Source organism: Syzygium oleosum, unplaced genomic scaffold, assembly GCF_021117445.2.
Source record: "Syzygium oleosum isolate NSW1041296 unplaced genomic scaffold, Sole_v2.1 Sole_v2.06, whole genome shotgun sequence".
Classification (NCBI taxonomy): Eukaryota; Viridiplantae; Streptophyta; class Magnoliopsida; order Myrtales; family Myrtaceae; genus Syzygium; species Syzygium oleosum.
The window spans coordinates 3,776,961-3,883,235 of NW_026607490.1; the positions used below are offsets into that span (position 1 = coordinate 3,776,961).

General features: G+C 41.1%; 12 protein-coding genes across 25 annotated transcripts; 6 read left to right on the plus strand and 6 right to left on the minus strand.

The window, feature by feature from the left end:
* The first annotated feature begins 13,047 nt into the window (after nucleotides 1-13,047).
* LOC115682970 (nuclear transport factor 2B-like) lies at nucleotides 13,048-14,136 on the plus strand. Its single transcript, XM_030607340.2, has 2 exons — nucleotides 13,048-13,381; nucleotides 13,810-14,136. Exons 1-2 carry the CDS (start codon nucleotides 13,070-13,072, stop codon nucleotides 13,906-13,908), a joined length of 411 nt encoding a protein of 136 aa, XP_030463200.2. The 5' UTR covers nucleotides 13,048-13,069; the 3' UTR covers nucleotides 13,909-14,136.
* Nucleotides 14,137-16,732: 2,596 nt separating this feature from the next.
* Nucleotides 16,733-17,918, plus strand: LOC115682990 (nuclear transport factor 2B-like). The gene is made up of 2 exons (XM_056312649.1): nucleotides 16,733-17,083; nucleotides 17,516-17,918. Exons 1-2 carry the CDS (start codon nucleotides 16,772-16,774, stop codon nucleotides 17,612-17,614), a joined length of 411 nt encoding a protein of 136 aa, XP_056168624.1. The 5' UTR covers nucleotides 16,733-16,771; the 3' UTR covers nucleotides 17,615-17,918.
* A 6,733-nt stretch (nucleotides 17,919-24,651) lies between these two features.
* LOC115683072 (haloacid dehalogenase-like hydrolase domain-containing protein At4g39970) lies at nucleotides 24,652-29,076 on the plus strand. The gene is made up of 11 exons (XM_030607483.2): nucleotides 24,652-25,176; nucleotides 25,300-25,393; nucleotides 26,936-26,980; nucleotides 27,093-27,143; nucleotides 27,361-27,435; nucleotides 27,530-27,563; nucleotides 27,886-27,941; nucleotides 28,041-28,100; nucleotides 28,323-28,382; nucleotides 28,570-28,616; nucleotides 28,703-29,076. The coding sequence occupies exons 1-11, from the start codon at nucleotides 24,812-24,814 to the stop codon at nucleotides 28,749-28,751; spliced, it is 936 nt and encodes a 311-aa protein (XP_030463343.1). The 5' UTR covers nucleotides 24,652-24,811; the 3' UTR covers nucleotides 28,752-29,076.
* A 1,205-nt stretch (nucleotides 29,077-30,281) lies between these two features.
* LOC115683050 (EPIDERMAL PATTERNING FACTOR-like protein 1) lies at nucleotides 30,282-31,639 on the minus strand. The gene is made up of 2 exons (XM_030607451.2): nucleotides 31,085-31,639; nucleotides 30,282-30,990 (listed from the first exon to the last, which is right to left on the minus strand). The coding sequence occupies exons 1-2, from the start codon at nucleotides 31,205-31,207 to the stop codon at nucleotides 30,730-30,732; spliced, it is 384 nt and encodes a 127-aa protein (XP_030463311.1). The 5' UTR covers nucleotides 31,208-31,639; the 3' UTR covers nucleotides 30,282-30,729.
* An 810-nt stretch (nucleotides 31,640-32,449) lies between these two features.
* Nucleotides 32,450-39,534, minus strand: LOC115683049 (uncharacterized). 6 transcript variants are annotated; one of them, XM_056312268.1, is made up of 15 exons: nucleotides 39,247-39,534; nucleotides 38,563-38,628; nucleotides 38,392-38,476; nucleotides 37,887-37,952; nucleotides 37,624-37,724; nucleotides 36,890-36,991; nucleotides 36,197-36,268; nucleotides 36,009-36,130; nucleotides 35,841-35,922; nucleotides 35,329-35,421; nucleotides 34,283-34,347; nucleotides 33,815-33,827; nucleotides 33,644-33,724; nucleotides 32,967-33,075; nucleotides 32,450-32,882 (listed from the first exon to the last, which is right to left on the minus strand). In XM_056312268.1, exons 1-15 carry the CDS (start codon nucleotides 39,364-39,366, stop codon nucleotides 32,788-32,790), a joined length of 1,272 nt encoding a protein of 423 aa, XP_056168243.1. In that variant the 5' UTR covers nucleotides 39,367-39,534; the 3' UTR covers nucleotides 32,450-32,787. The 6 variants fall into 6 exon arrangements, with proteins under 6 accessions (XP_056168243.1, XP_056168242.1, XP_030463308.1 ...); XM_056312267.1 differs by having other exon boundaries at nucleotides 37,624-37,736; XM_030607448.2 differs by having other exon boundaries at nucleotides 36,009-36,112; nucleotides 37,624-37,736; nucleotides 39,247-39,530.
* A 527-nt stretch (nucleotides 39,535-40,061) lies between these two features.
* Nucleotides 40,062-49,784, plus strand: LOC115683051 (uncharacterized). Of its 6 annotated transcripts, none has more exons than XM_030607452.2 (16): nucleotides 40,062-40,820; nucleotides 41,221-41,305; nucleotides 41,791-41,893; nucleotides 42,021-42,105; nucleotides 42,914-43,000; nucleotides 43,121-43,215; nucleotides 43,363-43,483; nucleotides 44,035-44,489; nucleotides 44,974-45,055; nucleotides 45,140-45,316; nucleotides 45,456-45,509; nucleotides 45,589-45,681; nucleotides 45,816-45,881; nucleotides 47,112-47,158; nucleotides 47,823-48,509; nucleotides 49,337-49,784. In XM_030607452.2, exons 1-16 carry the CDS (start codon nucleotides 40,704-40,706, stop codon nucleotides 49,713-49,715), a joined length of 2,733 nt encoding a protein of 910 aa, XP_030463312.1. In that variant the 5' UTR covers nucleotides 40,062-40,703; the 3' UTR covers nucleotides 49,716-49,784. The 6 variants fall into 6 exon arrangements, with proteins under 6 accessions (XP_030463312.1, XP_030463314.1, XP_030463313.1 ...); XM_030607454.2 differs by having other exon boundaries at nucleotides 49,340-49,784; XM_030607453.2 differs by having other exon boundaries at nucleotides 43,124-43,215.
* A 5,141-nt stretch (nucleotides 49,785-54,925) lies between these two features.
* LOC115682989 (phospho-2-dehydro-3-deoxyheptonate aldolase 2, chloroplastic) lies at nucleotides 54,926-58,350 on the plus strand. The gene is made up of 5 exons (XM_030607366.2): nucleotides 54,926-55,562; nucleotides 55,910-56,187; nucleotides 56,548-56,824; nucleotides 56,961-57,206; nucleotides 57,757-58,350. The coding sequence occupies exons 1-5, from the start codon at nucleotides 55,044-55,046 to the stop codon at nucleotides 58,018-58,020; spliced, it is 1,584 nt and encodes a 527-aa protein (XP_030463226.2). The 5' UTR covers nucleotides 54,926-55,043; the 3' UTR covers nucleotides 58,021-58,350.
* Nucleotides 58,351-60,990: 2,640 nt separating this feature from the next.
* LOC115683020 (uncharacterized) lies at nucleotides 60,991-71,103 on the minus strand. 4 transcript variants are annotated; one of them, XM_056312515.1, is made up of 16 exons: nucleotides 70,780-71,103; nucleotides 70,473-70,561; nucleotides 68,920-68,986; nucleotides 68,696-68,811; nucleotides 67,761-67,827; nucleotides 67,602-67,650; nucleotides 67,186-67,271; nucleotides 66,712-66,977; nucleotides 66,561-66,616; nucleotides 66,073-66,158; nucleotides 65,754-65,846; nucleotides 64,832-65,156; nucleotides 63,813-64,357; nucleotides 63,201-63,435; nucleotides 62,864-63,126; nucleotides 60,991-61,232 (listed from the first exon to the last, which is right to left on the minus strand). In XM_056312515.1, exons 1-15 carry the CDS (start codon nucleotides 70,990-70,992, stop codon nucleotides 62,870-62,872), a joined length of 2,550 nt encoding a protein of 849 aa, XP_056168490.1. In that variant the 5' UTR covers nucleotides 70,993-71,103; the 3' UTR covers nucleotides 60,991-61,232; nucleotides 62,864-62,869. The 4 variants fall into 4 exon arrangements, with proteins under 4 accessions (XP_056168490.1, XP_056168491.1, XP_030463257.2 ...); XM_056312516.1 differs by lacking the exon at nucleotides 60,991-61,232 and adding an exon at nucleotides 61,290-61,452; XM_030607397.2 differs by lacking the exon at nucleotides 60,991-61,232 and having other exon boundaries at nucleotides 62,594-63,126; nucleotides 63,813-64,354.
* Nucleotides 71,104-79,840: 8,737 nt separating this feature from the next.
* Nucleotides 79,841-82,009, plus strand: LOC115682959 (peroxidase 17). Its single transcript, XM_030607326.2, has 3 exons — nucleotides 79,841-80,184; nucleotides 80,320-80,511; nucleotides 81,048-82,009. The coding sequence occupies exons 1-3, from the start codon at nucleotides 79,969-79,971 to the stop codon at nucleotides 81,639-81,641; spliced, it is 1,002 nt and encodes a 333-aa protein (XP_030463186.2). The 5' UTR covers nucleotides 79,841-79,968; the 3' UTR covers nucleotides 81,642-82,009.
* A 435-nt stretch (nucleotides 82,010-82,444) lies between these two features.
* On the minus strand, nucleotides 82,445-86,027 carry LOC115683071 (serine/threonine-protein kinase SAPK2). Its single transcript, XM_030607481.2, has 9 exons — nucleotides 85,583-86,027; nucleotides 85,274-85,348; nucleotides 84,331-84,432; nucleotides 84,089-84,142; nucleotides 83,878-83,970; nucleotides 83,700-83,792; nucleotides 83,461-83,565; nucleotides 83,263-83,361; nucleotides 82,445-83,090 (listed from the first exon to the last, which is right to left on the minus strand). Exons 1-9 carry the CDS (start codon nucleotides 85,700-85,702, stop codon nucleotides 82,809-82,811), a joined length of 1,023 nt encoding a protein of 340 aa, XP_030463341.1. The 5' UTR covers nucleotides 85,703-86,027; the 3' UTR covers nucleotides 82,445-82,808.
* A 3,955-nt stretch (nucleotides 86,028-89,982) lies between these two features.
* LOC115683077 (lanC-like protein GCL1) lies at nucleotides 89,983-93,153 on the minus strand. The gene is made up of 5 exons (XM_030607489.2): nucleotides 92,849-93,153; nucleotides 92,496-92,671; nucleotides 91,734-91,845; nucleotides 90,767-91,237; nucleotides 89,983-90,485 (listed from the first exon to the last, which is right to left on the minus strand). Exons 1-5 carry the CDS (start codon nucleotides 93,032-93,034, stop codon nucleotides 90,144-90,146), a joined length of 1,287 nt encoding a protein of 428 aa, XP_030463349.2. The 5' UTR covers nucleotides 93,035-93,153; the 3' UTR covers nucleotides 89,983-90,143.
* A 1,601-nt stretch (nucleotides 93,154-94,754) lies between these two features.
* LOC115683075 (putative WEB family protein At1g65010, chloroplastic) lies at nucleotides 94,755-97,380 on the minus strand. The gene is made up of 2 exons (XM_030607487.2): nucleotides 97,002-97,380; nucleotides 94,755-96,730 (listed from the first exon to the last, which is right to left on the minus strand). Exon 2 carries the CDS (start codon nucleotides 96,703-96,705, stop codon nucleotides 94,828-94,830), a length of 1,878 nt encoding a protein of 625 aa, XP_030463347.2. The 5' UTR covers nucleotides 96,706-96,730; nucleotides 97,002-97,380; the 3' UTR covers nucleotides 94,755-94,827.
* Nucleotides 97,381-106,275: the final 8,895 nt, after the last annotated feature.

Consider the following 106,275-nt stretch of genomic DNA (forward strand, 5'->3'; position numbering starts at 1 on the left):
TGCCAAGCTTGACTTGGGGATCCATTCAGCTTTCATATCCCCGAAGCGGCAACAAGCAAAGGACTGTAGATCTGTCTTTGGTGATTCGACAGCATAACCCTCACGTGAACAATCCCGAATGTCAGTCCATCCGATTGAAGCATATCCCGAATCTGCTTCAACATATTCCACTTTCTCGCCATTTTTTTGTGACAACTTAGGATCCAAGTCCTTTTGTTCCACCTTCCCTTGTTGCTTTGGGTTGAGAGCTACAGTAACCTGCCCAAAATTAATTGTTTGTTGAACCTGAGCAGCTTCTTTCTCCCTTTTCATTTGGATGTGAGAGCCACTTCCCGAATCACCTAGTTCTGATTTACTGTGATCTTTTTCATCGGGATTTCTTCTCCAAACCCAATTACCTTTCCTACTGACAGATGTGAAAGGTAAACCTTGCCTTGCTATACCTCTAGCTTTGCCACTCTCAAAATTCTTTTGTCTATTTCTCATTCGCTGGAAACGCCTCTTGATGGTTCTATAAGACGCATGTCCCGGCGCTTTAACTGTTGACCATTTTCCCTCGGGAGGGTCATACGATACCTTAACAGTTTTTCTTCTGTGAATTTCCTGAGATATTAATGGTGGTGGATCATCGAACTCATCTCCCCAACTAGTTAGCTCAACTGACAATGATGGAGGTGGATAATCGTCTGTATTTCCATAATAGACCACATAGTCAAACTTCCCACTAGGTTCTCCAAGCAATCCAACCTTGGGATCACCTTCTTTATATCGCTGCCATAAACTCTTTTTCTTTGCAGACTTTGGTAATGTTTCATTTTCTTCATGAACTTGCGTATCCAACTCCCTAATTGGTAGGGCTAATCGAGATGAATCAGTGTCATATTCCTTCCTCTCATGCTTATGACCAACATCTTTTCTTTCTAACACCTGTGCTGTCTGCCTTGGGTAAATTGCCTCCTCTCTTGTTTATACTGAAGAATTTTCGGTAGATACAATCTCAGATCTTACCCATGGTCCGCTTACCCTACGAACAAATGATCCCGATCGGTATCTCCCTCTCGTTCCCCTCATGAATTGGAACCTGGGAAACTCCTGATCTTGCCGAGTCAGCTCCTGGTGATAACGAGTGCAGAGTTGTTTGTTGTTATCGTCTATTGTCTCTCGTATATTAATCATGTTGATCATGTTCGGGAAACGGTCTGTGTCTACTTCCATTAGGGCCTTGCCTTTGCCTTTGGCAAATTTAATCTTGCCTTGGCGAATTGCCTCCTGAATTGTTTTTCTAAACACAATGCAATTTACCGTATCATGAGTTGTAAAATGATGTCATTTGCAATATCTCTTATCTGCTATCTCCTCCTTTGATGGGATTACCTGTCCTTCAGATAATTTGATCATTCCATCTTTCAACAACAGGTCAAATATTTCATCTAACTTGTAAATATCAAAGGAATAATTATTGGTCTCCTTAGCTTTGAACTTGGACACATCTCTCACCCTAGCCGGTTTAAGTGCTGGACACTCATACGGCTTTTCAAGCACCATGGTTGCTACGGCTATCTCATTTTCCTCTTCGGCTGTAGCACCATGTTCGGTACTTTCAAAAAATGCCACTGTCTGCCGATTGTCCTTATTCGGCTTCTTATCTTTCTCCTTCAACAAGTGTTCGTACTTAGAAACCCGAGCGTTTAACTGAAAGAGATCATCAAAGGCTTGTCCTTCAAATCTTTCCTTAAGGTTAAACTTCAAACAGTTAAAAGCCAAATCAGTGAACTCCTTCTCAGTGAGTGATGTTAAACATCGATTTCTGGATTTCTTGAAACGTGCAATAAACTGATCTACTGTCTCGGTACCATATTGATACATTTTGGCCAGATCGGCTACCGTTACCTCTGGTACCGTTCGGTAAAATTGAGAATGAAACTGCCTTTCCATTTCGGACCATGTTTGAATCGAATTCGCAGGCAAATTTGTATACCAAGTGAATGCTGTTTTGGACAAAGACAATGGGAACAACCTTAACCTTAGATACTCATTAGTTCCAGCTTCCCCACATTGTGCCAGGAATCGACCCACATGCTCCACAGTTGACTGATCCTCCTCTCCGGTAAATACAGTAAAATCTGGCATCTTGAAACCCCTTGGATATGGTATATTATCAACTCAATTGGGATGTGGCTTCCTATATACTGGCCTTGGCAATCCTCTCTCTGCTCCCAATTGTTGCATTACCAATTCCGCAACTCTATCTGGGTTCCATGGTCTTAAATTCTGCTGGCCTAACCAAGGATCTTGACCCCTAGGATCAAACTGTTGAGGTCGATTTACCCCTTGCTGCTCCATGTTAAAATTAACAGGTGGTGGTGGCCTATAAAGGGGATTTTCTATCACATGAGGATATGGTTGAGGCCCAAGTGGTCTGATATGGTCAACATTAGGCATATTTACTGGTGGAGGTACATTCATCACTGGTGGTGCATTTGTGACAATGGGATTAACCAAATTAACATCATTTGGGGCATTTTGAGGGAAACTATAGGCACTCACACCGTTCACAAGGTTTATCGGGGTAGGATTCTCTGGCCTTGGTATAATCCTAACAGGAGGTTGAGAATTTGATCCCCCATTACCGTTATACCCCACATGAGGAGGTCCCGATGTTGGTGGGAACAATGTTGTCCCAAGAGGATTTGCATAAAATGGTGGAACTGGGACGCGATAGTACCTCATTTATAGCATTGATCACCGTGGGCTTTATCACATTAGTCACATGTCGCATTATATGATTGGTAAGATCGTTTTGCTGTTCCTCAAACATCCTTTTCATCGTGGCTACCAAGGTGTTATCTGGTGCCAACGCATGGGCTTGTTCTTCAGTTAGTTGCCGAGGAATGTCGGCATTCTCCTCTACTTGATTAGCCGCAGAGTGTTCAGAACGTGCTTCATCAACTGGATTGTTGACATTACCAACCGGTATTCCTTCAGATTGCCTGGTTCTCACCATTTCTCCAAACCTTACCACGCAAGTCCCACCAGGCGTGCCAAAAAGATGTTCGCTCGTTTTACGACGAGGAATATCCTTCACCGAAATTTCGATCTTCGATTTTTATTAAGGTAGGTTCTGTGGTTTGACTACTAAGAGAGTTGTGGTGAAACGTAAAGTGTAACACAGGATTGTATGGAATGGATAGAAATCTGATGGATTGAAAATGGATCTGGACTAAACAGAGTTTCAAGCTACGTTACAATACTCCTACGAAAGCTGTAAATGACTCGAAAGTTAACTAAAGCTACAGGAAGCTGTAAATACAGGAAATAAAGATGCATAGAAAACTAAAGTGCAGATAAGCTTGAGTGTTTTTGCATTGTTGTTAGTCGTGTCCTTCTTCTTTGTTTCCTCTGAGTATTTGTATCTCCCCCTGTCCTGCAACTGCTCGTTGGTTACTTCCATGTTTTCAAACTTTGAATATTTTGGCGCTTCCAATAACTGCCTTTCTAACCACGTTTTTTTTTTTTAGTTTTGTTGTCCGCCAAAACTTGATCTCAACTGCTAAGATGATTTCAAATCTGGACAAGTAACTTCCCATAATATGCTCGTGCTCACTATCCCCACTTCTGCTCGTAACTTCTTGCTGTCGTGATTTACGTGATTGGATTGTGATTCTTCAGTGCATTCTCGAAGCGTGAACCTCCCGAATTTCTGGAAAGTGTCGTTGTCCTGAGGTATAAATATTCCAATGTCCCGAACTATAACTCTCCATATTTCGGTAAGTATACATATTTTCATCAACTACCGAATTCGGGACACGATACCATTCACACTTGCTTCTCAACATGTTTCCGAATTTGGTCTAGACGTGTTTCGGCAAATGGTTGATTTCCATTATACACCATATTCGGCATTAAAGCCGATTCGGCACTTATGCCGATTCTTATTTTGGTGTCAACAAGATGCTAATCACTTTTTAGTCCCACTTGATCTCACAATTACGATGATCGAATGTGTCCTAAATCATCATCTCAATAATAGATCTTCCTTTGTAATTTAATGCTTGTTTTTGTCCGACACAAGCAGGTCCACTTTAATTAGCAATTCCACAGTAATTTAAAAACTACATGTCCTCTTTCTTTTGTTTTTTTTTTCCTCGGCGATACCAAATGGAAAAAGCTACAAGTTCTTTTTTTCCGGTTATTTTCGATCGCATCAAATATTTGGTCACATGATTCTAAACCCGCCATCCTTCAAGAACTCGAAGCCCAAGACCTAGTCAAAACGACAAGCAGAAAATGGGAAAGAGGCGACAGATCATGGCAATTCCACGATTGGTTCGATTGCTTTTTTGATCATTTTACATTTGTAATAAGGAAATGAAACTGATGATCCTAAACTTCAATACAATATGCAATATCATTTACGAACTCTTAATTCGTTCAATGTTTTTTCTTAAACTTTCACTGTAATCCTTTTTTTGATCAAATAAAGGTGAAAGTCCCCATAAGTCAAACTACTGCAAGACAGACTTGCAATCTAATCTTTAAGTGTATAAAAAAAATAAGTGCAATATAATCCCTTAATTTTTAATTTTTTTAATTTAATCCCTTAACTTTTCACAACAAAATCAAATATATCATTTCGTATTATTCACAAGTTTTCATAATTACTCTAATACCTAAATTTTAAAATATCTTTTCATTTCAATCTACTTCCTAAATCAATAATTTTATCTTTTTGGTCTTTTTAATAAAACGATAGTTCCATTATCTATACAAGTAAAAGTAGAATCTCATTTTAAAGTTATATAGGGTTAACATAGGAAAATTTTTGACCGGGCATACCTCTCCGTCCCATATTCCATGGGGGAAGAACAGCAGAAGTGCCAAAAGTTGTGTACGGAGCTCACTTTGGTGCCAAAAGTTTCAAACAGATCACTTAAGTGTCAAAAGTTGTGAAAAGCGATCACTTAAGTGCCACATCGCCGGAAATCCGACGTGGCATTTTTTTATTAATTTCTCAAGCTGATGTGACTCGCCGGAGGCTGATGTAGCATTTCTTTTCTTTTCCTTTTCCTTTTCTTTCTTTTTTCCTTTCTTTTCTTTTTTTTCTTTTCTTTCTTCTTATTTCCGATGGCCGGCGTCCGGCCACCGGCCATGGCCGGCCTCGCCGGGCGTCGCCTTCCTCCGGACAAGGGCCGGCCTCGCCGGATCTGGCGAGGCGAGCCCTCGCCGGGGATCGCCCTACCCAGGCGAGGGCCAGCCTCGCCGGATCTGGCGAGGCGAGCCCTCGCCGAGGCCACGGCGGCCTCGCCGGGCCCTCGCTCGGAGGAAGGCGACGCCTCGGCGAGGCCGCCATGGCCTTGGCGAGGGCTCGCCTCGCCAGATCCGGCGAGGCCGGCCCTCGCCGAGGCCACCGCGGCCTCGCCGAGGTCTGGCCCTCGCCCGGAGGAAGGTGACGCCTCGGCGAGGCTGCCGTGACCTTGGCGAGGGCTCGCCTCACCAGATCTGGCGAGGCCGGCTCTCGCCCGGAGGAAGGCGACGCCTCGGCGAGGCCGCCGTGGCCTTGGCGAGGGCTCGCCTTGCCAGATCCGGCGAGGCCGGCCCTCGCCGAGCCTCGCCCGGTGGAAGGCGACGCCCGGCGAGGCCGGCCCTGGCCGGTGGCTGGCCTCCGGCCATCGGCCATGGTAGAAGAAGAAGAAGAAGAAAGAAAAGAAAACAGAAAAGAAAGAAAAGAAAAAAGAAAAGAAAGAAAGAAAAAATCAGAAAAAAATATTTAAAAAATTGAATTATACACGTGGAAATGCCACGTATCATTAAAATTTAAATATAAAAGCCACGTATTAAATTTGATCGGAATTTCTCGCTGTTGGCACTTAAGTGATCGTTTTTTCTCTGATTTAGCACTTAAGTGATCGCCGACGTAAACTTTTAGCACTTAAGTGATCCGTTTGAAACTTTTGGCACCAAAGTGAGCTCCGTACACAACTTTTGGCACTTCTGCTGTTCTTCCCCCCATATTCCATTGACTCGATTTTTATATCTACGGAAAGCTCGTGACTCAATTATTTTAAAAATGTAGTTCGATTCTTATAAAAATAAGTATCGTGATCTAATAATAAGCTTAGCACTGAGTAGGATTTGGTAAGAGTTTTGTCATTATTCTTTTTTTTTTCTCACGGAGTCTAGTCTTTACTTTGAGTTTTGTGATCCAATTCTTCTCTTACGCATGATGTTTTAAAAACTCTAACTCAGATGGGTAGATCTAATGCCCTCTCTCACTGGGACAATGGATGAACATGGATTGAGGTTGGAGGTTGGCATTATTCACAGGCCATTACTATGTTGTATTTGACTATTCACACATGAACATTATGAGATTTTATGTGCCACTGAGTTTGGTCACCTTCCGTAGCCGAATTGCCGGGCTATTTGCGATATCTGATCTTCATGCCATGGTGGCGGCAAGCCACCACTGTGTCACATCATTGAATAGCCATCTTCTCCCGGACGGACGTATTGCTGCCATGATCAGCAGGTTCGTTTATTTCTTGAACGAACCACAACAATGGTTTCACCATGTACGATCATAATTCATTTCATGAGTCATAAATAATATATCATATAGCCTCCTACTTGTTCATCTTCTATCTTAGAGCCTCTACATGGATACAACCCCGCAAGGGGATTTTCATATCTTAAAATGAAAATAGAAAAATACAACATGCAACGAAGCTTCGATCAACACGCATTTTGAGGACTTTAAACTCTCTTACCTCGTCTTGCATTACTTGATTTCATATGGAGGAAAAGTTTAAGTGCAATGAAGATTCGATCAACACAGTGGCTAAGGCGGCTTATGTGGCCTAAGCGGCTACATGGCCTATTGCAGTAAATCCTTCGAGATTCTAAAGAAGTAGAAGTTTATTCTCCATTCCTCGAAGGAGGTGGCCGCTTTCTCGTGAGTACTACTCGAAATTTCAAAAAAACAAAAGTGGCCTCGATTAGTTGGGCATATCCAACTTCCATGAACCACCTCAGAATTGTGTCAAGCAATTCTTCCTTTTTTAATTGTGTAGCACGTCTTCATTTAGAAACTTGTCATGCAATTATTTTACTATAAAACGGTTTTTTTTTCCATTTCTCGATTTTCATGTGGAAAAATAAGTTGCCAAATTTTAACCGGGTATACTTTTCTATCCATGTCCCATTGACTTGATTTTTACACCTACGGAAAGCTCGTGACTCGACTACGAAAGGAAGCTCACGAGAGGGATTTATGTCAAGGAAAGCAGCAGGGATGACAAAAAAAGGACCTAAAACTGGAGTACAAAGTACGACAAGTACGAGGAGATCGATTCTTATAAAAATAAGTATCATGATCTAATAATAAGCTTAGCACTGAGTAGGATTTTATAAGAGTCTAGCTTTTGTCATAATTCTTTTTTTTCTCAAGGGAGTATGGTCTTTACTGAGTTTTGTGTTCCAACTCTTCTCTTAAGCATAATGTTTTAAAAGCGTTAAGTCTGATGGTCAGATCTTGTGCCAAGACAGCATTTCGCTCTCTCTCGCTAGGATAATGGATGAACATGGGCTGAGGTTGGCATTGTTTGCAGGCCACTACCACACTTTATTTGACCACTCATGCACAAACGTTATGAAGTTTTATGGGCCACTGAGTTTGGTCACCTTCAGTAGCAGAATTGTCGCCTGGGTATTTGAAATATCTAATCTTCACGGCATAGAGGCGGCAAGCCACCACTGTGTGACATCATTGGATGGCCATCTTCTCCCTAACGGATGTATTACCGCCATGATCAGCGGGTTTGTTTATTTTTTGAACGAAGCACAACAACGGTTTCACCATGTACAATTGATAATTCAATTCATGAGTCATAAATTATATACCATGACGCCTCATACTTGCTCATCTTCTATCTTAGAGCTTCTATCTGGATATGACACCGCAAGGTGATTTTCATATCTTAAAATGAAAATAGAAAAATACAACATGCAAAGTAATAACATTCGATAAAATTGTCAAATCACATAGAAGGGCAACGAACTTGTAGAAACATATAAATAATTGCCACAAAGAATGTTCCATTAAATCAGTAAAGAGTAAAAGAGTAGGATTTTTATACCCTCGGAGGAAAGCCCGAGACTTGATTATTTTAAAAACGCAGTTCGATTCTTATAAAAAAAAAGTGTCGTGATTAAATATATAGCTTAGCACTGAGTAGTATTTTCTAAGAGTCTAAATTTTGTCATAATATTTTTTTTCTGAAGGGAGTCTAGTCTTTACTTTGAGTTTTGCAATCCAATTCTTCTCTTAAGCGTGATGTTTTAAAAACTAGTCTGATGGGTAGATCTAGTGCCAAGACAGCATTTTGAGCAATGACGAATGCTATTGGTGAATTACGGAGACTTATTACAGGAGCAAAGGCTTCAATTTGACAATCTTTTAAGGTTCTATTGTGACAATTAAAGCAGCGATAAATATTAATCATAATCAAGTCGAACAAGAAAAGGTAAAGCAGGGCCAAATGTTCCAGGAAAGGCACTCTATGATCACGAAATTCTGTTTTTCAGTAGCCAAAGCAAGTAGAAGAAGAAATGGATATGGATCTAGCACAAAATAAGAAAGTAGTTTTAGAACTAAGCAAAACTTGAAGTCATATTTTCTCCTCTATGTTTCCAAATATTTCATTGGAATCACCGAATGGCAGAATTATTCGTTAAGATATGTCTCTTACTATTATTCAAACATGCAAAGCTCTGACCAAGGAGAAGGATCATCATTCGGCCAGACTAATGGTTCAGCTCCTCAGACTAGGACATACATCAAAGAGTAATTTAGAGTGTAGACAGGAGAGAGGGGTGAGGAACTTCCACTACCAACACATTGGATAGTTTATCTTACATCTGAACATATGATAGATCGAAGAGTAGTAACTAGTGTAGATTCAGAATCACATTCAAGCGCTTTAACATCTGGCATAACTTTAAGTAAAGAATGAAAGCAAGGAATAAAGCAGCCAAAGGAACTTGTACCGAAAGCATTCCCTTGCTTCTCCGGCCATAAGTACAACACCACCACATCGAATAAACATTGCCATTGGATGGTCCTGTCTAGTGTCTAGTCTTCCCTCCCAAACGAAAGACAGCTTTGCATCCCAAACTGTCAGGGAAGTAAGTATTGTCAGATTGTCAAAAACATTTACTCCATCTTTATTCTTCAAGCGAAATCGCGAGAAAGGTGGGAAGAACTATGATATGATGTACCTCATGCTAACTATAGGTTTGCTCCTGTCCGCATCCCTTCATCAAGATGACCCCCCAAAGTATCACCTGAGGAGAAAAGAGATATGTAAGTACCATAGCAATTACAATTTCTGATCATTTACAAGAAAAAGAATAACTATCTTTGATCCAATCAAAAAGAGAAGAATAGGTGAATGCAAAATTCAAATAATAATGTTAATGTATACGAGGGTGACAGCAATCATCGCCACTACTAAGCGATGAATCCGGTAAACTTGAACTTGAGGCGGTACAATTTGATCTGCAGGCAATACTCAATGATGCATTGTCCCTCTTTTCTGGAAAGTCCCAGGAAAAGGGAGTGGAGGTATATATTATCTTCTAGAATCAGATCTGTACTTAATATGTCAGTTTGGTGCTAGTCTCATGGATGACATTTCGTTTCGACTTCTAAAAAACTGCAGTTGGCCGTTTTCATTTCCGATGGGGTTCCAGAGAAGTTAATTGGTGACCCTGGAAGATTTCGACAAATCATAACCAACCTAATGGGAAACTCGATTAAAGTAAGTATCTTGTAGGACAAATGACTGCGTTTCAAAATTAACCTTTGACTTTAGAAAAATCTTCAACCTATATAACATTATGTCGAACTTGTTTTCAATTTTGCAGATCTGTATAAAAATATGTCTGAACTGTTTCTTCTGATCTTTTGGTGCATCTATATGGAAAACTAACTATGAGTTTATAAATCTAGTTCACAGGGAAAGGCCGTATCTTTGTCACGGTGCATCTTGCTTGGGAGGTCATGGACTCGTTGAGACCGAGTCATCTGCTAAGAATACCTTGTGTGGTTTCCAAGTTGCTGAGAGACGACTCAGCTGGGCGAAATTCAAGACCTTTAGCCAAGAAGACAGTGTTTGTCCTTACCCTTCGTTTCCCTACCACCACATCAATCTAAGGGCGCGTTTGGCAAGTTGCCAAATAGTAAAAATTTATGTTCTTTTATTCTCATATTCAAATTTGGAACAGAAATCCGTTTGGTAAATTTTTTTGTTCTGGCACAAATTATTCTTCTTCTTCTTTTTCTTCTTCTTGTTGTTCCCAGAATCAGTTTTGGAACAAAATCAAGAATCAAGAAAAATTCTTCTTCTTCTTCTTCTTCTTCTTCTTCTTCCCAGAATCAGTTTTGGAACAAAATCAATAATCTTTTTCAAGAATCAAGAAAAATTCTTCTTCTTCTTCTTAATCAAGAATCTTCTTCAAGAATCAAGAAAAGTTCTTCTTCTTCGTCACCGGCGGCGGCTCTCACCTAGGCCACCGTGGGCGAGAGTCGCCCTCGCTAGATCCGGTGAGGGCGACCCTCACCCAGGCCGCAAGCCGCCCTCGCCGGATCTGGCGAGGGTGGTCCTCGCCGGCGCCGGCGACCGGCCATGGCCAAGGAAGGGGAAGGAGAAGGAAAAAAAAAAAAAAAAGAAAGAAATTTTATAAAGTTCAAAATATTATCAATAAAAAGAAATTTTATACAGTTACCAAACGCATTTCTGTTATTTTTCTATTCCGAAAATAGAAATTTTGGGCAGTTACCAATTGCCTTCACATGCTTAGAAATTGTTTCCGGGCACAGAATAAAAAAGAATAATTTCTTAGTAGAATCAGCTTCTAGAAACAGAATGATTGCCAAACGCGCCCTAACTGTATTAGTTGAGGATACGGGAGTTGGGATCCCATTTGAGACCCAATCTTGTGTTTTTACTCCCTTCATGCAAGTTGGTCCTTCCATATCCCGCACACATGGAGGGACGGGCATAGAGCTAAAGCATAAGCAAGTGTTTGGTTGAACTCATGAATGGATAGATTAGATTTGTGAGCATACCGAATGTAGGATCCACGTTTACCGTCACGGCCATCTTCAATAAAGGCTGTTCCAATTTGAACGAGTACACGAGCCAGTAATTGAAAAATCAACCAAATCCTGCAAACTCGGAGTTCCAGGCAAGAATGCATTAGGGGTGGATCCCAGATCTGTCCAAGCCAATGTATCTAATTATCATGTCCAAAGGCTTGGAATCCAAGTTGAGATAGTCTCAAACTGGAATAAGTAGCCATGATTTGTAAGCAATAACTAATCCTTTTTATGCGGAAAAATTCTGCAATCCACGATCTTAAATCTTCGTGATTTTCACAATTAGAGGGATAAAGATGTACCTTTATCCATAACAATGCCCTTTGGAATGATTGCTGTTGAAAACAAAAGAAACGAAGAAATCTTATTTATCTCCCTTAACCCACGTATCTTATCTGACGAAGAATAAAATACAATCGTTCGTTCCTACACGGGTGGAGAGAGGATCAAGCTATCAACATGTGCCTTCCATCAAAGCACATTCCATTTCGTAAGAGTCGCACCTCTTTGTGGCCAATACGTTTATTTATAGTATTTAAATAATTATTAAACCATTAATTAATAACATCATGTGAGCTACAATTATTCTTACATGATTCGCTAAATATGCTAATATAGCCAACCCTTTTGCCCTAGCATTCTCTCTCTATAATCTCTCTCCTCTGTACTGTTTTGTTCGTCGCATGGGTCTAAAGCACAAACTTGAAGAGAGAGCAGAGAGAGAGAGAGAGAGAGAGAGAGGACGATCTAAGGAAGAATGGATCCGATGGCGAAGGCGTTCGTGGAGCACTACTACTCGACGTTCAACGCGAACCGGGTGGGCTTGGCCAACCTGTACCAGGAAGGATCGATGCTCACCTTTCAGGTTTCAGGTCAATAAGTGAAATAGACCCTAAGAAAAAAGGGCTTTTTAGTCTTTCTACCTGACGGACCGATTTCGCATCGGTCGGGTTTTTTTTTTGGGAAATATGAACACGACAATTCCAAATAAAAAAGAAGGGATAATGACACAGACAGTCTCTGAATTTTGGCCAAATATGTAATTTGGTCTCTAAACTTTTAATTTATTTAATGTAATCTCTGAACTTTAGCCTATTGTTCAATGTGATCTCTGAACTTTTAATTTGTTCAATGTGATCCTTAAACTTTTGGTACACGTTCAATGTAGTCCCTGAACTTGAATTGATAAAATGACTATATTGAAAATTTTTATATAGTTCAGGGACTAAATTAAATATATGAAAAGTTCAGGGACCACATTGCACATTGAATTAAAGTTCATGGATTATATTGGATAAATTAAAAGTCCAATGACCACATTATACACCTGGCCAAAGTTTTGATCGTTTGTGTTGTTCTCCCTAAAAAGAAAAGCGTTAATACTGCGAAAAACCCCAAACTGGAACGCCCGTGACAATATTACCCCAAACTAATTTTTTTATCACAAAAAACCCTAAACTGATATACCTGTGACAAATTTACCCTCAGTTTATTTCCATTAAATTTTACTGTTAAATTATTTTGTTAAATGACACGCAGCAATTGACGGATGTATCAATTTTATGTTTTACCCTCCGTTTGTCATAGGTGTACCAATTTATGATTTTTTGTGTATTAATTCAATTTAATGGAAATTAACGAAGTGTAAATTTGTCACAAATGTATCAGTTTGGGATTTTTGGTAGTTAAAAAATTAATCTGAGATAAATTTATCACAGGTGTACTAATTTGAGATTTTTTATGATTAAAAAATTAATTTTTGGTAAAATGATCACGGATTATCAATTTGGGTGATATTAACCCAAAGAAAACTCTCAAAGCCGCTAGGGCTATCTCTCTTGTCGTCCTGTGGTTACCGTCTGCATCGCGTGGGTCTGGAGGCACAGAGCCAGAAGGGAGAGAAGACAGACGATGGATCGAGAAACCATGGATCTGAAGATAGCGGAGGGCCAGCGGTTCCTGGAGAACTACTACAGGACGTTCGACGCGAACCGGGCGGATATGGCGAACCTGTACCGGGAAGAGTCGGTGATGATCTTCGACGGCCGGAAGTTGCAGGGCAAGGAGGCTATCCTCGCCGAACTCACCTCCCTTCAGCAGTGCCGGCACCAAATCCTCACCATCGGCTGCCAGCCCACCTTCCTCGGCAGCAGCGACTTGGTCGGCATGGTCTCCGGCAACATCTGGCTAGACGGCAAGCAGTACGCCCGCCTTTTCAACGAGGTTGAAGGATTCATTCGTAACTTTTTGTATTTAATTTCTTTTTGAGCGTCGAAGGAGGATGGTGGTTTGGATGAGATGGGCATTTTTGTTGATTGAATATCACCACCTTGGGCGATCCCTTCATTCATTGTTAGCCAGAGAGTATCTGTTTCTGTTTTATAAGAAGATTTATAGAGAACCGTATTGTATTGTTGTTGCTCCTCCGATGAAGTTTTCGAAAAAAAAGCTAACTTTTGGGGTGGCGCCTAAAGAAATTTACCTCTTTTTAAAAGTTATTATGTCTCGTGAATTCTTTGCAATTTCTCTATCGAATCGGACTCGTCGTCCTCGATCACTCGTATTGCATTTTGGTACTACTGAGTCGTGTACCCGTACACCCCGTGTACATCTCGAGTTTGTCTAATGCTCTGCTGTTATTCTGCCCTCAGGCGTTCATGTTGCTCCCAACACCAGAAGGAAGCTTTTATGTATCGCGCGGCACTTTTGTATATCCCGGATCCCAAGTGTACAGTTTCACCATGGCTTGATCGGGAATGTCCAGGACGAACCGTTTCCTCTTGGAGGCCGGGGGCAGTTTCAGTCTGTGTGTTTTTTTCAATGTTCTACTGCAGTGCCGTTTGAAACAGATTTCTATATATGTTTGCAGCCGTGTTTTCCTTAACTATGTCTGAGGGCTTGCAGTTTTACTTGGACCCATTATTGTTGATCTTGTGCGTGTTTTTCTTAACTATGTCTGAGGGCTTGCAGTTTTACTTGGACCCATTATTGTTGATCATGTGCGTGTGTTTTCATGGTATCATCAACTGATTTAGCCCATCAAGATCTTCGTCAAGACCTTGAAGGGCACCAACTTCGAAATCGTGGTGGAGCCCGAAGACGCGGTCAGTTTCTTCTTCCCGCTTTTGCTGTTTTTGAAATATGGTTTCATCATCCGATGATGAGACGTTGTGGGCTTCTTCAATTGGGAAAAATTCAAATGCTAACCAAGGTGTGATGTGTATGCACATTCGTTTTAGCAACTTATTCTGGCCTAGATATTGACAATAAGAAGCACCGAGGTACTAGTTGAGAATGTATAGGAGCTTGTGCTGCAGAAATGCAGTATTTCACCAGTTTTGCTGTTGTGGAATCTAAATACAAGCTTCTGCACTGGTTTGGTGGTACTTAGATATTGCTGTGCAAAACAGAAATAGCTTAACCAACTTTAGTCTCTGGAAATCCTGAAAACTTTGGAGTGCCCGATGAGTTTTCTCACCACATGCGAAAGAAATGGTGTTCAAAACTGAAACAAGAACTTGCGAAAGGATTCATTAAATTTAACTTAATGTAATTCGTATCTTGCACAACTGCATACACTCGCGTCGGATTTAAATGCTTTCAAAAAATTTTGCTTGGTTCGATATATGAGATTTTTTTTACAACCGACGAACATGAATGAATACGAGTTTTTTTTTTCAATTTTAAATAAACAATTCGGGGAAAAAGCATGTATTTGTTTTCAAATGGAATGAATAACTTAACTACCCAAAAAGAAAAAAAAAACACTTTTGAAGCTTTCGATTGCTGTATCAAATAAATATTCACATGATATGCAGTACTTTTTAGAGTGCTTTTGTGCTTTTCTTTATTCATTTCAGAGTATTGTCCTGTATCAATATTACAACGTGGGTTTGCAAAACCGAAAAGAAATGAATTACAAAAGTTATAAGTCACTTGACCACACACGCATCCTTAAAGAGTTATGGCCGGTGCACTGAAGTATTAGAAGTCTTGAAAGGGAGCCCATTCGAATAAAAGTAGAAGAAGATACGATGATTTTTATGAAGGGGAGAATACATGTGATTTTGCGTCACTTGAACAAATTTCTTTGAGGAGACACTAAATTGAGACAAAACCGGTCCATGTCATATTCAAATCCGAGAGTTCACACAACATGACAACTAGCCGGACAAACTTTTTTATTTCTCTGTTCCCTACAGAGTAAGACGATGACATTGCTACCTCCATTATTTTAAGATTATGCAATGAGCACAAAGCCTAAATTCGAGAGTTGCTTCTAGGCCTTGCAGCTTCTAATTCAAGGAACATTGCCAATACTTTGCAGTGAATTGCAGAGAGAGTCCCACACGTTTGTCTATATAACTAGAAAAACGCAATTTATTAGATGAACCACCAAACTCTAGTTGTAGACAAAATAATCGACTTATCGCGGTCGAGTACTAAAAGAGGGCACTATAAGCTGATTTTAGTCAAATAATTGACAATTTCAGAATTACAATTCAAACGGTAAACAACACTCTTCATAACTAGAGCCTTCTAAAACTAGAACAATACTTTAACCATAGTATAAATTTTACAAAACAGGAGCTCAATTCAACTTACCAATCGGTATCACCAAAAAGACATGGTAACAAGTACAAAAACTACCCTCTTTTGTCGCGTGAACAAAATAAACAACCGAATTTTTTTCGAAAGAAACGAGTGGTCTTTTAGATGGTTGAGAAAGTACCAGTACAGGAATATTGGCTCCGGCACAATATTGACTAGCAGCCTTAGCTTCTAGTATAAAGATCACCTTAGAAATCTATTCTTTTGGCAAATTTTGTGCTTATATAGTCCATTTTACACGTTGGTTTCGCTAGCTGCAAAATAACTTTTTTCCACTTCAACAACGTCAATAGATCGTGCTAATGTGGAAACCTCCTAAGCAAGTTTCTACGGTCTGCCACAGAAAGAAAATGGAGCAATTCCATTGTCATAAAAGAAACGAACTTCTTTAAAAAATAACACAACTACAGAATTCCGAGACAGCCAAGAAAATTTGTAAGAGTATCAATGATAAAAAGTTATGGGCATAGCTACTTATAAAAAAAAAATTTGAAGTAGTAGAACAGGCGGAGGGGTTGAGCTGGGAAAAAGGAAAAAAGAAAGGGCTTTTTAGTCTTTTTACTTGATGGACCGGTTTCGGATCGGTCTGGTTTTTTTTTGGGGGGCGGGGGGATGCCAAATAAAAAGAAAACTCTCAAAGCCTAGTGCTTTCTCTCTTGTCTTGTGGGGGTTAATTCCAAAAGAAAACATTCATTTTACTTTAAGTAATAATTTTGGCTCTAACTTTTTTCTGTCTTAATAAAATGTACAAATTTTTACTTGAGTCCCAAATATAGCCTCCGTAATATAAAATTTTCAAATTGTTCGGATCAAATTTTGGATTTAAGTGAAAGTTAGTGATTTTTTATGATACAAAAAAAAAAGTTCTGGCCAGAATTGTCATTGAAGATAAAGTTGGTGCTTTTATTATTATTTTTAATTGGGCCTGTTTTGTGGAACCGTCTGGCATCGCGTGGGTCTTGAAGCAGAAGAGAACCGGAAGGAGAGAAGACGACGACGGCGATGGAGGAAGGAAACCAGGATCTGAAGATAGCGGCGGCCAAGCGGTTCCTGGAGAACTACTACAGGACGTTCGACGCGAATGGGGCGGATTTGGCGAGCCTGTACCGGGAAGAGTCGGTGATGATCTTCGAAGGCCGGAAGTTGCAGGGCAAGGAGGCTATCCTCGCCGAACTCACCTCCCTTCAGCAGTGCCGGCACCAAATCCTCACCATCGGCTGCCAGCCCACCCCCCTCGGCAGCAGCGACTTGCTCGCCACGGTCTCCGGCAACATCTGGCTAGACGGCAAGCAGGACGCCCGCCTTTTCGCCCAGGTCGAAGGATCCATTCGTAATTGTTTTTTTATTTAATTTCTTTTTGAGCGTCGAAGGAGGATGGTGGTTTGGATGAGATGGGCACATTTGTTGATTGAATATCACCACCTTGGGCGATCCCATCATTCATTGTTAGCCAGAGAGTATCTGTTTCTGTTTTTAAAGAAGATTTATAGAGAACCGTATTGTATTGTTGTTGCTCCTCCGATGAAGTTTCCGAAAAAAAAGCTGACTTCTGGGGTGACGCCTAAAGAAATTTACCTCTTTTTTAAAGTTATTATTTCTCGTGAATTCTTTGCGATTTCTCTATCAAATTGGACTCGTTGTCCTCGATCGATCGATCGTATTGCATTTTGATACTACTGAGTCGTGTACGCGTACCCCGTGTACGTCTCGAGTTTCTCTAACGCTCTGCTGTTATCCTGCCCTCAGATGTTCATGTTGGTCCCAACACCAGAAGGAAGCTTTTATGTATCGCGCAGCACTTTCCTATATCTCGTATCCGAATTGCGCGGGACCTTCGTGGCTTGATCGGGAATGGAATGTCCAGGACGAACCGGTTCCTCTAGGAGGCCGGGGGCAGTTTCAGTCTGTTTTATTTTCAATATTTTACTGCAGTGTCGTTTGAAACAGATTTCTATATATATCGTGTGCGTTGCAACCGTGTTTTCCTTAACTATGTCTGAGGGCTTGCAGTTTTACTTAGACCATTATTGTTGATCAAGTGTGTGTTTTCCTTAACTATGTCTGAGGGCTTGCAGTTTTACTTAGACCATTATTGTTGATCATGTGTGTGTTTTCCTTAACTATGTCTGAGAGCTTGCAGTTTTGCTTACACCATTATTGTTGATCATGTGCGTGTGTTTTCATGGTATCATCAACTGATTTAGCCCATCAAGATCTTCGTCAAGCCTTGAAGGGCACCAACTTCGAAATCGAGGTGTAGCCCGAAGACGCGGTCAGTTTCTTCTTCCCGCTTTTGTTGGTTTTGAAATATGGTTTCGTCATCCGATGATGAGACGTTGTGGGCTTCTTCAATTGGGGAAATTCAAATGCTAACCAAGGTGTGATGTGTATGCACATTCGTTTTAGCAACTTATTTTGGCCTAGATCTTGACAATAAGAAGCACCTAGGTACTAGTTGAGAATGTACAGGAGCTTGTGCTGCAGAAATGCAGTATTTCACCTGTTTTGCTGTTGTGGAATCTAAATACAAGCCTCTGCACTGGTTTGGTGGTACTTAGATGTTGCTGTGCAAAATAGAAATAGCTTAACCAACTTTAGTCTCTGGAAATCCTGAAAATTTTGGAGTGCCCGATGAGTTTTCTCACCACATGTGAAAGAATTGGTGGTCAAAACTGAAACAAGAACTTGCGAAAGGATTCATTAAATTTAACTTATTGTAATATGTATCTTGCACAACTGCATACACTCACGTCGGATTTAAATGCTTTCAAAAAATTTTGCATGGTTCGATATATGAGATTTTTTTTATAACCCACGAACATGAGTGAATACGAGTTTTTTTTTCCAATTTTAAATAAACAATTCGGGGGAAAAAGCACGTGTTTGTTTTCAAATGGAATGAATAACTTAGGGTGCGTTTGGTAACGTCTCTGTTTCTGGGAACAATTTCTTTTCAGAAATAGTTTTTTCTATTTCTATTTCCTGGATGAGTTTTGAAGAAAAGAACGCGTCAGAATCGCACAAAATTTCTATTTCGGAATAGAAAAGAACATAAATGCGTTTGGTACAACCAAAAAAATTTCTATTCCCAATTTTTTGCATTCAAATATATATCTTTTATTTAACTATAAGTACAAGTTATAAGTGAAAAAAATCAATAAGCATGGTTTATTCGTTTGTCTAATCCTTTTTAGGGGTTTAAAACCCCTTTTAATCCCTAAACGAAGGAATCTTAAAAAATACTACTTGGGCACCTAAAAAAATTTAAATTTCACTCAAAGTGGGTGGCCACAGGTATTCTAAGCCATTTTGTGAATTTTTTTTATTTTTTTGGGTAAAATTTATTAAAATTTTTTACTTTCCCTAAATCTGTTTCTTTTTATTTTCCAGAAACTTTTTTATGAAATTTTTTTAAATTTTTTTCAATTTCGGAATTTTGCAAATTTTTATGGGTTTTCTGAGTTTTTCTTATTTTTATGGATTTTCTGAGAATTTTTCTGATTTTTATGAATTTTTGGAATTTTTTAATTTCCTAACTTTTTTGGGGATTTTTCTGAAATTTTTTTAATTTTTATGAATTTTCGGAATTTTTTAATTTAATTTAAGCCATTTTGTGAATTTTTTTATTTTTGATTTTTTTTGGGGAAAAGTTTATTAAATTTTTTACTTTCCCAAAATCTGTCTCTTTTGATTTTCCAGAAACTTTTTGACGAATTTTTTTAATTTTTTCAGTTTCAGAATTTTGCAAATTTTTATGGGTTTTCTGAGTTTTCCTGATTTTTATGGATTTTCTGAGAATTTTTCTGATTTTTATGAATTTTTGGAATTTTGGGAATTTTAAAAAAAAATTATGAATTTTTTTTTTATTATTCCCGCCGGGAATGGACCGGACCGGTGCTTTGAGACGGTCTATAGACGACGGAGGATGGAGGAGGAGCTGAGGCCGCGGCTTGAGGACCGAACCTTTCTATTTCTTTTTTTGTTTCTTGGAATAAAGAAGTAAAAAAAATCTATTTCTTATTTCTGTTCCAAATCTATTTCTTGGCCATTTTTCTATTCCAAGAAATAGAAAAATAAAATGCGTTACCAAATAGATTTTTGCTCTTTTTTTGTTCCAGGGAACAGAAGAATAGAAAAATAGAGAAGTAGAAACGTTACCAAACGCGCCCTTAACTACCCAAAAAGCAAGAAAAAAAAAAACACTTTTGAAGCTTCCGATTGCTGTGTCAAACAAAAATTCACATGATATGCAGTACTTTTTAGAGTGCTTTTGTACATTTCTTTATTCATTTCAGAGTATTGTCTTGTATCAATATTACAACGTGGGTTTGCAAAACCGAAAAGAAATGAATTACAAAAGTTATAAGTCACTTGACCACACACGCATCCTTCAAGAGTTATGGCTGGTGCACTGAAGTATTAGAAGTCTTGAAAGGGAGCCCATTCGAATAAAAGTAGAAGAAGATACGATGATTTTTATGAAGGGGAGAATACATGTGATTTTGCATCACTTGAACAAATTTCTTTGAGGAGACACTAAACTGAGACAAAACCGGTCCATGTCATATTCAAATCCGAGAGTTCACACAACATGACAACTAGCCGGACAAACATTTTTATTTCTCTATTCCCTACAGACTAAGAGGTTGACAATGCTACCTCCATTATTTTAAGATTATGCAATGAGCACAAACCTTGAATTCGAGAGTTAGCTTCTAGGCCTTGCAGCTTCTAATTCAGGGAAAATTACCAATACTTTGCAATAAATTGTAGAGAGAGTCCAACATATTTCTCCATGTAACTGGAAAAATGCAATTTGTCAGATGAGCCACAGAACTCTAATTGTAGAACAAATGATCGACTTATCACGGCCCAGTTCTAAAAGAGGGCACTATAAGCTGAGCAGATTTTAGTCAAATAATTGACAATGTCAGAATCATTACAATTCAAACGGTAAACAACACTCTTCATAACTAGAGCCTTCTAAAACTAGAACAAAACTTCATCCATAGTATAAAATTTACAAAACAGGAGCTCAATTCAACTTATCAATCGGTATCACCAAAAAGCCACGGTAACAAGTACGAAAACCACCCTCTTTTTGTTGTGCCAACAAAATAAACAACTGAATTTTTTTCGAAAGAAACAAGTGGTCTTTAAGATGGTTGAGAAAGTATCGGAACAGGAATATTGGCTCCAGCACAATATTGACTGGCAGCCTTAGCTTCTAGTATAAAGATCACCTTAGAAATCAATTCTTTTGGCAAATTTTGTGCTTATGTGGTCCATTTCCATTTCATACCTTGGTTACGCTAGCTGCAAAATAACTTTCTTCCACTTCAACAACGTCCATAGATCGTGCTAACGTGAAAAACTCCTAAGCAAGTTTCTACGGTCTGCCACAGTAGAAAAAAAAAATGGAGCAAAATCCATCATTATAAAAGAAACGAACTTGTTCGATTTTAAAATCCGAACGATAACACAGTTATTGAATTCCGAGACAACCGAGAAAATTTGTAAGAGGATCAATGATAACAGGTGACGGGGCATAATTACTTATAAAAGAAAATAAAAATAAAAAATTGAAGAAGCAGTTGAACAGGCGGAGGGGCTGAACTTGGAAAAGGGCAAAAAGAGAGGGCTTTTTAGTCTTTTTACTCGACGGACTGATTTCGGGTCGGTCGAGTTATTTTTGTTTTTGGGGGAATTCCAAATAAAAAGAAAACTCTCAAAGCCTAGGGCTTTCTCTCTTGTCTTCTCGGGGTTAATTTCCAAAGAGAGGGCCAATTTTACCTCGGGTAACAATTCTGACCCGAACTTTTTTTTGTCTCAATAAAAAGCACCAACTTTTACTCGAGTCCCAATTATGGCCCCTGTAATATGAAATTTTCAAATTTTTCAGGTCAGATTTGAGATTTAAGTAAAAGTTAGTGATTTTTATAAGACAAAAAAAAGTTTAGGAATTATTGCTCAAGGTAACGTTTGTGCTTTTGTTTGGAATTAGGCTCGTCTTGTGGTACCCTGCAACGCGTGTCTGAAGCAAAGAACCAGAAGGGAGAGAAGACGACGACGACGATGGATGGATGGAGGAAACCTGGATCTGATAGCGGTGGCCAAGCGATTCCTGGAGAACTACTACAGAACATTCGACGCGAACCCGGCGGATTTGGTGAACCTGTACCGGGAAGAGTTGGTGATGATCTTCGATGGCCGGAAGTTGCAGGGCAAGGAGGCTATCCTCGCCGAACTCACCTCCCTTCAGTACTGCCAGCACCAAATCCTCACCATCGGCTGCCAGCCCACCGTCCTCAGCAGCGACTTGATCGCCACGGTCTCCGGCAACATCTGGCTAGATGGCAAGCAGGACGCCCGCCTTTTCGCCTAGGTTGAAGGATCCCTTCATTCATTGTTAGCCAGAGAGTATCTGTTTCTGTTTATAAGAAGATTTATAGAGAACCGAATTGTTGTTGCTCCTCCGATGAAATAACTTTTGGGGTGACACCTAAAGAAATTTACCTCTTTTTAAGTTATTATTTCTCGTGAATTCTTTGCAATTTCTCTATCAAATCGGACTCGTCGTCCGATCGTATTGCATTTTGATACTACTGAGTCGTGTGCCCGTACCCCATGTACATCTCGAGTTTGTCTAACGCTCAACTGTTATTCTGCCCTCAGATGTTCATTTTGATCCCAACACCAGAAGGAAGCTTTTACATATCGCGCGGCACTTTCCTATATTTGGGATCCGAATTGTGTGGGACCATCCACGGCTTGATCGGGAATGTCCGGAACGAACCCGTTTCTCTAGGAGGCCGGCGGGGAGTTTCGGTCTGTTCTATTTTCAAATGTTCTATTGCAGTACCGTTTGAGAGATTCTATGTCCACAAGGACATCTATCCTTCATTTGTCACTCAAGTATCAAAAATTGTGAAGTAAGTTGCGGCTGTGAATATGCTGACATGATTTTTGGTAGATATTTGTCTATAGCTGTGAGCAAAGTCTTTATTGGGGGATATTGGTACAATTGGTGGATATTGGTTCACTTGCCTTCAAAGATTCTCGCAACATCATTGTTGTCAGTTGTGGCCTGCATCTTCTTTCACATATGCTTCCTCACTGCATTCCATTAGCAGCTTTACTATTTATCTTTGAACACTTGGCATGAAATTTAAAGTAATAATTGCTCAATCAACTCATAACTCATAGTGCGAGTCGCCAATAGGCATGCAGCCCTACTGGTCAAGAGATATGGAGGGAGGGGGACGCTAGTATTACAGCTGCGTGATTTGACTTTCACTCTCTGCAAAAGGCAAAGCAAGAGTTAGAGAGCGAATAAAATTAAAGATAAGACAGACAAAAAAAAAACACTCATAATGCGAGTTCCATTCGTATAATAAAGGCACATGAATTGTGTAGTGCAGAGAACATACTCTCTATTGCTCGGTGATAAATCGTTGCCAATCCTGCTTTTAATTATTATCATGGGAAAGCTTGTTGTATATGGTTTTTGTAAACACATTTCTCTTTGCCAAAAGCATATAAACTGGTGAAATTTATAGTCCTTCAAATGCAAAACAAAGAAAAGAAAAAAGGTACTGAACTTTCTTTTTGCAGGGTCCACCACTTGCTGGTTAAGTATGATAGGGGAGCCATCTGTGGGCAAGAGCATTCTGAAAAGCTTCAAAACCTTTTAAATGATGCATTAGACAAAGGAGCAAGATATAGCCGCTCGTGGAAGTTTTGGCAACTTAGTTGCAGGTGCAGTTGACCAATTTTTCCCACGCACAGCGATTGCAAATAAACTACAAGGATCTCACTTATGAATCAACATAGTTGTTAAAAGATTGTATTTATAGGCATTCGCCAGGATTTTAAGTGAATGCGACAAGTCAATTTTTTTCCTAAATCGTGTGTAACTTTAAAGATTGCATGCTTGACATATTATCTCAACCTGAGTCTCCATTGCTCGGCCAAAATTTGTACATGTTGATATGGACAACTTTTGCCCTTCAGACTCTACCTCAGTTGCCTCAGTCCACCCAAGCTCCTCGGGAATCTGTGGGACACAATCCACTACCTCAAACATAGGGTTAACAATTGAATAAACCCACCATCGCTTTTAACCTAACAATACTTCAAATTTCAACAAGTAAACTATAAGTAAAGGACAGTCGACCAACAAAGGTAAATTAATAAAAAAGAATTCATGAAAACTAAAACACCGATGGCACAGTTGTTTTAAAAGACTACAGACAGCAGATAAATTGGATTAGGTTCATCAAATCAATATAAGAGTATCATTAAACTTTGAAACGAAAAGAGATGACGAACTCAACAAGTTTGGCTTTCACTTACCCATCTACAAAACGGTAAATAGGAGGATAATTGAAGACCTAACCTTCAAGTGCAAAGATTGAAGACTATCTGGGCACGAGAGATGGAGGACTACCGAGCGCAAGATGTCTAAGCGTCCCGAGCTTGAGAGAATTGAAGAGCGAGAGCAAAATGGAGCAATCGAAGAGCCCATCCTAATTGCTCCTCCAATAAGACGTCATTTCGGAGGTGATCTGTCCATGTCAGCTTGCCGAGGTGAATTTCATTAATGACGTGGAAATGCCGCATAGGATCACTAACGGCGATTTGGGACAGTGGGTTAACGTTGGCAGATCTGAAACACAAACAAAAGTCGGGGTCTTTTTATGAGACAAAAGGAGATCATGATGGAATCGGCACCGGACCTAAAGTTTGAGGTCTATTTTTTAGGATATCGGGCTGTGGCGAAAAATTACCCCCTTCAAATTACCAACTTCTCTTCCCTCCCTTCGAAGCCGCCGGCGAGTGAGGGGGAGCGGATCGGTCGTTATAATCAGTTAAAGATGAAACGGAACACGGCAGCCACACACACACACACACCCGAAGAGCCACGCATCGATTTCACAACCGTTTTTTTTTATCCACAACGACAACAACAGCAGCCGAAGACAGCGAAAATTTCAGACAGGCTAAGCACAGCACGCTCAAGCTCTCGCCTTTACCGCTTTCATGGCGGCGTGCATGTTCCTCCCCCAAGGCCTCTCCCTCCCTCGCCCTGCCAATCTCTCCGCATTCGCTTCTTCTTCTTCTTCTTCTTCCCTCCTCAACCCTCTGTCTCACGCTCTTCCTCAACCTCGAGCTCGAAGGAGGTCTCTTGCCGCGAGGGGTGTCGTGCCGGTCTCGTGCGCGCTTCGAGCTCTCGTCTTCGACTGCGACGGCGTCATCCTCGAGTCGGAGCACCTCCACCGCCAGGCCTACAACGACGCCTTCGCCCACTTCGGCGTGCGCTGCTCCGATCGGCCGCTCAACTGGGGGCTGGAGTTCTACGATGAGCTCCAGAATCGGATCGGTGGAGGGAAGCCCAAGATGCGATGGTCGGTGTATTGTTTAAAGAACGTTGCTTTTTCCTGTTCTGGGATTTGCCCGTCTTTTTTATAGGGCTCTGGTTTGTGGAAAACCCGTTGGTGATTTCTTGTGGGTGCTGGGATTTTATCAAGGTACTTCAAAGAGCATGGATGGCCTAGCTCGTCGGTTTTCGAGAAGCCTCCTGAAAGCGACGAGGATCGAGCGAAGCTGATCGATACGCTTCAGGTAGAGTATACTTATGCTTGTAGTTTGGCTTTCTTTATGAGCATCTTTAATTCTGTTTGAGCTTCGCAAAAGGAAAAAATAAAAAGAAGCTACTTAACGAAAAAAAAACAAACGATCTTCAGAAAAGCAAGTCAAGAGATTAATGTGAAGAGCTATTATAAATGGGGAAATGTGGACCTTCTATGTAGTATTTGAAGATATTTGAGCCTCAGCTTCGAGCACTCCAGTCGTCATGTTGCATTCGAACAATTCCTAAGCATAATGTATGTTGGGGTTGCACTGTGTGCAGTGTATACTGACTATGGTACACATTAGTCGTTGTTCACACATCTCGAGTGGATTGGGGGAAGATTATGGGATATGCGAATTCAGCTCATCAGAGTATAATTTGAAACCAAGAGCTTGAATCCTCTGAGACAGGACTTCAGAAATGCTGTCAGTTACGATGTTGGAATGTTCATGAAGTCTATTTGTAAAGACGCATGAATTGTGTAGCCGTTAGGCAGGACTCGTGAATTTGACTATACACGGTTGACAAAGTGTTTCGTGTATTGGTCTCCTTATTCCTCGTTATACTCCTAATCTTTTCACAATTCTCAGTGATCTCGATCAGTAGGGGTAACTTTGCTGATGAGGCGAAGTTGATGCGGTTGTTGTTGCAGAAGTCGACAGAGCCTGCACTAACATTGTCTGATGTCAGTTTCTAGTTTCATGGAGATTGGTCCAATGATCACAAATGTCCTTCCCACAAAACCGCTCTAACTAGGGTTTTTGTGAGTGTGAGGCCTCTGCCATTTTCAGTCTGTCATGTATATTGTCCTTTGTTCACACACTCTATAGATTGTAGCAAGTTACAACAATCGTTTGATCGAGGAAGATAGTAAATGTTGAAATTTCAGGCCTGTTAGGTCCTTCGGAAACGGCTTGCTTTGTTCATGACGCTTATGGCAAGAGCATGTTTGGCAACAGCAGTTTGGACAACTCTCCTATAGAGAGATCAAGCTCTGACCAACTTTTCCCTTAATCTGAAGGCCCATTCACTCTTGGGGAAAATTTCACACATATAGCCATTTGGGTGCCATTTGGATTTTGGAGACATATTTACTTGTTACAATTTTCTTTAGATTCTTGGAATGTTTATTTGTCAATTGATCCATTTTCACTTCTACAGCTTTCTTGTACTCTACTAGTCTACTGTATTAAGCTCAAACTGACGTTGTGGTCATAGACGAGAATGCCACATTAGTTGGTTTGAAATCGACACCCCCAGTCGTTGGAAATGCTTTGTTAAATGATAATGATTATAGTTAATGTTGCTTCACATGTATGGGAAAACTGCAGAGCTAAAGAAAGAAATATCATCCAATGACTGTATCTTCTTTGTCAGGATGCTTTTCCTAGGAAGGGAAACTGTATCTAGGAGGCTTAGGAAATTAGGATGTTGATATTTGGTGAATTAAGCAAAGCAACCCTAGTACTAAAACTGAACCTCTTCTGTTGCGGGAGATACTCTATCTACATGTACTTTTCTGATATTTTCAGGACTGGAAGACAGAAAGGTACAAAGACATAATCAAATCTGGAACTGTAAGATTGCATTATATTTGACATGTCCCAGTTTTTCATAAAAAAAAAAAAAGATACTCTTGTTTGAGTCTACGATGATTAATGAGCATGTATCTAAACGTCATTTTCTCAGGTGAAACCTAGACCTGGAGTTTTGAGACTGATGGATGAGGCCAAGGCTGCTGTAAGAAAAAATCTACACTTAAATGCGATTAAGTAACCATGGTACATTGAATCCACATGTTTGTATGGTTTATATTTTTTCATACCCGTTGAATCTCTAGTTTGTTTAGTCCTTTAGCAGAGATTCATTCTGCTTTTCCTCACCTTATATTTAGCCTAATTCTTACTTTTTGCTAAAATTGCTTCTTGCTATTATTCCCCTCTTAACTTATCTGCAGGGGAAGAAACTGGCTATTTGTTCTGCAGCAACTAAGAGTTCAGTCATTCTCTGTCTTGAAAACCTTATAGGAATGGTATGCTAATCTTGCAGAATCACAGAAAACTTGCTTTCCTTTCGAGTGGGCTTTAAAGAATATCTTTACACAGCTTGTATCATGATTTTTGTAGGAGCGCTTTCAAGGTTTAGATTGCTTCCTTGCAGGTAAGATGAAAATAATAGTTTGGACTCTTGATTCTATATATTAATTTGAATCATAATATAGATTGATTTTGGGAATAAGAGATAGGGGGAAGCTTTGCAAACTGTCAGTGGAGGTCAATATGGTGTTTGATTTTTTGTACTTTCTGTTTTTCCAATCGTGCTTTTCATGACTATCAATCATTCCGAGACTTTTGTTACTATCCTTGTCGATTGGTTTCTTGTTCATTGGTTGATCTCATTCATTTAAGTCACATTAGAGGAAATCAACTCTAAATCTTGTTTCTCAGTTGTTTTAACAGTGACTTCAAATTCTATTTTGTAGGTGATGATGTGAAGGAAAAGAAGCCAGATCCTTCAATCTATCTCAACGCTGCCAAGGTGGCTGACACATGTGATTTTATGGCTTTCAACATCTATGTAAATTATTATTAGTTCAATTCCTTTGTTTACTGGTTTATTCTTTTCTCGGGATGGCAGAAGCTCGGTGTCTCAGGGACCGAATGCTTAGTGGTAGAGGACAGTGTAATCGGGCTGCAGGTATATAAATTCCCGTAACAATGTCTCGCCAGGATGAGGAAACTTGGTCTTATTCGAAAACAATTATGAAACAGTGAAATTTGGCCTAAGTAAAAAATGTTAGACAAAATGTTATCAGCATTCTGAAGGCGGCATGCTGTATTTGATACAAAATCGTCACAAGTTTTCTCTGTTTCATTCATGCGGTCTCTGAACCGAATAAACTTTGGTTAAACTCTTTAGGCAGCAACAAGTGCCGGGATGTCTTGCGTAATTTCTTACACATCTTCGACAGCAAACCAGGTGAAGTTCTCTCTTGACTCATGGTCTTGGAAAACGAGGAAAGACTTCCATTGTGATAACTACTGTTATATTTAACTTTCCTAGCCTTTTCTTTTGCTTTCGTTGCCTCTTTTATTGCTTGCAAGCTGCAACAGTTCTAGCTTGATTTCATCATGAAAAAAGTCTGAAAGCTGTTCTGTGACCTCAGGATTTTAAAGAGGCAATTGCCATATACCCTGATTTGGGCAGTGTTAGGTACAGTTGCCCCCTGACTCACTGCTTGTGAAACTTCCGTACATGTTGGTTCAACATTGATTGCAGGGTAGTTATAATGTGTGCAGATTGAAGGACTTGGAGCTATTGCTTCAAAGTGTCGTTGCTGCAAAATAGGAAGAGAAGTACCTTGCTGCTGCTATAAAGAGCTCGAGAGCTTCCATTGTAGACGATGTAGATATGTTTTCTGCATATGAAGTACTTCACGAGGGTGATTTTTCTATTTCTCTTAATCGCAAATCTGAAATTGGATAGGAGTTGTGGATAGGAATCTTGATTCTTTGGAAAGGGTATGGCTGGAGGTTAAGTGTATCGATTCTTCTGCAAATTGGGCTGGAAGGGAACAGCTCAGACTTCTAACCCCACAGCTTCTTCTCTTTATAAAAATTAATAGGTCCGTAATATCAATCTCAATCACTAGATTGAGAGGTTTCGGCATGAATTCGTAGTGTCATTTTATGGAGAAGATTGCGTAATCTCCCTTCAATTTAAGAGCGGTTGCGCTTTGGACAGAAGATTTTAGTAGATGATATTATACTCTAAACTTCGGGCATGCTCAGCAGAAAAAGTGGGATCGAAATGAAAATGCGATTCTGTACCGTTCAATCAAGGAGACTCATATGAAGCCCTTCAATTCATTAGCAGAATCTAATGGAAGGCTTATGTTGAGGTGTTATTTATGTGTCCATTGCAGAAAAATCCTGGCAGGGAAATGATCTAAAAACAAGCCCAGAACATCCGGTTCGGGCAGAAACTATGCAACTCTTCCCTCTTTCCGTGATTTTCAACGAATTTACTTCATTATTTCCGCGACAACCAACTCCGGTTTGCTGGAAATTAGGCAGCTTCTGTCCGTGTTTTGACCAAACACTGCTGCATAAATTCAGTCTACCATGAAGCAAGTGGTCCGAATCGTTGAATCTACTTTAGGGCCGCATGAGATCCACATTTCCACGGGGCGATGACTGAGATCGCTCAGCTGACCGCCTAGGCAAGAATTTCACTAACGAGGGCCAGTGCCATTGCCGGTGCCGTTGCAACTAGCACGAGAAGGAGAGATCTCCACGACAGACAACACGGTGCCATGCCAGGTAATTCGCAACCCCACGGTGCGCTCGAGAGAAACTAAACGAAATACTTATCTTCGATGGTAACATGAACACTAATTTTAAGTTTGCTCAAGAGTTGTCAAGAACCGTGTGACTTCAAAATTTGGATTCTAAATAACAAAATCCAGTGGTCAAATTTAGAGGTCTTAAAATGTTTCCGAGGTGAATTGGCATTTTACCTTAAAATTGTAAATTTGTACATCACTTGAAGGCAGCACACCCTCGATTGACCTTCGAGGTGATGACGGGGCCAACTCTTTGATTTTTTTTAACGTTCGGTCCATGCTATGCTATGACGTTCGTGTCCTTCGAAGGCGTTTTGGTCAATTCAGGGTCGCTCTGAAAATCTGAATTTGGTTCAGCGAGCGCAGCCACCAAAAGGACACGATCCACGGGCCACGAAAATCCCAAGACGATAAGAAAACTCCAACGCCCCAAAAAAGAAAAAAAAGAAAAACTTGATCACGACTAAACAAAGCCTCACGCTTCACATCAAATAGGAAAATCCAAAAAGAAAAAAAAAATACAGATCCAAAAATTTTAAAAAAAGGAAAGAAAATTTCATTGTAATGTCATACTGCGAAAGATCATCTGTCCACAGACTTTCTGTACATCTGTATGTAATTTCAACGATTGTACACACTTAATTAAAACACACGCACATAAACTCTCTCTCTCTCTCTCTCAAAGCATCCTCCGACTACAAAACTGAAGTACAATATGATGTTATCATACCATATCATCTCATTACTAAATCCTAATCCCCAAAAAACACAACACTTGACATTGGAATTGCATGCAATTGAAAAAAGAGGTCCGAGATCTCTCTCTCGCAACAAAAGCCAACGTGGGATTTCGGGAAGAACGATAAGAATTCGCCGCCGATAACTTGGCAATGCCTTTTGATTTTTTATATAGAGGCGGGGCTTCATATTAAGTTGATAAACCTCGGACCAATGTGTCCAACAACTGACCAGTGTGTATGACTAGGGGTTGAACAAGTGGTTGCGACACCGGCATTTCCAGCCCAAGGGCTTGTAATTGGAGTATCTACCTGGGGATGCAGGGGACGGGTCGACGAACTCGGCCGGCCGGCTCGCCTTCTCTCTCCTCTTCTCGCGACCCGCCTTCGCTGCCGCGGGCACGCTCGGCACTTGGACCGCCATGCAGGGGTGGCACCCGTTGCACTTGTTGTGGCAGCTCGGCGGGGTCGACCCGAGCCGGGTCTTCCCCTCGAACGAAAGCCCCTGCGGAAAAGACATCGTAAGTACCCAACCGACGTTCAGCTTGCCCACTCAAGACAGACTAGAGGCGAGGGAGAGAGAGAGAGAGAGAGGGTACCTGGCGAGAGAATGAGGGAGGTGGGGAGAGGAGGAGGAGGAGGAGGAAGAGGAGGAGGAGAGGGGTGGTGGTGGTGGTGCAGATGAGGGCTAAGCGAGGCGGGACTGATGAGCTTGAGTTCATGGTTTCACTTCATGTCTCCCCATGAATTTTGAGATCATGGGCCTGAACAACATGAGGAAATGAGCTCGGACATGAACAAATGATGAATCCTGAAATACTAAGGAGTCAATGGGGTTCAGAATGTGAAGAAAAACCAGAGGCCCCAGACCCAGAGAGAGAGAGAATGAGTGAGGGTGAGGTGGTGGTGGTGGTGAGTGTGGTCTGACTGTAGTAGAGAGAGAGAGAGAGAGAGAGTGAAAGGAACAATTCAAGGAAGGGAAAACAAATTGGGAGAATCCAAATCAGAGGGGGGGGAGGACAGTTTGGACTGTTTTTTTCATTTGTTTTCTGTAGAGAGGGGGGCACCCTATGAGTATCAGCTGTAGAGAGCTGTGAAGGAAAGCGATAGAGTAGTTCACCCCCTCCCCAAGTGCACAAAAAAAAAAAAAAAGAAACGCATTATTTTCACATAAAAATGAAATGCCCTTTTCAAGACCATAAATGTACTCCCCTGTATGAAAACATGTAAAATGTACGGAAGGCAAAATTATATAGATCAAACTGATTGAAATTTCAATGTTTCAAAAAAAAAATGTTAAGGATTCGAATTCGATTTTTAGTTTAGAGTAACTGGGTCCTTAGAAAACTATCGGTAGCGTTTCTCCCTATTTTGACGTGATAGTGTGTAAATTTTATCGAACATGTTACCTCGCTGTAAAAGTTTAAAAAAAAGAAGCGGCGAAAATAGAGTAAGAAAAATACAGATTTTGATTTTTTTTTTTTTTGGGGTTGGTGGGAGAATAGAGAAGGGGGAAGGGGTGGTAAGAATCTTGCAATTGAATGACGGTAATTGATGGGGGGGGGGGGGGGCGTCGCTTTTTCAGTCGCCAGCATTCAGAGTTTTGTGGGGGGAGTTTGACTGCGATTTGATTGAATGAAGGGGACAGTTCTGGGAGTGTGGGATAATAGGAATTGTTGTTATACGGTCCGGTGCTTGCTGTCGTACCTTCCTTTGTTTTGTTTAATGGACCCGTGAAAACATCATCCGAGATCAAACATATCATATGAACAGTCTAGTGAAACATCATTCTTTTCACCCTTTTTAGGACCCCCATTTATTTCTTTTGCCAGGGTGGATAAGTACTTCTCATTGTCTGGGCGATGGGAAATGGGCCCCGCACGTAGGTGTCGCGGCCCGTAAGACCCGGCCCGTGACCTCTCGTTCTAAAAATTTAAGTTATTTAAAATCGCATCGTTTGGATCTTTCGCAAAGTACAATATTCTTGATTTTGGATTTATATTAGCCTTCTGCGAATTAACTAATTTCCCGCTTCCGGATTTTAGTTCAAAGAGCGGTGGAAGCAATTTTAAAATGGCTTGAAATGTGATAAGATATTGCGCACTATTATATGCAAGCAAAATGATTCACTAGTCTACAAAGCAAATAGCCCATAAGGCTGAATCCTCGTAAGCACCTTTGGAAGGTGAAATTGGCAACTCTGATTAACTTACTCTAGGGAAGTGTAAAAACTCCAAGATCTTCTCTTTCCCCAGAAGACATCAAAAAGAGTCGATCCGCTTCCCCAGCGATGAGCCATACATCAACAGTTTCGCATGTTTGACCGATAGGACTCCTCATCCACAATCACTGGAGGAATGCTCCACGTCCCAAGCGACGGTCCTCCAGTCCGCCCACCTGAAATGTTACATCGTAGCCGTGTAGACACTACTAAATTGAAGTTTCACCCACTGCATTAACAGTCTTCAACATTTCACGCACCTTCTGCAGTAGCTTCTTCACATCTTTTCTGATACTCGGCAGACAACTGAGGCTCCAAAGCTTTCAGCAAGCGATCATACTTCTCTTCGGCCTCTGTAATTGATTTCGCCTGCACAACGAGAAAACCAAACAATAGTTTGAGAGACGCACATATAGTTTCGTTGATGATGATTCTTACTATTATAATTTTCCCTCTAGCTTATAATTCATAATTGTTGCTTTACATCCCTCAGTCAGATGTTAAACATTACATTTGCCAATTACATGCCAATTTACTGTGCTTAGCATACGGCCGAAAATTTACTTGCTGATTCTTGCATACATATTCATAATCACTTTCCAGATATTAGGTTCCACTATTTTATGATGTTACTTTAAATTTGCAGATCAGCTTGGCATAATCTTAGTTTGGGTGGAAATTTTCACGTGGCACCGCCAGTGTCAGTCAAAGCAACTTCTCAAAATTGGGACATTGAGAGGCCAGGCCATGCTCTTTCGTATATCGATGCTTTTATTCTAGATTTGAAAATGTATAGCGGGTGAGCACAATCAATAACCAAAACAAAACTTACCGCCAGATAGGTTGGATCTCAAGTTCACAATTGATAGATAGGGAAGAAGGTCAGTATACACATAGTTATTCATTTACCAGTGTCGTGGCATATCGGAATACCTACCAGCATGGCTGGGGCTGTAGAAGCTCCATATATTTTGACGAACATGCGAAGGATATTGAAACTATTTTCTAATACATCATCCTGCAGAAAAGAAAAATGTAGAAACAAAGAAATTACGAACAGAAACTACAACAATAATGAGTAGTAAAGTGCTAATTGTTAGGGGATTACCTCATAGTCAAAACTAGAGTGTCCCCCAAATGGATACCGAGCAATAGAAGGGAGAAGAGAGGATCAGTCAGGAAATGTTATGAACAGCATTATACCAGTAAAAGGTGCCAATGAGAAGCAGCGCATGCACATGCCAATAGAACGACTTGGCTGATCACATCTACATAACGTCCTCTTAGAACGAGTGCCCAGTGTGTTTCTCTACATGTTTATACAACATCCAGATATTCATAATATGTACCCCAGAGATGTACCCATACTCGCAATGCTTATGATTCAGACACAAAAATAAGTGTGTGTGGAGTGCATACATATACACTTAGTATGGATATACATACATATACTTCTGGATAGACCAGATAATGCAGATGCAAAATCACTTGTTGATTGGAATACTATCTATTGAATGTACTGAGATGATTTTGCAATCATAACCAAATGACAGAAGCCAGACAAAAGAATACTTACAGGTCATCAGAGATCTCTACCAGATACTCCGATATGGAAAGAAACTCCATGTGCAGGTCATTTACCTTCAGAACAAGTTGAAAGAAACGAAGTATTCACTGAGCGGCTACCGTGAAATGAAAAAGGAAGAGATGAATCATATCAAGGTAGATTACAATAAGATTAGATAATCAAGAATGCAGACGAATATATTATGCCAGCTGTTCATGAAAGCTAGATAAACAAATTCATTGTAAGGCATCTTCTTCTTTTTTTCCTTTTATATTTTTTGCTTGTTGTACGCAAGTAGCACCTAACTTCACTGCATCTCATTTACCATTATCAACTTTTTCGGCCAAATTCTAGATAAGCACTTATCACACCTTGATTGAGCACAAATCTCCTTGATTACAGCAAAAGCAAGTGCTTATCTATGTAATAGTAGAATTCCAAACAAAATGTACAACATGATAGTGATGACACAATTCAAACAAGATTTGCAATCCTAGTGATGAGAAACTGCCACAAAAATTGACACACGAACAAGCCACTCCAAAACAAACTGACCACCCTACGTTCCTGTTATCGTGATCCCTTCCGCTATACAGACATTCATGTACAACCATTTTGAGCTTTGAAACAAGTTCCTAAAGCATCATACTTGCATAGGAAAATCCACCATGGACTATAATTTGGCTGCATATTTTAGCAGGCCAAACAAGACCAAAGATGACAATGGAGCCATGAAAAATAGGATCTACAGCATAATGATCTAGAAGATGACATCCTGTTAAATTGTGCACAGAAGCATCAAAAGATCAGCATAAAGGCCTCACATTGCAGGGAAAACAACTATTATTATTGGTGGTTCTCTATTCACCTTAAATTGATAAGAACCAAATCGTTCATATTACACTTTATTAGAGTGGTAACAAAAGGGTGACACTTCCCATCACTTAGAGTGATTGAGGTTGCCAAGAGGAGGTATCTTTGGAAACCATAAATTTGTCAAAACAACCATTCATGAAAGATGCTTCTGTTCAGAGGGAAGAAAACTCAGAAATTACCTTTTCACCTCTTAACTCATATAATAAAAGATTTAGTACCCTGTAATCAAAAGATTTCAGATGTATTGCCCTCGTGACATCTTCAACTGAAACCTGAACAAATAACTTTGATTATTACCCGTGGAGGTTTTGCTCATCCATAACAACAATGTTTCTGTTCCTTAAGAAAAAAATTAGTGACATCTGTCTTCACAAAAAGAAATACATGACAGCTACAAAATTACTTATGCAACAGTAAAATATCTTGTTAAAGCATATCTTAACTAATAGGAAAAAAATATTCAAAAGCTTTTCATTTATTCAAAAAAGCACCATTTTGTCTGTCCTCCATAATTTGAAATTTCTTCTCAGTCAGATAATATTATTCATGCAAACTGAAAGTCCAGCACAGAAAACAGGTATCGGACTACCAAGGAAATCTCCAAGAGCAAAACCAGAGCAAATGTAAGACCAAGAAGACAGGTGCTTAAAAGCACTTGAATGAAGCATAGGACATATTAAAGCATCCATACCGCCTCCTCGTGCATCAAGGCAGAGCATAGCTTTCTTTCCAGTGCCCAGAACTCCTCTCCTGATTTAAATTCTTCATTTATCCTAGAAAAAAGAGAGTTGAACAGCTCAATTCCCATTTATGTTTAGCAGATTTTACCTTCAATCTATTAGAAAAGAACAGTTCAGACCTGTCATTTAGAAGTCCTCGAAATTCAAGAAGACTCTTAAGTGGTCCGAATGGATCTCCTTTGAATGTATTGACAAGTTCACTACTGAGATCACGATCCCTCTCCTGTATAGTGGACAAGATCTTCACAAGACAATTTCAATCATTTCACATTCTTCACGTTTCTGTAAAGGTCAAGAAGATTATGACCTCAGATTGAGCTTTTAATACTGGGAGTCCACCGTCAGATAGCTGCACTATTCTCTCATTTAAATTATCCAGCTGCACAACGAATACAATAAGGCTCGTCATTGGAAAATGCACCTTTTAATAGGCAACCCCACATGGGGAAATTACATTCCTTCAGAAACAAAATCCATGGAGAATTTTCCTACTACTTTTTAAATGCTTAAGAATCTCAAAATAGGAAGAACCTCAACACCCACCGAATAGATGATAGAAGGAAATAGTTTTCCTTAGCCAGAGCTTTCGGAGCATACTAAGCTCTCCTCATAAATTACTCTTATTTACCAGCAAATTCATGAGACTGTTTAGACAACCTGTTGCATGGAAGCTTCCAACAAGAACAACAAAAGGGAAAGAAACTAAAACTTTCAAATTGACACATAAAAATTTTCACTGCACAACGCGTTGCTGTATTCCCAAAACTTTGTTGTAGAATGACTTTCCTCATGCCTTTAACGGTAGAAAAACAAACTTTCAGATGAAGGAACAATGAATACAACCTTGAAGTACTCTATACTTTTGAAAGAAATGAAAGCCGATGTGATAACATCATGTCTCGTGTGTCAGCCAGAAAAAACATTAAAAGCAAGCTCAAGCTTGAGAACAAAAGAGCATATAAATGAAGATAGATACAGAATTCAAAAATCTGAAAATCACCTGATAAATGTAACTTTCTGTGAAAGAAAGCATGGGTAGATATTTGAATAGTGATTCTGGTCTGCTCACATCCATTTCATGAAACATAAAATAGGACCTGCACTGCCAATTGGAAACATTATAATTAAATGACTGGATGAGATCAAATAGAGACATAATTACGGAACTTGTTGACGGGACAGTACATAATGAGGCCACTAACAAATTTGGGAGCGGTTCGACCCAAAACTATACTGGCAAAGCTGACGCCATAAATTTGTTAATATCATGATAACAGCGGACAACTAGAGAAAGGTCTATGGATCACCAGCTGAACTTTAACAGTTTGGAGTGTCAACCGACAGTCATTTCTTTTCCTTTTTCTTTTTTTTTTTTTTGTGGGGGGGGGAGGGGGGGGGGGAGTTGGAGACAGTCAGGTTGATTATGAATGGAATGAACCCTATAAGTAAATAAAATCTGCAATAAGTCCAAAAACTAGGGGTATGGAAGAGAGATGGAAGCTCTAGGAATACCCAAGAGCCGAGAGCCTCACTTAAGTTTAAAATGCTGACATTGGGGAAATGAGATAGAGAGAACGTAGGAGAGATTGTGTTTAATTAATGATCAACATGCATCTTTACCAGTTCATACATTCCACTCTACTTTGTGCATTGAATGACCAACAACCAGCATATGCCCCATATGCAGACAGGATTTGATAAACAAACAGTCCGATTAATGCCAGAAACACTTACAAAGTCCTCAAGGGTTGAATTTGCTCTCTCCATTGCATTGAGCCCAATTACAGCCACATTATGGAACTCAGTTTGCAGGGCACAATCGGTCTTCTTGTTTACTTTAGATTGAACTACAATAGACCAAGAAACCAGCTCAAATAAATCTAGGGAATTATCAATGCTACATGGGGATACAAGAGAAAACTCCAGTTCAGACTCACAAACAGCTTAAAATGAAATGATACATAGTTTCTTGTTGATTGGTATTCATCATTACATACCAAAGTTAGAGGTGATGGGTAACCGAGTGGATCCAGCCACCAGAACTGGTGAGTTCCAGGGTAGACCTGGAGTGGGGTTTCTCACAAAAAAGGTCGAAGCGAACAGGAATGAAAATTGAAACAGAGCACAAAGTCTATGTAGCAATAACTGACAAGCAAGAAGAATCAACAACCTTCTGCAAGAGACAATTTTAAGACATGAGGGAAAACTAATGTAAGATTAAATGGCACTTCCAATACGTAAGGAAGGCAAAAAACTTAAGATTAAAACATGCCTGCATGCGTATGGGCAGAGAGAGAGAGAGAGAGAGGCATTGAAGCACCAATGAGAGCAGTGAGAGGAGAGAGATGAGATAGATGATAAAGAGAAGTGTGTTGACTGCAAACATGAATGATTAGGCCCAATTAATGGCAAGAAAGCTGAATCAGCCGAGCTGACTTAGCACTCAGTAGGTGATAACCTCGCAGACATAATCATAACATCAGAAAACAATGAGAGCCCTACCATATCTAGAATCCTTGTTTTCCAGCTTCATTTGTTCATTTGGATCAGGCAAATATGAGGGCTCCTTGATCAATGTCCTTAATATCTGCAAAAGACGAAAGAAGCACGGGTCAGATTCGATGAACCAAATTGTAAGGTGACCGAACTTATTAAAGTTTACTTATCCCTCACCTTTGGCAAGTATTCATTAATTAAATTGCACTTCCGGTCCATATCGAGCTCCCCACATGGTTGTATCTGCATATTTGATCTCATTATAAAAAAAGAAAGAAGGCCAAAACGCGAAAGAAAAATCATCAGCCGTGACTTTCTTTTGATAAAGAACCAGTCCTTTCCAGTTGATGTGAAAACCAGACACCAGATGCAGCTTGCTGGATTCCGACATGTGTTCATGTCAGTTTCACTACCTAGACTCTTTCTCTCCCTTCTCTCTTAATCCTCAGCCGTGAGCCTGCAGACCGGCCACGCGGCAACCCCGATGACCACCTTCTCGATGACCTACACTTGCACCACCAGCGTGCCACCAACGACGGCTCTCTCTCTCTCTCTCTCTCTCTCTCTCTCTCTCTCTCTCTCTCTCTCACTGGCGGAGCTCGACACCATGCGCCGAGCTCCATCTGCTCGTCATAAACGACACGCATATCGAAATCCGCCTTCCTACACAGCCGGCGAAGTACAAACGGACAACCGGAGTAAAAAGAAGTCGGAACTGAATCTTTGGCGCGAAAAAGCAACGCCGGCGGGCGGCGACCAATCGAACGGGTAAAAAACCGAGAAGGCGCGAGCATGGAGGCGCCATTTCATCGACGGAGCGAAGGGCGCGAGGACGCGAAGCAATCGAGGCCGAGAGATTACCAAGAGGAGGAGGAGATCGGCGAGGAATCGATCGGAGTCGGGATCGGGAGGCGAGACGCCGTGACGGTGCATCAGCTCCAGGGCGGCCTGCGCTCGCTCCAGCCTCCGCAGCTCCTCCATCCTCGTTCCCGGCTTCGCGACCTTCGCCGATCGGAACTCCGTTTCCGGTGACGTGTGGAGCTCGCGAGACACGGACCGCAGTGTCGCCGCCGCCGCCGCCGCCGCCAACGTACCGCCGGATTCGTCTTTAGCGGGAGCTCTGCACTTTTGCCGCTTTTTATAGGACTCGAAATCGATAAAAATTTTAAGTTTGACATGTAACCAATTATTTCAAACTTGAAAACAACACAAATAATCTCTCAATTTGGTTCAACATGCGACATGATTGTTAATTTTTTTATTTATTTAAAATAGTCTTTAAACTTTAGTCAAATATATAATATAATTCATCAACTTTTAATTTATTTCATTTAGTACTTTCTTAACTTAGTTCCTGTTTGAACAAAAAAAAATTAATTCATGAATTATATAAAAATGTTCAATATTATCATTTCATTAATTCAAGTTCATCTTCACATAATTCAGGAACTAAATTGAATATATTTCAAAAGTTAAATTAAAAGGACAACATTGCGCATTGAGTTACAATTCATGTACCACATTGAACAAATTAAAAGTTCATAGACTTATTACATGTTAGGCCAAAGTTCGCGGACTACTCGTGTCAATTTTCCCTTTTTTAAAAAAAATAAATAAATAGTAGGCTAACTTTCATATTTTAGAAATTAAATAATGGATAAACCAAAACAGCAAGTGGTTTCCTTCTTTCGACCGCCATGTGATTCGAACTAGGGTTTGGAGTTTGCAGAGCTGACCGTCAAATCTGCATTGCACTGGGTTTGATCCCAGGATCTCTCTCTCAGTCTCGATCTTCGGATGCGCGAAGTTCACTGCGTTTCCCTCCAGAAAACGGTCGTCTCCTTCGCCGAGCTCGGACTCTCTGGCTCGCTCTCTCCCGACTCTTCCGTCCAAGGTGGAGCACGCGCTCGGCTGCGGTAGTTTCCGTACCGTCCGATTCGCGTCGCTCGCTTCCCGCGGCGGGAGAGCTTCGGGTTTGGCGCCGGATGTTCAGGCGTTTCGCTTGATAGGATCCGGAACCGACTTGACGAGGAAGCGAAGCGCGGGTGGCGAGGTGTGGGGTGGGGGGGCCATCCTTGAGCAATGTGCTTTTGAGGTGGTCTGCCTGGGAGCTTTGTTCTGCGCCTTTTGTTGTCTGTTCTTGGTTAGTCTGGTCCGTTGGATCTCTGCACCGATCGCCGAGGCGGCGGCGGCCTTCTTTCAAACTGCTGAGAGTTGCTGATGATCGCTGCGGGCGGAGGAGAGTTGTGCCGATCGTGCCGGCTGTGTCCTTTCCGGCTCGGTTAGCAGCCATAACAAGGTGAATTAGCGTTTGGGCGATGGCGTCGCGGTTTCAAGCCTCTGTGTTGGTGGCTTCGCCTTCGTACCCGAATTCCATAGCTTGGTCGGATGAGAACTTGATTGCAGTGGCTTGCGGTCACCTTGTCACTATATTGGTAAACACTTGGTAGTTCACTCCGCTGGTTTGTCAACTTGTCTCTACTTGTTTATAACTGGGGGTGTGCTCAGTTGTCTTTTTGCTGGGGCAGATTTACTGAAGTTTTTATTTTTCATTTGTAATGAAGTCTTGCGTTTGTCTGGTCTTGGCCTTAAATAGTGAGAGGAGCATGGGAATGAAAAAATTCAACATGGTGCAACAGCAGAAAAAACGCGCAGACACGCTTTTTGCAGGAGTTTTGTATTTTCTCATAGCGTAGTTTCTTTTTCCTGGAAGCGAATAGCCTTCTACTTTTCAGTGTCGAGAAAAGATAGAGTTTCTGTTAGCACGGTTCTTACAAAAATTCATGAAAATAATTCTTTAATGTGGCTCTGCTTTTCGTTTAAATTTGTCCACAGAATCCTGCATTGCCTTTTGGACCTCGAGGCCTAATCAAAGTACCCTCTAACGAACCCTTCCCAATCGGAGTGATCCAAAAAGAAGGTATTTTTATTTGGTCTCGTGTTAGAAAGTTTGCTAGTGCCCTATATATGAATATTTTCCCTGCAATTCCGTGTAATTCAAGAAGTTTCCCAAAATGTAGGAACAATAAGATCTAGTCTTTTCCCAATCACACCCAAGTTGCGTAATCTTTCTGCTATATCTTCCCTTGGTACAATATTACCTTTGGTGAACATTATTATGTGCCGTAGAACTAAAATAATACCAAGCAATTTTATTGCCATGAATATATCATGATTTGTCTGTAAATATTACTTTTAGCAAACTCTCTTTGGGTCTCGCGAAAATGTGAATAACCTTGATTGCCACATAATCAAGAGTAATGGACTTTTTCGTACGATTGTGTTTTGTGGCGCGAATTGGATATGATTTGATGTTTTGCTACCTATATCTTATATCCAGTTTGTTGGTACCCAATTCACTTCAGCATTTTATGAGTAGATTAAGAAAGCAGTATATCTTCACAGAATTGCTCTCCAGCTGCTTGTTGCCTACCTGTTTATCTCGCGATCGTGATCCTTGTGTGCGATCAGTCTCGTGGTCTCCTCTTGGAATGGCACCTAATGCAGGGTATATGTCTAATCTGCTCCATTGCTTTTGCATTTTCTTTTGCTCTCATGACATAGTCATCTGGATACTCCTCCCAGCCTGTGTTGGTATGGACTTGCCAAATCTAAGTGCATTTTGCTGGTGATAGGTGCTTGCTTGCAATTTGCACCACCGAAGGCCGTGTGAAGATCTATCGTGCCCCTTTTTGTGATTACTCTGCAGAGTGGATAGCGGTATGAATCAGGCAAACAACTACATTATTGAAGTTGTGATTTATGTGACTTTAAATTATCTGGAACCTCCATATCCTTAGTTTCCTTATCAATGCTTGAAAGAGCTACCTTACTATATACGGCTTGCAGCTAAATACTGGAGTGGCTTCACTGTAGGGTTGTATAAATGTAATTTATTCAGGATTTGAAATAGATTATAGATTAGCTTCAGCTAGGAAGCCTAAGAATGAAAAGAGCTGGACTTAGTTACTTAATTTTTCTTCAGTTTTGAGGCAGTGCTTCTGCATGAGAGATGGTTTCTTTTAAGCTTAAAAATATATGATTCTGTGTAAAGTTTGTCGGGAAGCCTTTACGTGCTAAATATCCTAGGGTGGATAAGGATGTCTAAAATATGTATTAGACATGGCATCACTATTGTCGTAAGATAACTACCAATTGAGGTTGTGTTGTCAATGACATATACCATGTTACGATGTCATTCGTTATTTACATCTTATCCAAATTCTTGTCAACGGTTGGATACTCAATTTTCTGCATAGCCTCCACTATGGCATTTCATAAGTCTGCATGATGCTGTCTCTGGTACAAGATTTGTGATCTTTCAATTATGTGCAAATCTATGCTCAAAGAACATGCACTCCAGTCATAGTATGTGGATTAAGGCATATCAATGCCCTTTGTGGCGTTCAGCTAATTCAAAGAATCACGGTTATCCTAAAGTTTAAAGACCTAGGATGTGAATTTTCCCATTCATCACCAATGCCAAGTTGTTCAATTGTAGTAGGTCATTTGCTTCTCGAATCTGCAGATTATGGATGTATCAGACCTGCTTCATGATTACCTTGCCAATGCCAACTATCAAGTGTCAGAGATTCCTTCAACAGAATTTTCTGATGTGAGTTATTCTGACTATATTTGCCATATTCTGGTCTCAACTTTTTATCTGATAATTAAGAGTTATTCAGGCGGAGCAATTCTTTTCCTGGATAATGATCTTTAAATTTCATGTTGCAAGAAGTTTGTAACAGAGCAGAGACGTGCCAATAATCCAGCAAACTTGGGTCATAAGATGGAGTTGAAGCGAAAGAGACTGCATAAATCTGGAATGATGTAAATTGCAATTCTCTTCCCTAAATCTCCATTCACTTGATTATTCTTTTCTGCACCAGTGCATTATCCCTGATAAACATGTGTTTGTGTTTTGACTTTTACATCGACTTGCAAACACGGAGTTTCTGAGTAAAATTTTATGTTTAGGATTCCCTGCAGCAATAAGAACTCAAAAACATCAAGGGAGAAATCATCATCTCCTACAAACAGTAATGACATTGTATTGGCAAGTGACATGAATCCTGAACAAGAACAGGGATCTCCTCGGGTATGGCTTTGTTGTTAAAGTTCCTTGCCTTATTCTTTCAGGAAGAAGTGTGAGATATTCCTGGCTTAGCATGCTTACATTGTTGCTTATTGAACCCATCTCTGGTAGTATCCTATGTTTTCTTACTGTTGTACTGTCCCCAATGACAATAAGAGCAACAGCAAATGCATTTCCTTTCACATGGAATTAGGTATATGATGCTTTCTTCTTCATTTTGTCATGTTTAGAATGTAATCTGTCTGGAGATCCATACATTGATGTTTATCGAGTGCTTTGCAACTTATTTCTCTGATTTTAAAAGCCGTCTAGGCTTTTGCAATTAGCACGCTTGGCTCTGTTAGCTCACTTATAACCCATTTGCTTCTCTTCTCTTGGTTAATTAGCCCAAATAAAAGGAATTGCAAGATACTTCTTTACAGTTCCATTTTTTTAATAGGCCTAGTTGATGCTCTGTTCTCATTTGAATCCATTACATGGGAACAGAAATTGGTTTGCCCCGGTTAGGTTCATCCGAGTACTTATACCAGTATTTGCGCTTCCCCTCTTTGCAGCCACAGGAGTTTCCACCTGTGAATGTGAATGAAAATGAGTCATTTCAGAAGGTTTCTAAATCTCATGGGAGATCCACTAAGAAGAAAATAGAAAGTTTCACACTCCCACTGATTAGTGCAGATCAATATGCTTCTCGAAGTGCAATGCTTTCTTCACTTGTCATTGCCTGGTCACCGTTGTTGCAGTTTCCATCTGAAAGTTGTTCACAAGTTCAAAACAGTGCAACTTGCTTTTCGCTGCTTGCAATAGGAGGGAAATCAGGCAAAATTTCTTGCTGGAAAGTTCATGCACAGGAATGCTACTCCATTGAACATGGCAATGTCTCTCCAGATGCAATGGTTGTTGGGATCTTTCAGGCACATAGTTCGTGGGTCACTACAATCGGTTGGGCACTACTTACGACCAATTCTTCACACCCCCAGGTTCTACTTTCTACTGGGAGCTCCAATGGCAGGTGACTGTTGGAAACAATCACATTGTATCCATCTTAATACTTCTTTTTAAATAGCTTAACCTTTGAGGATACATAGCAGATCCTCCCATGCCATTTCATTCCAGACTCCAAGGCTAATCTTAGGGAGTTGTCCCCTTATTGTGATCTGTTTGTCTTCTCATTTAGGTAAGGAGGAAAACTTTAATTAAGTATAACCGAGGCTATTGAAAAAGGAGATTTATTTTAACAATTTTTCTACCAATGACAATGTACAGTCAAGTAAGTTAATATGATGAGTGAGACCTGATATTGTCATGCTCTCAGAATGTATTTGATGCTTTAAATAATTATTCTTTTTTTTCTCTCTCTCAACTTCCTGATATCTGCTCCTTTCGTCGGCAGTAAGAGAAGAGAATTTCATTGGATCCTTTTAATACCTTATACCAACTCTCTGCAATGTCTCGCCTGTCTGCTTCATTCTTTTTTCTTTTTTTTTTTTGTACAGTGTGAAGATCTGGTTGGCACATTCTTCCGAGCTTTTGAAGTCATCAGAAGTCAATTCTTCTCCTTTCATCCTACTAAAGGAGGTAGACTTCCTTTATTGGAATTACCTCACATAAAACAATATTATTCCAACTAGCTGATTCTGTTTTGGCTTGTGTAATTTTTAGATTATAAATCCTGATAGCATCCCAGTCTCAGTTCTTTCGCTTACAACACCTGTTAGATCTCCACACAGGCAGCTCTTAGCAGTTGGAAAAGGGTCTGGATCTTTTGAAGTGTGGATACATGAGCAACACAACTGTAACTTTGAAAGGATTGGATCATATGAGGCACATGACCATGCTGTGAGTTTCTTCTAATAGATCAATTTTCTGATGCAAGAGTTGATCATCTGTTTAGGAATCCATTATCAGGTTACTTCTACTTGATCAATCTTTTGACGCGTGTCGATTTTGATTCATGTGTTTAAGAATCTGTTTTCAGGTCACAGGTTTAGCTTGGGCTTTTGATGGATGTTGTTTGTACAGTTGCAGTGAGGTAATTTTGCCTAAACAAATGAGAATGTAAGTGGCTCAATATTTAGCGGATGTTGACTCATGTGTCTCTCTGTTGTCAGGATAACTTTGTACGCAGCTGGATGTTTCATAGAAATACCCTATTTGAAGTACCTATTCCTTCCGCTATTCCCAGCCAGAGAGGCTCGATTGATGTAGGGCTATCACTTTTTCCAATTCATCTTTCCTTTAGCATGTTATGTTATATCTCTTTTTTGGCAAAGTAGTATAAGAAAAGAAAGAAAAGGTCCTTTTTAGAGATTGTATCACATGTTGCCTTTCTCTTCAGGTTCCAAATGTATTTCATTCATGCTTTGGAGTAGTGGCGTCCCCTGGAAATCTCGTCATGGCTATGGTATGAATCATGGTATTCTCGACTAAATCTTTGCACTTAGTTTCATCATTTGATATGTTCCATTCCCGTGTAGTTGTTGTCTTTGGTCAGGTGATCTGCTCTGTTTAATGAGGTAGTAGATGAAAGAAACTAACAACTAGGGTACACTGTTTACTCATTTGAGATATTCATTTAGTAGAGAATTCTGTTTCTTGTTCATTTGACTCTTGTTTACTGTGCTAGTAATGCCATACAACACCGGTTGATCCAGTTGTGGTATAGTAGGTCTATTCAATGGGATCACATTTTATAAGTTACATAACAAGTTCCTTGGTTATTTTGCAAAGCGCTGGCATTGATACTTAGTTTGGTGTGTGACCGATTTTGTTCAATTGTGAAAACATAAAACTCTCATGATCATTGACACTAGTTAGATGAATTCTGGGCACCTTTCTTAGTGTTCTCTTCTTCTGCTTCTTCTTTGTCAAAGTTACAAATTTAATGAGGGGTTTGGCATTTAATCCAATAAAACAATAATTGATGTCCTGAAAGCTAGTGCAGAAGAAAGACATATGTATAGAAAACTAGATAATGGGAGAAAGTGTTCCAATCAGAGCACTTAAATTTTACTTAATAAGTAGAAAACTCCATACAAAAAATTGGTTTTCAGCTATTGGAACTATTGAACATGTCTGAATATGCAGCCATTCCCAAGATGTACAATTAATTTATTAGGGTTAACACCACAAGAAATCATAAACTAGTACCATTTGGACACATTTACCATTTTTTTTTCAACCCATAGAAACCCCCAAAGTGGTACTATTGTCCCAATTTTACCCTCTGTAACAACTCCGTCCAGTTTGTTCAGGAAGTTTCCTATGTGTTGTCCAACGGATCCGACTTGGCAAACCAAGTGGAAGACACATAGGACACTTGACAGCCAAATTGGCCGGAGTTTTGACGGAGGGTAACATTGGGGCACTCGTATCCTTTTGGGGGATTCTATTGGTCGAATTATAGTTTGGGGTAAATGTGTTAAAATTGTACCAATGTAAGATTTTTCGTGATATTAATCCAATTTATTATAATACATGAGTTGTTTGGTACCATTATCCTAGCTTTTACTGAAGTTAGTTATATTTTACCGTCACAAGTACTCCCTAACAATGTATAACGCATGAGCTCATCAATTTATCATGATTTGAAAACCTTACCAGAACTTCAACATTTCGCTTTGGTATTATGCAGGTTCGCAGTTTTGATTCTCATGTTCTGAATCCAATGTACCAGGCAAGGTAACATACTCCTTTTGCTTTTAATGTAATCCCATTAAAGTGTATCCGACATCACTTAAGTACAGGATTGCCATGAGCTCGATATGCATGTAGTTTCTCTTTGCGGGTTAGCTCAAGGTTGTGGGTTGGAACATTCTAACATTTTATTAGAGTCAAGCTCTGCATTCTTCATGCCCTTTTCAATACTCATTTCACTTTATTTCTTATATTATCCCAGTTCTCTGTATTTTGGTTTGACTCAATGTGCAAGACAATTCCTCCGTCAACTTTCATTTCGGCTTGCATGAGGGGTCATTTAAAGTGTATCCCTAATGACTTAAATACATAGTTGCAATGGGCCTTATATTCATATGATCTCTCTCCATTTGTTTGCGTAAGTTTTTAGATTAGACATTCTAAAGACTCAATAAATCTGTCTTGCACATTGAAAAAGTTAGAAACTTGCTTATCATTGCCAGCGTGACTCACTAAAGACAGCGGCAGAGACATAAATAACCAGAGTTGGTCAAGCCTTTTCTTGAAGGAACATTAACAGATGTATTTGATATTAATTCCACGTACAATGAAAGAAAAAAATAGTTTCTAAATGCCAATTCATTTGTTCTGTTGCATAAAAAAGAAATTGCACTGGTTTCTGCAATTTATGTTTTTAAAACCTCTTTAGGTCTCAAAAAGCTGCTGTTGAGTTCCTCTGGATGGTTGGGCAAAGAAGTGACATTTCATCCAGCGAGAAGTTCAATTGTGAAGCCTTTTCTGGTGTCTCTAAGGAGGAACTAGCTTGGTGGAAGTCCAATATATTATGGTCATTGCGACAATATGAACGTTATGTGAAGCCTTTGGTTATGTGGGACATCATAGCAGCATTAATAGCTATCAACCAATCAGCGCCACATTTTGTGGATGATTTACTAATTGAGTGGCTCTCAAGTTCTTTTATGGAATCATGCTCAAAGCTTTCAAGGGAAACGGATTTGGCAGATTTTGCCCGAAGACTATCAAAGCTTCCCTCTCGGCACTTGCATCTTCTTAATGTTATCTGCAGACGCGTAATATTATCAGAGGTAAAAGCTGATGATATTAATAGCAATGAACATGACCATGGGACAACATGTGAAAATCAAGAGGAGCAAGTGCTGTTTTGGATGGACCTTCTTTCAACAAGCGAAAGAGAGCTTCGAGTACGACTTGTCGGTATTAATTTTGCCTGTTCCAGTCTAATATCTCACATTGGTGCAAATATGACTCCAAGTGGATACTGGCATCCATCTGGTTTAGCTCAAATGGAGCATTGGGCTGGGCGTGGTCAAGTGCGGGATCAACTAAGGCTTCTAGCATCTCAAGATGGGAAGAGGTACTTGGTACCGAACTCTTTGCTGCGCATGTTTACTTAATTATGTAATGATCTGGTTAATTGGAGCTCCAGGTTTTTAGGGAAGTCCATGCTTCCAAAAAAATGAGACTATGGATTATAACCTTCATAGCCATTCTTTTGGAGAAATAGAACAGTGGCTTCGAGCAAGTATTCCAAGTCTTTGTTGCCGAAAGCCTCGCAGACCGTCCCTAGAAAATAGATCTTTTTTACCTAACTTTTGGTACTCTTCTTGGAATTGGATTGTGATGCTGCTTCTTCTGCCTGTTGCTGGAAGTATATCTGGAAAATGTTTACTCTTTAGGAAAGTTGTTGGGAATTAATTCTTTAGGAGAGTCAATGTCCATTATAGATGCTTAATCTTATGAAGGAGTAAGAATAAATGAACAACTAAAGTACTATAAGAGCTCCTTCCTGCCGTGTCATGCCGATTTTTATCTCCATTTACATTGAACATCTGTAACTGATTAACCTCAGTCAAAACTACGGATGCACACACTTCTCTGTTGCATACACATGAGATATCTGATTGTCAGATCGTTAGTTAATACATATCGACTTTTGATCAGTTGAAATATTTTGCTGCAGTGTCGCTATAGATTCTTAAAGTGCAATAGCATCATCAGACTTTATTTGTGGTCTTTAGGTGCACGTAGGCAGGCTAGTCTTTTCGCTCCACTTTATTCTATTTCTGTTTGTTGGATCCCAATGCTTTTATCTATCGAAGTTTTGTATGCCTTGCTGATTGACGATTGAAGATTGCCTTTTTCCGTTCTTTAACGAGTTTCCACTGCATTTCCATTAAATAGCAGGCTAGACTCCTGTGAACATGTAAAGGAAGAGCAATGCCCCTATTGCTCGGCTTCAGTTCCTTTTGAATCTCCAGAAGTTGCATATTGTCAAGGTGCAAATTCCAACGGCAATGTAGGTCAGAGGCACAAACTGGTCAGATGCGCCGTGTCAATGCAGATTTGCCCAACAACTCCCCTGTGGTTCTGCATCTGTTGTCACCGACGGGCCTCAAAGCTGGCTCCGGAACCTCTCTTCACAATGGTCGAGTGTCCCGAAAACTTCTCTTCTTTAGTTGGATCTTCTCTAAGAGTAGCCTCAAAACCTTTCTGTCCCTTTTGTGGGATTCTGTTGCAGAGACACCAGCCAGAATTTCTACTTTCGACAGTACCGGTTTAAATTAGTTACGCTGCTAATTATGTTGTTAAACTCTTTGCTCGTCAATAATCATAATCCTATGCTTACAAAGATTATCATTCCGAAAAAACGTGATTCACGATGATCAATATCTCTTTCAGCCCTTAATCAGCAAATGCTCCTCTGTCACAAGATGATCACATGGGCATGAACGGCTAGAATGACTGCAATGCCATGTTGAGCCTGTGTGTAGAGACCGAAACACGCGGGGGCTCTCTAAACCAATGAACGAAACGTCCATAAATAGATGTCCTAACACTATCACAATAGTGTCGAGATCATGTCTATTCACGATCGATTAGTATACATAACCAACCAATCATTAAGCCGTACCGGGACTTGTAACCCTGCTCACCTTGTGCTTTCTTTCTTTCACCGGAACGCGTCGAAGCGGTACCTATCGCTCCTTGGACGGTCCCAAAAGGCCCGCGTGTGCCAATAACTTGTAATAATTCAGCTACCCACCTTGGCAATGGGGAGAGGGACCTCCTAAATGTACCTAAATGCCATGGGACCATAGAGAGAGAGATGGTCCTAAAAAAAAGTGATTCACGAGCTGATGTTTAGCTGGAGGGACAATGAATAAAACATGGGGGGAACTCGTCCGTCCTAACTCCCATTGACGGCGTGTAAAATTGCTTTTACGAGGCCGCACTGATAAGGACGTAGACCCGACCGGTTCCCGAGGCTGGTAGGTGCGTTTCATGGGTTTTCAAGATAGACGGGCCTCGGCCCTCATGCCACTGAATAAGAGAGAAGCAATTAATACGTACTGATGTTTCAACCGACTTGACTGGCTGGGGATCAAGACTCATCATTCAATCCAATGAGCGCCCCCTTCTTTTCCGTCCAAACTTTCCACTTTTAGCCAAGAATTCACATCTCGTATCACTTCCGTCCAGCTTTTTCTCCCAAACCAACTCATGAATTTCGATTGTACTTTGTCGACAATGCTATGTCGAGCTCCTTTCCTAACTCCTATTGTTAAATATGTCTTGAATTTTATATACTCGATCCGGTTCACCACTCAACCCGACATATTTTTGTGCGACCCAAAAGTAGAGAAAAAATTGAGATTTAGTTCGTGACGCGGAGGGTTGGGCCGATAGGCCCAACGCGGAGCAAGCGAACAAATCTCTATGGCAGTCTGCCCAATCTGGAGCAAGCGAACAAATGTCTCGGGGGGTTCGGGGGCTACCCCTCCGTGGAAATTTTTAGGGAAGCCCTATTTATACTGCGGCTAGGTTTTTTCATTGATTAAAAGATATTTTCGTTTTGGGAGATATTTGTGAGCCGTGAGATTTTGTTAAATCATTTTTTCGACTTCTGAAAACTGTACTCTCTTTGATTAAAATGGAATCTTGTTTTGCCTCGCCCGTGGACGTAGATCACCTTGTGATCGAAACACGGAAATCCTTGTGTTCTGTATTTATTTTTTCCGCGTTTTTTGCGAACACCTATTAATATATTTTCGGGTGAAATCTCTTATTATTTAGAAAAAAAAAATGGCATAAATGACACGTGACTTGAATCTTTGGCTCTCTCCAAAGCATACGATCCATCCTACGTAGATGCTAAATCCCAACTGTCGTTCTAGTCAATCATTGCAGTAAGGCTTGTTTATCCGGGCACGTATGTACTGTCCCGTCCACCATGCGCGGGTCTTCCGTATACAAAGCATCTTCTGTTGAATATTCCTCAAAGTTACCAAGTTTTCAAGAGTTCGCGCCAGCAACTTAAGGCCTATTTGGCAACTGGCCAAATAGTGAAAATTTCCGTTCTATTGTTCCCAAAATCAGTTTTGGAACAAAAATCCGTTTGTTAAATTTTTTGATTCTGGGCACAAATTCTTGCAAATTTGTGTCCAAAATCAGTTTTGGAGCAGAATCAAGAATAAAAAAAAGTAGCTTCTTGATTCTGGGAACAAAAATGAGAATTAATTTTTTTTTCTTCTTCTTTTTCTTGGTTTTTAATGTAGCTTTTAATGTCCGGCGCGAGGGCCACCCTCGCTGTATCTGGCGAGATTAAAACATTTTAATAAAAAAATGTTATTAATAATAAAATATTTTACCGGCCATAAAAAAAAAATTTATTTTACCAGCCATGACTAGTGACTAGGCCACGAAAAAAAAATATTATTAATAAAAAGATATTTTATCGGCCATGGCCGGCGACCAGGCCATGGCAAAAAGAAAGGAAAAAAATATTTTAATAAAAAATATTATTAATAAAAAAAAATATTTTACCGGCCATGACAAAAAAAATAAATAAAATATTTTCAATAAAAAAATATTAATAAAAAAATATTTTACTAGCCATAGCCAAAAAAAACGAAAAAAAAATTATTAATAAAAAAAAATTTACCAGCCATGGCCAAAATAATAAAAAAATTATTTTTAATAAAAGTATTATTAATAAAAATTTTTCCAATGGCAAAAAAAAATTTTTAATAAAAGTATTATTAATTAAAAAATATTTTACCGGCGATGGCTAAGAAGGAGGAGAAGAAAAAAAAAGAAAGAAATATTAAAATATTTTAAAATATTATTAAAATATTATTAATAAAAAGAAATTTTATGCCGTTACCAAACGCATTTTTGTTCTTTTACTATTTCAGGAATAGAAATTTTGGGCTGTTACCAAACGCCTTCAAATGAATCAGTTCCCGGGCACAGAATAAAAAAGAATCATTTCTGACCAAAATTTGTTCCCGAGCACAGAATGGTTGCCATGTGCAGCCTTAAAGTCTTCTATTCTTATGTTCGGATGGATCTAAATCTTATGAATTTACAGGTAAAATGATATTTTCTTATCTATGGTTTTTTGAAAAATGCCACATTAGTAAATTATCATCCTGCTCTTGAAACTTGTGTGCCGTATTACCAATATGGAAAAAGCGTCAAAAAAGTCCTAAACATTTTACATTTGTGCCAATTGAGTTTTAAACCTTTTTTTAGTGTTAATTAAGTCCTAAACCTTTTGTCTGAGTATCAATTTAGTCCTTCCCGCTAATTTTGGCCGGATTTTATTGACATGGACGCCGGGTGGGCGGTGATCAACCGCCGACACTTACATGCACAACTTTTAATAATATTTTAATATTTTTTTTGAATTTTTAATTATTTTTTCCTTTTTCTTTTCTTTTTATTTTTTTTCCCTCCCTCTTCCTCTAGCCGATCGCCGGACCGGCGATCGGTCAGAGGTCAGAGGCCGGCAAGGTCGACCTCGCAGGCCTCTGACGAGCCACGCCGGCCACTAGCGAGGCTCTACCCTTGCGGATGGCCGCGAAGGCGGCCTCGGCTGGGCGGCCCACGTAGGCCACTAGTGAGGCTCGCCCTTGCCAGATGGCCGCGAGGGCGGCCTCTCGCTGGGCTGGCGAGGCTCCAGCCCTCGCCAAATGCCGCGAGGGCAGAGGCCGCGAGGGCTGGCAAGGGCTAGGCGAGGCTCGACCTCGCCAGATCCGGCGAGGTCGTGCCTCGCCCAGCCGCCGGCGAGGCTCCAGCCCTCGCCAGATGCCGCGAGGGCAGAGCCCGCAAGGTTCTGGCAAGGGCTAGGCGAGGCTCAACCTCGCCAGATCCGACGAGGTCGTGCCTCACCAGTGGCCAGCGTGGCTCGCCAGAGGTTGGCGAGGTTGACCTCGCCGGCCTCTGGCCTCTGGCCGGTCGCCAAACTGGCAACCTGCTGGAGGAAGAAGGAGGGAAGGGAAAAAAAAAAAGGAAAAGAAAAAAATATTAAAGATTCAAAAAAATATTAAAATATTATTAAAAGTTGTACATATCAGCACCGACGACCGGCCGGTATTCACATCAGCAAAATCCAGCCAAAATTAGCCTGAAGGACTAAATTGGCACAAAAACAAAAGGTTTAGAACTCAATTGGCACCAAAAAAAGGTTTATGACTCAATCGGCACCAATGCAAAAGATTTAGGACTTTTTTGACACTTTTCCCTTTACCAATATGTTCTTCCATCATCGATGGAAGAGAAATTGATCGTTGATTCGGCTTTGCCAAAGCCCTTTTATGGCCTCAAAGCTTTTTGGACAAATGCAAATAGCGTTTAGCAAAATTTTTGAAGAGCTTTAGGGAGATGCGACGCATCTCTAAAGGCTTTAAGCCCAAAGCAAGTCCGGAGGTGCTTTGAGCTTTGAGCGTTTATGGAATGCAAATACATTTTTTTCTTCCAACTTTGCACTCGCTAAACTTTCGTAATTCTGGAAATGTCTCTACCTAATGCGATGTCACCGGTATCAGCGGCCGGGGAGGCTCCAATGAGGCCGAATGTGGCTGCCGGCGAGCCCAACCTTAGGCCTTTGCATTTTCCCAAAAACCAAGCCAAACATATCCTATGTCTTGACATTTGGCCCTCCACGTTGCATTCTTGCGCCATTACATCGACGAGGCCTTCGCTGCGTATCGCCATCCCGCCATTTTCACGACCTCTGGAGGTCCTCAGATTTGGTCACGCATGCTAGTTAGCAAAGTTGTCGTCGCCATCGATAGACATTGCCATCCTAATTGCGCCTGCTTATGACCTCTCCGTGATGTTCTCGACCTCCATCAATCTTCTTCGTGACCAGAGGCTATTGAAGAGAGAGAGAGAGATGGGCAAAGGGTGGAGGGACATCATTGGTACGACGTCGAGCCGAACGCGGTAGCTTCAATGACATGAGCGACTCCTTTCGCGTTTTCCATCACATGCACGCGACATGCGAAAGATTCGAAAGAATAAATTTTTAATGAAATGATTTACGCGCGTGTATACTTTTTTAGGTTGGATATTCTAATATAGTATCCGACCCAAATTCTTTCTGGCGCGTTTTACGTCGGCACGGATGAGGCTTGCAGACTCGCACGTGGACTTTGCGTCCCTACGGACGTTGATATTCTCCCATGCATTAATTTACCAAATCGCCCTCGTTCCCCCCCCCGCAAATTCCCCTAACTAACCCCACGCCGCCGTCACCGTTGATCTCTACCGAACTCTCTCTCTCTCTCTCTCTCTCTCTCACCTAATAAAAAAAATCAAAATAATAAAAAAATCACCGTAAATTAATTGAAAAAACCCCACTCGACCAAAAAAAAAAAACCAAAAAATAATTTTAAAAAAACCCCTCTAATTTAAAATTAAACAAAAGAAAACCCTATAAAGTCCTCCCGTCCCTCCTCTCTCTCTCTGTCTCTCTCTCTCTCCTCCATACGCCGTCAAGCACCACTCTTTCTCTCTCTAACATCTTCCCGCCGCCGCAGAGCTATATAAGAGAGAGAGAGCACGCGCGGCGGCGGCGACGACGACGACGACGACGGCGACAATGGCGGTCGCGAGCTCCTCCGTGCTCTCCTCCAAATCCGCATTCGCCGGCGCCCACTCCCTCGCCAGGCCACGCCAGCCTGGCCCGGCGCTCTCCCTCCTACCCGCGAGGGGCGTCCCCCGCCGCCCGGTCTCCGCCGTCCACGCGGCGGATCAGCCGAAGGCCCCCGCCGTGGCGGCGGCGGCGCCCCGCGCGCCCGCTGCGGGGGCCGGGAAATGGGCCGTCGGCAGCTGGAAGGCGAAGAAGGCGCTGCAGCTGCCGGAGTACCCGGACGAGAAGGAGCTCGGCTCCGTGCTCGAGACGATCGAGAGCTTCCCTCCGATCGTGTTCGCCGGCGAGGCGCGCAGGCTCGAGGAGAGGCTTGCGGAGGCCGCCATGGGGAATGCGTTCCTCCTCCAGGGCGGTGATTGCGCGGAGAGCTTCAAGGAGTTCAGCGCGAACTACATACGGGACACGTTCAGGGTGCTGCTCCAGATGGGCGTTGTTCTCATGTTTGGAGGACAGATGCCTGTCATTAAGGTCAATTTGCTTCTTCTTCTTCTTCTTCTTCTTCTTCTTCTTTTCTTTGCCATTGCTCGTATTCGCTGCAGTAGAAGTTAATTGAGTCATAATTTCTTCTGGATTTCGGGCAATCTCTCATTGAACTATCTGATATCATAATGTGAGATTAGTTATTACCACTCTTATGAATAGGTTCTTGCAGAATTTATCAGTTTTGACGGTTGATTTGGGACTAAATCATTATGGCATATCAAAAAGGAAATGTTTTTCTTGTTTCTAGACGCACCTATTTAATTCTGCTCAATTGTATGAGTTGACAAAAGCCGCGTTGCTTGACTGGCGAATATTTTGGTTTCATTCTGAAGGTGGGGAGAATGGCGGGTCAATTTGCAAAGCCTAGGAGTGGCCCTTTTGAGGAGAAGGATGGGAAGCAGCTGCCAAGTTACAAGGGAGACAACATCAATGGCGATGCTTTCGATGAGAAATCAAGAACTCCAGACCCTCATAGAATGATAAGGGCTTATTCTCAGGCTGCAGCGACTCTGAACCTTCTAAGAGCATTTGCAACTGGAGGTTACGCTGCCATGCAGAGAGTTACCCATTGGAATCTTGATTTTGCCGAGCACAGTGAGCAGGGAGATAGGTAAACCCAGCTGACATTCTTTAGAGTTTAGTCATCGTAAATTTCCTTAATGATGATTATCATTTGAATTTTGGTGGAGATGGAAATAGATGACTGCGGAAGTAATGTGGCATTAGCTAGTCCTCCTTCAACTAAGCTTCCTTTTGTGCATAAATTCAGCCCTATCATCCTTTGAATTATAGGACTGATTGCTGAAAGTGAGACTGGTTTGAGCTTATTGCTCTTCCTTGTTAGGCCTCAACAGTATTTCTGTTTCTTATTGCTGGTGGTGAGGATTGGATGGTGGATATCGGTCGTGCTTTATACTAGATGGGTTCATTACAGGGATCTAATTGTCTTTCTGTTGATTCGGTTTAATAGGTACGAGGAACTTGCTAACAGGGTAGATGAGGCCCTTGGTTTCATGGCTGCTGCTGGACTCACTGTCGAACACCCTATCATGACAACTACTGAATTCTGGACGTCTCATGAGTGCTTACTTTTGCCTTATGAGCAAGCTCTGACTCGTCTAGATTCAACTTCGGGGCTGTATTATGACTGCTCTGCTCACATGCTCTGGGTTGGGGAGCGTACTCGCCAGCTTGATGGTGCTCATGTTGAGTTCCTCAGGGGAATCGCCAACCCTCTTGGCATTAAGGTAAGCTGATTTGCTGTTTCATTATGCCATAGTTCGATCTCAATGTTATTTAATCACCCATTGTCAAATGAATCTACTTTATATTATCTTTATCCATTTAACATGGTATGATGGTAACCCTCAATTTTTGTTGCAGGTAAGTGACAAAATGGATCCCAACGAGCTGGTTAACCTGATAGAAATCCTGAATCCACATAATAAACCGGGAAGGATCACGATTATTGTGAGAATGGGTGCTGAGAATTTGAGAGTCAAGCTTCCACATTTGATCAGGGCAGTCCGCGGAGCAGGGCAGATTGTCACCTGGGTCTCTGACCCAATGCATGGGAACACCATAAAAGCACCATGTGGACTCAAAACACGTGCCTTTGATGCAATTCTGGTATGAACTACTTGTCAAATATTTCTCTGTCACCACCATTTTGCACAGTTAGTTTATTGCATGTATAATGACCATTCAGGTGAAGTTCAACATAGTTGATCCGATCCTCAACATACAAGACAAGTCACAAACAAGCACGCCCATTTTTTACTTGTAGTTGAGGAGAGTCATTGAAATAGATGCTTTGCTAGTCTTTTTTAGGTTAAAACTGCAATTTAAGTTGCAAATGAGTCATATGGCTTCCATTCAGCAAATACAGGCCCATAGCAAACATAAAATAAGGAAAAACAGGTTTGTGACATCATATTCTGCAGTAGTATTTCAAATTGATGCAGGCAACCATATTCTGGTGTTTGTTTTTCTTGCCAATCAATCAGAATATGCTCTAGGATGCACTAATTGGATCCAGCTCATTTAATAGTCCAATAAATTGACTGTATCTCTAAATAGAGGTTGTCAAGCTATTAGCAATCTGTGTGTCCATAACTTTTTAATCTTATACTGCAGTTGGTACTTACTGGTTTTTTTTTTTTTTTTTTTGCCTTTCTAGGCCGAAGTGCGCGCATTCTTTGATGTTCATGAGCAAGAAGGAAGTCATCCTGGAGGAATTCATCTAGAAATGACTGGCCAGAATGTAACCGAGTGCATTGGAGGGTCCCGGACTGTGACATATGACGATTTGGGTTCGCGTTATCACACACACTGCGACCCAAGGCTTAATGCTTCTCAATCCCTTGAGCTGGCATTTATCATTGCAGAGAGACTTAGAAAGAGGAGGATGGGAACCCAGCGCATGCTTTCATTGGGTTTTTAAAAGGTTTGGGCCATCATTTCTCATGAGTGGCAATCTTGATGTTACTGATGGTGATTACTGATGTTGCTTTCTCAAGGACAGCCGGAGCAGATGAAGTTTTGCCGATCTCTTGTGTAAACCAGGCTATAGTTTGTTGGTTCAGATAATCTATTCGTAGTAGTGTGTGTTCATCTCTTGTGTGGAAGGTCGGGGGTGGGGGGTAATGGCGTTGGTATATCTTATTGTAGATTAAGTTTGAGGTGCAGTTGTGTGCTTGCACATCAATTTGTTTGATAAGAGCTTTGTCTCAATTTTCGAAAAGAATAATATAAACTTTTTGCTGAACACAAATTGAAACAGTCGGCATGCATTAATCCATGAGGTTGAGGCAGACTGGAATTGTCTATCAGATGCCAAACTTCAATGAAATGTAAATCCATTGCTGCTGCAGTGACGGATCTGATCTCTGCAGGTTTGTGATTCCATTTCTATCACTGGTAGCATGACATTGTTGACAGTGATTAGCTATGTACTTCAGATTAAAATATTCCGAAAAACTTACTAGGTTGAAGCAAACGACATGGGATGCTTTTAACAATTCTCATCAGTTTAGTCTTGAAATTGGAAATTCGGATGGCTGATCAACTGTGTGTCTTCTTGGTGCTGGACCACCATAACCAGAAAAGGCTGCTTAAGAATATATCCGGCAAAAACAAGGAGAGTGCCAAAAGTGATTCTATTCCTTGGGAACAAGACATGATATGGGGAAAACTTTACCGCGTTGGATGTTGTTATCTTGAGGAGGGATGATTGCTTTAAGGTTTAGGAGCAGAGACAAATGGTGTAGAGAGTATAGGATGAATGAAGTGCAAGTTGCAGCAAGAGGCCACGAGAAGGGGTAGAAGAGGAAAGAGGAGGAGGCTAGGGATGATCGATTGGAAGAAGAAATGAAGTGGGAAGTCTTGGAGTAGCTACTTTCTTCTCTGCAAGTTGCCGTCCTGTCACTGACAGAGGCCACATTAGCATAAAGTTGGTTGGCCGGACATTCATTCGTCCGGCAATCTCGTGCCTACCTCATCTTCAAAGACTGGCTTTGCTCCACACAATGAAAGTTCATGTCATGCTCCAGATAAATTACTGACTGAACATTCAAAAAAAATCTCTCCTCGTCATTTTTACAGACGATTGTTTTGGTTGGCATCTTTCTTCCGGAGACAGCTTGTCAACTCCGTTCATATAATAAAAAGGTCCTCGCGCCTGCTTAAAATGTCGAACTACACAATAGAAGACTCCGGCCGTAACTAAACCTCCACGATGGCTGGCAATCAATCCACCCCGGCCTACTCCGGAGGAATGCATCACTTCTCTATCCCCACATTATCTTCCTTATGGCTTCCGAGTCATCGGCTCCCTCTGAATTGGCTCCGGGTCCTCGAGTATGTACTTCCACAGCTCCCCGATGAAGGGGTTCGCGGACAAGTATCTTATGCCTCTTTCGTCAAACCGGGCACTGGGGATTAAATCTCCCACAGAGTGATTGCAAACCCATCATAGCAAATACATTTTTGCAATTCCCTTAACGGTTGTTAGACCAGTCAGGAAGACCCAAAACATTACCTTCGCAGCCATAAGGAACAGACGAGTCCACATGTCACTAATGACCCAACGCCCCCTTTGCTTATGGATTTCTCTCGGATTGGCTTTCGGACTGCTAGAGATATTTCGAAAATCTACTTATTAGTCTCTCTTGTTAATCTGAATAGTTGGATAGTAGATTAATGAAGGGTGTTAAGGGCTTCATGTCACTTCTAGACACGAGCTTCGCATGTATATCTCTTATAATCGGAACGAATAATACGCTAATTTAACACAGACGATGTGACAGTGGGTTGTAAGTAGAGATGGTTACTGACCACCTTCAAAATATCATTGAGGTATCTGTTAGGCTCTATTATGTACTTAATGAAGCGAGGCTGAAGGAAATGCTTTTTCCAATAGACCATTTAAAGTCGTGATCATATAAGAGTGTTGAAAATATAAGGACGACTAGTTTGCAGAGTCCCAATTTAGTAGGAGATTCGGCTTTAATCAATAAAGAAGAAAATGACAAATGTTGCCTTTCCAATAAATATTCATGTTTATCTCCAGAGATATAAATCCCCTCAAGGTAATATGCAGAATTGGGGGTTTCCCAACGTGGACATAGGCCGCCAAGAGTCCTCTCCTTGGTCAACTGAACCACGTTAAGTCCTTTTCTCCTTTTTTGTGTGCGTGATTACAAAGGAAACATGGTATCAGAGCTAGGTTCAAGCATGGTACCTGAGCTATCGAAGTCGCTATTTGTCGCTTCATTCGACTTCTGATTCAAAAAAGCTCTTGATCATCTCCTTTCTTCTTTTTATAATGACTAGTTCTTCAGTCACGCTAACGTTGGTCGATATAGCTCAAATGAGATGAGCAATAGATTGACATCCTCCCTTTTTTTTAACGTATGAAACTATCTCCCTTGGTCCCAGGCAGTTACGATTGCTCTTGGAGGACGATCCAAGTTAGGCTATGTCAATGGTTCGATCAAAACCCCATCATCCACCGGTCCTAAATATGCCAAATGACAGTCTATTGATAACTTGGTCATGTCATGGATCTTCAACTCCATGGATCCACAAATTTGAGAAATTTTTGCTTACTCTGAAATGGCGCAATCTCTACAAAAATTTCTTAAAGACATGTATGGCCATGAAGATAGTGCCTCTCGAATTTTCGAGTTGAAATAGGAAATTGCTCATACCGAGCAAGCTCCCAATCAACCATTTACCGAACATCCTGGAAATTTCAAAAAGACATGGGATAAATTTCGTCAATATTGCTCCTTGCTGATTTTGTGACCATATACTCTCAAAGCGAAGAGCAAGATCCACTTTTATCAATTATTGGCCAGCATTAGGCCTGCATATGAGGATGTCAAAAGACAAATCCTTATGAGCCCCACTCATTCATCTTTCACTAATGTTTGCGCCATTATCCAATGTGAAGAAACTCGACCGCGTGTTATGAATCCAGACTCAAAATCAGGGGGAGAGACAATCGTAACACTCTGGAGCTATGAATTCTTCACCATTCACTATGCGATCCAAAGCCAGAAGGGCTCCGTCAAAATCAATTATAGCAGCAGCGGAATCGCCTCGGCTGTGGGAAATGATTCCGATTGCAAAAGCGGCTTCCCAGTCAGCCAACTACAAGAGGAGCATGAAAAGTTTATTCCCCATTTTCTTTCTAAAGAATGCACATAAAATGAGAAAGGCCTGGAGCAAAAAGTTCCACAAAACGGGACGCTTGTTGCACTGGAGCCATATGCCATCTCATTGGCTATGACGATGATTTTTCAGTTCCTTGTACTTCGACTCTTTTGTATTAGGATGTGATCGTGCGCATATACGAGCTAAAGTTGGTATGCTGCAATTAGATAAGTATGATCTTCAGGATGGAGACTTAGGCTACACAAGTAGGTCTGATATAACGAGCACATAAGAGCAAACGAAAATTGATAACATGTCAGCCAAAGATCAGCTTTAAGACCAACTTTGGAGTAGTTCGGGGAGGATGAGTATCCGTTTCTAATAGTATTGTTGAGCACATTCGGCAGCTTCGTCAAAGAAATATAACATAATAATCGAAGATGTACTAAATTTCAGGAAAAAATGCTGCATTCTAGGGATACTTTCGGAGAGGAGCTTCCCTAAAAGACGGCAGGGGCGACAATTTAATTCCATCCTTGTGTTCCCGGACGGAGAGAGTTCACATCTAACCCAGAAAAATGAGATCATAAGGCAATTCATCTATTCATATTCCAATGGATCAAGACAGATGAGAAAGGGAAACTGGAAGTCAATCTACCACTAAAGGAGAAAACTTGGCGCTGAATTTTTAGCTTAAGAGTAAAGGAACTAGGAAGTAGTGGGAAACCCCTCACGAGCACTTAGTCATATAAAGAAGCACCCCGAGTGGAGAAGCAAAGAGAGATCCGCTCTCAAAGGTAGGTAATTACACCATTTCACCATAACTTGTGTACCGGAAACATTGGAATCTCCAATTAAGCCCCTCTGGGATGTAAAATATATCTCTTCTCACCATCCTCATAGTGTATGAGACAAATAAATGCATTTCGATTAAGATCGTATTCAATGCTTACGATTCTAACATATACTTTTCATTCCGTCAAAAATCGATCCTACAGTACAGAAACTTGTGACCTCCCCCTAAAGAATGGAAACGCATTGCAAAGTTCATTTCCACAACCATGAGAGCTCAAAGATGCGTTTTCGAATGATCATTGTAAAGCGCTCTTTTCGAGAAGCTCGTGGGTCAATTTCATTCAAGCATGTTCCCAGTGTACTCTTAGAAGGTCATATTACATAAGTGATGCTCGTGTCCTTTTTTGATAATTACCATCAAACAGAGAAGGGAATAGACATAAAAATCAACACTAAATAAAAATATAACTGACAACAAAATGCATACATAGATGGACCGAGGAACTGGTTACTTGACCAGAAATGGATGACAAAATTCCCTTCTATCCTTTTTCATCGTCTACTTGAATGTAAGTTGTTGCACAGCATAATCATAAATATGGTGAGAAGTAAATATATTGTTACAAGGGAACCAGCCATCTATTATAGAGAACCTATCATCCCAATCAAAATCTGCAAGCATTCCTATAGACCCATTTAAAAAGTTGCCAAGTTCTAAGGGCCAAAATTGGTGGAGGCGATATAAGGAATGACAAGAAATTTAGCCATCGAAAATCTTAAGAACTAGATTGAATCAATTAGTATACACGAAGTGTATGAACACAACAACCAACCTTTGTTCAGCTTTCAGCATTGAGTGTAATCTCGTCAGCATCCTCAACCATGTCACTATTGTTCACTTCATTTGCATCTTTTAAAGGCTCGCTCTCTTGCACTGTAGATTCCTTCATAGGTTCCATACGCAGCAAAAGCCTTTCTAGCAGCTCCTGACAATCAATGGCAGTCACCATGACACTCAATGACGCCTTACCCCTCCAGCAACCAATGGCTATCGGGGACTCGTGCACAAGATTTGGATTTGATGAGTCTTCATTATCTACAGGAAAGTAGGTAATGTTACAGAAGAGATCACCAATTTTGATGTTATGACAATTGTGCGATGTGGCATACCTTTCCACAAAACTATTACACAGCAGCCAGGCAGCAGCTTTGTTGCCTTCTCACTGAATTCAGCGTCAACAAAATCTGTAAATTTAATACTCTTGTACTGCAAAAGATGCTTAAAATCCGCCACAGATGCGTCTAGGATTTGTTTGGTCAGATATGGGAGGATGAGTGGCAAGCCTTCAGATGATATGCGGAACAAGCATGGTGCAGAGGTACCTTCTCTTGATGTTTGTCGTTCCTGTAAAAGTAACCACCATTGTGATGAAGTTAGATTGCAACATCAAATGTATTTAGAATAATAAGATAAAAGAGAAACGTTTTAGATGTGTTACACATCCGGATAATAATGGGAAGAAGAAAGGCATTGATCAACTGAAAGCAAAACTTGTCGATCACCCATTGGGAAATACACTATCTAGTCTATACCAAATGCCCACTATTGAAGACTCAACACCTTAGATAATTAGCTAAAGTTACATATAAAGTTCTCTACATGCTGATATAAATTCACAAAGAGATTGCGAACCATCGGGAGAGGAGAGCGCTCAAGAAGATACACGTACTGCTGATGCACAACACAAGACAAACTGAAAGCATATGAAGAAAGATACTTACAAACATCTTAAGGCCTATAGATGTTATCTTAAGTTGCTGGCCCACTTTAAAATTCAGCTCCAGAAGTTCCTTAACTGATTCTGAAACATAGTAAATCCTCTTCACACGGGTAGTTTCACTGTTCCTTGTTACAAGGTGGTCACTCAATGGGAAGGAATCAACAATGCCATAAAAGTTCTTAATGCTGTTTACGACATCTTCATCTCGGAAAAACACAACAGGATCGACGCCCCTCCACTTGCCTTGGATCTGCAACTTCCTCTTACCTCCTGCTTTTCCATCATTTTCCTCACTTGGAGCTTCAGCCTCTTTTGAGTCATCATTTCCACAGGCATTCCCAGAATCTGTTTCCAAAAGAGCTTCTTGTGGGCCATCCTCACAAGCTTCCAGAGCGGCTTCTGCGACTTTCTCGTTGTTGCCATTTGCTGAAATATCCTCGGATGTCCTCACATCTTTGAAGAGCTTATCTTGAGCTTCATCAGACTGTCTATCACTATGAAAGGAAGATTTTTCTTGATGGCTATTGTGTTTCTCCAGGGTACCTACTATTTAAAATGCAGAAAAATAAATCAAGTATTAGTATAATTAAATTAATGGAAACCTGTAGTCCTCAAGCATCTGTTAGAATGGATCACAATCTAAATTTCTAGTGTTAATGTCTTTCTTGTTTATGATTGATCTCGTATCTTTTGTGTACGGCTTCCATACATGTTTTTTACTACTCGTAAATCTGCAACCATGATATCTGAGAATAAGAAAGAAGATCTCTCTTGTATATAAGAATGTTGATAATTTTTCTTGACATTACACATTCACCAAGAGTCAAAAAAGAATCTCCTAATTGCAAAAGTGAGCAACAGACACAAATAGCCTGTTGGAAGGATGGCCAGGAAAACTACAATTTATCAAAGCAGGAAAAAAGTTTGATCAATTCACAGCCAAAAACATATTAAAAAGAAGCAGTTTTTTTTTTTTTGTATATTCAAGTTCATCATGGCCTAAACAGGATCTGATGCTACCTGGCAGGGGGCCCACTTTGTGGAAGACGGCAATAAAGAAAGCTCCACCATTCTGATCGTGAGGCACTATTCTCATGCAACGTTCCAGCGGGAAAGTAGAAACTTCCTCCTCAAGATTATTGACCAAAGTCACAGGCTCATCAAATTGAATCCGTGGGTCTTCCGAACTTGTAGCATGACCATTCTGGTGCTCTTCTTCAAGTCCTACAGAGTGATCGACAGGTTCTACAGAACTACCTGAAGGAAACATACTGGGATGCACTGCACCCCTACGGGACAAGGGAACATTTTTGTAGGAAGCCAGCCAGGTGCCTTTGTCACGAACCTGCACCACCAAAGGAAGTAATGGAGTTCACATTCAAAAAATGCAGATTTACACTCATCATTGCCAGAACAGCTCAACCTATTCAATTGCCAAAACTAATTTCTCAAGGCGAGGATCAATCCCATCTGAAAGCTCACTCTGCTTTGGTAGGTGAGAGTAATTTACTAATCCCTTTGTAAGTTCATTTTCTCTCTTGAAGAAAGAGTTCCCCTCTAGGAGATATTTTTCCCTTCACGTGATTTTGTTCTCACTATAAGGTTTCCTCTCCTAAAGAAAACATGAACGTTTAAAGGTGGAACCTCCCCTTGTACTCTGATAAACGAAAACCAGATTTTTCAGGCATATTTCCAATCCCACATCTACTATGGCTTTGCTGACTTCTCAGACCATGCATCTGGGTACCTCTACATCCAGGGTTTCTAGCTTAACCAAACTCCACAGAAGATCTATAATCCAAATTGGTATACCAGACAGCAAGAAAGCTCTGGTAAGTTTGCTGATAGCATGGATTCTTTTCCCGGGTCTTGACTAGAATTGAAAACCTTTACAATTATTACAAATTGAGGAAGAAGATAAATTGTAGAAGTGAGACCAAACCTTCCATTTCTTAAGACCAGGCCGCTGGATAAGTTGAGGAAGCTCACCAGAAACATCAAGTAGTTCAACACAGCCTCCACATTTTCGCAGAATCTGGGGGTGGGGGGAAGTAGAGGGTCATACCACAGTAAGAAATGCGTAAATTCCTTCAAGTTCTTTATCGTAAAGCAGTCTCAGAAAAGTAGTTTAAAAATCTTTAAATTGGAAAGCAGTCATACAAGCAGTCTTCATCCTAGAAGAGACACTCCTTAAATATAGATATCCATGAAGAGAATTCATATCAAGATTAATAAAATTGGTAAAGTTCTTAGAAAGGTACCTCAGCAACCACAGCCTCATTCTCGATTGGATTCATCGAACAGGTCGAGTAAACCATTCTCCCACCAACTTTAAGCAATGAGATCCCTGCATTGTTCACCAAGTACTAAATCCTTCTTGGGCTAAATTTATAATGTACAGATACAAGATTAAATATAAGCAAATTGTTAATTTTTTGCGAAGCTTTCTCAGACGGTGCGAATGGCAAAGAGGACAAGTAAAGGTTGCTCTACGTTTTGAAACCAAAACCTTCCAATACTATAACGTGCATGCGCACTTCCAATTGTAATCAATTGACTCCAGGAGCATGCAAATTATGCATTAAAGATGATTTGTCATTCAGAAGAATCTCAAGGCAGCCTTGAGCCAAATAAATAGAATTTTTTGACAAAATAGATGATAAAGAAATTTCAGCAGCATCAAAGGGAGCAAAAGGAGCAGGGCAAATAACATAAACTGTTTGATCCACTTTTTTTCAGCAAAAGATACCTCGCATCGCTATTTGAATTTGCAAGCCATGGATTCCATTGCCCATTCCTGTATTCCTGTAATAACAAACAAATGTTACAGTTGGCACACAGTGCAGTGGAAAAATCGCAACAACAGATGCCAAGGCGGTAGGGACAAAGAGAGAGCTTACCACTTTCTCCATATATCCGGGGCCTTTCTGAGGGTACCATCTCCACTGCAGGGAACGTCACATAAGACACGATCAAAAAGGAGTTGATTAAGGCATGGACCCAACTGATTTCCCATCTCAGAAGTATCAAACTGACTTTTGCTTAAACGGCAGCCTGGAAATTGTTGAGCTTCATGATTTGTGACCGCCAAGTTGGCAGTGCACATTCTTTTTGTTTGATGAATGAGAAGATTGCATCGTTGGACATCCAAATCATTGGCAATGACCTAACATAAGAAAACATATAGCATCAGAACAGTCTCATTAGTATAATTAGGAGAGCAATTCTTCGCTTCAATGGATAACTTTATCAAGCAAATCACAGGTAAGATTCTAAACCAAGAGTATGCAGTTGGTAAAAACAGCCATGTAAACAAATCATTTACTAGTAATAGAAGAAACCAGGAACAAAAATTCAACTATAGGGATACACACCAGTCCTTTAGGTAATGATCCTGGTTTTGTTGATCGGTGTATAATCTCAAGCAACTGGAATGTTTTTGATCCAGGAGCCGCACACACTGCATACATGCAAAAAGAATAAAATCAGAGAACCACTCTTAGCATTCTACTTCCTTATTTTGCATGCCCAAGGCAGGGGCTGGGCACCCTTCAGGTAGTCCAACAGGGACACAAGAGTTTTGGAGACTATTAATTTGTCACTGGTCGATATAGTGCTAACTATATAGTTAATAGTACTATAAAGCTTATATACAGTTATTGGCACTCCGTGAAAAGAAATAGACTTCAAGAAATATAATAACCATCTAGTAAGTTTCTTCGATGCAAACAAATAAAGCATGTCAATTGAAAGAAATAAATGGGTCCGTGAAAGAAGCAAAACCACTCACTGTCCAGCACAAAATGGTCTGGTTGTACATCCAAGAAAAGAGGTGGCACCTACACCAGAACCAATTCTACTTTAGGAGAAAGCCCAAACCAGGAAAGAGAAAGCACAACCACAAGAGTACATATCGGAAATAAGAAGACTTTGAATGATGTGGACCCACCATGCTGACGGCTTCCTGTCTTGTGATGTTCCCAATCTCATTTTCCAGCTTTAAGAACTCATGAAACCTGCAATTAAGCAGAGCAAGATTAACAATGGCCTGCATCTGAAGTGATTATACAAAAATATCTATTAATATATTAAATGGGTCTCAGGTAAAGAATTAAAGTTTTCTAATGTACTAAATCTTGTTGCTTATGTGTAGTAGTATCATTTCATGTACTTTTACCAGCAAACCATATCAATTTAACCATCTTAAGTAACCTCAAGCCAACATCCCACAAAACCAAGAAATGGTGGCATAAAATTAATCAATTTCAGCATGCTCAAGTAGGCTGTGCTTCTCTTTCTAGGATGAGCTCGCGAAAGTCCTACCATCTCGTTACGTCAAATTCTGGTTGGTAGCCCATAAAATAGTCCATGACCGTGATTGTGATGGACTTTCGGGGTGATAACATGGGGTGAAAAGAGAATTCTAATTACTGCTTGCAGCAAAGAGGAATGTCGCACCAGTGATGGCCACTGGTTGCTGCAGTCAATGAGACCACTGCAGTTGTGACTCATGACTCATGGATCAAATGAAGTTGCTTCAAGTTTAATGTAGTAGACAAAAGTTAGGAAGTGTTGATTGTAGCAGTTGGGTAGTGGTAACAGTTGTAAGAGGCCATTTATTGGTTTAAAAATGGCATCCTTGTATCTAGCAAACTGGTGAAAGTAAAGTTGCTCTCAGATTACATAGTGGCAGAGGCCAGAAGCTGGAGAAATGTGCTAAGCCAAGCGTGCAACCTGGTAAATCTCAGTGCTTGCGGTATGAAGGGACAACTCTGCTACCTTAGATTCTGTTATAGGATTAAGGCATTGCTTGATGCTTTCCAAAAGAGGGATGAACCTGAAAGTGCTCTAGCTATGAATAATGTCATCAAATGCACAACCTACCTCTCAAGAGCCTGATTCTTCCTCAGCTGCATGCGGGAAAAGTTTGAATGCCATGCGAGATTCTCAGGATACCAGGCTAATGGTCTTATGGCCTGCACTTCATCCCCCTCGATAAACTGGAGAGAATATGAAAAGGCCCAAACGATTAAAAAGGAATGATAGAGAAATAAACAACATTATAGATGCTAGAATTACAATAATAAATGTCATATGGATCATGTCACCTCAGCCTGCAGAGATTTTGCAAAGTCGTTCTCTAACTGTGATCGAATGTCCATCCAAAATTGGCTACTGTAGATCCAAAGGAATGAGATAAAATACAACACATGTTAAACTCTTGTATATTAAACATCTGATTGTAAGTAAGCTGGTAGATAGGTTCCCTTGCTAATTTGCAGAAAAGGAATAGATGACTTAATAATCCTGCCTTAAAATACCCAACAAACAAGATTGATTATCATGACCAGAACTGCTAGAAAACAAAACAATATTACATGCATCAAAACAAACTGGATGCATCAGTGGTTTCCTAAAAAATAATAGTCAATCCTAATGAAGACAAGAAAAAAAGAAATAACAAGGAAAAGAAATAAACGATTATATGTGAAGTAAAAAGGACAAGATACAAGAGGATGTCCTCAAAAAGTAACCATACTTTAGTTTTTGCTTTTAAGAAAAAAGAAAAGACATAAGAATGCAGCAGTACTAATCCCCAATATTTGAATTTTAATCTAAACCAATCTTTAAAATTCAAAATTTTGATCCATAAACTTCCATTTTTGTGAGATGTTGGACCGAGACAGCACTTGAGTCACCCAGGGCGTAAGGAATATGATGACTTGACACCTCACCTTCCTCCAATTATCACCAAGACTCTGTTGAGGGTGGCAACTACACATGAGGATCGTGTCTGGGACTTAATGCAAGTTGCTTAGGGGATGGTGGAAGTTAGAGACATCAGTTCACGACTGTTTAGTCATAGGAGTTAATCACCACTAAGCCAACGACATCCTTAAAGACATGTTATTTTTTGCTAGGTTTCAACAGACAGCCGTACCAAATCCCTTACTCAAAACGGAAACTATTGAAGTGACTTGCACCCTGCATAATACATAATAACATCTTGGCTAGTAGTTCTCATGTATCCTAGAGAACTTAGCAAATGTTGATGCCCGTTATTGACGCATCTAATTGTAGATTAATGAGTACTTATTAGAAAGTCCAATCTAAAAGCTAGTAATTAGGTGGAAGGAGATTATGTTTTCCTAATACCTAGACAAACCCCGTAATTTTAGGAACGCCCCCTCTCATGTGCAACCTTACAAAGAGTGGCATGTGGAATTGACAGAAAGGGGATAAGTCAGACAAGAACCACATGCAAAATGGATCGCTAAACGGTGTATGAGAAAGTGGTGCCTAGCTCTGATATTATTTAGAAAGTCCAACCTGAAAGCTTGTCATTAGATTAGATGGTCTATGAGGCTCTAACCAACCCCTTAGACAACCTATGAAAACTACAGTCTGTAAATTGACATGAAACAACAGAAAGCAGAGCCACAATCCCTAAGTGAAATTATACTTAGTAATTCCCAATGGGAGAATGCAGCGAAAAAAATAATCGACAATGATACCATGAACTACTATGTTGACGAAAGTTATAATCCCGAATCCGTCAATAGTGCAAAAAATATGACAGAGAAACGAAACCGAGCTCGAAAAAAAGGAAATTTCTGAACAGTTCTCCGCCAACACCGCCGAATAAACAGACGGTGGTTACCTTGAATTAATGCGAAAAGCAGCAGGCAATGGTTTCCGGAGGCACTCGACAAATGCGTCCCACTCTTCTTGGGACACTATCCCTTGCCCCTGCAACGCATTGCCAAAAAGCAGGAAACTTTAGAGCTTCAACGAGTCAAGTACATCCGCAGTCTCCCAAGAGAACACAAACCCCACATCACAAGCAATCCGCAGACTCGCCCGAGAAGCGCACAAAACGCGAACATACACGAACACGCGAGCAGGAACGGGATCAACCCACATACAATATAAGATAATACTCATGCGAGAGAGAGCGAGAGAGAGACCTTGTAGTATTCGTCAAAGGCGAGGTTTTGAGTGGCGAAAGGCTGCCAGGAGGCATCGCCGCCGGCGTTTCCGGCACCGTTGCCGTTGCCGTTGCCGTTGCCGGCGTCGGGGTTGGCGTCGGGGTTGGGATCGGATTTGGGACGCTTCCACACGTTCTCCCTGCCCTGCGCGAAGTGCCTCCTCTGAGTCCGCGACCTGCCCCTTCCGCCCATTCTCTTTCACGCCGCCGCCGCCGCCGCCGCCGCCCTCTTCTAAAGCTCTCGTGAAACCGCGAGCTCGGAGTTCTCTCTATTGCTAGCCGTTTCCGTTCTTGTCGAGCTTGAGGTTCTTGTCTCGGACAGGGAAGAAGAAGGGAACCCGCAGGACCCGACCCGCGAGAGTCCGGTCGGGCCAACGAACTGGGCCTGGGCCTCCATTAAGTTGCAATTCTTCCATTTCAATAAGAAGTTTTCGATTTATCAGTAGGGTGAATTCCCTTAAAAAAACCTTAACTTTAGATCAAATCCCAAATTTTTCCCGAACTTTTTTTTTGTATCAGAAAATACTCCAAACTTTAGATCCAATCACAAATTTGCCCCGGACTTTTTTTTATCTCAGAAAAAACCCCAAACTTTAAGTTCAGTCCCAAATATGGTCCGAATTTTGTTTTGTATAAAAAAAATCATCAAATTTCAATTTATTTGCAAAAATATATCCCGTCATCTAGTCCTCATTTGACGTGGCACTTCCACATCGATAACAAATCCACATCAGCAAAGTAATGGGCCGATGGGTACAGACCGACGTCGCATTTCCACTTCGATAACAAATCTAACTCAATAAAAATTGTTGAAATTCTCCAAAATAAAACCATTCTAGGATATGAAAGTTATGGACGATAACAAATCCACCCCAAAAAAAAATTAATTTTAAAAAAACCTAATTTTTAGGTTTAGTCCAAATTTGCTCTAAACTTTTCTTTGTCTAAAAATAAGCCCCGTTACTTTCTTGATATGGATTTGTTATCGACGTGGAAGTGCCACGTCAAGTTGAGACTGGATCACGGGATACATTTTTGAAAATAAATTGAATTTTGGTGATTTTTTTACTCGAAACAAAATTTGGGGCAAATTTGGGATTGGACTTAAAGTTTGGGGTAGATTTGGGACTTGACTTAAAATTTGGGATTTTTTCTAAAACAAAAAGAAGTTCGGGACAGATTTGGGACTTGACCTAAAGTTTGGGATTTTTTAGGGAAATAGGTCTTTATTAGTATTATATATACACTTTATAATTGCTGCTATTACTCAAAATAATTCACACAAGTTTCTTCTCATTTATAGCGACCCCACAAAATATACGTTGAATTTAAAAAAAATATTTTTCAATTATAAGAGTAAACTATAGATTCAAAATCTTTTCTAAAAGAAATGTGGGTATAAACAAATGGTCTAAATATTGAAAACGGGATAGAGTACTTTCATCATGGATATTATTAGTCATATCTCGAAAATTGATTCGATTCTATTTGGTACAACAGTAGATATGCCGGGACTATATCGTGGCTATGTTATGTTGTGTGGTGTAGAAGCACGTGTATTTAACGACACATCTTTTAAAACTATCGTGAGATTGATGTGGTTATGAAAATAATGAGAAAGGCTTATAACATTATTATAGGGTTTTACCAGCCTCTACATCCGTACTATTAAAGCTTTGGCGTGTATTATTCTCATTGTATTAGAGAATAAACCACCAAAAACGCTAAATTATGTCTACTGCGACACATTTATCTTAAACTTTTTATTATGACACCAAAAATCCAAACTATGCTTGCTGTGACAAATTTATCTTAAACTTTTTCATGTGACATAAAATACATCAAATTCGTACCTATGTGACACATTTATCATCCGTCAAAGTTTTATCAGATGATTTTTCAGCCAAATTGACATCGTTTTTATTTCATTTATATAACGGGAACACCATGTCAACACCATTTGCCTTCCGGCGTTCATGTAAGCAAATTTTTAACAATGCTCATTGACAGGATCTTAATGGAGAAAAATGTGTCACAAATATATAAGTTTGAGATTTTTGGTGTCATAGTAAAAAGTTCAAAGTAAATTTATCACAATGAGTGTAGTTTGGGTTTTTGGTGACTTGTCCCTTATTATTATTATTATTACTACCGTATGTTATTTCAAATTTCCAGAAAAATTGCTATAAATTTCCTTCAAGCAAAATTTGTTTTGTGTTTATTGTTATGGAATTAACAAATTAATCTTATTACTTATTACATCAAATTTCTAGGTTTTTGTATGGATTATTTTGTCCAAATAAAAGAATTTTTAAAAATTTTAAAAGTTATAATACCTCAAAGCTATTAGGTGATCTTTGTGGAAGCTGCTGTCGAAGTACTTTAGCTACGAGAGTTGTGCAGTTGCGAGATTTTTACTAAACGCTTCGAAAGGCAACCACACCATGTTTCACACTGGTAGTAGTTGCGGAAAATTCATTCCATATACACACATGATACCATAATTCCAAAGATTAGAACACTTTTTGGACGACATCAATTTGCATACATGTAAATGTAATTTTCAATCAAATAATGAGTTAGGTGGTTAGTTTATTTGGGGCCGATGCCTCCTCCATGTTTCGATCTTTCCATTTTTTTTTACCATTTTCTGGGTAAAGTCTCCCGACTATATTTGAAAATGAATTTGTTATCCATAAAGATAAAGAAAGCTTTCTTGTAGTTCCGCTTCAACCTCCCTCTAAAAACGAAGAAACACTTGTTAGAAATAGCCGGTTAGGTTAGTCCGACCGAAAAAGACATAAGACTTGTTGGCCACTGTTTGAGAGTTGTCAAGCTTGGACCGACTAAAGTAGAGACTAGCTTCCTATAAATATCCTTCACTACACACTTTCTATATATCTCTTTTCATCATCAGTTGCATGCTATTGGAGAGAGAACATTGGGAGGTTCAGTCGAAATCATTTTGCTCACACTCACCTCAATGGTCAAGCAAATAAGCAAGAAAAATTACTTTCTCTTTCCATACACAATTTTGAAAAGAGTCCAGTCTGCTCGTCTCTGCTATACTATATAGATATGTGCACCACATTGAAAAAATAATGTAAAAAAAAATTGTTACTTAGATGTACATATCACTCCTAGATGCAATCGGGATCAACTATACAGTACCACCACAGATGCGGTCAGACACGATAATTGTACAAAGATGAGCTGTAATGAATAGTAAGTAGGCCGGAAGGCCAAGACAGATAGTCAATGGTTTTGGAATTCCAATAATAGTAGCTGCTCCTCAATCTTTAAAATCTAGTCTAGTCCACCAATGACTTGATGCTTCGCTTCGACAAGCCTCGATCAGGACAAGATCAACAGATTATGGGAACGACATCCGATTTTGGCTCCGAACTTGATGGTACCCATCCTTTCCTCACTCTTTAGAGAGAGATGGGTCGATCGTGCTTGTGCTATCAAGCCGACAAACAACTGCTATTTTACATAACTCCTTTCGAGCGGTATTCGCAAAAATGAAAATTATTGAATGGTTATAAAAATTTTCGCTATCTGGGTGAATTTTCACTCTTTCACTAGTGATTGTAAGCTAGGTGCCCTTAAATGACAATAGGGGAAGAAGCTCAAAGGAAAGGATCCAATCAACCGGGACTCCCTCCTTTCAGAATTTTACATTTGCTCATGCTGGAGTGGTTTATGCCTCTACTACCTTTGCCAGCAAACAAATGCAACTACTATGCTTTGTCAAATCGTGTTCCGGGGTCAGAGAGATTCAATCTATTTTTAAAATCTGCAATGCATTCCAGAGCCTCCATCCTTATTGAACCCTCTGGAAACGGTGACTCCGACAATACTTGAGGGAGATGTGCAGGCGTCTCGCTCATCGACAAGTTAAAGAGTTGATATACACAGTTTCCTTTTGATTCGAGTACTGTTATGTCAAACAATTCATTGGTAAATTGTATTACAGTAATGATCAATTTTGAGTGTGTTGCCAAGAAAGCCTCTCACTATGGCTTCGTACTCACCTTGGCTGAGTTGCCGTGGCAAGCCCTCAATCAACCGGCTCGCTAGAAGTCTTATACGAGCAAAGAGTTCTAACTCCATTTCTACATTTAAAGTACGAAATTGATCTACAAGGTTGAGAGGAATGGCATCATGAGAAGGCTGGTTATTTAGTTCGTTAGGAAGTGGTTTTTACTCCGGTATCGATGCATATACCGGCTTTATGGAATTCGAATGGACACTTGATCCGGAGTTAACATCCAAAGAGTCAGAAAAGAAATTTCAAAATGATATATCTGAAGGGGATATTCGAGGATAAATTGACATAAGACGGAATAAATGTAAGCGATCAAGAGTCGAAACAGTGGGTGGATTACTAGGAATAAGAAGAAGTGGGTCAAAAGGGGATCTTTCTAGCCTACATATTTATGGAACTCAATCTCAATTATAAAGATTATCTCTATCTTTCGGCGATTGAACTGGAAGTGATTTAGGAAAGGACTTTCAAATGGGATGCACTCACCTAGCGAGAAAGGCCCTGACCCTGCCAACCAACTTCAAATCAAAAAGAAAGAAAGGAATGAAAGGAGAGGAGACCTTCGTTGTTTTGGTAATTCTCAATGAGTCATGTTTAACTTTGTCCATCAAGGTTTTTAGCTCGCAATAAAGCTAGGGTCTTGATCGAGCAACTAGTGGTCCTATCTATCCACCTCTCAAGACACAACATCTCGAGTACCAATAATGGCGACCACATCTGCTCGCATGTGATGTTTGGACATCGAATCATGTCCTTGCGAAGTAGTGATCTTTAAACAATTAGATACACATAAGTGTTCCTTTAACATATTTTTTTTACTGTGAAATGCTCTCTCTTTTTTCCAATAGAGTCTAATAAGTGCACAAATAAAAAACTATACACATCGCAATTATTTTAACCTTTTATGATATGATTTTTTGTTGGACAATAATCACATGTTATAATATTTGATGTAGAGCTGTCGGTGAGAATATCATAGCTCATATACTAATCAGTGAAATAGGACTTCTGTTTATAATTTCATTCTAAAAATCTTAGTGTAGGAGAATATCAAACTTAGTTTCTATTTTCCTAAACATAATTTTGTCCAATCACGTTTGACAAGATGAATCACAGGGCACTCAATCCTGGATAGCCTTGGTGTCCACTGTACGTCTAACACATTCTTGCATTTTGGACAACACTGTGCAGATCTCGCAGGGCCCATATTTCCAGCAATAGGTACATCAAATCTTAATTCATAGATTCAAATTTGTTTCAGAAGCAAGGACCTGCACAATGGATCATACCCCGCCTTTGCGAAAATTATACGCCGGAACAAACCGCGGAAAAAGAATGCGTATTTATGGGTGAGGACGGGCCTAACTTGACCAAAATGGGATCGAGCTTATTTCTATCGGGACCTTTCCCGAGTCTCCCCAACGAATTGAATGGACCGCCAAGCCTATGATGAAGTCTATTTTTCACAAATTCAAAATTTAAAAAAAAAAAAGCATGCAAAGGGATTGTACTAGACTACTAGTAAGGTCCCAACAAAAAAATAAAAAACAAACGATGAATATTTTTTTTATAAAAAAATTCCTTTTCTGCTTCCGGACTCTTCCCCATAAGTTATGGGCCATAACAAGAAGGCTTAGTATAAATTGAGCAGGCTTCTTTAGTGATAAAGTTGCTTTAGAATATAATATCTAATAAAGCAAGAAGACATGGTAAAAGGACAAGTAAAAAGCAAAAGTTGATAAGATCTGCGTACTAATCTAGAAAAGCATAATCTAATCTAATCTCTCTCATCTGTTAGTGGTGCGAATGATGACTGTTTCTGACTAAACTTGATTAAGAAGCTTAATCAAACACGGATCATGTCGGATGGTGGGAATCACCCGAGGAGACATCCGGTCTAGTAGTCAACAGACAAGTCAACGTGGTATTTTCATCAATAACTCTAATCTAAAATGATTGAAGAGAACCGTGGCCAGCTTATATGTCAAGGGAAAATAGCATAAATGATTTTTGAATTTTGGTCCAATGTGTAATATAATACTTGAATTTTTAATTTGTTCAATATAGTCCCTTAACTTTAACCCGACGTATAATGTCGCCTATGAACTTTTAACCTTTCCAATGTGATCTTTGATCTTTTGGTGCATGTTCAATATAATCATTAGACTTTATGATAATATTTAATGTTGTCTCTGAACTTGAATTAATGAAAGAACAAAGTGTATATTTTTATATAGTGTAAGAACTAGATTAAACATTTAACAAAAGTTCAAAGTCCACATTGAACAAATTAAAAATTCAGCGACGACATTATATATTAAGCTAAAGTTCATGGCTATATTGAACAAATTAAAAGTTCATGAACGTCATTGCACTTCGATCTAAAGTTTAGGAGCCATTTGTATCATTAGTCCTATCTGCCAGTAATAACATAAAGCAATGAAATATAGGCTTGTCAACAATTTAAATAATGTTTGACAAAGAAAACAATTAAGATAAAGTGATTTTATAATCAACACAATAAATATTACCATATCGGCTTGTCAACAATCTAAACCGTTACATGTTTCCCTTGAAAATTTCAACCTTCACATAATACCGCATCCTTGAATTTTAATTATGTTACTGTCGTTAATCCTCCGTTGTTTTTTCCATAATGGACGTGACTTTTAAGGGGCTCAATTGTAAAAGTATATTTTCATCTCATTTTTTTAGGGAAATTTCTCTTTTATAATTAATTGCTGATTTTTTAAAATATCTTTACAAATTAATGATTATTTTTTATTAATTAACCTTTTAAAGATACATAATGAGGATCCTATTTTTTGTTTGCCCCTTCTGTTATTAAGTCCTTGTTAATTTTTACTTAATTGTGTTTTTTGCCCATAAAATATCTTGTTAGTGAATCTATACTTTCATCAATTTTTATTTTTAAATATTATTTTTAATATTTATTTATTTCTAATATCAATATCTAGGTCAATTTATTTCTTTAATTTTTTTTTTACAGAAATTAAGGGTGAAAAAAAAGGAGATTTCTTTTAAAAATGAGATGGAAAAATACACATTTACCTCTTAAAAGACATGTGCATTGTACATATTAACACAAAAATATCACAAAGGAAAACATAATAAACCAATATCTTCTCAAAGTTAAAAGAGGGCTTTGAGTGATTTTCCCAAAAATTTTCGTTTTATAGTGGAAATGGTAAAGTTCACATTTAATGAGGGTTGTTGTTGGTAACATCAAACGCCACACAAACAGATGGAATTAGCAACTTTTATTGTTTGTCACATAGCCTTAACACTTAAGCAAATATCTAATGGCGGAAAATCGTGGATACATTTGGAAAAGTTCAGGTCAAACTCGAAACATTTAATTTTTTCCTTTTTTTGAGGAGGAGCAATTAAGGCCTTCAATTTTTCTTTTGGTGATTACTTAAATAGTCCCCAAACTTTAACTTAATATGTAATGCTGTCTCGAACTTTTAATTTGTTCGATGTGGTCCACAAACTTTTTGTACACGTTGAATCTAGTTTATGAATAATATGAAAATGTTCAATATTGATATTCTGTTCATTTAAGTTTATGGACAATATTGAATATTTCCATACAGTTCAGAGATTAGATTGAACAAATTAAAAGTTCAGAGACGACATTACATATCAGGCTAAAGTTCAAAAGCCACATCGAACAAATTAAAAATTCCGGGACGACATTATATGCCGTGTTAGAGTTTAATTACTATTTATGTCATTCTCTTTTACGTTTTTGGGAAAGTTGAATTTTCGCAGGTACATCCACGACTCAAAAGGGACGGTGATTTTTCGTCGTCCCCCCCACCAACCGCCGACTTGCAACGTGGCTGTCGCTATCGTTCACCTCACGCAGACGAAGAAGCAGAAGCTGATAACTCTCTCCATTTCACTTCTTGACACTTCGCTTTCGGTTGCACATCGCCCTCAATCCCAAGTGGCCTTAACCTTTGCCTCCTATTATGGTTGCAACATCCCCTCCCAATTGGATGACTCGAAGTTGCTTTGTAAAGAAAAAACCGTCCCCCACCATAGCTGTCGTCTCTTACATCTGATATGCTCTCCAAAAACGTCAAATAATTTCGCCCTTTCGATGTAGATAGTTTTCGGGCAGATACGACGCCTTTTCGATACTTGAATTATCTCGACCGGCACCTGATTTTCATTTACCCCCGAGAAACTCGCCGACCAAAGTATCGTATCATCGACGCGTGCGTAGCGAAACCAAGAAAAGTTCTTGGAAGTAAATCGAGCCGACAAAAAAGCTTTCAATTTCTCCCCCTTCAAGTAACTCTTTCTCAACCACCGGGGGTTTATCCTAGTGGCCACCCTTTTCACTTGAGAAGAGGGAGGTGGGGAGTTCGAATCCCCACCTTCGCAGGGGGGAGGAGTGGGGCCGCGTAATTTAAGATGTGAGTTTCGACGCCCACGCCCTGTAAGAGGTGGAGCGCAAGTCTGAGTGTGTATCGTGAGTAAAAGATAGAGGATGACCGACCAAAAAAAAAGTAACTCTTTCTCGACATGTGTAGAGAAATCGCACGGTATCGTTATATTCGTGTCATTTCATGTCGTTGTCGAAATATTATAAAGTTGGCCCAATAAGATGATACCCGTGTTTTCTTGAAGTTGGCCAGATTCTCATTATGTCTCATTCGGTTTTTTCTCAATAATTCAAAGTTCTCTCGACGTATCGAGAACTTCCTGTTGAGTGCATTAAATTTAGCAAATGCTTTTTGAGCAACATACTTAAAACTATAGACCGCACAAAAAATCAAATTTGGATGATTCCATTGTACTTATAGAGTAATTTAAAGAAATGCGTTAATCTTAAGGATACCTAAAAAAAAATTTATGTTTGATACCACCACCCATGATGATAAGTCAGCAGGTCAAAAGTCAGCATGTCAGTCCTTTTCCCAATGCCACAAGGGCTATAAAATATCCATAAATGTCTTCACCCAAGAAGCAGAAGAGGCCAGGGACAAACTGAAGCGTCATAGATCAAGCCGTCCATCTCTCCAATTCAATTCAATTCTCTCTGTGCCTCCACAAGAATCGTTGGAACAAAGGGTAGAGAGCAAGATGAGCCCTGCCTTGTCTGTCCTTTCCCTCCTCCTCCTCCTCCTCCTCCTCCTCCTGCAAACGGCCATGGCCGTGGAGCTCCAGCCCGGTTACTACGCGGAGACGTGCCCGACAGCCGAAGCCGTGGTGAGGGAGGTGATGAAGAAGGCCCTGATCTGGGAGCCCCGGAGCGTCGCCTCCGTCATGCGCTTCCAGTTCCACGACTGCTTTGTCAACGTAAAACGCCGAGCCGTCACGAACCTTCTGAATCATTTCATCTTCTCCGGGCCAATCTCCTTTTTTGTTTCATACTTTTGTGGGGTGTTTGAATCTGACATGGTTTCGTTGCTCTTACGTTTTTTCCACCAAAAGGGTTGCGATGGGTCTCTGCTTCTGGACGACACGCCCACCATGGTCGGAGAGAAAGAGGCTCTGTCCAACATCAACTCGCTGCGGTCGTTCGAAGTCATCGACGAGGCCAAGGACGCGTTGGAGAGGGCCTGCCCCGGCGTCGTCTCCTGCGCCGACGTCGTCGTCATGGCCGCCCGGGACGCGGTCGCCCTGGTGAGTTAAACAAATCTCTTCCTCTTTACCAATGACAGAGCACGTCAGTAAACAACACTAGCATCATTCCACGGACAAATTTTGCCATGGTCGTATTAATGTAGACAGTGCAATGGCAATCTTGAAAAATTATAATGTGAGATGAAAGGGAAAAGACATTGGAGATATTAAAGTATTTATTCTTTTGATTTGATGAATAATATTCTGAATGGGGTCGGAGCTTCATCAATAGGACATGCAAAAAGACGGAATTTTTTCTATAAATGGTGGAACTGCAGAATAATAATTATATAGAGTCTGGGCGGTAGTGGCCACCATATTTAGTAAATGGTCCCTTCTTCTAGTTCGGGTCCCTGTTCCTAGACAGGCTCGAGATTGCAGGCTGACTCTGTTTCAGCCCTGCAAATCCGAAATCAAATCAATTTCGCCGATTTAGTCCTAAGGTAGGACCAGGGGGAAAAGGGGGAATCCTTAGCCTAGGAACGGGACAATCAACTTTCATTCTGAGTTCTGATGTAATGAGAAACATGGTTTAGACCGGTGGGCCGGATTGGGAAGTGAAGCTGGGGAGGATGGACAGCCTGACGGCCAGCCAGGAGGACTCAAACGACATAATGCCGAGCCCGAGGGCCAACGCGAGCTTCCTCATCGATCTCTTCGCCAGGTACAACCTCTCCATCAGGGACCTGGTGGCCCTTTCCGGGTCTCACTCCATCGGCCAGGCCCGGTGCTTCTCGATCATGTTCCGGCTCTACAACCAGTCGGGGACCGGCAAGCCCGACCCCGCAATCAACCCGGGATTCCGAGACAAGCTCTACGAGCTCTGCCCACGGGGCTGCGACGAGAACGTGACCGGAGATCTGGACTCCACGCCACGGACGTTCGATAACCAGTACTTCAAGGACTTGGTCGCGGGCAGAGGGTTCCTGAACTCGGACCAGACGTTGTTCACGTCTCCGCGGACGAGGGCGTACGTGAGGAAGTTCAGCAGAGACCAGGACGAGTTCTTCAGGGCTTTCATCGAAGGGATGATAAAGATGGGGGATCTGGTGTCGGACCGGCCCGGCGAGATCAGGAGGAACTGCAGGGTGGTGAACAGCCGGCCGGTGGACGTCTTGCTGGAATCTTGAATGAAGGGTTTGATTATGCAATTTCGTTTCATGACGAGAACATTCGTATAAAGATTTGACCTGGCGATGAAACAAACAGTTTCGCAAGCAGAGACACAAACAAGAAGTAGTCTGTATGTTTTCTTGCAATTAATTGAAGACAAAGAATCTGACTAAAAAGTGTTGCCATTGCTGGATTGAAAAGACAGAATTGATGCAATTGGTAAGTTGACTACAGTGTCCGCTCCTTATGAAAACAAACTCTACAACCAATCTCAATTCTGTCCCGAACTATTTTTATCTCGAAAAAAATTCTAAACTTTATGTACAGTTCCAAATATGTACCGAACTTTTTTTTATTTAAAGAAAATCACCAACTTTAACTCCGATCCCAAATCTGTTCTCGTTGATCCTTGTCCAAAAATCGCCGTTAGTTGTTTGGCGTGGCATTTTTATGTTGATAAGAAATCCACATCAGTAAGGTGACGTGAAAAATTATCTCCAAAACGAAATCATTCCTTCATATGAAAATTAGAAAAATTAAGGATGACTAACAATGATAATGGGCGGAGGGCTAACACAGGCAGATATGGAGCTAGAGTTAAAGTTGCTGAATTAATTCAAAGTAAATTTGAAACTCGATCTAAAGTTGAGGTTCTTTTTGGATAAATAAAAAAGGTTAAGATCAGATTTTGATTGTGCTATTGCTTGTCCCTCAAAATTTAGCATTGAGGGGGTCCAATCGATCAACCGGACGACAATTCCTGAATTATCGCTGGAGGACATAATTTTTTTTCAGGAAATTGGTAAGTCCAAAATCGAAGTAGAGGAAAAACTTCAGGTTCCAAACATTTTATACGTGCTCAATGCATCTCAATATCCTTTCTTTATGAAATCAAGTAACACTGTGCATCCTCTTACTAGTCCATGAACTTCACAGAAAGTCTCCTCAGTGTGTTCTTTTCAGCTTCATAAATTACACAGCCAGGAGGCGGCATTAGCCTACTATTTTGGATCAAACCACCCCTTTAGCCCAAACCCAAGTGTGTTTCCCTCACAGTCCCTTCAAAAGCAGCTTCCTCATGACTATTAACATCGACCCAAGACCACTATATGTATGCCTCACTAGTAAAATACGGATTTTTTTTTTTCGTGAGCCGATCGTAATTGAATATGGTTGCATTGCTGTCACAGTGCACAGACAAAGTCGCCGCTGGTCTCGATATCATCTATATCTGCATCAGTTTCCAAGTCATCGAGATCCATGCTCCCTCCGACTAGAATCCCACTGAGTTTCGGGATTTCCGCCGGTTTTCGCGCATCCTGAATTATGGCCAATATTTCATCCTCGCTCTGCTTTGAATCGTTCGGTCCGTCGGTTTGCAAGAGGCCTTTCCCATCCTCCATGAATTCCACAGGCAAGTTGTTCAGGAACCATGGATGCCTTTTAATCTCAGGTATTGTTATTCTCTGTTCCGCAAGGCAACATCGCAAATTAGTACATTTGTAATCGAATTGAGGTCATCATTAGCTCATCGATGATCTTGCTCAAGCTGGCCTTCAGTGCAGCAATCCGAAAAGAAAGAACCACTAACGAAACTAAAGAAGATACTCCAGATTGAACTCTCGTGAAAGTGATTACCTTTTCAGGGTTGGCTACGAAAATTCGAGACAGGAGATGTTTACATTCAATGGAGACACGCACATAATCCGGGATTGAGTAGTGGACGCTGAGTATTCTCTGCATCAAGCCATTGCTCATTTTTTAAGGTCAAGCCTAAAAGAGTGAATAGTACTTGAAGATATCGGTGACTTTTGAACATAGATGATGGACGTAAACCTGAATTGTCTTTCTGAAGTTCTTTGGATCGTCTGGATCTTCGAAAGGATAAGCCCCGACCAGCATGACATACAAGGTAACCCCACAAGACCAAACATCTGCAATCTACAATAATCAAAGAGAAACTATGCTTAATCAACAGAGGACAATTAGGTCACCTAACTAGGGTCCTACAGTTGGCCAAAAATTTTCAAAAAGGAAAATAAGAGGAGGAGGAATGAGGAGAGATTCGATTATACCTTCCCATCATATTCTTTTGTCGACAAAACCTCAGGTGCTATATAGGCCGGCGTCCCCACTGTCGATTTAGGTTGAGAATGCAATACTGATGACTACAAGCGAGACAGAGCAGTCAGCAACGATAAAATACAGCAATTACCCAAGAAGAACCACATAAATTCATCAGCAAAATGTTGCCTTTGAGTAGCCGAAATCACATATTTTAAGGCGCGGTGCCGTGCTCCCATCAAGCAGAGTGTTTTCCAGCTTGAGATCCCTATGGCAAATTTGCTGCGACAAGACGAATTTTATACAGTATTGTCAGACATTCAGCTACAATAGCTGATGCAGATTGAGAAATTACGATGAAAATCGCATTTAATGACTTGGAATGAAAGAGAACTGTTACCATTGAATGGCAGTAACTGACTCCTGATATGAGCTGCTGATAGAAAAATCTTGCCTAACACAGAGACAAAAGAGAGCTTCAGAGACAGAATTAAGTACTTAACGGTGCCGTTTGAATTTTGAAGCGACCATCTTTGCCAGAAGCGAGAAAGTGAAAACACTCAACGGATTTAGAAGAAGATGAAACTAAAAACGACACGCGACAGACATCTCAGAGATGTTTTTTTGTCTTTTTCGAAATACCTCATCCTCGCTGAATCTACCGGCATTACAAATTCTTTCAAATAATTCGCCACCCGCAGCATATTCCATGACGATGGCCAGATGAGTTGGTGTGAGCAAGACCTGCAAAACAATACTCACTTCCGTAAAAGTTCCAAGTTCATGAGCTCTTGACAAGAGGAAACAGCATACGAATCCGCTGTTGTCCAGCTGCTTCGCAAAACCAAATTGTTCCAAATTTTGATTCTTGAATCCTAAAAATTATAGTACAGCAAGGAAACTTTTTTGCAGCTGCCTTCACCAGTCACATAAGAATATGGCCAGGTCATTGGTCTTCTACGTTCACAAATCTTGCAGGAGCAAGCACTTAATCGCCATCATCTAAGAGTCACCACCTCATAACCAGTCTCTCTTTCAGATTGATGTGCATTTGGATTTCAACTACCAATGCCTTGGGTAAACTACTCATTAGAGAAATCGCGTGGTGTAAAACACGTGTACTGCCATCAAAATGCAATCGAAATACTAAACTATCCTCGCCACCCCATGTCTAGCGAGTTCACATCTTTAATTTCTGTCAGTAAGTGGGAAACAAGTGATTTGTAGAAATAGCACAGATCGGACTGTTCAGAGGACGAGCCAAAAGGGGCAACGTCTACCAGCTAAACCGAGGGCAAGAAGACGTGACAGAATGCAAGTGAGCATCCAGACGATTAGAACACCGATTTTGCTAATCAATCTCAATACACCTAACATTATTCAGAAGAAAGGGGAAAAAAGTCAAACTTGCTTCTCAGTTTTTCAGGTCCCCTTTAAAGTTACTCTCTGGATGTGATCCTATTCCGATCCATCAACTACATTAACTTCAAAAACGCCCTCATCCTCATTCTCGCATGCATTTCTTCAACACAAGAAGAAGTACAGGACGCAAGACTTTAAACCTGCTAAACTTAGCAAAAATTACCTCCTTAAATCTAATTATATTCGGATGCTTAAGGGACCGGTGGTTCATAATCTCCCTCTGCACGTGCTGATCGATCTGCAACCAATAAAAAAGAAACCTCAAACCCAACCCTTACAAAAAGCCTCTGTTTTTCCAAGAAAACACCGACAAGAAACAGAATTTCCGCAGAACTAGTAACAGCGCCCAAAAGTGCTGCAATCACGAGACACGGGTGACAGTCAAACAGGCAAGACAAACAAAGTCATGACAACTAGAAAAGACCCAACAACAAATAAAGACGGACCAGGGGTTGGGAAAGAGAAAGACTACCTTCTGGCCTCTTTCAATGTATTTAACAGCGAAGAGCTCGCCACTCCATCTGTCCCTCACGAGCTTGGCGACCCCGAAATTTCCCGACCCAATACCTTTCAGTATCTCGTAACGATCCATACCTCCTCCTCCTTCCTCCTCCCCTCTCTGCCGCAGCACAAGCCTTTCAGCGGACGATCGATGCCCGAAGAGCTTTCAGACACCCAAACCAAGAAACCCCGCAGTTCCCAGTTCAGGGCGCGCCCGTCCAATCACCGACGACGTCTTCTTCGGACAAGCGACCGGCTTTCTTGATCGGGGTTTATAGCTTTTGCGTGCGAAGAGCTGCTTCCTTTTCTCAACGGCGGGATCGATTCTTGGCTGGGCGTGAGGCAGGGGACGAAAGAACAGAGCAGGCGGGCAGCTCTGGAGAGGAGAAGAGCGAGGGAGACAGAGGACACAGGACACAGAGGGAATGGGGAAGGACGGCGACGTGGCGCAAGAGGAGAGGCTAGGAATTCGAGCTGAAGTTGAACTGAAACAAGTGGACATCGGGGACGACGCACCCACGATTTTCCTTCTCGCCTTTTTCCTTTTCTCATTGCTTTTTGAGGCGTGGCCCACAGGTTCGATTTTGGTCAATCATTTCTCGTTAATTATCCGGCGGAAAACGAAGATTAGATAAAGGAAAAGATGGATCTTTAACAAAATTTAGCATGTTGTTAGGCGCAGTGATTGATCTTGGTTGGGCTAAATTATTTGCGAAATAAAAACAGAGCCTTGAATTGCTGTTATCTTCTTGGCTTTGGCCCTCAACTGGAAGGAACCTTCATTCGATTGCCATTTGGCTTGAAATGATCCGTTGAGTGAGTTCAAAAAAAAAAATGTTTTCAGGAAATTGTCGACTTTTCGATATTTGAATATCCGAAATTTAGTTGATCTCTGGAAAAACGATTTCCATGGACTAAAAATAAGAAGATCGGATCGAGAGAAAATGACCTAAACTACCAAACAAATTAAAACTAGCTATTTTCCTTGAAAATGATTTCCATGGAAAATATTTTATTTTATTATTCATTTTTCACGAAACAAAAACACGCCCAAGTAAGATCTCGTTTTCCAAAAGAAAAGGTAGGTAGGTAATTATACTTGTATGAACGGAAGTTCTGAATCCCATATTGTTAGATTATCCACGGCATCATCTAACAGTTTAAATTTTTAAAATATTTGTCAGTGGTCCCCGTAAACTTCATACTCATTTTTCAAACCAATGATGGATTTTGCCGGAGATCATCCTTTATTGCAAATAAAACCGATACTTGTCTTGGTCATTTATTAGATGACTTGAGGATTCATGGTCGGCTCTACTAAATTTTTTATATATTTATATTTTCTTTTTTCTTTTTTCTTTTGTTTTCTTTTCCTTTTTTTCTACCAAGTCCGACGCCAGCCATGAAACGTAAGGTTGCCGGCGTTCACGTCGGCAATTTCCAGCAAAAATTGGCCAGAATGGCTATATTGGCAAATTATCAAAATGTTTAGGACTCAATTGACAGAATTGAAAGGTAGGATTGAATTAACATCCATACAATATGCTTAGGACTATTTTGGTAATTTTCCCATTTATACGAATGGCAATTCAGTCCTACACTTTTCAATTTGACCAATTTAGTCCTAAACATTTTGACAATTTGCCAAGTTAGTCCTTTCGATTAATTTTAGCAACAAATCGTTGACTTGGACGCCAGTCGTTTTACGTAGCACGATTGACGTTGACCCGGACAATCTTTTGCATTTTTTAAAAATTTTCAGAATTACCATATGTACAATAAGTTTAAGACTTTTTAAAAAAATTTCCTCATTTTTATTGGATTGTTTAAACATCTATTGAAATTTGTGACATTACTTTATATATCGATTTTTTTTATAATCTTAATAATATCTAAGATCACTCAATCTTTATCTGCTCCTTTTTTTATAATCTTTGAAGGAGACGCGCTTTGTTCTCACCCATGGATTATGGATATGTTAATTTTCGTCTTGGATAATGATGTGGCGAATTTTAAATTGTGTGTTTTTCCCAAGGATATTGAAGACCACCAAAGTGATTAACTTAGTGATTACGTAAGTACCCATCTTCCATGAGATCGTGAGTTTGACTCGTATCGTGATCGCACTTGTGAATGGTCCGTTAGCGCACTTTTGAACTGTCTGTGCTGCGTTACGTAACTGCGCAATATTTTGTGCAGATAAACTTCCTGGCTGCATCACAAACCTTCAGGTGGCGGGTGATTGCGGAGTATTATGGCTCGAATTGAATACCCCGTGGCGAGTGTAGGACTCTTATAATAACGCCCAGAAGAAGTCGCTAACAGTGATCGCATGTGACCTCGCCCTTTTACAGATAAAGGAAAAGGGTAACTCGAAGACGGGGATGTATTCTCTGACGAAGTATCTCTCACGAAAATTCGTCAACAAACTTATTTCCTTCGCACGACTAATTCATGTTTTCACTAGGTTCACCAATTAGTTTAACAATTTGTGCAAGATTTGTAATCAAAAGTGAAATAGCTACATATATGCCATCCTTAACTGAAATTCGACTTCCATCGCCAACTCTTTGGATTGCAACATGTGTTAGTACTGCCAGCAATGCCTTGACCACATGCATAATTCCGAAAACCTTCAATTGTTAAAGAGGCTAATAATGTTAGCAGCAGCCATTATGCGATAATTGTCCAATAAGTCTTAAATATATTGTATGGAGGCTAATTCAATCCTAAACCTTTCTTCTGTCAATTTAGTCATAAACCTTTTGAAGACTTTTTAATTTAGTCCCGAACCTATTATTCGGATATTTGGCCGAAAGGACTACATTGGCAAATCGTCAAAAGGTTTAGGAGTAAATCAGCAAATCATCAAAAGATTTAGAACTAAATGGACACAATTAAAAAATTTAACACCGAATTAGCTTCCGTAGATTAAAATTTAGGACTTTTTGAACAGTCTTCTCGCCAAACTATAATTACACGTTTTGAAATGCGTTTCGATTGGATGATATATGGATCATGGGCTAACGACACGTCACATCCATTTCGTGTCTTGTTCTGGGAATACGTGGACGGGGAGGAGACGGGGGAGAATAATTAGAGAAGTTGACATGCTGCTACCCAGCTGAGGGTGGGCGCCACCATGATTGGCGTGGAGGGATTCCCTCTGTTTTCGGGGTCGTTCGCCGGGAAAAGATCGTCCCACAAGCGGGAAAGCGTGCACGCGATCCGCACCAGTAAACATCAATATTTCTCGAAAGACGACATCGCACGTCTGCTCGACAATGATGTGCGCTGGACAAAGAATAGTGGGGCTTGGAGAATCAAAGAATGTGGATGGTCCTCGGGGAGGTAACGGTCCAAAATTTTAGAATTCGATTATACTTTCATGATAAATTTTAAATCATAATTGTAATTTTTTAAAAATTTTAGGATTCGATTGCACTTTTGTGATGAGTTTTAAGGCTTGATTGTACTTTTTAAAAGTTTTAGAACTTGATTGCACTTTTATGATAAGTTTTAGGACTTAATTGTACTTTTTTAAATTTTAGGACTTGATTGTACTTTTATGACTTTAATCTCTCTAACATCGGATCGTGCCGAAACGTTTGACGAGAAAATGAGAAGCTCTGATCTTATAGAATTCAGTGCGCATCGCCCGACACCCTCTATTCTATTTCTTTCTAAAATGGGCCACGAACGAACTGGGATTAACATGTATCGAGCACGTGCTCGCGTTGAACGCGTGCCGCAATTTCTTGTGTAGTAGACCGGTTGCTATTGGCAATGATGGACACAACGCTCCAGCATAAACTTGATTTACAATTTCCCATCTGTTTGTTTGTAAATCTGTCTCAATGGGTCATAAACATATTTTCTCAATCCATATTTGATTGGGTGAGTTGTTATATAGATTAATTTATTAAATATATGAGTCATAAACATGTTTAGACCAAACTATATGGATCATAAATTGTTTAACATGGATAAAAAATGAGTTTACAATTTACACAAGTTACTTAGACCCAACTCTCTTCTTCACTCTCTCTTGCCATCACTCGATCTCGCGCTCACTCCCTCCATGCTTTCACCTTAGTTTTGGTATGAATTTTCCTATATTAGGTTAAATATAAAATTATTTTAGCAATATGCGTCGGGTTTGGTATATGTTGGATATGAGTTGGGTTATTATATTGTATTAAAAGGGGTCAAAACCGATTAAATTGGTCAACTTGGGTCCGACCATTTTCGACCCTAACCCAAACTCAATCCACCCGTTTGGCAGGTCTATTTGTATATTCTACGCTAAAACATAGAGGATGACCGTCCGACCCATGTCTTTTGGACATCAATTTCTTGCCTTAACAAACGACTGATCTCTGCACGTGGAATTATCAGGTCGCAAGTCTTACATATTGACAGTAGCAATACAGAGCAACGGCGTATTATGATTCACCGATTTCCAACGGCATACCTCTCTTTAGTATGTACACGAGAGAGCTATATACTATTCTTCCTTAGCATCCCTTCCCTTATATCTCGTACCCCGGGAATCTGGAGTTCTCCGCATCGACGAGATCGAACCAGAGGCAAGCCGCTCCGGCGAGCCCTTGGTAAAGCGAGAAGGCATAGTCCGCGGCGTGCCCGTGCCCCGTGCTGACGGGCTTGTTCGCATTGTGGTAGAGGAAGATCGCGAACGCCCTGGCTCTGTCCTCGTAGATTCGCTCCCCCGTCAGCCGATAAAGCGAGAGGAAGGCGTACGCGTTCCCGGAAATCCCGTCGGCGAGCCCCGCTTTCTTCACGAGCCCGTTCTTCCACACGACTTCCCCTGCCTCTATCGCAGCGTCGCGGAACTCTCTGTCATGTGGAAACATCTGTAGAGAGAGACCCAAAGGAGTTGCATTATATCAATCGACAGCCTCTTCACAAACTCCGTTCTTCACCTAATTTCTTAGGGCATAATTGCTTTATGAAACGCCATATTCAGTTGTTCAAGCACGTCGAATTCGGATCGATTACGATTCGTGTTCAGACTGATTTGTGCAAATACATAGTAAATATGTTCCAAGTGAACTGAAGCCATTGATTATATACTGACATAAGCAAGTTTACCGATATCGTCAAAAGAGCTAGTTTCGGCGAAAATGCTACTAACCTGTGATGCCTTGCATAGAGTGATGGCCATGCCCGTCGCGCCGTGAGACCACTGAACCAGCTTGTCCCTCGGGTTCCCTTCGCTCGAGGGGTAATTCCCGCTGTGCGGAAACCTCTTGTTCATCATATACCTCAAAGTCCCCTTAACATCCTCGATGTACTCTTCGCAGAGAGGAAAGTGAAGCAACACTTGCAAGATTCCAGCGAGGCCGTTGGCCGCGCCCAAGTACCGGGTCCCGTGCCATCTGTACATCAAGGGGCACGATGCGATATCAGACGCACCGGCCCTGCCCCCAGCCAACACGGCATCGACGATAGGCATCAGAAGATCGTTCGACACCATCTCCCGTCCCAGGTTCTTGTTCAGAAACAGAGCCGCCCACAAGAAACCGGCTCGGCCGTAGAGAAGGTCGTACGACATCCCGAAACCACCCTCCTCGGGTCCAACCGGGAGAGCCCTCTCTTGTGCCACCTGCATCAATGGCAAAAATGAGGATGATGGAAGTAAATGACAGGACAATGAACAACCCACTCAGGCAGAAGGGTTCAGAGATTTGGACTCCATTAGAGCAATCCACTTATCATAGTATGCTACATCCTCTGTCACATTATAACTGATGTCAAGTTCAGATTCGATTTTGAGAACACTCGTTCCGACCGATGTCTAAGGTTTACCGGAGATTATTTGATGTACACTCGTCACGAAATAGGCGAAAAACAATCGACGGAAGATATTAAAACAGGCTGGCAAACACAATCGATTCCCTTTTCTAGTACATCAACTATTCTAACACCTTCGCTATCAAAGCTCGTCCTGATTCTCCACAATCTTGGGTACACCTCGAAAGCGATTTATCAAGATGGTCCCAAAAACCAGATATTACCAAAGACATGCCCCACATTTTTATGACGAGATATCGAGGAGAGAAAAACGATGAACTGTCTGGATTAACGCGTTGGTAATATACCTCGAGGAAGAGGTTGATGAAGAAGTCGCGCCTTGGATGGTCCCCCGCGAGATCGGCAACCACCGCGCCCACCGCGTACACCCCTCCTTTACCGCATAAAAACGTCACGTGCCTGTATCGATCATTTTGGTGTTTTTTTTCCTTCCGGTCAGCCAAATCCTCAGGAGGAAGAGAAGATATACATGTGCAGAAATATCAGCACCTAACTCATCTATGCACATATCTTTCAAAGCAAACCCCAGCTCAAAAGAAAATATCAGATATTAGGATTTGTTTTTTATCACCCCGGATTCATAGATGGAAAAGCATATATGATTGAATTCAACAGTGATCATCATAAAACTCATTATGGTGGAGAAATGAGGGAACTCTTGCTCATTGTTTCAAGATATGGGAAATTGCAAAGCAATCACTATAAATATTTTCGATATTCGGATTAGTTCGTCGCAGTCGTGTCTAATTTATTTCACCTATCTCCAAAGTAACTTCAATTTGATTTTAGCTATAAAAATCTTATGCCATTGAAATCTTCCTGTGCAATACATTCGAAGTTCTTGTTGTTCTGTAAATCAAGAAACAGAGCATCTTCCTCCTCCTTCACCACTATTTGAGTATCGACGGACATTTCTTGTCCAAAGTCAGGCGAAAATTTTCTGCAGTCTTTGTCTTTCTATTTTCCCACAGGAGCGTGTCTGCACGATCTTGAGCAAATTCAAGAATGGCTGAAAATAGCAACAAGTAGTAGTGCTGCACGCGACTCACCTCGCGGAAGCACGCGCGGCGGTGGCGCACGCATCGACGATCTCGGCCGACAGCAGCAGGTCGCTCCGGTCGCCGGTGGCCCCGTACGACCTCAGGCACAGGAGGGCCGTGCCGAGCAGCCCCGTGTACGCTGTCGGATCGCCCCCGCCGCCCTCCAGCCACGTCGCCCGCACGACCTGATTCCAGTCACCAGCCCATGAGCACCAAAGAAAATTCAAGCTCTTCACATGAAAACATCACCAAAAAACATAACTTCCAAAGCTTCGTTTCTTTCTTCATCGACAGATGAAAAAGGCACGTTCTTTCCCCCCCGTCCCGTACAGATTTTCGCTGGGCTCAAAACTCGTCGTTACCTGGTCCTTGAGAGAGACGGCCGCTCGGAGGAAGGTCTCCCTGGGGAGGGACAGGGTCGGGGCCCTGGGATCGATGGGGAGGACGACGGGGTCCAGCCGCTCGACGCCGCCGCCGCCGTTGCCGTTGCCGCCGCCGCCGTCCTCGTGGCCGTCGTGGGAAGTGAACTGCACGGCCGACGACGACATGGTCGCTCTCTCGGTCAGGGGAAACAGCAAACGACCCAGCAGAACTCAAGCTTCTCTCTCTCTTCTCTCACCGCTGATCCTTCTTCTGCTCCGGCGAGAACAGCATGCAGGGTCGAATATATATACTCGAACCAGAGGGAGAGAGAGAGAGAGAGAGAGAGAAGGAAGAGGAAGGAATGGAGTGCGGGATGCGGTGCTGGGCCGCCGGGGTACGAGGAAACGGCGGTCGCTAACACGGTCGGACAACAACGTCGTCATCCGTTTTCGGAGTTAGATTAATTTAATTTAAGCATTAATACCGCCAAAAGAAACTCCGAATCGATACGCTCACGACGAATTTACCCCTAAATTCAAAATCGGTATATGCGTGATAAATTTATCGTCCATTAATTCCCGTTAAATGTACCGTCAAATTACTGAAATGGATGACACGTGGCAGTTGATGTGTATACCAATTTAGAGTTTTGCCTCTCCGTTTGTCCTTAATTTACCGGTTTGTTGGTTTTTCGTGGTATTTAATCCAATTTAACGGAAGGTATAATCGTCACGAGTTTACCGGTCGAGGGCTTTTGGTAATCGAAAAATTAATTCAAGGCATATTCATCGCTAATTTCGGATTTTTCGCGATATTAACCTCGTAACGAACCGGCCGTTTAATTAGCTTAAATTAACTAAAAGGATTATCCCGGACTCATGAGCATCACGTGGGCTTCTTCTGATCCCGCTGGAAAGAGTGCGTGCGCCGCTGTCGAGCCGTGGTTGTGAAGAAGATCACGTGGTTTTGCGTGGTCGGTGGGGTGGGGAAATAGGGCCCGTGGCACATTGGTTTCCAATAGGAGTTTGCCCCCACTGTTTTTTATGAGTATGAAAATACGAATACCGGCACGGAATCTCGATCACTCGAAAATCCCCGTAAAATATCCTACAAGCTCTTGGAATCCCAATTAGGACATCCTACCGGGGTTCGCGAACTAGTTTAGTTTCGGTCCTTTCGACGTGTGGGGTAGCCCGAGGGCCCGAGCTCGCTTTCGTGCGCCCCCCCGGGCAATCTTTAACGGCCCCGTCTCTGCATCGACATGACGCGTTCCGGATTTTATTTCGAGAGTGTTATACAATAAGATACGGAAACCTAGACAGCAAGGTAAGAAGCGAAAACTCCCTCCCTTGCGATCTAAGCCAACGCCTATCTGCCACCTGTTTGACATAATTACCAAACCAAGTTGTGACGGGCACCAGGAATTTTCTCCAGGATTTCAAGAATCCAATGATTTCCCTGAATGGCAGCATATCAAGTCACTGAATGGAAATCCTATTGGAGCTAACGAAGACCGAAGATGGACTCCAATTGCGAAAAGGTTTATGTCTATTTCTTCTCCAATTGCGCCATCATCATTGTTTTCCCACCTTCTGTTTGAATTTGAGACCATGACGCTATCTATTGTCGCAGTTTGTTTGGCAATCGAAGCTTCTTCTGTTGGCCAAATCAAGACGACCTCGTCGTAGCGACAATCAGGAATGATCAGGTGGCAACGCCGTGTCGAGACGACTCGTGATGATGGGATGTTGTGCGGGATTGTTTCTCCGGTCGCAGAGCTTTGATGCAGGTATCGAAGGCGGCTAAATGTCGCTCACTGCTTGATATTTACAGGATGAGTCAGAAGTGTCGAAAACTCAGATGAAACGTACTCGCAGGAACATTTGATCTACAAGGAAGGATGGCTATAATGCAATCTCGATATCGTTTTGATATTCCGACGAAGTTGGTTTAGTTGCATCAGAAGGGTCTGACTAATCTAGTTTTGATTCTTCTCTGCATAGCTTCGTCTCCGTATAATGTCTGTGAATCTATTAAGCAACGCTCTCTTCCTCCTATGGAGTCTTTCGCTCTCCAAGTCATTGAAATGCGGCGAATCTAGACTGTCCAAATCCTCCGAATTTATCGTCTCACCATTGATCGTAAAAGCCAGGGATGACTTCTTCCTGTGATGGCCGGCCGAACCTGGAGAGTCCATGACGTCAAAGATCGACCCTTTGAGCGGATCGATCTCTTCTGGGTTGTCTTCATCGTCGTCGTCCTCGTCTTTCTCTCTGTTCTCGAGGTTATCACTACTGTCCTTGTGTCTAGAGTTTACTAGTAGATCCTTAAGATTGAAGCTAAAAGCCTTTCCCAGTCTTGACCCTTCTTTGTGTTCTTTCTCGCTGGCGGTGCTTGAGCTCAAAGCCTTCGATTTCCTCGCAATCTCCTTATCGTCCGTTTTGCTGTCCTTCTCGGAAAGCAGCTTCTTCAACTCCGTGATGTTCTCCATCATGGCAGCCTCGTTAATCCTGAGGCTCTCGATCTCCCGGCTGAGGAAGTTCAGAGCGTCGTCCTTCTCGGCCATCTCGTCCTTGAGCTGCGAATTCTCAGCCCGGGCAATGCTGGCCGCTTCCTTGGCGACGTTCGCTTCGTTCAGCGCCTGCTTGAGTATGTCACGCAGCTTGATGTTTTCCTCCCTCGATCCCTTGACCATCCTATCGGCCGCCTTGAGAGACTCGGCGAGTCTGATGTTTTCCTGTTGAGTGGCCGTCTTCTCGTCCTCGGCTCTTCTGATGCATCCCACAAAGCCTGTCTCCTTCCCATTCCATGCCAGGAGCGACTCTTCAGCCTCTAATCTCAGCCTCTCGCTAGTGTTCTTGTATTGTTCCGTCTCTTTTCTTGATTCATCTAAAAGTTCTTTGAACTTGTCTTCGGTGTTCTTCAACTTTTCCGTCGACATTTTGGCTTCCCCTCTCCAATGCTCGAGCTCAGCTTGGGTCACGTCGAGCTTCAACTTCACCTGATTGGTCTCCATCGCCACCTCCTTCAACGCTAAGGCTAAATCGTCCATCGCCTTCTTGCTGTTCTCTTCTGCTTCGTTTGCCGATTTCAACTCACTCTTGAGCTTGCCGATCTTGTCGAGGAGGTCCTGGACCGTCGAAGAGGCGTTCTTCTCTCCCTCCTGGGCGCGAGAAAGACTTTCCTTTGTCGATTGAAGTTCAGACCGGAGACTTTCAAGGGTCTGTTTCGCGGAAACATTGTCCTTGAAGCAATTTCTCGAGAGGTTGGTGACTTTACCATTTTGCCTCGGCTGCTCCTCGGATCTCCCCAACTTCTCTCGTAGCGAACCAATCTCGAGCTTCGCCTCCTCAAGCGATATTTTGGTTTGCTCGAGCTGCTTCGTCGAGGCAACCAAGGACTCGAAAGTCTTCCTTTCGGATTCCTTTCCGTTTCTCAATTCCTCCTCTAGCTCTCGAATCCTTGTCTTGCTTTGCGAATCCGCCTCAGCCTCGACGCCTCTCTTATCGCTCAACTCCTCTTCCAGCTTCTCCAATGCAGCCTCTCTGTCCGCCAATTTGAGCTCGAGCTGCTTCGCCCTCGCGGCTTCGACCCTCAACGGCTCCATATCTTTCTCCTTGACCTTCAGCTGTTGGCTCGCGTTTGCCAACAATTTCTTCACCGAGTTGAGCTCCGTGTATATCTCCGGTACTTTCCGAGCCGCAAAGGCCTCGGCGAGCCTCGCGTTCGCCTCCTCGGCGGCCTTTCGCGACTCCCTAAGCTCAATGACTATTTGATCTCTCTCGTCCTCCGCCTCGTTCAATCGCTCCCTCAAAGTCCTCAGCACCTCCTCGAGCTCCGCCATGTTCTGCAGCATCCCTGGAACTTCTCAGGACCCTGTTCTGCACCCAAAAGCATTCATTTTAATAATCGCAAACTCGTCAAATTTTTTTCCTGGAATCTATCTATACATTAAATAAACAACTTCTATTCACCTAACGACACTGCCACTGCAAACATGTCAATTTCCCTAACAAACGCCGAGCTTATAGTCAGTAATGCTACTCATCACGACACTCTGCACAAGCTACGCGACACCTCCGGTCGAAGAATTTCCCATGAAAATGTCATATTAACGAATTGCATGCCGGAAAAGGGGACATGAATTTGTACCTCAGATATTATCCACCTTCTTCCGGGACTTTTCGGCGGAGAAAAACAACATGGAGGTACTCATTTCGGACTTCAACGTATTTCCAGGTCGCAAAGAGGTTCGATCCCAGCAAAACTCCTCAGATTTCACGACCCAATATGGAAAACAGCAAGAAGACTAATATTGAAGGACAGCAAAGATCCTAGAAGGATGAAACTGGACATGTCGAGACATCCGAAAGAAGGCGGAAATCCCACCAACTTCTTCGAAGATTGCAGAGAACGAGGCAAAGATGGGAAAGGAACATGGCATGCTGTTGATTCAAAGACTCGTTGGATTCGTTTGAGCTTTCTAAATATGGAAGATCGAAACGAAAACAGCGGCCAGAATGGCCCAAGCATGCCGGATTTCGCAGGTGAAAGTGAAGAGATGTTAGAGAGACAGATCGAGAGCGAGAGAGAGAGAATAGGGGAAAGGGCCGAAGTTGGCGGGGATTCCACTAAAAGAATATAAGGGGACAAACAGTTTTGGCAATCCTGTGTTGCCCGTCGTTGTTGAAGGTGGAGTCAAACATTTCACGAGCCTTCGCTCTTTTTCTTTCTATTATTATTCAATTTTGATTGACGGGCGACGTACAAAACAGTGGACTCGTGCCGAGTGACGCGATCCGAGGCTGTCCAAGATTTATTTGGAATGAACGATGTTAGACCGTAAGCCGGGGGCTCCCTTGGATCCTTGGCATTCGGTTAAGAGGTAGTAGCCTCATTAAAAGAAGGGAGCTTTCGCTCCTATGAAGGCCTCCGTGGCCTATCCCGATCCCGCAAGGTGAGCTTCATGGATACATTTCTTATTTTAACGTGATGGTCTATGTATGCTTCGCACCTCCAATTCTCCCCGAATTTTTGTTTTTCCCAAGAGGCGAAAATACCCTCTCTTTGCTTTACATCCCGGGGATCTCGAGGTCCGAACGAGGCCTGGGATGAAGCAATTTAAGGACATGGTTAGGTCCCAAGTTAAAAAGTAATTGTCGCTATTGATGTATTGGGTGGTGAAATAGTAGATAATTATAATTGTCGAGCAAGTTGAATATGGAGAAATTTTTCCTCTATGTTCATGCTATGTTTAGTTATTTCTCAATGAATTTTGAAATTATGATTTACCAAACACTATTTATGTTTTAAAAACCCATTTAACTTAAGGTCTTCGCATTTTTCCGAAAACTTTCCCTAAAAGCCGAACCAAACGCACATTTTGTAGTGTTAGTCAATACCCTTACGATTATAAATCTACATGTAATGATAAGTTGAAAAAAAAAAACAGTCCAAACTTTAGATTTATCTAGGAGACGTTTGAACTTATTTTCATAATCAAATTTAGCCTTCATTAGTTGGTCGTCGCTAATCGCGGTTAATTTGCCGCCATGCCCCCCGATTCATGGCTAATTACGTTCTTGGAGCGCTGTTAATTATCGTGCTAATATAACTTAACAGAAAATGAATTAAAAATAAAATAAAGCCAAAAAAAATCATCTCGAATTAATATAAAAGTATGAAAGGTAAGAACACATTATCTGTGACATTTACTTATAATTGAAAATTTAAATTATACTTGATGTGGAGCACTTAAAATTAAGGGAAATTTCCAATTAAGGACCCCAAGTAGGGCATTTTTCTCAAAAAAAGACTCCAAATGGACATAGTGTTAAATAAGGGTTTGAAGTGTCTAATCAGTCTCAGATAAGGACCCAAAGTGCATAATTAGTCTCAAGTAAGGGCCTAGGTTCGCCAGCCGGTCAAATGCTCACCGGCCGGCGAGCACGTTACTGTTCCGGCGACCGGAACAAGGGTAGTTTTGTCTTTTTAATTTTTTTCTCTTTTTTTGTTTTCCTTTTTCTGTTTTTTTCTTTTCCTTTTCGTTTTCTGTTTTTTTTTTCCTCTCTTCCCTCCGCCGGCCATAGCAGGGACCAACGGAGGCCGCCGGCCTCAGGCGGAGGGCCGCCCTCACCGGTGTCGGGCGAGGGCGAGGGTTGCCCTCGTCGGATCTGGCGAGGGTCGCCCTCGCCTGCCCAACCCAGGCGAGGGCGGCCCTTGACTGGGTTGGGCGAGCGAGGGCGACTCTCGCCGTCGTCGGGTGAGGGCGACCCTCATCCGCCCAGCCCAGGCGAGGGTGGCCCTCGCCCAACATCGGCGAGGGCAGCCTCCGCTGGCCCCGGCTATGGCCAGCGGAGGGAAGAGAGGACAAAAAAAACAGAAAAGGAAAAGGAAAAGAAAAAAATAGAAAAAGGAAAAAAATTAAAAAGAAAAAGACGAAACTACCCTTGTTCTGGTCGCCGGAACAATAACGCACTCGCTGGCCGGTGAGCATTTGACCGGCCGGCAAACCCAGGCTCTTACTTGAGACTAATTGGGCATTTCGGGTCTTTATTTAAGACTGATTGATACTTCAGGCCCTTATTTAATACTATGTCCACTTGGGATCCTTTTTTGAGAAAAAGACCCTACTTGGGATTCTTAATTGGAATTTTTCCTAAAATTAATTCTCTTTATTTCTTGGGCCACATCCCTTTTACCCCATTTTAACAAAGCCCATCTCAAACGACGGCAAGGCAAGTCCACCGTTTAGTGGACTGGTCCTCTCCTTCTTTCCCTTCTAAACACCATAACTTAAGACTCGGATTTCGAATGAACAAATTCAAACTTACGTCTGCACATGCTCGCGCACAATGTTCGCGCCCTACCGGCCCCGCATGTAACGTAAATGCGGTCGCGCACCGGTTATAGAGAAATCGAACGCACCGGTAAATATCGAGTTCGTCGGATCTCGATCGAGCCTTCGAGCAATTTTGGACCGACCCCGGATGTAGTTGAATGCAAGCTCCGAAGTACGGCGTGTGCACTTTGGGTAAATGCAAAGTCATTAGCAACATTCTTACCGTTGCTCGTATGTCCAATTGCATCTAAGTTTATGCAAATGGATAGTGTCTAAGGTGGGGGGGCCTTGGCTCTCCCCAACTTCCTTATAATTGTAAGAGTTAATATCACGAAAAACCCTAAACCGGTACACATATGACAAATTTATCCAAAATCCCAAATTGGTACACCTGTGACAAATTTACTCTCCGTTAGTTTCCGTTAAATTTTACTGTTAAATTGCTGAATTGGATGACACGTGGCAGTTGACAGGTGTATCAGTTTTGAATTTTACCCCTCTGTTTGTCACGGATTTACCAATTTGTGATTTTTCACAGTATTCATCCAATTTAATGGAGAGTAAATATGTCATAAGTGTACCGGTTTAGAGTTTTTTGTGATAAAAAAATTTGTTTTGGGTAAATTTATCACAGGTATACCAGTTTTGGGTTTTTCGTGTTATCAACCCTAAATCATACCCATTATTTTTAGAAGATTTTCTTTTTTGCCCCTACAAAAATTTCCATTTGCTCAATTGAGTAACACCTGTTTCCAGCTATAAGAAAAAAGAAATTGATCATTTGTCACTAAATTGTAAGGAGGTACTTGCTAGGTAACTGTTTTAAGTTAATGTTTTATGTTGATCCATGCATATATATAAATATATATATGTTGGATGGTAATATATTTTACAAACATAAGAAACAAAATTGAATTAAAAATAATTGTGTCATAAAAGGTGCTCCAATTCTATCCTAGATCCCGCCAGTAATGTCACACTTCTGCATAAATTTTTTTCCACATGCTTTCAAACGTTTTTTTTTTTTTTTTTTGGTCAAACACGTGTTTTGAAACTTCACTTATATGTTTTTCCTAATTTTTCAGATTTTGGAAGGAAAACCATAAGCAATGGCACAAAATAAGTAATAAGTTGCAACAAATACGGCCGCAACCATAACATTCTTCCCTCTAGTAAGCTCCCTTGTTTTCCAAAAGTATTTGCGAAAGTTTTACTTCTCTTGCTTTTTATATCGTCCTACGTTGGTTGAGAAGTTTTGTCTTTTCACTTTATTAATGGATTCACTTTACAAACTTGGTCACAACAAGAAAAAAGTGTTGGACTCGTGCGCACATGAGTTTGGGTCGAACCAGGTGTAAAGTCGGATTTTCGCCACGCCCCACTTTGGGCACGAAATATGCGCCCGACTTAATCCCAAGATCCTTCTTACTAAATTTCTATTTTTGTCTCGACACCTTGTTTGAAAAGTCTATTTACAAGTAAAACGAAAGTCCTTAGTCAAAATATACGTTATGATGTTTGATATGTGATCGTTTCTTATCGTTCTCTTCTTCTCTCCTCTTTCTCTCTCCATTAATTTCCCATTTCCACTGTTCTTGCTTTCCCCAAATAGTGCAGTGCACACTAATCAGAAAGGTCTATTTAACCGTGACAGATAGTTGTATCGAGTCCTACCTTCTATACTCTCTGAATGTCGAAAATTATTCCTAAGGACAGTGCTTTCATACCTTATATATTCGTGACTTTCCTTTTCATTTGATGGTTCTCGAAATTTCATAGCATCCCTTCGCCCTCAAGTTCTTTCTCTAAGTTTTTACCATCCATTCAATCACAATTACAGTATGTTTCCCTCAATTTCAAGAATATATACTTACCTATCCAGCAATTCCACACATCTAACATCCAATCCACATAATTCTTTGCTTCATTTACCACAGTTTCCATCTTCTAGAAGTGGGATTAACCATTCCTTGAAATAACCAAGACAAATCGAAATTTAAAAAAAGAAGAAGACATGAACAGACTATATATAAACCCCGCAGGTAAGGACATAGACCTCCCAAAAAACAAATCGTCAAGCCACAAAAATTGAAAGCTCTCATGCTGACTTCTCAAAGGTGCTTTTCTTGACTGTATCATCATCGTCATTCTTCTTCTTCTTCTTCTTCTTTTTCTGAAAAAAAAGTACAGCTATTCCATTTTCTTCCCAGAAGCTAGGATACACAAAGTTAAATATAAGAATTGCGAAAAAGAGAAATGTGATAAATTATATATATATTTCGATATATTGAAAAGAGTACATAGAGAGCCTATTTATAGGCTTGGATAGAAAAAATCAAATGAAATCAAATCTGATATGTATAATTTAAAGAGATATAGAAAATCAGAGAAAATATCCTAAATATTCCTAGAAGATTTCTAAATATCTTCAATATCCCCCCTAGTGACTAAGTCACCTTGAGTCTGTATCATTGTCGAACAATGCTACGAAAACTTGTTTTTCCAACGACGTTGCAGGGCATTGGGCTTGGTGAATCTGGGACGGGGCGGTGAGTGAGGCAGCATCTGGCTCATTTGAAGTCGAGCGAGTATGGTGGTGGTTTCGGCTTCTCGAAACGATGCGTGAAAGGTCAAGGATCGGAGGAGAAACAGCAGGCGGCCGATACGGCTGGCTTGCGAAACAGTAACTAAGCGACCCAGCCTATACGGTTAGCGTCGTAACATCAAGCGGCCTATACGGTTGGCTTGGAAAAGAGTTACTGGGATGCGACCTATGTGGCTAGCTTCGAAGGAAAGCCACCTCCATGAAAAAGGTTCGACTCGATGGGTGACGCGATCAGTGCGATTAGCATCGAAACACTATTCGGACTCGATTAAGTGCTTCCTCGTATGAGACTGTCGAACAGCAATGATGGGGATAGATTTATTCTGCGCTGAGAATGATAAAGCGGAAAAATAGGATCGGGGAAATTTCCGGGCTGCGTGAGGTGCACCCGGTTTGCCTCGGGAAAGGAGACTCTGATACCAAGTTAAATATAAGAATTGCGGAAGAGAGAAATGTGAGAAATTGTATATATTTCGATATATTGAAAATAGTACATAGAGAGCTTATTTATAGGCTTAGATAGAAAAAATCAAATGAAATCAAATTTGATATGCATAATCAAAAAAGATATAGAAAATAAGAGGAAACGTCCTAAATATTCCTAAAAGATTTCTGAATATCTTCAGTACACGGGAACGAGCTGTTGATATCTGAAAAGGAGGAGAAGGAAACCAACAAGCTCAGATGAGCCAAGCTCTCGAGCCACTTGGCAATCCTCTCTGTTGATCTTTATCGCAGAGGATCTGGGCAACTGTTATTTTATGAGATTATTATATTCACAGGTGATGAAAGCAGACTCATGACTCATCAGCAAGATTCTGCTTCTGTCCCCAGTCCCCACCCCCCCAACTTTTTATTTTTAATAATTTTCTTTTTCAAAATCAGCTTTTAGACAGCACTCACATATATTAAAGAAAAAGAAAAGGAAAGGAAAGGAAAGTTTTGCCTACCATTAGGGGGTCTAAGCCTCTACAAATCCCCACCCACCTTATTAAAAAAAAAACACACTTAAGCAAAAATCATGATCCCATTAATCATTTTTTACTCGTTGCTTTCCCCCACTCTCTCCCACTTTTCCTTTCGTTTCTTCTTTGCACCAGGTTGAGATTCTGATGCACAAACCCCTCTTGAGCAGGTCCTTGTGATCTTGCCCTGTTGCAGGAAAGAGCCATCTCCTTTCCTACTCAGAAAAAGCACGGGATTATTTCAAAAGGCTCTTGAGAGAAGGGAGAGATTTATATATGTCGAATGATGGAAAACCCCCCGTGTACCATGTGGTATGCTTTTTGAAACACGCTGCTGCAAGCCCAGGAAACGAGGGATATGGAGAGAACGGAAATTAAAAGAGATTTTTTTCTTTTTTTTGTCTTCGAGCTCGTCCTGGCCGGCAACCGGCGAGGTCAGCCTCGCCCGTCTCTATTTTTTCAAGAAATATTTAAAATAAATGAGAAACCGTTCGCTGTTACTCTTCTTGATTTTTCTCTTTCTATGCCCAACATGCGAATTGATACGAGCTTGGGAGAGCCCGAGTCGAATCTGAGCTTAATGATCCATTACCCAAATCCCGTTATTAATCTCGAAAATCGAGGGACGTGTTCGATGAAAACCAATTATGACGGTTCGTAAATTTTTTTTCCCTCAAAAAGCCAACTTTTCCTCGGTTTTCTTTCCTTCTTTTGATTTTCATCCTTCTTTCGACAAAAATCTCTTTTTGTTTTTTCCAATCTTCCTTTTCTTTACTTTACTTCTTTACGTTCTTTCCCCCCTTGCTTTGTTTACCCAAATGTAAAAGGGCAAAGAAAGTCTCGACTCGAGAGATCAACATCAACTAAAGAGAGACACGACCGCGGCTCATTTCGCCAGACGTGCACCGTTCACTGCACGATAGAACTTTCTCACCCGAAGTCGAACTGAACTTAAAAACGAGACGCCTCTCGCTCATGTCCTTGAACCACAAAATAAAGTGCCTTACTGTCACGTACCGAAACATTATAAATTCCTCCAATTTCATTCAAACCAGCATCGTTTTCTCCATCGTTTTCTCCACGCGGGTGATCGACTTGGATAGACGAAAATGCCGGGATGGCTCCTCTGGGGAAGGCACTGGCATGTTTCGCCATCTGATGGGGGGCAATTCAGTCGCAATCATAGGGGGGGACGAGGGGCCCTTCTCTTTAGCTGGCAGCCGCAAGAGAGCAAAAGAAAAAGAAAAGCTTGGGGACATTTTTTTCTTTTCATAGGGGAAAGATATGTGGCTACAGATTACGAAGTCTTTTGATTCCCCGACATGCTTGTTCATTTTTCCAACCAGTGAAAATTGACTTGTGGGTCATCTCAATACCGAGTGCTTGATAAGAGCTGTTGTCTACTCATCGTTTTCATACATTATGCTTGTTCATTATTTGTCTTTTTTTTTTTTTTTTGGTGGGGGTGGGTTGGGAAGGCAGGGGCTTATTCTTTTTGAGGAATTTTAATGGATGACGGGAAGATGATGCCCCTAACCGTGAGATTCGAGATGGGTTTCGGGTTTGGTGGAGACGACGACGATCGCGTCGGTCTTTAGGGGCACGAGATTCGTCTTAAATTTTTATGTGGGTTTTTGTGAAAACACGTAAGTTCAATCGGTATCGATATCGCTTTCCGTCGTACCGGCTCTGGCACTTCGGTTTTGTTCCGAGCCCCTCGTGATCGTAGCCCCAGGTGTTGATTATTATGATTCCAAAAGCACGATATGAGGCCCTAACGAGGGAATAAAGCCGTGAGGACGTGTCGGCGAATCGCTGGCCCTAGGGGCTTCGTCTTGGATTAGTTAAGTGTCGACGGTGGTGGATCCTTTCGGAAGAAGTTATTTATTTTTCAATCCCCTAAAATATAATCGAATATCATTTTTCCAGCTATCAAAACTTCTGAATTGCACTTAATAAATTAGGCCTAGATTCTCCTCATCGATTCCGAAAAATGGTGTTGCTTGGTGAGTTTACGTACATGGCGATTTGTGTAGGCCCAAAAGAATGAAGAGAAAAGAAAAATTTCTGGGAGTTGGTTACCAAAATCTCTGAACCCCCAACGTGGTGGTTCGAGCAGACTGTTGACTCCCGTTTTGCAATTTTTTTTTTGTGCTCTTAATCATGTGCTAATGATTATTTCATGCACTAAAAATCTGCCAGGAAAAAACCCCTAAACCGTCATGGGTCTTCTACGCTTCGATAACATGCCAAATTTTGCAAGCTCCGTGCCCACTTTCGCAGGCTCCAGAATCATTGGAAAATCGTAGGGTTTTGCTCCAATCATTGTGGACAACAAGGGCCATTCGAGGCAGCTTTTCCTCCCCTTGGAAAACAAAACAATCATTACCCAAAATCAAACCATGAACTCCCCAAGACGCACTTCACATAAGTTTTTGGCCCCTCTCTCTCTCTCTTCTGCTAATGGATCGCAACACATCATTATCATTTGCAAGATGGAAGTAGTCCTGAGCGTGGAAGCAAACGGGAACGGCGCCGTTCAGGAACACCCAGTTTCGAAAGCAATCGGTTTTCTAGAAGCACGACCCTTGGAGTCCCACATGCGAGCAAAGCCATGCCCCCTTTTGAAATGCAGCCACGGCCGTGTCCCACTCATCTTCAGTTTTTGAATATTAGGGTTTCTGTTTGAATATTGAAACGTAGCTTTCCACATCTGCTTTCTCATGTTCGTGAGAGAAAAAGTCATAATCCCATCTCGACTGTAAGGTAGAGATCTTTTGATCATGCACGCATCACTACTGTCTAAAGTCTGCTGCTGCTGCCTAGTGCGAAGAAAGCGAAAAAAAAACGAAAAACGCGAAGCTTATCCGGGCTCGCGGCGTTTAGAACGAAGTCTATCGAGTTTTGCAAAGATGCGTACTTCGCTCTTATCGTGATTCACTGATGCTTTCGCGTCTTTGTTCGCTATGATGGGGCGCGAATTCTCGAGCCGAGTATCGATTACGAGTCTTTCTC

What these genes read in the sequence shown, in the direction of transcription:
- LOC115682970 (XM_030607340.2), top strand. Translation starts at nt 13,070, where the DNA reads ATGGATCGAGAAACCATGGATCTGAAGATAGCGGAGGGCCAGCGGTTC. An exon ending in ACGCCCGCCTTTTCAACGAG is followed by an intron (nt 13,382 to 13,809) that starts GTTGAAGGATTC and finishes TTCTGCCCTCAG; the next exon opens with GCGTTCATGTTGCTCCCAAC.
- LOC115682990 (XM_056312649.1), top strand. Translation starts at nt 16,772, where the DNA reads ATGGAGGAAGGAAACCAGGATCTGAAGATAGCGGCGGCCAAGCGGTTC. An exon ending in ACGCCCGCCTTTTCGCCCAG is followed by an intron (nt 17,084 to 17,515) that starts GTCGAAGGATCC and finishes TCCTGCCCTCAG; the next exon opens with ATGTTCATGTTGGTCCCAAC.
- LOC115683072 (XM_030607483.2), top strand. Translation starts at nt 24,812, where the DNA reads ATGGCGGCGTGCATGTTCCTCCCCCAAGGCCTCTCCCTCCCTCGCCCT. An exon ending in TGGATGAGGCCAAGGCTGCT is followed by an intron (nt 27,144 to 27,360) that starts GTAAGAAAAAAT and finishes ACTTATCTGCAG; the next exon opens with GGGAAGAAACTGGCTATTTG. An exon ending in ACAGTGTAATCGGGCTGCAG is followed by an intron (nt 28,101 to 28,322) that starts GTATATAAATTC and finishes TAAACTCTTTAG; the next exon opens with GCAGCAACAAGTGCCGGGAT.
- LOC115683050 (XM_030607451.2), bottom strand. Translation starts at nt 31,207, where the DNA reads ATGAACTCAAGCTCATCAGTCCCGCCTCGCTTAGCCCTCATCTGCACC. An exon ending in CTCCCTCATTCTCTCGCCAG is followed by an intron (nt 30,991 to 31,084) that starts GTACCCTCTCTC and finishes TCTTTTCCGCAG; the next exon opens with GGGCTTTCGTTCGAGGGGAA.
- LOC115683049 (XM_056312267.1), bottom strand. Translation starts at nt 39,366, where the DNA reads ATGGAGGAGCTGCGGAGGCTGGAGCGAGCGCAGGCCGCCCTGGAGCTG. An exon ending in CAGAAAGTTACATTTATCAG is followed by an intron (nt 36,269 to 36,889) that starts GTGATTTTCAGA and finishes TTCGTTGTGCAG; the next exon opens with CTGGATAATTTAAATGAGAG. An exon ending in TATTAAAAGCTCAATCTGAG is followed by an intron (nt 36,131 to 36,196) that starts GTCATAATCTTC and finishes TGTCTTGTGAAG; the next exon opens with ATCTTGTCCACTATACAGGA.
- LOC115683051 (XM_030607452.2), top strand. Translation starts at nt 40,704, where the DNA reads ATGGCGTCGCGGTTTCAAGCCTCTGTGTTGGTGGCTTCGCCTTCGTAC. An exon ending in CTGCATAAATCTGGAATGAT is followed by an intron (nt 43,216 to 43,362) that starts GTAAATTGCAAT and finishes TTTTATGTTTAG; the next exon opens with GATTCCCTGCAGCAATAAGA. An exon ending in CTTTCATCCTACTAAAGGAG is followed by an intron (nt 45,056 to 45,139) that starts GTAGACTTCCTT and finishes TGTAATTTTTAG; the next exon opens with ATTATAAATCCTGATAGCAT.
- LOC115682989 (XM_030607366.2), top strand. Translation starts at nt 55,044, where the DNA reads ATGGCGGTCGCGAGCTCCTCCGTGCTCTCCTCCAAATCCGCATTCGCC. An exon ending in CCAACCCTCTTGGCATTAAG is followed by an intron (nt 56,825 to 56,960) that starts GTAAGCTGATTT and finishes TTTTTGTTGCAG; the next exon opens with GTAAGTGACAAAATGGATCC. An exon ending in GTGCCTTTGATGCAATTCTG is followed by an intron (nt 57,207 to 57,756) that starts GTATGAACTACT and finishes TTGCCTTTCTAG; the next exon opens with GCCGAAGTGCGCGCATTCTT.
- LOC115683020 (XM_056312515.1), bottom strand. Translation starts at nt 70,992, where the DNA reads ATGGGCGGAAGGGGCAGGTCGCGGACTCAGAGGAGGCACTTCGCGCAG. An exon ending in GACAGGAAGCCGTCAGCATG is followed by an intron (nt 67,651 to 67,760) that starts GTGGGTCCACAT and finishes GTTCTGGTGTAG; the next exon opens with GTGCCACCTCTTTTCTTGGA. An exon ending in CAAAGTGGGCCCCCTGCCAG is followed by an intron (nt 64,358 to 64,831) that starts GTAGCATCAGAT and finishes CATTTTAAATAG; the next exon opens with TAGGTACCCTGGAGAAACAC.
- LOC115682959 (XM_030607326.2), top strand. Translation starts at nt 79,969, where the DNA reads ATGAGCCCTGCCTTGTCTGTCCTTTCCCTCCTCCTCCTCCTCCTCCTC. An exon ending in TCCACGACTGCTTTGTCAAC is followed by an intron (nt 80,185 to 80,319) that starts GTAAAACGCCGA and finishes TTCCACCAAAAG; the next exon opens with GGTTGCGATGGGTCTCTGCT. An exon ending in CCCGGGACGCGGTCGCCCTG is followed by an intron (nt 80,512 to 81,047) that starts GTGAGTTAAACA and finishes AACATGGTTTAG; the next exon opens with ACCGGTGGGCCGGATTGGGA.
- LOC115683071 (XM_030607481.2), bottom strand. Translation starts at nt 85,702, where the DNA reads ATGGATCGTTACGAGATACTGAAAGGTATTGGGTCGGGAAATTTCGGG. An exon ending in ACATTGAAAGAGGCCAGAAG is followed by an intron (nt 85,349 to 85,582) that starts GTAGTCTTTCTC and finishes TATTGGTTGCAG; the next exon opens with ATCGATCAGCACGTGCAGAG. An exon ending in TCAGTTACTGCCATTCAATG is followed by an intron (nt 83,971 to 84,088) that starts GTAACAGTTCTC and finishes GTCTTGTCGCAG; the next exon opens with CAAATTTGCCATAGGGATCT.
- LOC115683077 (XM_030607489.2), bottom strand. Translation starts at nt 93,034, where the DNA reads ATGTCGTCGTCGGCCGTGCAGTTCACTTCCCACGACGGCCACGAGGAC. An exon ending in TCATCAACCTCTTCCTCGAG is followed by an intron (nt 91,238 to 91,733) that starts GTATATTACCAA and finishes CCATTGATGCAG; the next exon opens with GTGGCACAAGAGAGGGCTCT. An exon ending in CTCTATGCAAGGCATCACAG is followed by an intron (nt 90,486 to 90,766) that starts GTTAGTAGCATT and finishes CTCTCTCTACAG; the next exon opens with ATGTTTCCACATGACAGAGA.
- LOC115683075 (XM_030607487.2), bottom strand. Translation starts at nt 96,705, where the DNA reads ATGCTGCAGAACATGGCGGAGCTCGAGGAGGTGCTGAGGACTTTGAGG.